At 37.5% G+C, this 144,179-nt stretch overlaps 7 protein-coding genes, 2 long non-coding RNA genes and 1 pseudogene across 19 annotated transcripts; 6 read left to right on the forward strand and 4 right to left on the reverse strand.

Moving 5' to 3' along the window:
* Window positions 1-22,012: 22,012 nt before the first annotated feature.
* On the reverse strand, window positions 22,013-25,036 carry LOC113334370 (putative F-box/FBD/LRR-repeat protein At1g78760). Of its 2 annotated transcripts, XM_026580641.1 has the most exons (3): window positions 23,710-25,036; window positions 22,685-22,834; window positions 22,013-22,548 (listed from the first exon to the last, which is right to left on the reverse strand). In XM_026580641.1, exons 1-3 carry the CDS (start codon window positions 24,169-24,171, stop codon window positions 22,141-22,143), a joined length of 1,020 nt encoding a protein of 339 aa, XP_026436426.1. In that variant the 5' UTR covers window positions 24,172-25,036; the 3' UTR covers window positions 22,013-22,140. The 2 variants fall into 2 exon arrangements, with proteins under 2 accessions (XP_026436426.1, XP_026436427.1); XM_026580642.1 differs by lacking the exon at window positions 22,685-22,834.
* Window positions 25,037-25,693: 657 nt separating this feature from the next.
* LOC113334706 (oxysterol-binding protein-related protein 3C-like) lies at window positions 25,694-26,355 on the reverse strand. Its single transcript, XM_026580897.1, has 3 exons — window positions 26,272-26,355; window positions 26,046-26,108; window positions 25,694-25,963 (listed from the first exon to the last, which is right to left on the reverse strand). The coding sequence occupies exons 1-3, from the start codon at window positions 26,353-26,355 to the stop codon at window positions 25,694-25,696; spliced, it is 417 nt and encodes a 138-aa protein (XP_026436682.1).
* Window positions 26,356-43,734: 17,379 nt separating this feature from the next.
* LOC113335078 lies at window positions 43,735-43,834 on the forward strand (annotated as a pseudogene).
* A 15,620-nt stretch (window positions 43,835-59,454) lies between these two features.
* Window positions 59,455-63,363, reverse strand: LOC113335044. The gene is made up of 7 exons (XR_003353144.1): window positions 62,376-63,363; window positions 62,186-62,287; window positions 61,939-62,043; window positions 61,686-61,820; window positions 60,730-60,895; window positions 60,415-60,631; window positions 59,455-59,770 (listed from the first exon to the last, which is right to left on the reverse strand). It is a non-coding gene; the product is annotated as an uncharacterized LOC113335044 (long non-coding RNA).
* Window positions 63,364-68,217: 4,854 nt separating this feature from the next.
* On the forward strand, window positions 68,218-73,004 carry LOC113334707. The gene is made up of 10 exons (XM_026580898.1): window positions 68,218-68,282; window positions 69,262-69,327; window positions 69,502-69,932; window positions 70,028-70,072; window positions 70,170-70,959; window positions 71,040-71,387; window positions 71,461-71,557; window positions 71,646-72,139; window positions 72,241-72,331; window positions 72,708-73,004. The coding sequence occupies exons 1-10, from the start codon at window positions 68,218-68,220 to the stop codon at window positions 73,002-73,004; spliced, it is 2,724 nt and encodes a 907-aa protein (XP_026436683.1).
* Window positions 73,005-84,550: 11,546 nt separating this feature from the next.
* Window positions 84,551-86,593, forward strand: LOC113334359 (glutathione S-transferase F13-like). Of its 2 annotated transcripts, none has more exons than XM_026580631.1 (4): window positions 84,551-85,264; window positions 85,537-85,685; window positions 85,850-85,898; window positions 86,036-86,593. In XM_026580631.1, exons 1-4 carry the CDS (start codon window positions 85,096-85,098, stop codon window positions 86,488-86,490), a joined length of 822 nt encoding a protein of 273 aa, XP_026436416.1. In that variant the 5' UTR covers window positions 84,551-85,095; the 3' UTR covers window positions 86,491-86,593. The 2 variants fall into 2 exon arrangements, with proteins under 2 accessions (XP_026436416.1, XP_026436417.1); XM_026580632.1 differs by lacking the exon at window positions 84,551-85,264 and adding an exon at window positions 85,279-85,352.
* Window positions 86,594-87,299: 706 nt separating this feature from the next.
* Window positions 87,300-88,573, forward strand: LOC113334400 (glutathione S-transferase F13-like). The gene is made up of 3 exons (XM_026580658.1): window positions 87,300-87,584; window positions 87,714-87,762; window positions 87,919-88,573. Exons 1-3 carry the CDS (start codon window positions 87,438-87,440, stop codon window positions 88,371-88,373), a joined length of 651 nt encoding a protein of 216 aa, XP_026436443.1. The 5' UTR covers window positions 87,300-87,437; the 3' UTR covers window positions 88,374-88,573.
* A 1,259-nt stretch (window positions 88,574-89,832) lies between these two features.
* On the forward strand, window positions 89,833-91,163 carry LOC113334708 (putative B3 domain-containing protein Os03g0621600). The gene is made up of 5 exons (XM_026580899.1): window positions 89,833-89,916; window positions 90,100-90,418; window positions 90,587-90,732; window positions 90,877-91,051; window positions 91,132-91,163. The coding sequence occupies exons 1-5, from the start codon at window positions 89,833-89,835 to the stop codon at window positions 91,161-91,163; spliced, it is 756 nt and encodes a 251-aa protein (XP_026436684.1).
* Window positions 91,164-96,344: 5,181 nt separating this feature from the next.
* On the forward strand, window positions 96,345-98,294 carry LOC113334356 (NAC domain-containing protein 43-like). Its single transcript, XM_026580628.1, has 3 exons — window positions 96,345-96,751; window positions 96,855-97,123; window positions 97,303-98,294. Exons 1-3 carry the CDS (start codon window positions 96,568-96,570, stop codon window positions 98,143-98,145), a joined length of 1,296 nt encoding a protein of 431 aa, XP_026436413.1. The 5' UTR covers window positions 96,345-96,567; the 3' UTR covers window positions 98,146-98,294.
* A 6,557-nt stretch (window positions 98,295-104,851) lies between these two features.
* On the reverse strand, window positions 104,852-112,711 carry LOC113334744. 9 transcript variants are annotated; one of them, XR_003352934.1, is made up of 8 exons: window positions 112,656-112,711; window positions 112,503-112,570; window positions 111,714-112,353; window positions 111,496-111,577; window positions 108,282-110,202; window positions 107,462-108,019; window positions 107,243-107,319; window positions 104,852-106,071 (listed from the first exon to the last, which is right to left on the reverse strand). It is a non-coding gene; the product is annotated as an uncharacterized LOC113334744 (long non-coding RNA). The 9 variants fall into 9 exon arrangements; XR_003352928.1 differs by having other exon boundaries at window positions 111,714-112,570; XR_003352933.1 differs by having other exon boundaries at window positions 112,503-112,692.
* Window positions 112,712-144,179: the final 31,468 nt, after the last annotated feature.

Consider the following 144,179-nt stretch of genomic DNA (forward strand, 5'->3'; position numbering starts at 1 on the left):
GATTTGGAGTGTGGTAAGATGAACTTATCCCAGAAGCTGTCCAACAGGAGGTGGATATTTCTAATTCTTTTTGCTACAAGAGGGGAGGTTGTGTTTCTTACCATGGTTCCAATTATGAATTACATGATCAATGCTATCTTCTACCACCTGGATGTGGTAGCATTGAGTTGGATCATGGTTCGTAAAGTGTGGGATCCAGTTAGGCTGTATAGGGGTTGTCAAAACCATTTCCGATTGGTGGAAAATATGTTTCTGGAATGTAGGCATGATGGATTCCAGTTGTTTCCATTGTGGGCTAGCCAAAGATGAGATGATGATGGTTCCTCGAAGAATTGGTTGATGATTAAGGTATTTCTCATCACAAAGGATAGTGTATATGGATTCCTTATGATCATGTAAACTCTTTTCATGAGAAGAGCTCTATTGTGCTCGCTACTTTTCCTTATGCCCAGCTCTCCCTTATATATTGGTTTGGTTAATCACCAGAAGAAGTTTCCGGTGATTAGGTTTATTTGTTTGTGTGTATTTATAAGGAAATGCTAATTTTGCATAAGATGATTAACTGTGGATGTGAGAGAAGTATTGGTGAGAACTAACATTCTGGCAATCATTAGACATTTGGTCATCCATCCTTTCGTTTTTCGTGTTGTTGAAGCATAAGTTCAAAGATGTGTCGAGATGCCCTTCCCAACTTGAATTGCATCCCAAAATAGATTGGCATGTTTGAGGTGGTTGGCATGCCGAAGAGTTAGTGAAGGCTGTGCACTTTATGTTGTTTCAGTCTTAGGTGGTGAATAATTTTATATTTTGAAGTGTTAATTACCTGGCCCGTTAAGGAACTGTAGGATTGTAACAGATTATTTAGACGATTGTTATTTTCCACAAAAGCTTTAAATGTAGTGAAGAGGTCATACACATACATCAAAAATTGAGTCTTATGCTTTCTGGATTTCCAAGTTTCAAATAATTGGTGGAGAGGATTTCCGCACATATTATAAAAACATCGAAAGAAGGCCGGTCCCTCTGTATAATGTCCCTTATCGGAGTGATATATATGTGTGGTGTATCGTTAATGTTCACTGAGTATGTAACTAGGGCTGCACATGGTGCGGTTCAGTTCGATTTTAGGTAAAAAAGAAAACCAAAACCGGAGTACTCAGTTTTCCACATGAGCATGAGGACATGACACTCTATGACCTATTCCACAAGAGTCCAAGTAAGTTGACACATTTCTGTATTCACCTTCCCAGTCTGACTGAACAAACTTAATTCTTCTGGAAAATAAATTCTCCACATGAGCCTTAAATTTGATAAATGTCGGAAAAACTTCAGATTTGTATCCCAGAGGATATAACCAAGTAAATATGCTGAATGAGTCTATGAAGGACACATAATACTTGTAACCATTTACTAAACATAGAGGAGATACCCATACATCAGTGTGTATAAGATCTAGAGGACCATAATATTTAGGATTTAACATTGTAGAGTAGGGTAAAACATGACTTTTAGCTATCTGACAGTCATGACATAGAGTAGAAGACAGATGATCATGGATAACCTCATCAACAAAAACCAACACATGCTTCAATATTTGATATGCAGGATGGTCCAATTTGTTGTGCCAACTAGAGATAGTAGAAGTACTGGATGCAAAGGCTTGTTTACCTTAACTTCTTCATCAACTGAACAACATTTTCGTGGTTCAATTTTAACAGAACTAAAATATGTTTCCTCACCCCAAATATACCTTATTTGTGCCCCCAATAAATAGCCTGGCTAAGTTGAGTCCTACTACTACTAGTAGAGGAATACCATTTTAGAAGATAAGAAAAGATCATTTTGAAAAAAGATTGCGACCTCCTTGGAAAAGTATTTCCGTTAATAACTTATTATTTCTGAACAAAGATAAACAGTTCAAAAAAGGAACACAGGAAGAGAGAGAACGGGCCATTTCAATAGAAGATTCAGCCGTTAAAAATCTTGTGATCCAACGACTCCATTTCAACGGCTAGGAAATCTTGTGATCCAACGGCTACATTTTTAAAAATCTATAAATACTCCTCATTTCAACTCCAAATTCACACATCCTACAAAATCTTCATTCTCAAAGCAACTATAAAAATGCCTCCCAGAGTTCATGCTGTTAGATTCATTCAACAAGAGGATTTAGCTATTTGTAGAGCCTATGTTTTTCACACAGAAGATGGTGTCATGAGTAATGTAGTTGAACCGACGATTACTTTCTGGGAGAAAGTTTACGTAACATTCACCGCTGAAACGGGGAACATCTATGGGCGTGATTCTGGCAGATTGCATCATCGTTTTAGTGTAATTAGTAAGAATGTATTGATTTTTTTTTATTTTTGGTTTATTAAAATGTAGTTTGATGTTATTGTTGTGGTTTATTAAAATGTAGTTTGATGTTATTTGAAATTTAAATTATAATAAATTGCGTGGAAATCTATTTTCATTCATTGATATCAATTCTTTTACAAGATATAAACGTAGGCAATAATAAAACGTACTAAAAACTACTTCAATAAAAATCGAGTACAACTTTTGGCCTCTTGTTTATCTTCATTTGACGTATCTTCCATTTAACGCGCTCTTTCACAGTTTCGCCTTTGTTTTTGAACTTTTTGTTGTTAACTTTCAAAACTGGAACTCTTCTTTGCCTTTTAGCGGAACATTTTCTAGGATCAACTTCTAAAACTTGCACTTCCCTCTTACAATTTTCAATCTTTTTAAAAATCTTACATATCTTAGAAACAGCGGCTTCAAGTTTTGCATCGCAAAAAAGTGTGATTGCTTTTTCAGCCATTTTTAGAAGAGAAAATTCAAGAGAAATGAATTTGGTGTGAGTGGATTGTTTGAAAATGGTGGTAATTTATAGAGGTAAAAAGTGAATTTCGAAATTTAAAAAACTACCCGTTGGCGTTATTGGTAATAACGCCAGCGTTATTCTCTGCGTCGCGCGTTAGGCACTCTAGCACCAGCGTTCAGTTTTCTGTCTCCAGTGATCGACCTGCTGACGCCGGAGATTTTATTTGTGTCGCCCGATTATTTGTCTAACGCCCACTAGTTTTCCACTGTGGAAAACCTAGCTTGGCCATCCACCTTGCTGAACAAAAAAATTGGGTTTGTTCATTCCCATAGGAACTGCTCTTATAACCCAAGATCAATAATTGTGTTATTGATAAAGTTAGTGTTGGATTCTGTTAGATGCATTGACTTGAAAATTAAGCTGTTGCATATAATAATGGATGGCCAGAATTGGACGTAAGTGGAACGCAGAGACTCTGGTTCCTGCCAAGAAAATCAGTTTGAAACTAAGTTTACACCTCTTCCCTTTTACTTGTTTTTTCCTGGAGTATGTTTCCAACTTGAGCGAATAACTAGTCTGGCAGCTTAACTTTAGCCACATATCGCCCATATGTTTAAAGCGTCCACAGTGGTACGAGTATAACAAAACCAAAAACCAGACCTAAAATTAAAAATATTTGGTTTTGGGGGTGTCTGAACACAACGATGGTGGAACAAATTATAGTCAGGCATAGTTTTAATGTCCGCGAGAACCCTAGTGAATGATGAGGATCATCTTTAAATTACGCCTGATGGGATTATGGAGCGGACATTAAACTTACGTTCTGTGTGGAGCGGATTTTTAATGAACGCCAGACCATGGGACGGACATTAAACTTACATTCAACTTACACCCCCTTCAAATGTAGATAGTATTTACGCCTATCATCAGACGAACTTTTAATGTCCGCCCCACTATCCCACTATATTTGGTTTTACTCCAACTTCCGGACCAAATATACTCCGAAATCCAAAAATAATCTTACCAAATTTAGTTTTACTTCATCCCAATGAGATCAGAATTTTAACCAAATATGGTTTTAGTCCACCTTATACTCGTACATTGTGGACGCTCTTAGCATGTTCAAGCTTAAACTAAGCAATCTGCTAATATGCTTCAATGACATATTAACATATAAACAGTTGTTTGCATATTTAGTCATCAAATAGGGTAAATGGTGCTTTAAAACCATCAAATAGCGCAATGGTGCTTTAAAAAAAAAAATGTCCAAGTGGGGTAAGGAGAAAGTAACGAGTCGATTAGGATTAAATCCTTCGATTCAAATTTTATAATACAAATAAATCAATTAAGTTTTGGGACGAAAAAGTAAAAAATAAAAAATAGCGCGGTTGTCTGCGCGCAACACACACTGCTTGTATAAATAAAAGAGGCTAAGATTACGAATTTCAACCTGTAAGAGATGTTTATCATGGACGAATATCCACTCTGCAAATCGGGCATGTCATATGTTTTGAATTTTGCGACTCCATCCATTCACGAATGCAATGACGATGAAAAGTGTGTCTGCACCTCTTAATCCTACATATATTGTTATTCTTCTCATTACCATCATCATCATTCTCTCGTCCTATTTCTTGAAAATCCTCCAAACAGATAGGGCAACAAGACAACTCATCATCTACCACTGAATGTGTATGGTATGAAGGTGGAGCTCTCTGTTGAGAATTTCTCAAAGAAGTACCTATGTCAACGGTGCAGCTAGCACTACCACAAGAACGGTCATCTCTACTTCCGCTCTTTGATTTCCCGAGATGATGATCTCCGACGAAACCACGTGCACTTATGTCAACAAGCAGCGGATCATAGTTTATCCGTGTAGGAGGCCGTCCAAGTTGTTCTCTTCTCTGGATTGTTTGTATTGGTGGTGCGTTCTGATTCAGTTGTGGTTGGAGTGTTTGCGAAGGTGGTGGTGTTAGTTCCCCATGGTAACCGCAATATCTGCAAATTTCGCAGGTTCCGTACGTACATAAGCAAAAACCGCCCCAACAAAGAATCACAACTACCGTATCAGGCACCATTTAAAATTTACTGAAATCCTAAAGAAGAGATCGATATTTTTTTTACTTTAGCTGGAGAAGACTATTCATATACAGCGAAAAGAAACTCTATAGATAATAATGTACTATCATAAAAGAATCCTTAATGTATTTAAACTCTGGTCAATTAGACACACTCCATTATCAGTAAAACTCTTCCAAGGTTTATCCAAATTATATGGTGGACCAATGGCCAACTTCGATGTCTTTTTATTAACACCTCAGCCAATTACGTTGTTTTACCTTCTCTAGGCACCCCTTATTAGGTTATTCGAGTTACCCTTAAAATTAGCAGCCCCCAATTATTTGCATCAGCCTCCAATTTGGCCAGATATAAATAAAGTATTTGTACTTGTATTCATCCTTTGAAGTTTTTGAATCAACAAAAAGAAATATTCTACTTAAAATTTAGTATGGTGACTCAAAATATAGAATGCTTAAACTCAGAATGTGCCACCTGATAAATAAAAATCCGCCGTTGGGACCTGTGAACACGTAAATCACGAAGGCATCTATATGTTCACAAACAATGTTCGCACTCTAGATACAGACTCGCACTGATAATGCAATGGCATTGATTCCTTGGCTCCAAACCTTCGGGTTTATCATAGCCTCATCTAATAACATCGCGAGGGGCGTTTACGTAGGGGAAGATAAAGAAAACGAAGCATAAAAGTAAAACTCATGGAGCGTTAGACAAATATAAAGTGCTGAAATGTAAATAAGACTGGGATTTACGTGGTTCAACACTAAGGCCTACATCCACGGGGTTGTTGTTCCACTATATACTTGATAGTTACAAAGATAGTCGAGTGACTTTGGGGTTTACATAGGTCTGTATATTGTAAAGGACTAACTTACAATCACAATCTTTCTCTCTCCTTCTCTTCCTCAATTTTTCGATCCCCTTACTCTTGGTGGAGAGGGGGTATTTATAGGGTTAGAGTGTGGGACCCATCGCTGAGGGCAGTTGGAACCTTATCTTCTTGTGTTTTGTGTCCATCACGCGGGGGTCTTCGTTCATTACTTCATCACGCAGAGTCGTCCTCGTTCGTTCCACGGGTTGATCGACACATATGCTGCTCAGAGTGTTTAATGCGGGTAGTTGAGGCGCCTGCTCGTGTCAGGCAAGTGTCTTCTTCCCCTGTCACATCCATGTCAGTTCACCTTCTCTCCACCGTTGATCTTGGCTTCTTTTGGGGATGAGATAAAGTAACTCTTCGGGAGTTATTTGGTGCTCCGCAGTACATCGTGTTACCGGTACATCTTTTTAACTTCTGCCCTTAGATTTGTTCGGGCAAAGATCCAACGTCGGCGGGATGGGCATCTTGGCTGTGGGCGCGTGTCATCATGATTTGATGACTTTGTCCGCATGCTCTCCACGTATGTTCCTATATACACGTGTTTGATGATGAAATATGTGCACAAAATTTGCCCCTTTTTTTCGGGCTTGAGTGTTTAGTGGGAGCATTGAAGAAAACAGTCGTTACATATTCTTCCTCTCTCCTAATAACTTCTCCTATATACTTGGGCATGTTTCTTAACACATACTGCCCCTCTACAAAATTTCGAAGCTTCACTTTTTTGTTGTACTCCCTTGATAGTCTTCGTTGATAATTTTCCATCTTCTGCAATGCTTCTTCCCTTCTTCCTTCTAGATCGTCCAATCTCTCTAACATCATGTCTGTTGTGAGATTTTTCTCCCATGCTTCGGTCTTTGTGGTTGGCATGAGGATCTCTGTTGGGATGACTGCTTCAGCTCCATAAGTGAGGAGATACGGGGATCCCAGTGGCAGATCTTCTTGTTGTTATGTATGCCCATAACACATTATGCAACTGTTCACACCATCGCCCCTTATGTTCGTCTAATTGTTTTTTGAGGATAAGGGCGAGGGTCTTGTTAGTGGCTTCCGCCTGTCCATTGCTTTGAGGGTATATGGGGGTGGATTTGTTCTTCCTTATCTTGAAAGTATCGAAGAGCATGTCTATGTTTTTTCCCTGTAATTGCTTACCATTATCGGACACGATTTCTGCTGGTATGCCGAACCTGCAAATGATGTTCTGGAATATGAAAGTAAACACATCCACGTCTCTGATCCTGGCTAAGGCTTTAGCTTCTACCCATTTACTGAAGTAATCCGTGTCTACTATCAAAAATCGTCTTTTCCCTGATCCTTCGACGAAAGGCCCGACGATATCTATGCTCCATTTTGCAAATGGCCACGGGCTATCTACAGAATTTAACATTGTTGCCGGCGCGTGTATATTTTTGGCGAAACGCTGACATTCTTCACATCGTCGGGACATTCTTGCGGCATCCTGTATCATCGTGGGCCAGTAATATCCTTGCGTCTTTTCTTTGTCGGCTAGTGATCTCATACCGCTATGATTCCCTGCGTCGCCATAATGGATGTCGTTTAGAATTCGATACCCCTCTTTCCGAGATAAGCAACGTAGTAACGGTCCGAGGAAGGATTTCTTGTACAGGACCCCATCCCGAAGATCATATCTTCCTACTTTGGGGAGTATTTTCCTAGCCTGTTTATGGTCTGCGGGTAAACTTCCCTTTTCGAGAAACGCATGGATCACCATTCTCCAATCATCTTCGTTGCTGAAGTCTTCGTCTGATTTGCTCTTGACAGGATATCTTCTTCGTCAAAATCATTATGGATGTCTTCTCCTACCTGGTCTTCTATATTTTCTTCCACTGTATCTTGATTGGTAGCGAAGGAGAATTGAGATGCAATCGAAGGCTCGTATACCCTTGTTATTTTAATAGCTTCGACGCTTTCGTCCTTCAGCATGGATGATATATATGCTAGGGCATCCGCGTGCCTGAGATCCCTTCTGCATAAGTGTCGTAACTTGATGTTCAGAATTTGTGATACCAATGTTTGGACCAAGGCCATGTAAGCTGAGAGGGTGTCATCGTACACATTGTACTCGAGCCCTATTTTCCGTATGACAAGCTGCGAATCACTTGTTAGTATTACGTCGGTTACCCCCATCTCTATTATTACACGGAGGGCATGTACGACTGCCTCGTATTCGATGATGTTGTTGGTATGCTCTTTGAATTCTAACCTGAGTGCCTGTACAATCCTTTCTCCGGTTAGGGTGGTGATGACAATGCCTATTCCTGCTCCTTCTTTATTTTTGGAACCATCGACGAAGACTTCCCATTGTCTTTGACTCGCAGGTTCGAGGATATCCATTGGATCCTTGCTTTCTTCCTCGGCTTCTGGTATTCCCTTAATCTCTTCGTCGTTGTCCAGGGGGAGGTCTGCTAAGAAATCCGCCAAAACTTGGGATTTTCGAGAATGTTGAATTTCATGAATGATGTTGAATTGGTCCAGGTGGGTGTTCCACTTGGCTATTCTGCCCACTTTTCCCGCGCTTTTGAGGACTGCTTCCAGTGGTGCTTTGCATGGGACCCGGATGAAGTGAGTTAGGAAGTAGGTTCTCAGCTTTTGAGTAGCCCATACCAATGCTAGGATAAGCTGTTCGATCTTTGTGTAGTTCCTTTCCGCAGAATTGAGGGTCTTACTGACGTAATAGATAGGTTGTTCTATCTTCGTATTGGTTTTGACCAACACTGCGCTGACTGCGTCTTCTGTTGCTGCTATGTATAATGCCAAAACCATCAGGATCCGGCTTCTGCAGGATCGGAATTGAAGCTAGGTGTTCTTTGATTTTTTGGAAGGCTTCTTCGCATTCTGCGGTCCATTCAAACTTGCTCCCTTTTTTGAGAATATTGAAGAAATGTTTGCATTTGTCCGAGGATCGGGCAATAAATCTGCCCAAGGCTGCTATGGACCCATTGAGTTTCTGCACTTCTTTTAAATTCTTCGGGGATGGCATTTCTACTATGGCCTGAATCTTTACTGGGTCTACCTCAATGCCCCTTTTTGTTACCAGATACCCAGGAATTTCCCCGAGGTGACACCGAAAGTACATTTCTCTGGATTCACTTTCATGTGATGTTTTCTCATTGCTTCGAAGATATCTCTCAAATCCTGTGGTGATCTTTCGCAGCTTACTTTTGACGAGCATATCGTCAACGTAGACTTCTAAGGTACTACCAATCCATGGCCTGAAGATAGCATCGACCATTCTTTGGTATGTTTCCCCTGCGTTTCGAAGTCCGAAGGGCATTCTAGTGTAGCAATAAAGGCCATGTGGCGTGTAGAACGCCGTGTGTGGCTGATCTTCTTCTGCCAGAGCTACTTGGTTGTAGCCAGAATGTCCATCCATGAATGACAGTTCTTCATATCCTTCTACTGCTTCTACCAGCTGATCTATGCTTGGCAGGGGATACTGTCCTTTGGACATGCCTTGTTGAGGTTAGTAAAATCGATGCATATCCTAACCCCTCCATTTTTCTTAGACGACGACCATATTGGAGATCCACGTAGGGTACTTGACTTCCTTGATGAAACCTGCGTCTAGTAGTTTCCGAAGTTCTTTTTTCCACTGCCTTATGATACTCCGTGCAACTTTTTCTTATTTTTTGCCTGAAAGGTGGTGTGCCTGGTTTGATGCGCAGCTCGTTGGATTACTTTTGGGTCAATCCCAGGCAATCTCCTAATTTCCAGGCGAATACATCCGCGTATTCTTTAAGTAATTTGGTTAGAGAATCTTCTCTTTTTTCGTCCATTATGGTCCCTACTTTGATCATCTTCGGGTTTTCTTCCGTTCCTATGTTGATTTCTTTTACGGGCTCTACTGGCGTGAACACCGCTTCGGATCCCCGAGAACTGGGACGTTCTTTGATTGCTATTTGGTATGTTTTTCCTTCGTTGGCTGCTGAAGTACTTGTCTCTGTGTTTAGGACATTATCATCTTTGGTCAAACCCCTTCCTGTAGTTTCCTTGAGGAACAGGTCTATGGACTTCTCTTTCGCGCTTCTTTATTTTTAATTCTTCGGGTTTTTTCGCTGCTCTTCTTGTTCGTTGTTGATGCGATCCTGAGTGGCTTGGCACTCTCTTGCAGAGACCCGATCTCCCTTGATTTCCCATTACTCCCTCAGGTGTAGGGAATCTGAGATATTGGTAGTACGTTGCCGCCACTCCCTTGAGTTTATGTAGCCACTTTCGTCCGATAATGGCGTTGTAGGGGGATGGGGCGTCAACCACGCTGAATCGTGTTTCTACTTTCATGGGTCCGCGTTAACTTGCAACACGATGTCTCCCAATGGCTTCGTGGGTGCCCCATTGAATCCGTAGATGGTGTAATAAGAGGTCATCAGCTGTTTCTTCATGGAGTTTCATTCGTTTGAATGCGTCGTAGAATAGAACGTTTACTAGCTTCCCCCGTCTGAGGATCTTTTTGAGGTTACATCCAGCCACTGGTAGTGTGAGGACCAGGGGGTCGTTATGGTCTTCCATATCTTCTTAGATATCTTCAGCATCGAAAATAATAGGTGAGTCCATCCACTCTTCGTGTCTCGTCCACCTCTATCCCATCGATCTTATATACAATTCGCAGCGTTTTCGAACTGCTTCCGTAACCTCTTCCTATCTATGCTGTAAGTGAGGGCCCTGCGGCTTCAGAACACGAGATGGTGTTGATTGTGCGGTTCCCTTCTGGAAGCTGGACTGTCTTGGTTCGTTTGGATCTATCCTCGGCGACATCCTTTCGTATGTAATGTTTGAGCTCGCCAGCATCGATTAATTTTTGGATCATTATTTTGAGGTTTTTACATTTTTCGGTCTGGTGTCCGTTGAAGCAGTGATATTCACATAATCTTTAGACTTCTCGGTTCTCGGGGCTGTTTTCCCTTAGACCATGGCCACTCCAGGTTTTCCCTTCCTTTGATCTCTCAGGATCCGAGCATAGCTAGCGTTGAGCTTCGTGTAAACTTGATCTTCGAATTTTCGTCGCCTGTTCGTCGTTCGTCCCTTCGTTCCTTCCTGTCTTCGTGAGGCCGCTCCGCTGAACAATTCCTTTTGGCCCCATTGGTTTGTTCTGCTGAATTGGTACGGTGAGACTCTGCGTGTACGCCCTGGGTTTTCACGCTGGATTTCTTCAAGACGAGCGTGCTTTTCAATAATTATTCGAAGATCTCCCTCTGTCTTAGGTACGCTTCCATGAATCTCAACGAATAGTGGACTCATTCGGTCTAATCCCCACTTGTAGCAGTTGATACTTACCACCGGGTCCACACTCCTATGGCTTGGCAGACCTTGTGCCATCTGTTAGTGTATTCCCTCGTGGTTTCCTTATAGCCGATTGCAGCGAAAAGAGCTTATCCATTCCAGTATTAACATGTTGTGACATGTAAGTTCTTAAGAACTTTTCTGCGAGTTGGTCGTAGGAGTGGATGGAGTCTGGCGGAGATTATCAAACCAAGACAATGCCGATCCCTTCAGGCTCGATGGGAAGTATCTACAGAGTACTGCGTCGTTTTGACTCCATCTAGCCAAGACACGGTTATAATACCGAATGTGTGCAGCGGGATCACTGGATCCGTCATAGCATTCGAATGTCGGGACAGGGCACTTGAGTGGAATAGGGGTGTTGGCCAGGCGATGAGTTAGGGGCGTGGAGTTAGCCTCTCTCATGACCTCTTCTAACCTTCCCCCGCCTTGTCTACTTTTTAACTGCCTGATCTCTGCCATCATTTCATCACGCAGCTCTTCCATCGCGGGTGGTGCCCTACGCTCTTCTGCTCGTGATAGCTTGACTCTCCGTCGTTATAATCCGGGTCGGATGCGCTACTTCCCCTAGCCGTTTTCCATTGCTGCTACGATGACTCTTCGGTCTCGGTTTGGTTCTGGTGCCTTTGAATTTGCTTCATCGAGTTGTTGGCTCGTCTTTGTGCTTAGGGCAATCCGGTCTTTTAAATCCTGGTTTTCTCTGGCCAACAGAGCTAACATCTGCGTAAACCTTCTGGCTCTTCTTCAATTCCTCAAGCTCGGCCATCAATCGATGTGATTGGTTCGACCCCTGATTGGGAGTCCCAGCTCGTGCTACTACGGCCATGGTGCCGTTCTTCTATGGTTTGCACTAAAGGTGGGGGAGGTTCAGCTTCGATTGTTGGCATTTCCAGATCGGGCGGAGTGCCCATCTGCGGCGTTAGAGCCGCCGGCACAGTTTGATTCTGCTCGTTTGTTGATGGCATTCCGAAGGTCGGCGGGTGCGCGGGTTGGTGTGTTCTGGATTCATCCACCCTTTCTTTTGGTTGGTGAAATTGATTCGTAGCAAAAGTTTTGCTGGCTTCCGCAGCCTTTGGGGCTGCCGCTGTTGTACTATACTTTGTTGCCGCTGCTCTGAGGGCCGCGGCTGCGACGGAGTTAGCGTTCATAGGAGAAGTGATTTCCGCAGTGTCCTTCCTCTGACTGGTCATTTTGGCTTTGTCTCCTTTCTGCTTGCTCCGGGTGAAGACTGGGGTTGTCCTTGGTGCTTCCTTTGACGTGGCTTTGGATTTTCCTGCTTCCTGCATCTTTTCCATCTGGGTCCTTTTGTCGCTTTCGTTTTCTTTCTGCACAAGGGAATTTCAAACAGCGAGAAACAGAAATGTCCGTGCGGATCGGGTTAGTTTACAAAATTCCTTACTCCAAGACCGGGAAAAACTGCCCGAGGGCCACATAGAACTTTTAAAAATGCGGGTTCATTGAAGGTACGCGGGAACGTGAAAGGATCCCCTTGAAAATGCACGTAGATCTTTTTGAAATTTTTTGAAAGCGACCCACTGGAAAGCCAGGTCCGTACGAGATCTAAAAAATGTAAATCCATGGATCTAAGCGATAAATCTTTTCACCAGTTTAAATTGCTTCGACAGATACTGCCAGGACCATCGAAGATAACGGGTGCGTTTTTGAATATAGTAAAGTTAACAAAAGGTAAATACTGCTAGGGCTAATGAAATAGAGCAATCATATGCTAATTTAATATGAAATCACAGGATAAGATAAATCTTTTACCGGGACGAAGTCCCTGTTTCTAGCGCCAAATTGTGAACACGTAAATCACGAAGGCATCTACATGTTCACAAAAAATGTTCGCACTCTAGGTACAGACTCGCACTGATAATGCAATGGCATTGATTCCTTGGCTCCAAACCTTCGGGTTTATCATAGCCTCATCTAATAACATCGCGAGGGGCGTTTACGTAGGGGAAGATAAAGAAAACGAAGCATAAAAGTAAAACTCATGGAGCGTTAGACAAATATAAAGTGCTGAAATGTAAATAAGAGTGGGATTTACGTGGTTCAGCATTAAGGCCTACATCCACGGGGTTGTTGTTTCACTATATACTTGATAGTTATAAAGATAATCGAGTGACTTTGGGGTTTACATAGGTCTGTATATTGTAAAGGACTAACTTACACTTACAATCTTTCTCTCTCCTTCTCTTCCTCAATTTTTCGATCCTCTTACTCTTGGTGGAGAGGGGGTATTTATAGGGTTAGAGTGTGGGACCCATCTCTGAGGGCCGTTGGAACCTTATCTTCTTGTGTTTTGTGTCCATCACGCGGAGTTCTTCGTTCATTAATTCATCACGCAGAGTCGTTCTCGTTCGTTCCACGGGTTGATCGACACATATGCTGCTCAGAGTGTTTAATGCGGGTAGTTGAGGCGCCTGCTCGTGTCAGGCAAGTGTCTTCTGCCCCTGTCACATCCATGTTAGTTCACCTTCTCTCCACCGTTGATCTTGGATTCTTTTGGGGATGAGATAAAGTAACTCTTCGGGAGTTATTTGGTGCTCCGCAGTACATCATGTTACCGGTACATCTTTTTAACTTCTGCCCTTAGATTTGTTCGGGCAAAGATCCAACGTCGGCGGGATGGGCATCTTGGCTGTGGGCACGTGTCATCATGCTTTGATGACTTTGTCCGCATGCTCTCCACGTATGTTCCTATATACACGTGTTTGATGATGAAATATGTGCACACAGGACCGAATCTGTCACCATGACTCAAAACATGCCCATAGGCCATACGGGGAGATGTAAGCTTGCTAGAGACTTTTTTTCTTTTGGTAATATGGTAGAGACTTCTTTGATTCGCTGAATGATCCAGACGTGGTAGCATGGATTGCCATGATTGTAGGCTTATGTGCATGCACGATGGATCAAATAATGATGCAATAGAGCTGTTTAGATCTTTGCTTAGCGATGGACCGGAGCCTAACAATTAACGTTATCTGTCATGCTAAGTGCATGTTCAAGCTTGGCTTCGCTTAATCATGGGAGAGTGGGAAGCAGATTTACACTATTATTTTGAGATCAAGAGCTGAATCGTCAGTTTCTGTAGCAAATGCTCTAGTTGCCATGTATGCTAAAGCTGGAACTATTGAAATGCGAAACGGTTTTTCAATCAGATTTCATTTATCAAACAGAGATAATGTCACATGGACGTCCATGGGTATAGCGCTCAGCATGGTCTTGGATTAGAAGCTATTGAACTTCCTAAGGAGATGATTGCACGTCAAATGATCATACAACATAAGTTGGGGGTATTATCTGCATGTACCCATGCTGGATGGTTGAAGAAGGCCAAAATTATTTTGGTCTAATGCTGTTGGCGCAATGCGGAAGTGTGATGGATTTATGGAAATGATTTAATTGAAAGAGGATTGGTTTTAGTTAAGTGAGGCTTTGATTAATTGAAATTGGAAATGTTACAAGAGGTTTGGTGTAGCACCTTTGGCTTACACGTCTGGTTACAAAGGAAACTTTGGCTCACTTGGTTTAGCTCTCACTCTCACTCTTATTTCAGTCACCTGAGTTTTCTATGGATTTTGATTGATTCAAAAATGAACCGGAGCTTGCCTATTTATAGGCAGTGAGTGACCGACCACACTCTTTCTAGAATAGTCTAGTATGTATTTAGACTAGAACTTTCTTTCTACTAAACTCATCAACTGAGTTCGTACTTTAAGAACTCTCTAGACATTTGACCGATCAGTCTAGGCTTATTAAGGACTAGCCTAGATCATTCTAGACTTACTTTGTCTAGAAGATTATCTTCTCTGAACTGCCTTGAGCAATCTTGATTTTTCTAGATTTACTGTTTGCAAAATAACAAATTAATGTATATTTTTAACACCCCCTCTTAATTTGTGATGTTGAGCTTGTCTCTAAAATGATTGAACTTGTCCACCGTGACTGCTTTTGTGAAAATGTTCGCATTTTGTTCTTGCGTCGGACAGAATTGGAGCTCGATTTCCTTGTTCTCTACCAACTCTCTGATGAAGTGATGTCATAGCTCTATATGCTTCTTCCGTCCGTGGAACACTGGATTTTTTTCATTGCAATTGTAGAAATATTGTCACAGTAGATAGTTGTTGGTTATTTTTGCTTTTGTTGTAGGTCGGTCATTATTATTCTTAACCATACTGATTCACATGCTTCACTTGTTGATGCTATGTACTATGCTTCGGCTGACGATAGTGCCCCCGTACTTTGTTTCTTAGAACTCCAAGAGATAACTTTTGTTCCCATACAGAAAACATAGCCTGATGTGCTCTTTCGGTCTTCAATAGAACCTGCCCAATCGCTATCTGTGAAGCCAATTAAATCATTATCTTTTTCTCTTGTATACTTGATGCCAAAATCCTTCGTTCTCTTGATATACCGAAGAATTCTCTTTGCGGCTGCATAGTGTAACTTGCTTGGCTCGCTCATAAACCGAGAAACAATACTGGTAGCATTGACGATGTCTGGCCTTGTATTTGTTAAATAGATCAGTGAGCCGACTAGACTTCTGAATAAGGTTGGATCAACTTTTGTCGCTCCATCATTTTTTACCAATTTCTCATTGGTACCCATTGGAGTTGCAATTGGTTTGCAATCCATCATGTTGAACCTTTTCAGTAAGTCTTCTGCATATTTTTCTTGGAAAATAAATATTTCTTCTGGAGATTGTTTTACTTGAATCCCAAGAAAATATCGCATAAGTCCTAAGTCTGTCATCTCATATTCTTTCATCATCTCCTTCTTAAATTTTTCTGCCATCTCTTGTTTTGTACTGGCATAAATTAAATCATCGACGTAGAGACAGGCGATTAGAAAATCTGTACCTTGTTTTCTGATGTAGAGTGATGGCTCACTTGAACTTTTCTCAAATCCATTATCTCGGAAATACTTGTCGATTTTGTTGTTCCATGCACGCGGTGCTTTCTTGAGACCATATAGTGCTTTGCGGAGACGATATACCATTTTTTCTTTTCCTTTGCAGACATATCCTTGAGGTTGTTCGACGTACACCTCTTCTTCAAGTTCTCCGTTTAGGAACGCCGACTTTACATCCAATTGGTATACCTTCATTTTTAGTTGAGCTGCCAAAGCTAACACCATTCAGATTGTTTCCATGCGAGCGACTGGGGCGAATGTATCGTAGTAGTCAATTCCTGGTTGCTGGGAATATCCTTTTGTAACTAGCCTTGCCTTATTTTTTTGAATTGAACCGTCTTCATTATACTTTGTCTTGTAGACCCATTTCAGACCAATTATTTCTTTATCAATTGGATGATTGACAAGCTCCCATGTCTTATTTTTCTCGATCACTCGCATTTCTTCGTCCATGGCATGTCTCCATTTTTCTTCTTTTGCCGCTTCCTCATATTTTTGAGGTTCTAGTGCTATAAATGCACAATTAGATGTATCATAAATATCTCTTAGGGAACGCACCTTTCTAGGTGGGGCATTTGCTTCCAATGAACTTGGACTTTGTTGTGTTGGACTAGGAGATCGCGGGCTTGCTGGTGGAGTACTTTCTTCTTGACGTGGCTGATCTGGCTCGTCTTCAATGAGTGGTGGCAACTCGTAGTTGTCTGCTTCATCATTCCAATCCCATGATTTGAATTCATCAAAAATAACATCTCTTGAAATTACCAGTTCCTTTGTATCTGGCTTTAGAAGTCTATATGCTTTAGACTCTTCGCTGTATCCGATGAATATTAGCTTTTCTCCTTTTTCATCGAACTTTTCTCTATGTTGGGATGGAATATGTGAGTATGCTACGCAACCAAAAATTCTGAAATAAGTTACCTCGGGCTTTTTCTTATGCCAAGCTTCATATGGAGTATTGTTGAGAACTGCTTTTGTTGGCGAACGATTAAGGATGTAGACCGCCGTGTTGAATGCTTCTGCCCAGTAATTGTTGGGTAGCTTCCTTGCTTTCAACATGCTGCCATCCATTTCCACGATCGTACAATTTTTTCTTTCCGCGACGCCGTTTTGTTGTGGAGTGTATCGGACGGTAAGCTCCTTCTTAATACCGTTTTCTTTGCAGTAGTTGATAAACTCATTTGAGGTAAATTCTCCACCACGGTCTGTACGGAAAACCTTTAGTTGGTGACCACTTTGCTTCTCTGCCAACGCCTTGAACTCTAGGAATTTAAGGAATGCCTCGGACTTTTGCTCGAGAATATACACCCACATCATCCTGGTATAATCATCCACGAATAGGAGAAAATATCTTCTGTAGTTGAGTGGAGTTGTTCTTTTCGGACCGCAGATATCGGCGTGCACCAATTCGAGGGGCCTTCTTGCTCTCCACGATTTATTTGTAAATGGAAATCTATGGAACTTTCCAAGAATACAACCTTCACATATTGTATCTCCACCGCTGATATTGGGAAGACCAATTACCATGTTCTTTGATTTTAGAACCTTCAAGGATATATAGTTGAGATGCCCGTACCTCAAATGCCATAACTTGCATTCATCAATATGATTGGTACTCGTTGCACAATTTTCAATTGATGGCATAGATAGAGGAAAGACAAAATTTCCTGACATTTTTACTTTTGCCACCAATTGCTTGTTAATTTTATAATAAATTGTCCATTCTCTGTTCGAAATGTAGTGAGTACCCCTTTCTTATAAGTTGTCCAACACTTAATAAATTTTGAGTTAGGCCAGGAACATAAAGAACATCAGATATGTATCGAGTTTTACCTGACTTTGTACGTACGGATATAAATCCTCTTCCTTCAACATTCTGGAACTTTCCATATCCGAGCTTGACCGGTGGAATCTCTTGTTCCTCCAATTTTACGAAATATTCTTTGTTTCCTGTCATATGGTTGCTGCATCCGCTATCGACGTACCATATACCTTGTGCTTCTTGTTGCGAGGTGAGGCAGGAATAAAATACTTGATTTTGAGAATTATTTGTCTCGGAATAGTTAGCTTCGTTAAGCCAACAATCTTTTTCCATGTGATTTAATTTATCACATTTGGTGCACTTATATTTACAATTTTCGGTTGCATGGCCAAACTTTTTGCAAACATTGCAACGGAGATTTGAGGAGTAATTTTTTCCGTACCTTTGATTGTTGTTTCTGTAACCTCCTTTTCCTCTTCCACGTCCGCGGTAGAAATTTTTGGGCCCTTGATTTGATGTCGACCCTTTCTCATGAGGTGATGTTGATGACAATCCCCCTCTGGAGCTTTCTTTTCTGGCTTCCGTATTTTTCTTTTCACTGAAATTTATTTTTGTTTGAAACGCCTGCTCCAAAAGTTGCTCCGCGAACCTATTTATCCTTTTCTCGTGCGCCTCGAGTGAACCCATTAATTCGTGTACCGAGAGAGTCGATAAATTTTTGGACTCTTCAATGGCAGCGACGATGTGATCGAATTTGAACGGTAAGCTCCTTAAAATCTTTTCTACAACTCTTTTATTTTCTATGGTATCTCCATAACTACTAATTTGATTTACTATACCAGTAATTCTTGAAAAGAAATTCTAGATAGTTTAATGGAGATTACCTTTTCTGATCCTTGGAATGCTTCTTTGAGAATATTCCAGGCCTCCTTCGAAGTTTTCGCCATCGAAATTCGAAGAAAAATAGTTTTGCTTACCCCTTGTTGTAGAAATAGTAGTGCTTTAGCATCCTTCTTCTTGTTTTCTTTGTACTCCTTTTTCTCTGCATCCGTCCATGACGATAGAGCTTCTGCCGACTCGGGTACCTTATAACCATCTTCTACAAAATCCCATAAGTCTTGTGAAATGAATAATGTTTTCATTTGTAAACTCCAATAATCATAACTCTCACCATCAAAAATTGGAATTAGACTTTGGGCATAATTGAAACCTTGAATACTTTGGTTAATTGCCATGAGTAGAGTTTTAGGATTACTGGGTTAGGTTTGCTCTGATACCAAATTTGTTGGCGCAATGCGGAAGTGTGATGGATTTATGAAAATGATTTAATTGAAAGAGGATTGGTTTAAGTAAAGTGAGGCTTTGATTAATTGAAATTGGAAATGTTACAAGAGGTTTGGTGTAACACCTTTGGCTTACACGTCTGTTTACAAAGGGAACTTTGGCTCACTTGGTTTAGCTATCACTCTCACTCTTACTTCACTCATTTCAGTTTTCTATGGATTTTGATTGATTCAAAAATGAACCGGAGCTTGCCTATTTATAGGCAGTGAGTGACCGATCACACTCTTTCTAGAATAGTCTAATATGTATTTAGACTAGAACTTTATTTCTACTAAACTTATCAACTGAGCTCGTACTTTAAAAACTCTCTAGACATTTGACCGATCAGTCTAGGCTTATTACTGACCAGCCTAGATCATTCTAGACTTACTTTGTCTAGAAGATTATCTTCTATGAACTGCCTTGAGCAATCTAGATGTTTCTAGTTTTGCTGTTTGCAAAATCACAAGTTAATGTATATTTTTAACAAATGCAACATATACACACGACACATGATTGCACCAGCTTTAAACTTCATAGAGAAGATGCCAATTGAACCGTGTTATAGCTTGGGGTTCACTATTAAGTGCATGTAGGGCTAATAAAAATGATGAGTAATCGGCAGAATCTGTGGCATCAAATTACTGGAAATTGATCCTGGGAATGGTGGAGATTATGCAGTTAGCCATTGCCAATATATATTCTGTATGTGGAAGATATGAAGATAATGCAAAAATAAGGAAGTTGGTGAATTACAGAGGTGTGAAGAAGAAAAGAAGAGTTAGCTGGCTTGAGAATGAGATCAACAAAACAATAAATGTAGTAAACAAAACCCAACATTTCCTAGCTCCTTGCTGGTCACCATTTCATTTGTACATGTTGCCTGATGATGGCTAATGCTTGTATGTCATTTGGTGTGACAGCGTTTTCTCACCCATTTGGTATGTATTTACTGTTTAAGATATCACTGCAGGGCTAGGAAATAAGCGGAGGCTCTCACCGAGGTTGACTCTTTTCTTGTAGGTTCATACAACTACAGACTCAACAAGGCATTTGCATTGAAGCAACATTTCAGCAAGTACTGGATGGGACTGCATTACTATCTATAGCTCGCAAGAGATAAACACTTTAGAATAGACCAAAGGTTATGTTTATACATGGCCGAGCCCAAAAAAAAAAGAGAAGGGTTATGTTTACATTGACCAGTCAACTGACATAAGACTATTGGTACAACTTGCACATTCATCACAGAGCAAAGGTTACCCACAATCAATTCAATCGATCTAACTATGATTTCTGTAATTACAACTTGAGTTACCAGCTAAGATGGGTTAGGCAATCTCCGAATTTTAGTCTCAAACAAAGAAAAAGAGAATACAACTTAAAGATCTTCAATTTAAACAAATAGATCTCATTATAAAAACATACTCCCGCCATCCCTAATTAGATGAGCTATATCGTTTTTAGTTTTGTCCAACAATAGATGAGCTATTTCAATAATCAAGGGGGTATTTCTAAAACTATCATTTTAATTGATTATTGTTACTATATGAAATATGTATAATTTGATAGTCATGTTTATATTCATTGCGTAGGTGTTTTAAATGCTTTTCAACGGTATAAAGTTTATAAAAAACCGTGGTATAGTTTAAGAGATAAATCGTTTATAAATTTTACTAATTATTATCCATAACGGTATAATTGTAAAAAATACTTAAATGTACTCCACTTTCTTCTTTGCCTTAAAATTTGTGCAAACAACAAATAATTCGTCTAATTAGGGATGGAGGGAGTAGTATATTTCACATAAATATGATCTTCTCTAATAGCAAAGATGGATTAGGTAATCTCAATTCACAGAGATTTAGGTCTTAGATAACAAAAACTACAAAAGAAAATTAAGAACTTCAATTTAAGCAGAGAGATCTCAGTACAAAACATAATCTAAGATAATACAAGTACACATTGAATGGTATTGCATTTCATGCTTCACTGTTATTTTCACTTCTTTCTTGCTGTGATACTGCAACCGATTCTGATTCAAAGGGAAAACGCCATACAATCAAATCAGGGCAGTAGTAACAACTGTGAATAACATAAATTTAAATTTTTGAGAGGAAATATCATTATGCTGGTGCATTTTGTTGTTAACTGATGATGCTCTATAGATCCATCTGCTATGATTAATTGTGTTGCTGTGATGTGTTTGTTGCGATAGATAATAATCATAGATGGGAGATGCTGTTGTTTGTTTGGGGTTAGGGTTTGCATCCTTCCTTCCTTTTAACTTTCTCTACAAACAGACCAAGAAGCAGGCACAAATTGGATGAACAAGTAGAAAAATGTTTACTACTTATAACGATGAATCTGCCCATTTAGTTTAGGTTTTAGATGTTGTCGGTCGATTTCAACTTTATTAATTATCTAACGGCTGATCCATTACATATAATTGACCGTAATTGCTGAACAACATATTGTGTTACACACGGCTGTGAGTGATAATTGCTTTAGAGGGTAGGATCTTTTTGCAAGGTGTCATCTGAGAATGTCATCTACAAGGTATATTCCTGTCACTTAAAATACTTGACAAGGCCAATTGTGATCTCTGACCAGCATTATTTAGATGTGCATTGTAATCTCCAAGTACGGCTGTTCCGTCTTATGGTGATCAGCCATTCTTGTGTTCTGCTTTTCCACTCTTGGTTGATTCTGCTCTTGTTTGCTATATGCATAAACCAAGGGGGACTGAAGTAGCCAGAGTTTCTCATGGATGGTGGTCAAATCAGTTGTTCAGGATATACGGAACTAAAGAAGATCTTTTCTTCATACCATCATCCTAGTTGGACAGAAAACAAGTAACTGCTTTTAAATACTTCAATGTACCCATTCAATACTTCAATGTAAATTCATAATAGTTCCTGCAGTTGGTATATGCAGATTTTAAACCTATCTAGAATAGATCATTCAAAGGCTGGGGTGTCAAAGAAATTAGAATAGTAATATAACGCAGAAGAAAAGCAGCGTTGAGTTGCGGAAGACTTGAATTCTTCTGCATTTTTACCAAGAGGGAAATTCAACCACGCAACTTGTTGAGGCTCTCGGAAGACTTGATATGTGCGCCATGAGTTCTTCTTTTTTCTTCGTGTTTAAAAGGTAAGAGTGAGCACAACTGGAAATTGACATTGTTCTCAAAGCTTTGGCATTCATCAAAATTAGTTTCATCCATTCCATCTCCATTGGGTTCCCAATAAACTCCTTAAAGTAGACCGATTTAAGATGTGGAAATAAGCTACCAGAATCAGCCCCCACATCACGTGTCCAATCATCATCTTCACCCTCAGCAGCATCAGCATCGCTGCCTGCAACATCATCTTCACTGCCATGGTTATCTTCACCCTCGGCAGCATCGGCGTCATCGTCTACAACATAATCTTCTTCTTCATCATCACTGATTGGAGGCTCCGTCTGGATTGAAATTGAAAAAGATAAGACATATGAAAAGATAATTACCACATGTATAATATCCTAGGTCTTGTTATGTTGTTTATATATTTAGCCAATGACAGTACGCGTGCAAAACTGATATTTCTGCAGAATTTACCTTGTTAAATACAAGTAACTTCAGATTAGGTGTTGCTTTGAGCAAAGCAATTAGTGTTTTATGAGCGGTTACTTCCTCAAACATGATCAACTCCTTGGTGTTACGTAATGTAGGCAACTTTTCTAATAGATCGACTGCGAAGGAGATAGCCTATTCGGAAAAAGGCAATAACAAAAATTAAAATAAGTTTCATTAAGCTAAATTAAACAAGCATGTTCAGAAAGTCTTTTTTTACTGGTCATCAACAAAGCACAATTGAGGTCGAAATACATAATCCCTAGACATTGCCAAAACAGAACAAACAATCCTTGAAATATGTGGCCGAGTAACCTCTCAAAATACTTGTTCCTCATCTAAGGGTCCACAATCACCATTGAACAACATTAAAAAACACTGGATGGGTCACTATTTCATGTTCAAATTAGCATTTCAAGCAGCAAAAATCAGGACACAACGAAGATGCAGAGCAAAGGCCAGGAAGGAACAAACAAACCAATTCCTTCAAAATAAGTCTTTGACAATGCAGAACAGTTTCTCAGAGAAAACATAATCCTAGACACCACAATAACAGAACGAACCATCATCAAAATACATGGCCGAGTAAACGCTAAAAAAACTTTTTCAACCTCTAAGGGTCCACAACCACCATTTAGTAACATCACCCAAGAAGAAAACACATATACTGCCTCAAGATCAGAAAACACTTGATGGGTCACTAGTTTTTTTAACTGGTCATCAACAAAGCACAATTGGTGTCGAAATACATAATCTCTACACATTGCAATAACAGAACGAAACATCCCTCAAAGTACGTGTCCGAGTAAACACTAAAAAAACTTGTTCATAAGGGTCCACAACCACCATTTAATAACATTGGCCAAGAAGAAAACTCATATACTTTTGCCTCGAGATCAGAAAACACTTGATGGGTCTCACCAGTTCATGTTCTTTTCAAGCAGCAAAAATCAGGATATGACAAGGAAAAGAAGCAGAAATTACTCTAAAAATTAGCAGCACGCAAATACCTGTAGGGTACCATCAGAAACAAATAGGTGTTTTATATTTGCAAGGGCTCGAAGAAACTGACTTATTGCTGCACCATGACTAATCCTTTGCTTCCTTGTTGCAACATATGGTTTAAAGCGAAATTGGACTGCTGCTCTAACTAGTAAAGGAAAGGCTGTCAGAACATACTCCTTGGCAACACTACCATTGTAATACAAAGTCTCCAGGTTTGGTGCATGAACTTTGAGAGTACAGCCTCGTAATCCGTCGTCCCAATTATCAATCTTTAAATGTTTCAGTGCAGGTGTTGAAATACAGAAATTTGGCATACCGAACCAAGTGCAATGTTCAATTCTGAAATCTTCAAGGACTGGGCAATTGGAAAAGAGCTTCTCATTCCAGTATTCATTGCTAAACTCGACACCTTCAGTTTCAAGGGACTTGAGTTTTGGAAAAGATATAATAATTAGGTAAGCGGACATCAGGGGATATTTGAAGCTTCAAAGAAATCAGTGATTCACAGGTAAAAAGAGAACGGGTAATAAGCAGCGGTTCTTTCTGAATCAAATACAGACTGAGTTGTTGAACGTTATGCCTTACAGCCCATGTGGTCCATGAATTGACTCGATTAACATTCAAATGTTTATACCAGGTGATAGCAAACCTTTGTATATTTTCCCCACTACACCGACGTTGCAATGTTCCATCTACGAAATCCATGAACTCATTGATCTTCGAATCAGTGGGTTCGAAACATCCGGGCTCTTGAAAATCAAGGATTGGGTTGGTCATCCAAATGTAGCTCCATTTTTTGGATAACACGCTAGTTTGAGCAACATGCTTGATTTTAAGAAAGGAGAGGATATGATGTATAAGTGGGTCGGGTAAATTGCTGATCCTATCAACTTCCTCCTCCGCCCTCTTATTCAAATCTATGTCTTCTTCCATTTTATTGTTCAGTGTAAACAAAATGAAAATTTAGGAGAGATTATAACTTGACTAATTAATGTTATTTGAACCCTAAACCTTAAAATGACGAAACAATTATTCAATTGAACTACGTTCTTAGTGTTAAACAGTAACAAAAAGTAGCTAAGGATGCTTCTGATTTCTACAAAAAAATAAAATTGAAAACAGTTTCTAGGGTTTATTCAATTGAACTTTCGATTCATTTACCAGCAAAATTGGTTTTGAACATGAATTCTTCAAATTATAATTTTGATTGATCTAAATTATATTGGCGGAGGAGGTGGTAGCAGTGGTAAAGGTGGTGCTGGTGGTGATGGCGGGACGAGGTGTAGAAAGTAGAAGCGGTGGCGGTAAGTTGTTGCTGGAAGAGGAGGAGAGATAGAGAGTTTAGATCTGATTTTGAAAAATAAAGATAAGCAATTGGTTTTCACTCGGTGAAAACAATAAAGGGTGAAATTGAAATTGAGTATTAAATAATTTCCATTTTTAAAAGGTGGGATATATTTATTATTGGAAAGGATAGTTATGAAGATCCATGAATAATCGGGATAATAATTTAATTTCCACAATACATTATGTACGCCCGACCACTTAGTCTTATCCTATCTAGTCAGTCCTAGGGGAATATATTTAATTTGATGTAACCACCTATCCTATAAAATAGAAAGAGGAATAGGTTGGTAAGGGTAGTCTATTAACTAAGGCTAGCCCCATCTCTCTCAGATGGTCTTCATAGGTCTTCTTCTTCCTCCTTAGAGTTCCATGGGAGCCTCTCCAATGGAGATCTTGTAACACCTCACAATCATAGTGAAACCCGTAGATGTAGGTCATAATTGACCGAACCATGTAGAGCTGGCAAACGGGCGGGTCGGGGCTTGCCCGTTACGGGTTACACGGGTTCGGGTTAATACGGGTTGAAACCCGCGGGTTGAAATTCTTCACGGGTTGTCATTCCTTCAACCCGTGCCCGTAACGGGTTGAACCCGCGGGTTCACTGGTTAGCCCGCCCGTTTCAGAACTGACAAGGGTTGCTAATTAAGCCATCTTTTCTTGTCCATACTGCCAAGGGTTGAACTCAATCGGTTGCACAACCTCGATTAAGCTATTCACTTTTGCTCTGTGTTCATTATACTTATAATTGTATTTGTAAATTGGTGTTTCGCCATATGGTGTAGTTACTACTTCATTAGTCAAGTCGAACCATTTTGGAGTAAATGTGTCGCCGTTGGCTTCTCTACTTTTCCTTTCCTTTCTCTGTCTCACCTCTAGGTTGTTTTTCTCCTTGCTGACTTTTGATAGTTCTCCCTTCTCAAGTGCATATCTATCAGGACGTAAACGAGAATCTGATGCCAACATCTGCCTAGGGTGCAGTATCCAAACTGTTTACCTTATGTGAGAAGTATGTAAACTGATATTTATCCTTGAGTGGAACATCAGGAACTCTCCACATCTGCATATCAAACAGCATCGTTAAAATAAATATATAAGCACCAAAATGCTTTTTCAAAGCGGGAAGTTATACTAGACTAAGAATGCAAATCCATATTTAAACATGTGAACCAATTTGACGAGGATTAAGAAAACGAATAATAATGTTCGATATTAACTCTGACCTCTTTTGGTTCAGTTCCTGAAAGCGGTTTTCCTTCCTCATCGCATGGTTGATAACTCATACTCTCTGTCCATTTTCCAGTCATAAGGATTTTGGGTTCCTTGGAAGCATTGTAAACATACCCATCCACTATAAAGCGAGTCACGGGTTTGCGGGTTGAACCCGCGGGTTCACGGGCCGGGACGGGTTAACCCGTTTACTCACAAGCCGACATTTCTCCAACCCGAACCCGGCTTGTTTCAAAACAAGCCGAGCCGGGTTCGGGTTTTCACGGGCCGGGCACGGGTTAACCCGCGGGTTTTGGCTTGTTTGCCAGCTCTAGAACCATGTAAAAAGATCTGTCTCCCTTTACTTTCCTGCACTTTATCTTCTTTTGTGTGTGTTGATGTATGTTTTGATGGTTAAGATTAGAGCTGGCAAACGGGCGGGTCGGGTCTTGCCCGTTGCGGGTTCCACGGGTTCGGGTTAATACGGGTTGAAACCCGCGGGTTGAAATTCTTCACGGGTTGTCATTTCTTCAACCCGTGCCCGTAACGGGTTTAACCCGCGGGTTCACGGGTTAGCCCGCCCGTTTCAGAAACTGTATATTACCAGTAGTAAACAGAAAGAAAACTCTTTCTCTTCTTCACTCTTCTTCTTCTTCTGCCCGCCTCTCACTGTTAGAACTTAACCAACAGAGTACCCATACAAGTTCATCCCAATCTCCACATGCATGTTTTTCTTCTTGCATAACATCATCATATCCCCCACCACTGTCACCTTCCTATCGTCATAATCCATCCTAATTGCAGATGAAGAACAAATCCCAATTAAGATTTCCACCTGAAATTCAGAAAATAGAGAATTGGGTGATGGCACTGATTCTGAAATTGCAGATGAAGAACAAAGAAGTATTTATGGGTTTTAATGTTTGTCAAGAAAAAGAAAACGGTGATTCTGTAGAGACGAACTAATTGAAGAAGAGGTGAAGTTGTTATCAGATTTATAGGATCGATTGCTGCCGGTGATTTGAGGGGTTGGAGGAAATTTATGGTGAAAAAATTTAATAGGAGGATGAAAATAGGGTTTGCATCAATTTTGGGTTCTAATCTAGTTATGAGAAGATTGTGAAATTAGGGTTCTTAAACAAAGATGAGTAATGGGTTGATTGCCGTAATGGAAAGAGGAAATCTGTCGAGTTGGAGAATTCCGGAATATGCCGTTCAATCTCAACGAACACAGGAATTTATACTTCATCAACAATCAAATAACACGATCTGATTCAAACCAGTTTATGGCTTCTTCTTCAAAAAAGGATTGTTAACCACTGAAGGTGAGATTAAGAAGGGTACTAGATGTTGAACTGGATGGGAATGGTTTTGGAAGGTCAGTTTCAGCTAGTGAGTTCCTCAATTTCAATTTGTTTGTTTTGATTTTAGTTGAGACAGTAATGTTGTTATCTTGGATTCAATTAGAGTTTCATTCTGATAAGAAATTTATCTCTTTTGTAATTTGGGGGTATCAATTGATGTAGTTTTTAAATGTGAAACCGACGAAAAATTGGAGAAAGAAGATATCAATGATGCCATTGAAGATGGTGAAGAATTGACTGGTTCAGTTGGTGTTTGCTGATGGGCTGATTTCAGAAGGGTTTGTGATTGAGTTAGTTTTTTTGAGGTGTTATTGGGATCGAATTAGTTTCTTAGGCTGTGGTGTTTTTCAGTTCAGCTCTAGTTCAATATTGCAGTTATAAATTAGTTTGATTTCAATCCGAAATTGGTAGCATAACAGGCGAATTGATATGAGAAAAATAAATGGATCTCATACTCTCTCTGTTTTATCTTTTTATGTTCTCAATCTTAAGCACGTGTGCAATTTTCACCAAGAAAAATCAACGGGTTATGTTCAACCACGTATTTCTTTTTCTTTCTTAATCTAAAGGGGCTTGCTCGTTGCGGGTTGTACCCGCGGGTTCACGGGCCGGGACGGGTTAACCCGTTTACTCACAAGCCGACATTTCTCCAACCCGAACTCGACTTGTTTTGAAACAAGCCGAGCCGGGTTCGGGTTTTTACGGGCCGGGTACGGGTTAACCCGCGGGTTTTGGCTTGTTTGCCAGCTCTAGTTAAGATCATCATGGGTGTAGTAGCAGAAAATATGCAACTACAATGATTGCATGAATTTTTGTCTTGAGACTTAGGCATGTTAGTCATCCTAGTCAGATTGTTTGAATGATTTCTTGTTGCCTGACTCAGTTAAGCTGACTGAGTTGAACGGTGTTGACCCACCGAGCTACGTGAGTTGACTCAGTGGACCGAGTAGGACCTTGACCCTGGATTTTTGATGGCGTGGACTGTTAGTTGACTCCTTTGACCGTCAGTGACCGTTAATTTGACCCAGATGGACCGGGCCTTATGTATTGGGCCGAGTTTAGTGGGCTTAGTGCCATGTATTCTTAGTTTGATGTTTTGGACCTCTTATGGTCTGAATTAGCTTTTGGTTCCTTTTACAAGGTTGTAGATATTCGTGAGACCTATCGTTACACTATAGAACTAACCGAATTGAATTAGTAAACCTTAGATGTGTTAAATATAGAGAATAAAAAGGTGTAGAATCATAAATGGGCTTAGAACCATTAGATAGTTCACTTAGCTATAACTAGAGTATTGTTTGAGATTATGTTATGAGCCTTTTGGCTAATCTTTATAGTGCTTGTGTGATTAATAGTTAATATTTATTAACAACGATCAATCTAAAGAATGAACCAGCGGATTATGGATCTCAAGGTATGCGAGGCTTGTCATCAAAAGAGGTGGGAATCGATAACGAACTCTCTTGTATTCATTATTGTTTTATAAATCTATCTTTTGTGAAATTCATGCATATCTTTGTTATTATATGATAGTGTATGCATGTATTATATGTGTGTACTACAAACTAGTTTTCTTTTACATATTGAGATGGGCTTGGATCCTTAAAAACAACTAATATCTGTGTTTTGAGAGTATTTACTTATTTTTTTAAATGTGATTCTTTCCATTGACTGAAAAGCGGTTACATTCTTTATTATTTATTACCATGAAAGGGATAAGGTTTCATTTTGATTGGTTTGAGATGTGTGCCCCCAAATTTTATATCTATTTTATGCAAACCTAGATAGGCCTCGTTGGGTGGAATATTATATAGGTCTGGTTTTAATTTGGCCATTATATTTTCCCTATTTCTGTGCGGGAGCAATGCATGTCTCATACGTGGATGTTTATTGTTTCTTTTAAATTACTTTCAAAGTTATTATATTTTTGTTCTAGTATTTTAGGAAAAGAATGTTGGGAATGTTATAGGTGGTTGTTGGTCTTGTTTTATGGAATGAGATGACATTCCATAAAATTTTGACTTTCAGTCAGATATAATGTTTCCATCATTTGTTTTCTTTGAGTACTTGCTATGTAGAGTGCGCTTACATTGAGGTACTTGTAAGGTACAAATCTTATATTACTACGGGGTCGTCAAACCTCAGGGCGCTTTAATGATCATTGAAGGATCCGCAAGAGTCACGCCTAACTACTCCGAAGGACTGCATCGCTTAACTATTATTTCTGTTGTGAATCTGTGTCGCAAGATTGGTTGGTAGAACTTTATATTTACGTCAACTTATTATCTTAATATGCTTTATCGGTTTTCCGTGTTTTATCGGTTTTCAGTAAAACCTGCATTGTTTACAAATCATTCTAATGATTACTTGAAAGTTAGTTGTTATTTCTACTGGGCACCCTTCGGGATGATGTGCTCACCCATTCCCACTTTCAGTTTCAGAGACAGATCAAAATGTTCACGTGGCGATGAAAGCTTCGAGGAGTTGGTTAGCTTCCGCTATGTTTATTTTGTGTTATATTCTATTTGTAAACGAACTCGCTATAAAATATGTATCATTTGAGAGGAGTTCTTGTATTTATTTCAGAGAAGGTTTAGATTCGGGTTAATTTTTGTTTAGAAATTTTAGATTATTTTCTAATTAGATGTTTTAGATCCTTAGTGCCTCTTTTTATAGTTAATAACTTGAATTAGTCAGCTGCTAGCTTAGGGGCGCTACAGTTCTTCGGGAATATAAGTTGGTTCCTGTGCACCTCGATTTATCAAAAGATGGAACAAAACTCATAGGTATTTCTGTGGGAGATAGATTTATCTATTCTAATAGACTTTTCTGTGTGAGACAGATTTGTTTATTAAGTCTTCGACTTTGGGTCGTAGCAACTCTTAGTTGTGGGTGAGATCAACTAAGGGAATCAAGTGTGTAGTATCTTATTGGGATCAGAGACATAAGGATCACAATTGTACCTTTATCAGTGTGAGATTGATTAGGGATCAACTACATTCCAGTCTGAAGTTCATTGGTAGTAGGCTAATGTCTGTAGCGGCTTAATACAGTGTGGTGTTCAAAGATGGACTAGGTCCCGGGGTTTTTCTGCATTTTTAGTTTTCCTCGTTAACAAAATTTTGGTGTCTGTGTTATTTCTTTTCCGCATTATATTTTGTTATATAATAGAAATATCACAGGTTGTGCGTTAAGATCAATCAATTAGATAATCCAACATTTGGTTGTTGATATAAATTGATTGACTGTTGAACATTGGTCTTTGGTACCGTTCAAGTTATTTCTCCTTATTCAATCGGTCTCGCAGATTCTTATTTGTTTGATTGCGGATTGAATTGAGAAGTAGAGATATCGCTCTTTGATATGATTTCCTATAGGTTGAGTCTGACTGTCTAATTTATTTATTTTTTATGGAGAGAGATTATATATTAACTAGAAAATATAGTACAAGAGATTTACAAAATCATTTTTATCGAAAACATTTGAATCAATGCTAGATTTATGAACTTTCTGACGCAAGTTATCAGACACGTGTTGTAGCTTTTTAATCCTTGCCTCCTTTGCAAAAAAAAGTCCGCCGCTGAGTTGTTCTTCCTCTTGATATATTTCACTTGAGCTTGAGGGAGATCGCCCAGTATTGTCCTTAATTCTTGCAAAGTATTTTCTGCTGACCACGAATAGTCCGTGCTTACCTTATTTAAATTGTTCGCCAAGGATTTGCAATCAGTTACTATGCACACACTTGATAATATATTTTCTTTTAGCCTCCGTAACAGCCTTTAACAATGACTTTGCTTCTACGTGGAAAGATGATTCCCACTCCGATCCCGCAGATAGGTTCATGAAAGAGCAAAGGCCATCGACAAATCCTCTTTTTTAAAGGAGGCGTCAATTAAAATAATCCAGACCGAATTTAGATTGGACCAAGAATAATTATATGATGTTGTTTGTTGCGTTTTGATATTATTGTGAGTGGTAATTGACTGGGAGGAGTGTAAGAAATTGTTTATTTCCCCTATTAGGTTGATTGGGTCTGGGTTTATTTTCTCAAAGACGACCGAGCATCTATATTTCTAGGTGAGCCAAAGAGTGGTAGAGACTTTTACCTGCAGACTTTTGACCCAAGAAGAAAACGTGCTGGGTATTTATCTTGAGATTATATTATTTAAGGATAGGCCAAACCAAACTGCTCTTGCAAACGGGCACTCACAGAAGAGATGGGATTCCGTTTCTTGTACTTGATTATTACATAACTGGAAAATCGGGTTGATTTCCTTATTATGTGTACCTAATCTTGCAGAAGTCGGGAGAGCATTTTGAGATAGTTTCCAGATGAAGAGTCTTACCTTTGGGATTGCTTGAATTCTCCAGATCTTATTCCATGGGAACTCTAGACTATTATTAATGTCTTGATCCTGATTGGATAGAAATTTATAGACAATTTTGGCCAAAAATTTTCCTGAGTGATGGCGCCTCCATATGATGATGTCTTGCTCTTGATTCCTTGTACTTAGCGCTTATATTTTTTTTCCTACCCTCTGGATAAAAAAATTGATTTAGATTTTCTTGATCCCACTTATTCTGATCCGTAATTAATTCTTGGACTCTTGTTGGCGCCTGATCATGTGAGTTTGGCACTTTTTGAATTATATCTGCATTAGGAATCCATTTTTCTTTCCAAATCTTCACCGAAGCTCCGTTTTTGACTTGACAAACAAAGTCACCTTGTATTAGCTTCAGCCCTTTTTGTATACTGGTCCAAATCCAAGACAGATTCGAGGTTTTGGATTTTTTAGAGCGTGCGAGTTTGGGAAATATTTTGCTTTTAGGAGTTTGACCCATAATTGGTCTTGTTCCATTACCAGTCTACTGGTAAGTTTAGTGAGGAAAGATAAATTGAAATTATGAGGATTTTTAATTCCCATGCCACCTTGGGAAATGGGTTTGCATATACTTTTCCAATCTTTTATAAAACCTCCTTTTCTTTTTTTCCCATCTTTTTTCCACCAAAAATTCTTCTGAATCCTGTCCAGTTGATCGAGAGTTTCTTTTGGTAGGGCCAGAACTTGCATTTGATAGTTTGGATACGATTGAAGGATAAATTTTATCAAAACTTTTCTACCCGCTTGAGACAAGAGTTTAGATTTCCAGTCTTGTAGAGTAGAGTAATATCGCTGGGAAAAAAAATGGTTGAAGAAGAGGCTCAAAATTGGCTTTTCGGTTCTTATCAAAGAAGAGCGGGGTACCCAGGTATTTATCGTTTTTGGTCATCATCGGAACTTTTAATATTTTTGCTAGAATCTTCCCGTGTTTTGGATGTATTCGTGGATTGAAGTAGACACTGGATTTTTGAAGATTAACTACCTGGCCCCTAATGTTCCCGAAGAGTTGTAATATTTCCAAAAGACTTTTCGCTTCCCCCAGATATGCCTTTGTAAATAAAAAGCAGTCGTCCGTGAAAAAAAGGTGAGATATATTGGGAGCATTATTGTTGATTTGAAATCCATAGATTCTCTTTTCTTCATAGTTTTTTCGAGGAGCCTACAAAGTATCTCCATGCAAATTAGGAACAGGTATGGAGATAAATGATCGCCTTGTCTTAAACCTCTCGAGGTGTTGAAAGTGGGTCCCGGTGAACCATTTAGAAGAATTGAAAAAGAGGTTGTGGATATACATTGTAGTATGAGTTTTGTCCAATTTTCCGAGAACCCAAAATCTAGGAGGATCTTCTTAATAAAAGTCCACTCTACCCTATCAAAAGCTTTTGATAGGTCGAGTTTTAATTCCAGGAATCCTTTTTTTCTTCTTTGTGGTTTTCATCGAGTGAATAAGTTCATGTGCAATTATGATGTTATCTGTAATTTGTCGTCCATGGAGAAATGTCGATTGATTTGGGGAGATTAATTTGCCAAGAACAAGTTTTAGCCTATTATCTAGTATTTTTGATATAATTTTATAAATCGTATTACTGAGACTAATAGGCCTGAAATCTCCCGATGTTTGGGGGGTGAAAATTTTTGGGATGAGGGTTATGAAAGAATGATTAAATTCTGTGTCAAAAATGTCCGAGCGAAAGAATTCTTGGACTGAACTAATGATCTTTTCCCAATATGTTCCAGTTGGATCTAAAAAAACCTGGCTAGTAACCATCTGGTCCAGGGGATCCCCACCGATTCATATTAGAAATGATATTGCCAAATCTCTTCCTCATAGGGTATAATAGTCAAGGAATTACATTATTCCCTTGAAATGCAAGGAGCTATGATGCTAGACAGATCAAAATCGAAGTTGCATTTTGGGACGACCCTATTTGTTTGAAATGCAACTAGACAGTGAGTCTGACTGTCTAGTTGATTCCTTTAAAGTATATTGGAGTAAGTCCTCTTAGATTTCCAAACGAATTGTTGGGTGTGGTTGTTAAACCCTTGATTTTTCAAAACTCAACACAACTTTGATAACTAAACTCAATCAAGCAATAGTGTCTAGAGTTATCTCTCTCCATATCTTGCAATTAGAACGTTTACAGAACCAAATTCGTGAACTTAATTACAAAGAGATAACTTGGACAGTACCAAAGACCAATGTCCAAGAATCAATCAAGTCGTTTCCAACAAACAAGGTCGGATGTATCTATTATGATTGATTAACGCACAACCTGTGATATTTCAATTATAAAGATAAACAATATAATACAAAAAAGAAATAACATAGAACCAGAAGTTTTGTTATCGAAGAAATCGCAAATGCAGAAAAACCCCGGGACCTAGTCCAGATTGAAAACCAAATTGTATTAAGCCGCTGCAGACACTAGACTATTACCAATTAACTTCAGTCGTACACCGATTCAGGTACATTCGTGCTCCGTACGCCTCTTGAATCCCAGCAGGACTCCGCGCTATTGATCCCCTTAGATGACGTCACACCAACTAAAAGTGCTTCAACTCAATTGAAGACTTTGAACCAATATTCATGCCACAGATTAATCCTATATAATTGATTTCCTTTAAGATCAAAACGGATTTGATCAAGGAGGTTTGAAAATCGATAGCAATAGAAAAAGTCTAGACAACCTCAAAATCCAAGCTTATGCAACCTGAAGTGCGGCCTAGATTGTTATTCACCTCACAATTATAAAACTTGCGGAATCACAAAGTTTGAGACGAATAGAAATTGTTGATTTCTATTTATCTTGTTCAAGTGATAAATCAACGATTGAATAAGATCAGGATACTTGAGTTATCAAGATAAAAGATAACTGGACCTGGATTAACGAATCCCTGTGAAGTCTTCGTATTCGCTAAACCCTAAAAGGGTTTTTGGAAAGGACGACTCTAGGTACAACTAGGACACACCAAAAAGTAGTGTCGGGATTCAAAAATCCCAGTTGCTTGGAGTTCCCATTTTATAGACATTCAAACATAGATTGCTTTAGGTTTAAGCTAAGATAGCTTTGGAACCAAGCAAACAATATCCACCGTTAGATGAATCTTCGAATTTGATTTACATAAACAAGATATACACTCTGATTAGGTGAAACCATAACCAAACCGTGTATAAATACTATGTTCAAGGTGGTTAGCTGATGTGATTTGTAGATAGTGGTAAAAAGTGATTCGATTCTCGAACTTATGATGGATAACTTTAGACTTAAATTCAAAATTAAATAGAAAACTCACTAATAATTATAACAAACACTGACAAAGTTGGTATCAATATTAAAAGCACACTGAGGCTAAGATTCCACTATTTTCCAAGTTTAAGGTGATTTAATCCAATCTTTGTATTCATGCAATTTTCTTGTTCAATTTGATTCTTACTATGGCAACAAGTAGATTTTCAAAAGAAATAATTGTAAATACCAAGTATGAAGCATCAAAAGTCTTAAACTAAGCATACTCCATCAAAATAGATCACAATTACTCAAATAAAAATCATATTCGATATTAGTTCAAGGCAAATAATCATAATAAAATTGCAATAAATAGATAAAAGAGAATATACCAATTCTTGTTGGAAAAATAGCTTCCTCTAGTGCCTCAGCAATGGGGTTTAGCTCCTCATATTAACCATGTTCTCAAAATATGTTTTTATAGCTCAAAAGTGTACAAGGAGGTGAAAAAGTGATAACACAGCCGATTCACAACAGTGTGAAGGTGTTGCAGAATCTCTGTTACAAAGAGGAAACAGTAGCTAAAGACCTAATGTAATTACTGTTGATAAAAGATAGATGGGTTCTGTTGTTGAATATCGATAGTGTTCTGCGACAGATACTTGTGCGTCAATGTTCTTCGTGTTCTTCCTCTTCAGCAGCAGCAACAGAATATTGTATTTTCCTGCAACTCGATCTCTGGAGCTCTGTGGTTTTCTAAACTTCTCCTAAGGTTTCATACCAACCCCAAACTCTCTACCCTCTTTCGTAGACCTCACAAAATCCTATATATACACAACAGGTCGATAAATCTCCCAAGAAATCTTCGATTATTTTATTCTTCTTCACGGCCAAGTTACGGATATTTTCTTTCCTTCTAAACTCTCTTTGCGTCTTATGTTACCTTGTTTATCCTAACCTTCCTGTTAGAATGGAATTTTCCAAGTTATACTTGAAGTGATTTGTAGATAGTGGTAAAAGTGGTTCGATTCTCAGACTTGTAAAGGATATTAATTAGACTTAAATTCTAATATTAAAATAGAAAACTCACTACAAATTATAGCAAACTCAATCAAAGATGATATCAATACTAAAATAAACATTGAGGCTAAGATTCCACTATTTTCCAAGTTCAAAGTTATTAAACCAATACTTATATTTATGCAATTTTCTTGTTTAATTTGATTCTAAAATATTGCAACAAGTAGATTTTCAAAAGTAATAATTGTAAATACCAAGTATGAAGCATCAAAAACTAAGCATACTCCTTCAAAATAGATCACAACCACTCAAATAAAAATCATATTCAATATAGTTCAAGGAAAATAATCATATAATTATTGCAAATAAAAAGATAAAATATAATATATCACTTTTTGTTGGAAAAATAGCTTCCTCTATCGCCTCAGCAATGGGGTTTAGCTCCTCATATTAATCATGATCTCAAAATGTGTGTTTGTTGCTCAAAAGATGATTAAAAAAGTGAAAAGTAATAACACAGATTGTTTGCAACAGTGTATTGGTGTTACAAAACAGCTGTTACAATGGAACTGTTACCGAAAATTGTTGCTTTGTTGCTGATTTTGAGACCCTAATATAAGACTGCCCTGAACAACTTAATGTTCTTCAACTGCTAAACAACGACATTGTTCTGGGACTATTTACCAAGCGTCAATGTTCTTCGCGTTCTTCTTCTTCAGCAGCAACAACAGCAGAAACAGAGTTTGGTAAAGCTCTGATTTCTTCTTCTCTGGCTCTCCTTAGGTTCCCAAACTCTCGACACCTCTTCTATATGACCCAAGACATCTATTTATATCAAAAATACCGATTAAATCTCTCCCAAATCTTCCAAAATCTCTTTCCTTCTATTCACGGCCAAGTTGCGGAAATTTCTTCTATTAGGATTTCTACGCGTTTCTGAGCTATCCTTTTTATTCTAAACTCTTCCTTAGATAGATACAAATCTTTGGGAAGGTTTACAACGTTTTAATCTCTCTAAAATTCCCTAAAACAGGTCACACACGTGACTTTCCATATTTTCTGTTGTGAGAAAAATCCGTCGATTGAGCCCAGTTTAATCGATTTAAACACCCATATCAGATTCCTAGACCCATAAGGAGTCTATCCTATGAAAATGGTAGGTTTAATCGACCTCAAACTCCTCCAAATCACGATTGCCAAAACTGTTCTTTAATAGCACTTTTTTCCCGCCAAAATCCCGGTTTTTGAATGTTGAAGATGGTTGCCCCTTATCCATAGAAGGGATGTGATTAGCAACTGCCTGGAAATGGGATGCTCCTTAGTAATTAGGTTACCCCTTATCCAAAGTGAGAGTCCGAATAGCAAATGTCCTCCGGGTGCTTCCGACAATTTTTCGAGCCAATTTTTTCCAAAAATGTTTATTAGCCAAAAATACCTACAAATAAATAAAACACCATAATAAGTACAAAAATGATCCCTAACAATATATAGAATCGAGACAAATCGGACACAAAATTGTGTCTATCAAATACCCCCAAACCTATTATTTGCTAGTCCTCGAGCAAAAATAAAATAGAAATAAAATCCTAACTCACTGTCGCAGGCATCGTCGATTGCATTTAGCGTATGCAATAAGCCTTTAAACCCCTAGGTGTCCCTAGTGGCGGAGTGTTGTCTCCGGAGGGATTACCAGAGGTATACCCACAAAACCTTCATACTCCAGACCCTAGCTATCTACACAGAACCTTGGAAGGCACTAAAGAATCTCCTTGGTTGGCATACTTATTGACTACAGGAGGAAGTACCCTGATGCGAAATTCCAATTGTTGTACACGAGTTTGCACTCAAGCATACTAAAATTCATATGAAGTGACAGAGCTCTACTCAGATAGTCGCACTATGGACATCAATATCCGGAGTCAAAACTAATCACATGGATAGATCAAGAAGATGGATATAGAAAAACATAGATGGTTTTGATGTTTACTAGGTGAACGGTGTTTCTCATATCTGTCTGAAGGCCTCCGCCAAAATGAACCTATCCTAATGGACTGAGATACTAGTCTGACTAATATCAACACACTGGCATATACAAGGGAACCAGTGATTGATAATCCTAACTCTAGGTCAACACAACTGGCATATACAAGGGTTCCAGTGGTCGACTTTATTGAATTTATTCCAGTTGGTCTGATGGTCTGGTCTCTTTTTTTTTTTGTATCTCAATCACTCTAATTCACCCTAGCATTGGTAACAACTTGAATCGTGAGCCCCACCTAATCACTTAGAGAAACATAGTTTAAAAACAAAACAAAATAAAAACAGAAGTGAAAAGGACTCAACGAGATATGGTGAAACTATCATGTTATTTCTAACACCTGAGCTCTGTGCTTTTATGAATAGACTCTTTAGATGTTGCCATCTAGTCAGATTGGTTCCTCAACTCCTACAACCAAAATGCTTCCATCCACTTAGATTGGTTAGTGCCTTAATAGGGATAAATTTCTAGGCTCTGGAGTTTATTTATTGCAACGAAAAGGTAACAAAAAGTTCTACCCCACCCCCAAACTTAAATCTAACATTGTCCTCAATGTTTCTAATCAAAGAACAGTACCAAAATATAAGTACAGAGATGAAATAGTAAAGAGAGAAGTCGGAAAGATAGTACCTGGGTGAAGTGTAACCAAAAACCTACAAAAATATTATACAACATACAAAATCGCCTCGATGGTCAATCAAGGTAAACAGGGTCCTCCAGAGGGACCTCCTCAACATCACCTGTAGGAAAAGGCTCTAAAAAGGGCTTCAATCGCTGACCGTTAACCTTCGAAGAACTACTACCATCTGGTGTCTCAATCTCAACAGCGCCATGAGGAAAAACAGTACGGACCACAAAAGGACCGGTCCACCGAGAGCGCAACTTCCCGGGGAATAGATGCAAACGAGTGTCATACAGAAGAACTTTTTGACCTGGAGAAAATGACTTTCGTAAAATATTCCTATCATGCACAAGTTTCATTTTGTTCTTATACTCCTTAGCACTATCGTATGCATCTCTACGAATCTCGTCCAACTCATTGAGCTGGAGCTTTCTTTGAGCTCCTGCCTTGTCAAGTGAAAAGTTTAAGTTCTTAATAGCCCAATAGGCTCGATGCTCTAACTCAACAGGCAGGTGACATGCCTTGCCAAACACTAAACGATAAGGTGACATTCCAATGGGTGTCTTAAACGCAGTACGGTAAGCCCATAAGGCATCAGTAAGCCTCGACGACCAGTCTTTCCTATTTGGATTAACTGTTTTCTCTAGAATACGTTTAATTTCCCTATTGGAAACCTCTACCTGACCACTAGTCTGAGGGTGATATGGGGTTGCTACTTTATGGGTAATACCGTATTGTTTCATTAAAAGAGAAAACGGTCTATTACAAAAGTGTGAACCTCCATCACTAATTATAGCTCGCGGCGTACCAAAACGTGTAAGTATATTCTCTTTCAAAAACTGGACTACGACCCTGTGGTCATTCGTTTACACGGAACCGCCTCAACCCACTTAGACACATAGTCTACAGCGACAAGTATGTAAAGATAACCAAACGAAATAGGAAATGGACCCATAAAATCAATGCCCCACACATCAAAGACCTCAATCACTAAAATAGGGTTCAAAGGCATCATATTTCTACGGGAAATGGTTCCTAACTTCTGGCAACGCTCACAAGAAACACAATGACTATGGGAATCTTTAAACAACGAAGGCCAGTAAAATCCACACTGCAAAATCTTAACAGCAGTCTTCTTAGCACTAAAATGACCCCCACATGCATGTTCATGACAAAAGGAGATAATACTAGACTGGCCACTCTCAGATACACATCTCCTAATAATCTGGTCCGGACAATACTTAAACAGATAAGGATCGTCCCAAAAAGAAATGCTTAACCTCGGCTAAAAACCTAGAACGATCTTGCTTACCCCAATGTTGAGAGGTTCGACCAGTAACACTATATTTGCATACCAAGGTGATTGGGAAACAGAGAAAAATTGTTCATCAAGAAAGCTATCCTTTATAGGAAGGGAATCACTAGGGGAACTAACAACTAGCCTAGACAAGGGATCTGCTACTACATTTTCTGCACCCTTTTTGTCTCTAATGTCTGGGGAAAACAACATGATATCTTTCTTAGATAAAAGGTATTTCAAAGCAGCATGATCTATATAGATTATGATCTTAGAACCTAATAGGTATGATCTAAACTTATCCAAGGCAAAAACGATGGCTAAAAGTTCCTTCTCGGTAGTTGTGTAGTTCATTTGGGCATCATTCAGAGTTTTGCTAGCATAATAAATCACATGAAGTAATTTGTTTTCTCGTTGTTCTAAAACGACGCCTATAGCATAATCTGAAGAATCACACATAATCTCAAAGGGTAGGATCCAGTTAGGTGCCTGGAATATCAGGGCAGTAGTGAGTAAAGTTTTAAGCTTCTCAAAAGCCTCTAAACAAGCATCATCAAAGACAAACTTAACATCTTTTGCAAGCAAATTGTAAAGAGGTCTAGAAATCAAGCTAAAATCCTTAATGAATCGACATTAAAAACCTGCATGCCCTAGGAATGACCTAATATCGTTTACGGTTTTTGGGACCTGTAAAGTCTTAATAAGGTCAACTTTGGCTTTGTCTACCTCTATACCCTTCGAAGAGACGATGTGCCCTAATACAATTCCTGATTCAACCATGAAATGACATTTTCCCAATTAAGCACTAAATTTTTTTCCTTACACCTAGTCAACACTAATGTCAAATGATGCAAGCACTCATCGAAAGATGAACCAAACACTGAAAAATCATCCATAAAGACCTCTAAGAACCGTTCTACCATATCAGAAAATATGCTCATCATACAACGCTGAAAAGTTGCAGGGGCATTACATAGCCCGAAAGGCATGCGTCTATACGCAAAGGTACCAAAGGGACAGGTAAAAGTGGTTTTCTCTTGGTCTTCTGGGGCAATAACGATCTGATTATAACCGGAGTAGCCATCTAAGAAGCAATAGTGACTATGTCCAGCTAATCGCTCTAGCATTTGGTCGATAAAAGGAAGGGGAAAGTGATCCTTCCTTGTGACCTTGTTCAATTTCCTATAGTCAATACACACACGCCATCCCGTGGTCACTCGGGTTGGGATTAATTCATTATTATCATTCTGGACTACAGTGATACCTGATTTTGGGGAGGACCTGAACAGGGCTGACCCACTTACTGTCTGAAATTGGGTAAATAATACCCGCATCTAACAACTTAAGCACCTCTTTTCGAACTACCTCTTTCATGTTAGGGTTCAGTCGACGTTGCATCTCCCTAGAAGGTTTGGAGTCTTCCTCTAAATGAATCTGATGCATACACACAGTAGGACTTATACCCTTAATGTCTGCTATAGTCCACCCTAAAGCTTCCTTATTGTCTTGAAGTACATTTACTAGCCTACTTTCCTGATCACTATCCAAATTGGAAGCTACAATCACAGGTAAAGTCTCAGATGGGCCTAAAAACACATACTTTAGAGTATCGGGTAGGGTTTAAGGTCCAACTTTGGGGGCTCTTCTAAAGAAGGAATTAGGGTAGTCTCAGAAACTGGTAACGGTTCGAACCTAGCTTTCCATCTATCAGTGTCTAACACAGGGGTAGAATCTAATAGAGCATTCACCTGTTCAATAGTGCTATCGTCGTCAAAATCTAAACCAAAATGGGATAGACAACTTTCTAATGGGTCTTCAGACAAGATGTTTGGTAATGACTCCTGAACTAAGGCTTCTATCATGTTCACCTCCTCAACACATGTGTCATCTAGCTCATGAGGTTGCTTACTGACATTAAAAATGTTCATCTCCATAGTCATATTAAAAGATAAACTCATCACACCATTTCGACAGTTAATGATCGCATTAGACGTAGCTAAAAATGGGCGACCTAAAATCACAGGTATCTGGTTCTCTGGGTCAGGGACAGGTTGGGTATCTAGGACCACGAAATCCACTGGATAAATAAACTTGTCGACCTCAATAAGAACATCCTCGATAACACCTCGAGGGATTTTAACAGACCTATCAGCTAACTGCAGTGTCATCTGAGTAGGTTTCATTTCACCAAGTCCTTGTAAGTATACATGGAATGGCAGTAAGTTCACACTGGCTCCTAAGTCAAGTAAAGCTTTTTCTACCCGGAAGTTACCTATTGTGCAAGCAATGGTAGGAGAACCTGGGTCTTTGTACTTTGGAGTTGTGGTGTTCTGAATGATTGAACTTACGTGACTAGCTAAAAAGGCTTTCTTATGGACGCTAAGTTTTCGCTTTCGCGTACACATATCCTTAAGGAACTTGGCATAAGCAGGAATTTGCCTAATTGCATCTAATAAGGGAAGGTTTATGGTAACTTGCTTAAAAACCTCCACTATGTCATTAAAGTTCGATTCCTTCTTTGTTGGTACTAATAGCTGAGGAAATGGGGCTCTAGGCCTAAAATCAGACCTTTCAGGAACCGAATTCACATCATCAGAAACTTTATCAGTCTCTTCAGCTACTGGTCCTGAGAGGTGAGATCCTGAGGGGTGAACTACAGTATGTTCACTATCGGGCATGGTTACCTTATTGTCTACAACTCTACCACTTCTAAGGGTTCTAACACATTCAATTGATTCGATGGTTTTGCACCTAATTCATGAACTCCTCTAGGGTTGGGTTGTGTTTGACTAGGAAACTTACCTTTTTCTCTCAAAGAATCACTTATCAGACCAACCTGGGTTTTTAACTCGGAAATAGCCTGACTATTTTCTTGTCCTATCCTGTTACTAGCTTGTAGACTCTGTTCTACGGATAACTGGAATTTTGCAGTTTGCTGAGTTAACAAGGCGAGAGATTCCTCTAAACTTAGGATTTTCTTATCTGACTGATTCTGAAACTGAGCTAGTCCTGAAGGATTCTTAGTATAGCCAAAACCTGGGGGAGCATTAGAATTACTAAACTGACCTTGACTTTGGCCCTTAGACCACGAAAGGTTCGGATGGTTTCTCCAACCAGGATTATAGGTTTCTGAATATGGGTCAATCTTTTGACGGTTATCAAATCTAGTGTTATTATAAAGAGCATTGGCCTGCTCTTCAATATTCTGGCCTTCCCAAAAAGGCTCCACTCTACCACTAGTCTGGCCCACTTCTAAGGCTTCTAACCTTTTTGCTATAGCAGCAATTTTGGCATCTGATTCATAGCCTCCTTCTACCCTATTAACGTTTCCTCTACTTAAAAGAATTGTTTTCTGGGGTGCCCTACTATTTTCCCATTGCTGGGTTTTTTCGGCGATTTCATTAAAAAATTCCATCGCCGCATCAACAGTTTGGTTTTCAAATCCACCAGTGCATAGAGACTCAACCATGGTCGTTGTGGAATAATCTAAACCCTCATAAAGGATCTGAACTAGCCTAACCTTTTCTAAACCATGATGAGGACACTGGGATAATAAATCATTGAACCTTTCCAAATACCTATATAAAGATTCTCCCTCTTGTTGTGAAAATGTGCATATTTGCGTCCTAATAGACGATGTTTTGTGCCTAGGGAAAAACTTATTGAAAAAGGCAGATGTAAGTTGTTCATATGTCTCAATTGACTCGGAGTCCAAACTATACAGCCACGACTTGGCCTTATCTTTCAGGGAAAATGGGAATAACCTAAGTTTCAAAGCATCATCATCTAAGCCTCTAATTCTTAGAGTACTACAAATTTCCTCAAAATCCCTAACATGGTAATAAGGGTTTTCATTTTCTTTCCCTAAAAAGATTGGGAGCATCTGTAAGGTCCCAGGTTTCAGTTCATAGGGTGCCTCCGTTTCAGCTAACTTAATACACGAAGGACGGGTAGTCCTAGTTGGATTCAACAAAGCTTTCAAAGTTGCCATTTCTGGCGCTATCGAGAGCAACATGGATTCTCTCCTCAGTCAAAGAACGTTCAAAAACAGACTCTTCAAAAGCCGGACTTTCTAGATTAAGGTAATCGAGACGCTTCGAACTACTAGGTTTCTCTTTAACAAATCTACCTAGTGCGTCTTTTACGTTCAGGCATACAATAGAATTTTCTAAATTGGAAGGGTAAGCAAACACAGATCAAGGCCGACTCAACCAAATCAAACCTATTGATTTCTAGCAAACAAAAAGCATGATGGCTCCACTTAGATTGTTTCTAGACCAGCTTCTAATCCTTCGAACGGGAATTCGTTACAATTTAAGCAAACCCCTCTGGAATCAATCCGAGTTAACGTAAGTTGAATAGAGGCGAGGGAAGCTCGGTGGAGCTTTGATACCCAAGGCCTCACCGGTATTACAAGGCGGCGCAGTCACGCATTCAACTTACAGAAACCGTCAAGAACTTCGAAGTATGCTTAAAAGAGTAACCAATATTTTTCGAATGACTTTCCTGTTAAGCTCGTTACCCTATCGGTCTCGTTCTAGTCAAAATTTTAGGCTTAGGTTCGCGTAGGTTACGTGTTCCTAAAGCGGGCAAGAAGAGAACGGTGATGAAATCCGAACCCTTATCTTGTATGGCCAGGCCTTGCCCTTTACTAGAAAAATAAATGTCCGTATTCAGTCCTCAACATATATGCATACGAAGGAGTCCAGTAACTCGCTGACAGGGGATTCGCGAGTGTTTAGAATCTTACCTCCCGTTCCAGACGGGGGATGAATCGGTTGTAGTCGACTCGGGCCACGGACTCCGATGTCTAGTGTACGAACCTAAGGTGCAGAGACAATATCGTAATTGTCCTCCTTCTCTGCAAAAAATTTATATTTAAAGTACCCTTCCGTAGGGTAATAAAAAAAATAACGTCCCAAAGTCCAAAAGTCAAAAAAAAAATAAAGAAAAATTACAAAAATAATAAACCCTAAGTTTTTTTTAAAAAAATAAAATTAACAAACCCTAAACTAAAATTGTCTAAAATAAAATTGTCTTCTTTTTTGTTCTTTTTGCTTTAATCTTTAGCTCCAAGTCTTTATGAAATCACCAAACTCCTTGGCTCAATTTTCTTTATGATCCAGAAGCTGTAGACACAAGATAAATACCCAAAAACATAAAAAAGGACAAAAATAATAAAAATAAATAAAAATAAATAAAAAATAAAATAAATCTAAAACCCTAAAAACAAGTCCGCGTCAGCGGCGCCAAAAATTGATGTGATTTGTAGATAGTGGTAAAAGTGGTTCGATTCTCAGACTTGTAAAGGATATTAATTAGACTTAAATTCTAATATTTAAATAGAAAACACACTAAAAATTATAGCAAACTCAATCAAAGATGATATCAATACTAAAAGAAACACTGAGGATAAGATTCCACTATTTTCCAAGTTCAAAGTGATTAAACCAATACTTATATTTATGCAATTTTCTTGTTTAATTTGATTCTAAAATATTGCAACAAGTAGATTTTCAAATCAGGTGTTGTGTTGATTTTAAGGATCTGAACAAATGCTGCCCCAAGAAAGATTTTCCTCTTCCTAACATTGATATGCTGGTAGACGCCACCAGTGGACACAGTATATTCTCTTTCATGGATGGGTACAACGGCTACAATCAAATAAAGATGTATGAGCATGACGCAAGTAAGACAACTGTTTGAAATCCTCTCGAAAACTTTTACTATACCATGATGCCTATTGGTTTGAAAAATAATGGCGCCACCTACCAACGCGCCATGACCGCAATTTTCCATGATATGATGCACAATCAAGTTGAAGATTACGTGAATGACATAGTGGTTAAATCAAAAACCCGGGCGGCCCATACAGAGGTTCTGCGAAAGGTGTTTGAAAGGTGTCGCGAATACAAACTAAAGATGAATCCTTTGAAGTGTGCTTTTTGCGTCTCTTCGTGCAAATTTCTAGGTTTCCAAGTGACCGCCGAGGGAATAAAAGTCGACCCAGCCAAAACCCAAGCCATCCTCACGATGCCGCCTCCAGAAACTGTGAAAGAACTCCATAGCTTCATGGGTAAGGTAAACTACATTCGGTGTTTTATACCGGGTTTAGCTCAGCTTGTTGCTTCATTCACCCCCTTGATGAAGAAGGGAGCAAGTTTTGTTTGGACGACGCTACAAAAAGAGGCGTTTCGGAAGATTCAACAGATACTGTCATCCCCAGCCGTTATGAAATTTCATGTACAAGGAAGAACGTTATGTCTCTACACTGCTTTTAGTGATGCTTCTGTTGGAACTCTCCTCGCCCAAGAAGATGATGAAGGAATTGAACACCCTATATACTACTTCAGTGGGACTTTAAGGGATGCTGAACTCAGATATCCTAAGGCATAAAAAGCATGCCTAGCCCTGATTCACTCCATTCAGAAGTTTAGGCATTATCTGCTCTCAAACAAAGTGGTGCTGATATATAAGTCTTATCCTGTGAAGTTCTTGCTTTCAAAACCGGACCTGATAGGAAGGCCAGCCAAATGGCTTCTCCAAATGTCATAGTTTGATGTAACATGTGCTTCCCCAACTATCAAAGGACAAGCGGTCACGGATTTATCAGCGGCTTTCCCAGGAGAAGGTACCACAACACTGCACGGAGACCTTCCTGGAGAGTTTCCAGAAATCTCTTTTGTCAAAGAGGAGGCGTGGATACTATTTTTCGATGGCTCCGCCACCCCTAACAATAATACCGGAGGAGCAGGCGTGGTTCTAGTATCTCCAACCGGTGAAGTTTTCTCGCATTCCTTCAAGATATACTTTCATTGCACCAACAATTCAACAGAATATGAATCCTTTCTCATAGGGTTGTCATTAGCCAAGCAAGCTGGAGCCACACGTCTGGAAATAAGAGGTGATTCTAAATTACTGGTTAACCAGATGAATGGAGTATACGCACTGAAGGAGGTAACGCTGGCCCCGTATAGATCTGAGGCACAAAAGCTGCTAAATTACTTTGCTGATGCGACCATAACACATGTTGGCCGCAACAACAACAAACATGCCGATTTTCTAGACACATTAGCGTCGAAGCTGCAGTTCAAAGGCTTGGAATAAACCCTGACAGTGAAGAGACGGACCGTGGTGTCAATATGGCTTTCGCAATCCAAGGGGACTGAAGCCAATGATTGGAGAACACCGATCATCCAAGAGCTTAACAGCTCGCTTTTCCAAGGAAAGGTCAGCCTCAAAACCTTACAAAACTTCTTCATACTTCACGGGATGTTGTACCACCGGAACCCAGATGGCTCCCTGTCAAGATTCCTCGGAGAAGAAGAGGCACAACAGCGGCTTAAACATATTCATAACGAAATTTGCGGACAAACGTTGGTAGTAACACTTTATCGTCGTATGCAACGCCTTGGCTACTACTGGACAAAAATGGAGGCTCAATCTCGATTGCTCTAAGGATCTTGCTCCAATTGCCAAGCACCGCCACATCAATTGGAAGTTTTCAATGTTGGCTACACTGGGGACTGGAAAAAGTCGTACATCAGTTATCTTCGCGACGGCGTACTGATGAGTGCTAAAAAGTGCATATTTCTATATATTTTTCTTGGCATTTAACTCATCTTTTGTGCATTAATTCTACATTTTATCCCATATTCTGTATTTTCATTGTTTTCAAGAATAAATATTTTTATTAACTAATTTTGCATTTTTAGGTAATAAATAAAGTTTGGATGAATAGCGGAGCGAAAAGAGCAGAAAAGTAGTGAAAAGCCGGGAGGAATTACACAAGGAAGCCGCGAAGAATGTTGTGCACAAGACCAAAAGGCTAGAAGTGGGCTTGAAGAGGAAGAATTGTTCTTAAAGAAGATATGGGCTTGGCATACCCAAGGCCCAAAACCCTCACCCAAATCCATTTCATATATCCATACCCGTTTCCCTTTCTAGCCGTCAGATTGGATCATCTCAGCATCCTACGGTCGCAGCATCGCCAGTACATCAAAGTCTGAAGCTCCTGTCAAACACTACAACACCTAACTCCATCTTGAGCCGTCAGTTTCGTTGTATCAGGCATCCGACGGTCGATACCATCCTCTTCACTTGTAGCCGTTAGATCAATCTATCATTTCCGCATCCCACGGCTGAGCTTCGCAAATCATCAAGCTTGTTATCCCCGCCAAACACCCAAACCTAACACCTATACCCCGCACCAAACAACCCCTTCTCCTATTCTCCATCGAATCCATCTCCTCCACTCCGCTGCAGAGAAAACCCATGTCCGCCATCACCATAACCACCCCTCAACCACCACCATCTCCTCTCAAATCAACCAAACCACCAACTCCACCTGCTCGAACATCATCACCCCCTCTTTCTAGCCCCCTATTTGATTGATATTTCTTCTCACCTTTCTCTGAAACCCTAGAAGAAAATCAATCGATTAGGCGAGTCTAGAGTAGCAATTGACACGTGGGAATGAAGCAAAGGACCAAGGGGAAGAATGGGTCGAAGTCAGAATCAATTTTCAGAGAGTTGGTGAGTTTTAATTTCACTTTTGGTGAAACCCTAATTTTTGGGAATTTTGGGGATTATGCTTGCATGTATAAATTGAGTGCTTGGGGTGTAATTTTAACTATGCCCGGAGGCCGGTGCACCAAGTTGTAGAATTTAATTTTAGTTCATGTTCTAAATTAATCTGCTAGGGTTTGGATGAAACCCTTAATCACATGTTAAGATAATTCAAGTTCATATTATTGTTCTTATAATGCTTCATGGCTTTAGAGATGCTAGTTAGCTACATTGATCAAATGAACCTGTGATAAGCTGTACTGTAAGAAGACAGTTTATGCTAGGGGGGAATTAGTGAAGTTGGTTGATAAGTTATCCATTTGAGATCCCACCATAGAATAAGAACTGTGCTTAATTGAGAAAAGAATGAGAGTTAGCTAATTGAACCAAATTAGCCTGTGATAGGTTGTGCTGTAAGAAGACAGCCTATGCTAGGGGTGAGTTAGGAAGATTAACTGATAAATCATTCTTTGGAGTTTTCTTTGGAAAGGAACAAGAACATAATTTGAATAAATATTGCCTTAGCATAGGATTAAGAAGGTGGATTCAAGACCCTAGTAGTGTTACCACAACTGTTTTACTTTGTTTCTTTGGCTCTTTACTTCACTGCCTTTGGCTCCATGCCATTGTTAACTGTCACTTGCTTCATCACTTTAATTCACTGCCTTAGTTTACTGCTTAGGACAATCTTAGCTTAGGAAAGTAGGAAACCTTCAATCACACACACCAAGTCTCTGTGGATCGACTCGCACTTGCACATTAGCTACATCGACACCGTGCACTTGCAGTATTAGTTTGTGACTCTTTTAGAGAGCCACCAAGTTTTTGGCGCCGTTGCCGGGGACTTGGTTGTGTTGTGTTGAATTTTTCTTGGCTGTTTTTGCATGTTAGTTCATTTGCATCATTGCATACTTTTGCATATTGTTTCATTCTAGATATCATCGCATTGCATTCTTGCATTTTAGTGTAACTTGTGTTTTAGTTTGCTGTGTAGTGCAGCTGACTTCTTAGCTTCTAGCAAGAAACTAATATTCTCCTTGAGCTGTCCAGGTACCTTGCTGTGCTGATGTTCAAAGCTGCTGTGCTGTGCAGCTTGCCTTGAGCTGCTACAGCTGCTTGTTGAGCTGAGCCTGTGTTGCTGGTTCCCCTGCTCTGATGAGCTTCTGTGGCTGCTGTTGCAGCCTGTTGCTGCTGAACTACCCCTGTTGCTGCCTGTGTGTTGTTGAAACTGTACTGTCTGCTGCTAAGCCCCTTTGCTGGGCAAAGCCCTGAACTGGTGAAGCTGCCACTGAAGCTGCTGCAGTGGTAGATAAAGCCCAACTGGGCTGTAAGCTGCAGAAGGTGAAGAAGTTGAACCAAAGCCCAACTGGGCTCAGAAAAGCCAAAGCTTAGGATGATCCAAGCCCAACTTGGCTTTTGCAACCAAACTGAGCAGCTGGGCTGTGCTTAAGAAGCAAGTAAGCCTAAACATAAGAGAACCAACCTGGGGCTTCCATTTTTATTTGTGGGCTTGTAAAATTTTTCCCATCTTTCTGTTGGGTTTGTAATTAAGATTTCTTGTGGGCTTGTTTGTTTAATTTCTTGTGGGCATGGTTTTAGATTATTGGGCCTGTGTTTTAATTAAAGAAAACTGAGCTTTTGAAAGCCCAGTTGGGCCTCATATTTTAGTTAGTAGCTAGCCAAAGCCCAACTAAATTTCTGGGACTGTGGGCTAACATCCATTGAAAACTAAACATTTACACTGTGGGCTTGACCCCAAAACAGAAAACGTTTTTCAAAGCCCAGTTGGGCCTCGACCTTTGGCTATTTAAGATCCCAAATTTCAAATTGTTACCTGGGGTTGTTTCTGAATGTGGCCTGAACCAAAGTTCAAGGGGCCAAAATTTCAAATTCCAAAAAAACAACAGTGAGCTTTACTCACCAGCAGTGGGCCTGTTTTTCAAAAACGCAGCTGGGCTTCGCAAAACCCAACAGTGGGCTTGGTTTCCTTATCCCATTAAAAACCAAATGTCTCCCGACAAAACCAAATTTTTCCCAAAAGTCCAATCCCATTAAAAACCAAATTTTCTTGTAGATAGTTTCTTAGTTAAATCTTTTGTTTCTTTTGTATATATAGTGCTAATCCAATATGATCTCGGCTAAAAAAATGTTGGATTTTTGCCTTGAATAATGGAGTTCTAATTTTGCTTTCGCCGAAATCGGGTATTCTCTTTCCTTTTTCTCTACTCAACATGATCCTCTTCATATGTTGTATTATAATTTTGTTCATATTTTGAAACATTGAGGACAATGTTTAGTTTAGGTTTGGGGGTGAAAAGTAGATACTTTGATAATATGCCATAATTGAAAACAAGAACTCCTTCTTTTTGAAAAAAATTAAAAAAATTGAAAAAGAAAAAAATTAATTAATTAAAAAATCATAAAAAATGGAGCTCATTTACCTTGAAATGTTGACTCTTGTGCAAATATGTAATTATTAGGAGTCTTAGTCTAGATATTTAGGCACCCTGATTCTAGCACAATTCACATAGTGATAAGAAATTTGCACGCGCACGATCTACCAATACATGTATAGCCTCGATCTTCAAGGTGTTTGATAGGAAGTTAGATTTCCAATCACTTTAGAATACTGAATGAGACTTGACTAGCTTGTTCTTTGGTTGGCTGGGATAGAAGTTGGAGGATACGTTAAGAAAAGCAACCATAGAATTTGACCGGATGCATTCGATAAGGGCCACCTCTTGCTAAGAGTCATGTAATTATGTTTTTCTTTTTGTTCATGTATCAAAAGTGTCACTATGTTGTAAAGATCAAAGTTATTTCTTACAAAATAAAAAAAAAATAATAAAAAAAATCAAAAAAAAATAAATAAAAAAAAATCAAGTATTTATTTATCCCATGTTTTGTCATGTTAAAGACAATATTCTCTCTTGTTCCAAAAATAAAAGAGAGTAATCAATGTAAATAAGAGTCATGTAAAGAGTCATCTTTTTGTTGTAAATAGTCTTGTAATAAGCAAGGAGGGTGTAGCCATCGATGTATAACGCGGGTAAACTGAAATATCACCAACTCATTGGGTGAACATTCACAATTCTCGTAAAGCCGGACAGCTAGCTTGGCTTAGAATTCGGTTCTTAGCCTAAAAACTATCTCTTGGTGATTAGTAGTCATAACTTCAGGTCATTCTAGACGCATGTGTAGATACACTTTACACTCTTATCACATGTCTTTTTTTGTTATCAGTGCTAGGATTGTGCCTTAGATAGCTAGATTGACATCTTCATTTTGCTGTGAGCTTAAACTGACTTGCACATGTCACATTTGATGGAATCTGAGCTTATATTTTGACCTAGAACTTTGTAGGTACGTTCTAAGCAAACCTTCACGAGACTTCACTCGTCCACTAGGGACACTTAGTGGTTTAAAAGGCTTAGTGCATACGCTAAATGCATTCGAGAGACCAGCGACTGTGGTATAGGTAGGATTTCCTTAGTTTTGTTTTACTTGAGGACAAGTAAAATTCAGGTTTGGGGGTATTTGATGAGTGCTAAAAAGTGCATATTTCTATATATTTTTCTTGGCATTTAACTCATCTTTTGTGCATTAATTCTACATTTTATCCCATATTCTGTATTTTCATTGTTTTCAAGAATAAATATTTTTATTAACTAATTTTGCATTTTTAGGTAATAAATAAAGTTTGGATGAATAGCGGAGCGAAAAGAGCAGAAAAGTAGTGAAAAGCCGGGAGGAATTACACAAGGAAGCCGCGAAGAATGTTGTGCACAAGACCAAAAGGCTAGAAGTGGGCTTGAAGAGGAAGAATTGTTCTTAAAGAAGATATGGGCTTGGCATACCCAAGGCCCAAAACCCTCACCCAAATCCATTTCATATATCCATACCCGTTTCCCTTTCTAGCCGTCAGATTGGATCATCTCAGCATCCTACGGTCGCAGCATCGCCAGTACATCAAAGTCTGAAGCTCCTGTCAAACACTACAACACCTAACTCCATCTTGAGCCGTCAGTTTCGTTGTATCAGGCATCCGACGGTCGATACCATCCTCTTCACTTGTAGCCGTTAGATCAATCTATCATTTCCGCATCCCACGGCTGAGCTTCGCAAATCATCAAGCTTGCTATCCCCGCCAAACACCCAAGCACCTAACACCTATACCCCGCACCAAACAACCCCTTCTCCTATTCTCCATCGAATCCATCTTCTCCTCCACTCCGCTGCAGAGAAAACCCATGTCCGCCATCACCATAACCACCACCTCAACCACCACCATCTCCTCTCAAATCAACCAAACCACCAACTCCACCTGCTCGAACATCATCACCCCCTCTTTCTAGCCCCCTATTTGATTGATATTTCTTCTCACCTTTCTCTGAAACCCTAGAAGAAAAATCAATCGATTAGGCGAGTCTAGAGTAGCAATTGACACATGGGAATGGAGCAAAGGACCAAGGGGAAGAATGGGTCGAAGTCAGAATCAATTTTCAGAGAGTTGGTGAGTTTTAATTTCACTTTTGGTGAAACCCTAATTTTTGGGAATTTTGGGGATTATGCTTGCATGTATAAATTGAGTGCTTGGGGTGTAATTTTAACTATGCCCGGAGTAGCCGGTGCACCAAGTTGTAGAATTTAATTTTAGTTCATGTTCTAAATTAATCTGCTAGGGTTTGGATGAAACCCTTAATCACATGTTAAGATAATTCAAGTTCATATTATTGTTCTTATAATGCTTCATGGCTTTAGAGATGCTAGTTAGCTACATTGATCAAATGAACCTGTGATAAGCTGTACTGTAAGAAGACAGTTTATGCTAGGGGGGAATTAGTGAAGTTGGTTGATAAGTTATCCATTTGAGATCCCACCATAGAATAAGAACTGTGCTTAATTGAGAAAAGAATGAGAGTTAGCTAATTGAACCAAATTAGCCTGTGATAGGTTGTGCTGTAAGAAGACAGCCTATGCTAGGGGTGAGTTAGGAAGATTAACTGATAAATCATTCTTTGGAGTTTTCTTTGGAAAGGAACAAGAACATAATTTGAATAAATATTGCCTTAGCATAGGATTAAGAAGGTGGATTCAAGACCCTAGTAGTGTTACCACAACTGTTTTACTTTGTTTCTTTGGCTCTTTACTTCACTGCCTTTGGCTCCATGCCATTGTTAACTGTCACTTGCTTCATCACTTTAATTCACTGCCTTAGTTTACTTCTTAGGACAATCTTAGCTTAGGAAAGTAGGAAACCTTCAATCACACACACCAAGTCTCTGTGGATCGACTCGCACTTGCACATTAGCTACATCGACGCCGTGCACTTGCGGTATTAGTTTGTGACTCTTTTAGAGAGCCACCACGTACTCCCTACTAGAAAGAAAGACGCAACCAAGATGAAGCAAAGATCCAAGAGATTCATACTCCATGAAGGAATCCTGTATCGAAAAGGTTTTGGATGAGATTTATTACGATGTCTGGGCGAGGAAAAAATCCCAATCATGCTGAAAGAAATGCACGTAGGCGAGCATCAAGGGAAAAAGAAAACGTTTCTCCAAATACACGAGAGATACTACTGGTCGACCATGGAGGACGATGCGGCTGCTTTTGTTCAAAGATTCCACAAATTTCAAATTCATAGAAATCTTATCCATGCACCCTCTATTCCCCTGCATTCGGTAAGTAGTCCGTGGCCGTTTTATAGTTGGGGACTCGACATCATTGGTAAGATCAACCCGCCATCATCAAAACATCATGAGTATATAATAACCGCAACAGATTATTTCACCAAATGGGTCGAAGCGATCCCTTTACGAGGAACTACTGGAGCCACAACTGCAGCATCTATCAAGGAATGCATCATTTATCGGTTTGGCGTGCCTAAGCACATCATCACTGACAATGGTACTCCCTTTGCCAACAAGCAAGTACTGGAATTACTCGAAGAATATGGAATTAAGCAAGTTTTCTTCACCATTTACTACCCCCAAGAAAATGGGCAAGCTGAGAGAACCAACAATACTTTAATTCAAATTTTCAGCCGGACAGTACACGATAATTCTCTAACATTGCACGAACAACTGCCAATGGCGCTTTGGGCATATCGTGCATCACCAAGGAGCTCTACTGGCGCCTCTCCTTATTCTCTTGTCTACGGAGCAGATGCCATTCTCCAAGCAGATATTAGAATCCCATCGGCTAGGATTGCCATGGCAAGTGGAGTCCGAATCCGATAGAACGAAGCCGAAGCGTCGAGTGCCAGGATAACGGAATTAGACACTTTAGATTCTAGAAGAATTAAAGACGAAGAACATGCTCAAGCGTACAGATATAGGGTCTACAGAGCATATGACAAAGCCGTGAAGCCTCGAGATCTAGATATGGTGTTGAAAACCGCCAAGAACATCCAACAAGACATGTCCTCGACGAAATTCTCCCCAAAGTGGGAAGGGCCATATGTGGTCACCAAAACGTATATCAGTGGATAATACAAGGTCTTCAATGGAAAATGGCTCAAGGCATACTACGCCTGACCATTACCTCACCCCTCGCCGTCTCATAGCACGGCTAGCCAGGCATTTTACCGTTTCCTTCACATATCATTTATCAAATTCCATTTAGTCGAAGCATATCAATGAAAATTCTCTTATTTCTCCAAAACCAATACCAAAAAAAAAAGAAGGAAAATTCGAGACCCAGAAAGAAAACCAGGTATCTCACAACTACATAACTCAGAAAAGCTCGTCCAATAGATTGTAGTTCCTTGAAAGCATCATCTTCAACCTGTTTTGATATCTTTCAGTCCTACTCTTCAAGTCCTGGATTTCCTTTTCCATCTTTTGGGATTCCACGGTCAGAGCCTTCTCCTCTTCCAAAACGACTTTTGTGGCAGGAACGACGTTGGCAAGGATACATGATCTATCAACCTTCACAATGTCAAGGCGATGCCGCAACCAACTTACATTAAACTCTAGGGATTAACTGGTAGACACCATTGTTTCCCACTTTTCAATAGTTGATTCCGCTACGTCGCTGCACCACGTTCCTAGTGGAAATATGGTCATATCTTTTCCATATTTTCGTGTACAAAGCCACTAATTTCTTTTGCACTAGGAATCCACCAACATTTCGGTAGCTAGAAGATAGGCACTTCATGCGGATTTCGAATGAAAAACCTGCATTGGGATATTCATGACAAGAAATACCCAAATCAACATTTTTCAGATCTGCAACGGCTAGTGTGCTCGGATTCGAAGGAAGAGGGGTGGCCAGGTCATCATCATCGACAACGGTCACACACGTTCCAGCTGAATATCTCTGCACAAAATAAAATCTCTCTTTGTCATTTGCTGGTGGTAACAAACAAATATCTATTGGTCAATAAAAGAGTATCGGTATGATCTCTTAACTCGGATGATCCGGACAAGCGAGTTGTCGCAAGAACCAGGTATTTGTCCACACTAAGAAAAGAAGAAAGAAGGAGTGTTATGGGAAAAGAAGATTCATCATTTCGAAAATTAAGAGATGGTTAGAGACATACTCTAGATACAAGCCACTTGAGTTTGACTAAATAATCTGGCTGCTCGAAGATGATTCGTTTCTGCCCGACATGATGAAGGAAATATGGATTCAACAGAGGAAGTCTTTATCTTAAATTGAGAAGGACGATCTGGTTTCACCAGCATATATACTGCGGAAACCCTAGAGAAAAAACGGATGCTGCGCAAACATGATGAGCTAACACGATAGCCGAAAAATCAGCCTGAATTAGAGAAAACGGTCAGATATTCAAAGGAGGAATGCGTTTTCTAGATCGGAACCATGGAATCAACACATACTTGGAATATGTTTGCCTTTCCACGGAGACGAGGAAACAAAACCAACGATGCAAAAATAGAGAGTGTGGGTAATGCCTTTTACATACATCGTATTTTTGGAGTTTGAATAGAAGAAGGTTTCTTCTTTTGGCCACGTACAGAAGAGGACAGATGGGCCCGCAGAGCCGGCGATCCACTACCAAAACCAGCGCACCATCTCTGCGGCTCTGTGGCCAAGGAAGCAGCGGCATTTTTACCACTCCTAGACAGCGCCATCTCCGCCCGCTCCACAGCCAGAGCAGCGCTATCATCACCGGTCGAAGCAGCATCATGGCTCGAGCGCTCTGTAGTCAAAGCGACTCCATCTCTGCCCATTCTTCGACCTAGTCGTCTCCGTCCTCACTGTTTGGTATCCAAAGTTCCAAGTACCGTTTCCACCGTTCCAAGCCAAGCGTCATCTCCGCACGTTCCGTGACCTAGCTAGCCAGCGCCTGTTCCGCGGCCAAATTGCAGTGCCATCTCTACCAATCAATATCCAAAGTTTCATCGTTGACGCCAGCACCCTATCGCCAAGCCAGAGTTACGCAAAGCCGCCAATGCAAAGATCACAGATTCTTCATGCCTCCTGCCAAAGGTTAGCCAAACTTTCCTGGCAATCTCTTCATGACTCGCCATTTTGATTTTATCCTTGTCTGTCACCATCTCATGCTTACCCCGCAACAATGCCACTGTTACGGGCTAAGCAGGGGATTTAATGTTGATGGTGATTTTTTATCTCAGGGTTAAATTTGTAAAACCCTACATCTAATGTGCCGTCACTCTTGCGAGGAAAAGGAGCCATGAGCGTTAGCTTCTCCACCGGCGCATTTATTGAGCTGTTCAATATATTTACATAAAATTTATCCAGACTGGCGCATATAGCAACAATCCCAGACACTCTGTAAATTTCAACACCTTCCTTATATTATTCCCGTGTTCAGTTTCCCAGCAAAACTCTTAACATTGGTATGGAATTACGGATTTGTGTTCACTCGCAGCAGAGTAGCGCAAATTTCCAAGTATCAAGATTAAGGTCCTTGCACGGAATACTCAGTCAGAAAGCAAAGAATAAACAGAGCCGCGGAGTAGGAGCAACAACGAGGAAAGCGTGGACATGCCATAGGCTAGCCGACGCCACTTGGCCACGCCCCATGCTACCCAACCGTCCCTTATTCCTTTGCCGACCAATCAGGTCGCTTTAAACCTGCCACACTCCCAATGAGTTGTGGTTGGGCCCATATTTTCCGTCCCTATTCTCTATCGACCAATCAGGTCACATTAAACCTACCACATGCACCAAAAGGGTAGCCACACCCGTGCTTGGCCGGCCCCCTACTTCCATTGACCAATCAGGTTACTCTAAACCTGCCACACCTTCCCAAAACCACGCCAACATAATAACGGCATGCTAAACATGCCAAAACGATTATGCCAAGCAAACGACATGCCAAGCACGCCAAAAAGCATGCCAATCGCACACGCCAAACATGCATGCCAAGTGCGCATGCCAAACGCGCCACTTACCACGACAACATGCCAAACCTGCCAAACTACTCTGCGTGCGTGACCAGCTTCACAACGGACTTCAATTTGGCTAGCCTAAACCGTAGGCGCGGCCATGCTCTAGTGGCGGTGGATGAAACCCTAATTTCTAAAATTGTGGTGCAAAAAATATGCCACCTCGGGCCCGCAACATGCCACAAGCTGCACAGACTTAGAGAACCCTAAAAAAGGTGCCACACCATGGCCAATCGTGGAAATACTTTTTTCTATGGTCGTTCCTACATGGTGGCCTGCCTATGGCTCCTCCGGCATGACTCTGGCATCGTTTGTATAAAAATCCATGCCACGGCCACCTACCGCATGTTGCATGCCATATGTGCTAATTAGGGTTTCGGCATGCCAAACCCTAACTTAGGCAAAGTTGTTGCGCCAAACAATGTTCCATAGAACATTAGGATCATTGTGACCATTGAAACTGATGGTTCCACACCACGTTTGAGTCTAACACCAATGTGCCAAAAATTTAGTGGCCACGGCTACGCCAGGCGCCACTTGCATAATCATGCCGCTGGCATGCACAAACTATGCCAATCATTCCACCGTGCCACTGGCATGCACGAGCTATGCCATCCATGCCGCAATGCCACTGAAATGCACCAAAGGCGCCACTGTGCCATTATCAGGCGCCAACAGAAGGTAGCCATAATCAACGGCTACCCTTACTCATGAGATGCAATCTCAACTATCCAAGTTTTCCACCGAACTGACAGACTTGTGGCAACTTTTAGGCGACCAGCCACCTAAGTCTAGTGGCCACGGCTACGCAAGGCGTCACTTGCACCACCGTGCCACTGGCATGCACAAGCTATGCCAGCCATGCCGCAATGCCACTGGCATGCACCAAAGGCGCCACTGTGCCATTATCAGGCGCCAACAGAAGGTAGCAATAATCAACGGCTACCCTTCCTCATGAGACGCAATCTCAGCCATCCAAGTTTTCCACCGAACTGACAGGCTTGTCACTACACCAAAACAACTGATTTGGGACGGATATACGCGTTGCAATTAATTTAACCAACGTCTATATCCGTTGGTAACATGGCGTATCAAATTTCTATGCAACGCCAGAATCCGTTGGGAAAATTAATTTTTGCAACATCTATAATCGTTGCTCATACTTTTTAGCAACGTTTTATTTTACAATTGAGCAACGGATTCTTAAATTTGTGCAACGGCTACACTATTTTAAGGTGAAAAAAATAAATTCTGACGATAATTCCGGTGAAAAAAATATAAACGTCTACAAACGGCTACACTATATACGTTGCAAAATTAAGGTGAAAAAAATAAATTCTGACGATAATTCCGGCCGAGTTCTGCACTTTCATATACCACATATACCATTGTAGATACAAGTTCAAACTTACTCAAGATCACACTTCAGAAGTTTACTTCTTTTTTCAATCAATCCAAGAACTGTCCAAAAGATAAAGTACAGATCCAAATAAGAAGAATATGCAATAACCATAAACCCAACGTGTGTTATGAGTGCATTCTCCATCCTTCACAGTTGTAGAGCTTCCAAAACGGTGGTGTAGTACAGCACATCGCCGCTCATCCGCAAATAAAGCTGAGTGGCATAAATCCAATTTTCTGTAGTTATTGCAGTAGCTCAAAATAAAAACACCTTTAAAATTCCTACATATAATTAAAGTGAACAAGAAGTAAAAACCATGACAAATTATCCCGGACACAGCGTGTCAGTACTATGTCCAAATGTTTTATGTTTTTACTTGGTTTTTAATATAAAGCAAAGATCATGGCGATTCATCCAGGACACAGAGCGTGTAGTAGATCATAACGTTTCTACCTGGTTTTTAATTCAATTCAAAACAGATAACCATGGCTGGGGGTTCTTTCACACATTGAAGGTGACGGTGACCCAACTGAATCATGTCTTGACAACCAGCTGAAACCTTAATTCTATGTCCCTACGATAAGGACAACCATATTCGTCAAAGTATCAATGAGTAGGATTAGGATCTACTCTTAGTTTACCTGCAAATCACATTTGGTAGTGAACCACAAACAGGGGTTTCGAAACTCTGCCGCTGGATCAAACTCCTCACACAGACAAATTTTAAGAGATTCCTTCTCAGCACCCGTGAGAAAGATAGGAGTCAAGTAATATTGCTTTATCAATTTTGATCCAATCAACAAGTATAATACTACAAGCGAAGATCCAAGGAAACAGAAAAATGAGAAAAGGATTACCAGAACATTATGTTGAACACCACTGTCAAGTGCACAAACAGCACAACCACGCTTAATGAACTCTAATGCAGCATCTCCTGTATGTGAGATGCAGCCAGCGACATGAGGTAATTCATGAGATTTTCTCCCGCCATTCTGTGATTTATTCATCTTAAAGTATTGAGTAATATCAACGTACAATCTTAAGAAGTTTCTCCATAAAAAAGGAGCTGACCTGCTATACGCATTTACAAATTATAAATCAAAACCACAACTTATAATCTTTGAAACAATCACCAATTCATATAGAATCTTCATCTGTATCTTTAGCCAAACCTGATCTTTAAGAAATGCTGTCTGCGATGTTTTGAAAGACTCAGCAGTGGCACAAGTTATTGATAGAGTGCACAACCATTTCTAGAGGATGCTGTAACTGCAGCTTGCTCTTGTGCGTACTTCCAAGTTTAAACAAAAATTCGGAGACAATTAAAATAAAATGATCCTGCAATACCAGAAGTTCTATTAATAAAGACTGGTATGGAAGGAGTAAGGCATTGAACATCACAGTTGACATAGAAATTCCATGTTACTACTCCTATTTCGTGTTGCTGCTCCTTACACATGTGTTTCCTTGACAATTCTAATGCAAAAAAAGTGAGTAGTATGTGAATGAATGAACATACACAGTAGAAGAAACGACATATTCAGCAAGTCTGCAGTATTATAATACATAATGAGACAAACTCGAGCACCACAAAGAATGGTGAGTTCTCTAGCTTTATTAAGAATCCTTGGCTTTCTATTGGAGTATGTTGCTAGTCTATCAGTTGTGTCCTCTAAAAATTAACTCTGTCTTTCCTCTACCCATATTTTCCGCAGCTAGATCTCTAGTAAGTGTGTGCCAGTATATATTATGTATCAAAACAGGTAACTACAGGAACGTTGGTGTTCAGGAATTAAGGAATTTCAGTTATACCCACAATCCACAATATTTAAGACCCAGGTGGAAGTAGTTCAGGTATATATGCAATGTCAAAACCCTTGCAACAATCAAACTAGTCTTTCCTCAACAGAGATACCCAACTTCTTTCAAGATAGAATACCCAAGAGTAAGAACCATCTAGCTGTGATAGAATTCTCTAGTGACTGGGGGAAAATATATCCCAATAGAACTATGAGTAAATTCTAAGTAGTACTTATGGCACACTTCCAGTGATCAGGTAAAGAAGTTTACATACTTCACGAATCATCTGAAGATAAGAAAAACTTAATATGCAGAGCCAAGAAATTACCTGTATAAATAGAGGCCTCTCAAGCAGCCACGGGCATGTTAGTGTTAGATTTTAGAGTAGTACGTTTCATGACAGATTCTTCAGACCCATCATGTTATGTCACGGTCAATTGAGGGAATCCCATAAGAACTTGCACTATAAAAATAGTAAAAATATTACACCCGTACTAATATAACAAACCCGAGAAATTCTACATCTACATAAAGAAGGTAACACTATAATAAATATAAAGTATCAAAAACAGAACTACTACCTGATCATCTCAATCCCATTAATCATTATCTACCAAAGTTGTTGAGTTTAACGAAGCTTTCACCGGCTTTAGCTATAAAACCTAAAGATCTGCTAGTACTTCTTCCTGCCATCAACATTAATTAACACTACCAAATCAATAAATTACAAATGTTTCCCCAAATGTTTCAGTTATGAAGACAAAGTAATTAACAAACTATTCTTTGAATTAAAGCCAACATAAAATACAAATTAATAGGTTCATTTACTCTCATGTCGAATATTTTCTGTCTAAGTGAAGGCATATTAATTCCTTCATATATGGTCCTGAACTTCTGAATGCCATAGGATGTTGTGATGCACTGCAATACCTATATATTGACAAACAAATCATTAACTTCAAACTCACACAGAGAAGTTATTCAAACTCACACAGAGAAGTTACAGTTGGATTTATACTTATTCCATCTGCGACCTACAATGGCCTAGAAATGCAACAACATGAGTATGAGGTACGCCTTTTAGCTGCCCGTCCATGCATAAACAAGATCCAGCATCATTGTCCACAACAAAACCTTTGAGCTAGCCACCTCAGAGTTATCATCATCATCACCATAAACCATATCTCATTTGATCTTCTCCTAAGCTTCAGTAGCTGTGACACAAGTGGGTACAACTAAGTAAAGAGTGTACAAAGTTTGTTCCTTCATAACTCCACCTGCAATCCATAAAGGGAAAGCCATAAAAGGAATGATTATGTTTTCATATACATGAAAAAGTAGAAATAAACTTGAAATTAACAGGATACCACCTTCTCAGGATTGCACAAGTCCTAATGAATCTTCTAAAGTGGTCAACACTAAACTGAATATATGATTCAATAACTTCACGGAACAACAATAGAAACCCAAAAACCATATCAACCCAATACAAACACCCCGAATTATAGATCTTCGCTCGGATTCTCCGAAGAGAAACCAAAACAGCACCCAAACGAAAAAGAAACCTATAAATCTTAAACCTAAATGATTCTGTCTACTTATAAATTCCGTAATAAATACTGAAAAAAAATAAACCCTATAAAATCAATAAAAACAGATGTGAAGATATACAGTAGCTAGCGAAACTCAAAGCTCAAATTCATAAAAATTGAGAAAATAGTTTATTAGGGTTTCTGACGGAGAAATCACATACGGAATCTAGGGTCGAAACGAAATTGGGATTATCAATGACTGGGTTTAATTTATGAAAGATGGATTTCGATTTGTGAGATGAGGATTTAGGATAGATGGATTTTGGTTTCCAAATGAATCTAAGGTTTGAAACGAAATTGGGATTATCAATGACTGGATTTGATTTATGAAAGATGGGTTTTGATTTGTGAGATGAGGGTTTAGGATAGATGGATTTTGGCTTCGAATTTTCGGGTTTGATTCCGCAAATCTCAATTTGGTGTTGGAAGAGAAGAAGAAAAAAACGAAGGAGAAAACTCGATATAGGAGAGAGATAGGAAAATAAGAAAACAGAAAAGAAATGGAGAATAATAAGGTCGTATAGACTTTTAACCCCTCGTCATTTAAATAAATTACAAGCGCATCTTTTTTCCTTGTTTCGTTTTGATAATCTGTATTTAGTGCAACGTATAAGAAAATCTGTGCAACGGATTAACGTCTGCAACGTGTATATACGTTGCACACTCCAAAAACCACATGTTGCAAAATCCTGGATCTGGTGTAGTGTGTGGAAACTTTTAGGCGACCAGCCAAGACAAGCCTAATAGCATCACATGCTATTTTCCTGCGACAAGTCTCTTGATTTTGACTTGCCACACGTATCAAAGTGCTACATGTTTTCCGCAAAAACACTCGAGACATCAAACATGTCACAAACTTGGGGATACTCATCAGGGTATTGGTCTGGCGGTTTACATCGTGTGGCGTGCAATACGCCCGTTACAAGAAAGTGTCATGAAGCAGGGCGGTTAGTAATGGAAACAATTAATGGTGTAAATGGATCCACTTCCTTCATCATGGAAGCATAAATTCTGACGTTACACGTTACTCCACTCTTCCACCACTCAATCGTTTCCACTTCCTACGAGACCAGGGTACGTTATATTACGACTTGTATAAATAGGTTTCACTTATTTCCACCAGATAACAAGTTTTGGTCGGCAACAACATAGTATCCAGAAATCACCAAATGATAGCTTTTCATTCTGCAAGCCAGATCCACTTTCTGATACAAGTCATAAAACAGGCCACACCTTCAGAATTAACGATTATGATCTCAACACTCTCTTCGCTTCCCTCCCTAAGACCAACCCTTCTCCTTCACTTTGTGACCGAAGCAACCCTGGAACGACCATTTCTTGGTTTAAGCCAGGATTGTACAGATTGATCTCTCGAATCAAAAGTACTCCCGTGCAATGCATTGTTTAGGGTCTAGATTTGTTTCTCATCCACACACCTGAATTTACCAGAACCAACAGAAACAGTTTTCACCCACAAACACCTGGATAAAGTTCTGGAGAGCCAGCTGATAATAAGGAACTGTGTTTGTTGAGAATAAATCACCAAGGATCGCCTTTTGCACCGAAGTTGTCTGACTTTGAGAAGCGAGATAACAGTAGGTACTAGTGTCGGCCATGGTGTAAATGCCAAGTCCACCATATTTGATTGGTAGTTCGTATTGCAAAATATAATCTAGACACACCAGTGCAATTGCGAAGTAGAAGCATCTCACTTTGAGGGTCCTTGAGTTTTTTGATTGCATCCATAAGTTGAACAATCTTGTTCACCCTTTTCAGCATCATATCACTAATAAAGTTCAAATCCAAACTCATCGGTTCAGCCAAAAGTTTAACACCATTGGCAGGTCTACCAATATCTGAGGGGAAAACACCATCAGCTGTGCTTCTAGGATCAATGGAAGGCCAAAATACTTCCGTTTTCTTTATATTGAGATGTACACCCCTATTTGGTCCTTCAGTTTCGATTATGCTCAAAGCCTTGGCTACCTCCAGTGTGTCACCAATAATTGTACCATCATCAAGGTATCAGGCTTGTAAATCGAGATTGCATCGAGAAGCAATAATCTTCACTAAGGGGTGAAGTGTCAATGCAAACAGCAAGGGATCGAGAGGGTCCCCCTGCTGAACTCCAAGTGCAGAAGACAAAATATATTGGTCGTAATAGAGCTTAACAGGTTGCAAGTAGCAAAATTCTACCCAATGAGAAATACCTGGGCAATGAAGACGAACTTCCTTGATGAGCTGAGATCTTCTCACCATGTTGAAGGCATTAGAATAGTCAATGAGCAACATTGACATTTTGTTCGATTGACCTTTCATCTCTAGTAGGCGATTAACAGCATGCAAGATACTCTCCCCCCCTCCCAGCCGGTATACCAACCCTAAATTGGTAGTCACCTAGATAAGAAGTCATCTCTTTGGCAACAGAGGAGGCATCCAATTTCGAAACCAGTCTTCACCAAACCGTACCAACTACAATTGGCCTTATACCACCCTCAGGTTTAAGCAACCGAGTCAAGGGCCCACTAGAAATGAACTCATGTAAACTCTCAGGTCATTTTATGACCAACCAAAGATTGACAACCCCAGTAATCGAAGTGAGTAAATCGTACGCAATTGCTGCTGCAGCCCCACTCATCACATCAACTAAGTGTTGCGCACGTAAACCATCACGGCCACACGATGTGCCTTTTGGGAAGCTCTTGATAGCTCTCAAAACTGTCCGAGAATCCACAACGAATGGGTCTACCATAACAGCATCGACGGGAACAACTGGAGGAGGCGATGGTGGGTGATTAGCTTGCAGATCATTGTATGTATCTTCATTACAAGGACCCACACCAGATGAATATAGGATACGGATTTCAGCAGCAAAATGTCCGCAACTTATCTTCTTTTGACAGGCCACTATATTAGCCACTCCATGCTTCTTCGAATCTGTCTTCTTAGTCCTCAAACAAATAGGTTGATGTAGCAGTTTGTTCACCAGGACAAAGCACCCATTGGGCTCTTTCCAAACCGAAAGTGCTTGATTGATAGCAGCGATTTGTAGTCGGTTTCTGTGACAAGATTTTTCCTCAGGGGCACTTCTCGGATTGAATAATGTTAGAGTACAGATAGAAAGAAGGACAAGCTTTAAACAAGCCGAAAGATTACCTGGGCTAACAATGATCATGTCGAGACAAACCTTCAGCGCTTTAGAGAATGCAAGAGCCTGCACTGATGAGGTATACAGGTAATAGTAATGGATTGTCGTTGGAGCACAACATTGAATAAATCAGTTGAAATAATTCCTACAACAACACCATCATCTCCCTTGCAAACTGCAGAAGAAGGGGTACAACAAACCTCTGTAGAATCACAGCCTGAAGCACTTGTAGCTAAGAAACCATCTCTGTCTTCACTTGGTTTAACTAAACCATGGATTAAGAAATCAGCACCTGCACCATTGAGAGGTCCAGTGATGATATCTCAATGCGCAACTCCCTCTCGACCCTTGCACAGAATTCTCCAAGTATGCATTTGCATACATCTATAGCACAACCACATACGTAAACAAGAAAGAGATTTCTCCCACGCATCATAGATACTCAGATTATTTGCAATCAACTCCCTGCAGATAGTTCTGTTTTCATCACAGAACAAATGCATGTCATGCAAATGTTTCACCAAAGATCCCTTAGCATAGCTCGGTCGTTAACTCCATTCCGACATCCATGAAGGTTCTTGAAGGGGCGATGACAAAACCCGACATTTGTTGTAGCTAAATCTGTAGAGGACGAAGAACTGAAGGGCTCCTGTGAAGAAGGGGTTGCAGTCGTGAAGAAAACAGAGTTAGACATCTCATCGAAAAGCAAACCCTAAAAGAAGAACACGAACCCTAAAAACAAAAAACAAAAACCAAAGGAAAGGAAAGGAAATAAGACGAAAAACAGGGACCAAGTTTGGAAACCGTGGAAAGAAAAACAAAAAAATATTAAAAACGAAAGTAAATCTCAAAGGAGACATGGTGATTCCGGAGAAAGAATCTGGTTTTCAATCGCCAGAATCTGTTCGCCGGAGGCATGCCGCTGAAACTTGAATAAAGAAGAAAAAAAACTGATTATGATTTATGAAATTTGGAAAGATTAGATGAGAATATATATATATATTTTTTTTTATGGTTTTTACAGAAAATAATAACGGATTCGTATTTATATGGATTGGTATTAGTATTAGTTTGAGGCTATCTTGGTTTTTTTAACTATTCACACTCCATATCCATTAAAAAGTTGAGAGAGTAAATTTATAGGGCTCAAATAGAACCCCTAGGCCTCAACCTAGGGAGGCAAGAGATAAAGTTTTTAGTTGTTTTTTATATTTACGGAGAGATAAAAAACAGAAAATGGATATTTCTTTCAAAAATGATGACGAGATTAATGACGTCATCCACTGGGCAACATTTATCCGAGGACCAAACAAATTTTTTTTGGACCAAACAGTGATATATTTTTTTAAGAAAGGACCAGCTAGACATGACCAAACTCACTGATTTATATTAATATTAGGACATTTTGATAGTCTCTACATTAGTTTATTGGTAAGATAACGATTGGTTATGACAAATTTATATGATTGGCTTATTTCGTGAGTGTGCACAAAATCTGACTTCCTGACTTCCAGTATTAGATTGTAGGTGACTTTAGTTATTTCTTGAAATAAGCTTACACATTCCTATTTCCTAATTGAATGAAGGGAATTAGTCATTTCTATCCCAAAGATATGGGCCGATACACATTCTTGCGCCGTTTTTTTCTACACTATTAAAACTATCCTGCCGTTTAAAGTAAACAACCAAAATTGTTTGATAAGTGGGACCTAGTTGAGCTGTCAATTGAAAGTCCAGGTGTTAGTCCAAGTGTTAATATCTTGTAATGGGAAAAGACGCATATATCCTTTCTTCTTCGTTTCAACTCCATCGAATAGGTTAGTATCAGATGTAGATTTCGTTGTTAGAGAAGATGGAGGGAGAGTGGTGAGAAAGATATGGTTTGGGAAGATTACGTGCATGAATTTAGGATATATCCCAAACAACTGCATCTAATGTATCCTTATCAAGATATTTCACACCAGAAATTAGTTAGGGTTTTTCTCAGAATTTTGTTACTCTATCGGTATATAAAGAATCAAGGTCTAAGTTTGTTTCTATCCGTAAACCAGTTGATAAGAGTGAAGTTTATTGAGAAAACCTAAGTAATTTTAGGCGAGTGATTTCTGTATTTTGAAGAAATGGGGAAGGAGATAATGTTTGATGAAGAGTTACTGAACAAGAACTCTGCTGCATATACTAAAAGGTATATTTTCATTAGCTAACTATGCTTTTCATCTTTGTTATTATGAATTTTTGGTTTTCGATTTAGGGATTTCTTACTGGTTCAAATTAGGGTTTTCAATTTTTTCAATTTAAGGCTTTTCAAATCGACTTCAAAATTAGGGTTTCGATTTAGGGATAATCACAATTAGATCTTTACAGTAGTTTATGGAATGATAAGTGTTCTGTTGATGAACATTACATGAATTTTGTTACTGAATTGGTCTATTAATGGTACTTTGGTGGTTTTGTATGGATAATATGCCTCTGTGGCTTAGTATGAGATTTTGAATTAAAACTAAAATTCAGAGGATGCAGAAATGTGATCATGTCTAGAAGCTGTGCTTGATAAAAAAAAATTATCTACTTCTTTTGTAAATGGTGTGATAACCCTCATTTTTCCATTCTCCAAAAAAGCATGTATACAGATAAGATGATCATCTTGCAAGGGTTGTCGTTTAATGAATTGGTTTTTCATAGAAAAAAAAAATTCAATTTCATACAGTCAATTATGTTTGTATATAAGAGTCATAAGAGTTGAAATCTTACATTGATATAAGAGAATTCTGGTTACACTTCTATGAGTGCCATGTGCATATCCTGTTTGTTGTATGTGTACTGTTGGTTTAGTAGTTTGGTCCAAAATACTCTTTAAAGAATCGTCTTTTTTCGGAAAGGTTCAAAGAAATGATTTTGATTGAGAAGTTATATTCCGAGATTCGTATGCTTATAGAGGAAGGGATATCTGTCACTTGATTAATGAGTTCCTGAATCGAATCTTTTCTTTTTGTTGCGTGTCTTGAAATAATTGGCTGATGCACATAGAGATTTGAGAAAGTCTACTGATCATGTATGTATCCGTTTATGAGAGTTCTTTGGCATTTTGTGTGTGAATTTTCTAGTGCAAATCTGTTATAACTTATTTTGAATACTAGTGACTTATTATTTTTGTTCTCTTGCAGTTACATGAGACCTAATTCTGGACATATGGTTGCAAATACTTGGAGACAGGACAAAGAAAATGACAGGTGATTTGTCTTATTATGCTAGTGAAAGATGATGTTTTCTCTATTAGTTGATAGTTAGCCCCTATTGTGTAAGGGATCATATTTTGTTGTGGTAAACCATGCCATAAACTAGGTTTTTTTTTGTAGCATATGATGAATATATTTTAGTGATAATAATCTTCTATTATGTAACAGGGATTCAACACCTCATAAAGGTCCAACGGCAACTTTATCTCCCAGGAAAAGCCCAAGGCTGATTGAAAAAGCTAAGAGGACGGTTGGTGTTAGTTTAACTAAGATGGTTCTGGATTTTGAGAACCATGTTGAGGAGCCGACACAGGCTAGCAGTCAGGGAATTGTGAATCTAGATGATGATTCACTAGGTACTGAATTCTGGAAATCAGCCGCGGATAAAGTAGATGTTGTTGAAGAAGCTGTCAATGCGACTAAGGAATCAGTGTTGCACCTTCAGAATCTTAATGCAGATGATTGTCACCCGGAAGACCAACCATGGAGCCAACCACTCATATACAGTGAGGGTGAAGATGATGCTGATTGGAAGGAGTTTTTACACAATTTTAGTATGAAAAGCAGTGCTGGTAAGGATAGTGAGGAAGACGATGAAGGTAATGTTCATATTTTGAAATTTTAGAATTCATCGATTATGTTATGTTTACAATTTGATATTAATGTGTATTTGTATATGCCTCTGAACATGTAGATGATCATTATGACCAGTTGTTGGAGACGGATGATGAAGTTGAAGGTAGTGTTGGTTTCTCTTTTAAAATTGGTTTTTACAATGATATAATGATACCCGATGTGTTAATTACTTTTTCCTTGTTGATTGTCATGACTTGAAGTTTTCAAAGAAGTTAAGGAACCACTGATTGATTTTGAGATTGAAAAGGGTAAAGGGAAGGAAATTGCTAATGGATTGGAAGATCATTATGGTCCTGAAATGGTTGGTAGGCCATTACCTAATCATGAAGTTAGAGTGGTTGATAATGGGCAACATTGGTTTGATGACAGTGATTTTGAAGATTTCCTTGTTGCTGCTGATTCAGTGGATAATGAGTTATTCCCTGAACCAGAAAATGAAATACAAGTTGTAGTTGATGACAGAATTGATGAGGGGATGGAATTTCCAGACAAGACCGCTTTTAAGAGACATCTCAGAAAATACTGTGTATCTACTAAGACAGAATGCAGGTTTAGTAAGAGTGATAATATTAGAATCAAGGCTGTGTGTAAAGGCTTTGGAGAGCCCATTCTATGTCCGTGGTATATATCTGCAAGGAGGATCCCTGGTGAGGCGACTTGGAGCATAAGAGATTTCCACTTGCACCACACTTGTATTGGGGATCCTTATGGGAGGAATTCATGTGCAAATCCAGAATTTGTAGCTCAACATGTGATTAACAAGCTAAGGGAGTCACATGGAAAGAATGTACCTAAACCTTCTGAGATTGCTGCCGAGTTTTGGACAAGCCACAACACCTTGATCCCGTATCACGTTGCATGGAAGGCTAGAAACAATGTGTTGGAGAGGATAAACGGGAGCTTTGATGAGAGTTTTAGACTCATACCAAGTCTGTGTGAAATGATCAAAAGGACTAATCCCGGATCAATTGCTACTTTCACTTACGGAAGGTAATATTATTTCTTTAATTGTTCGTAAAATTGATTAGTTTGAGTTCTAGTTTTAAAACTTTCCTTGTTTCTTCGTGCAGAGACAATCGATTTGAATCTGTGACTATATCTTTTGATGCCCCAATGAGGGGTTTTATAAATGGTTGTAGAAATGTGGTTGGGCTGGATGGTTGTCACCTGAAGGGAAAGTATGGTGGTTGTCTACTATCTGCCACTGCTCTTGATGGGCAGAATGGATTGGTTCCTTTGGGTATCATGGTTTGTAGAAACGAGTGTGCGGAGAACTGGTTCTTGTTCTTGAATAATCTCAAGCATAGATTGGCTGATCATCCCGTTGAGCCAATCAACTTCATATCTGATAGACAGAAGGGTTTGAGAGACGCTGTCCAAAAGTTGTTCCCTACTTCACCACATAGGTTCTGCTTCAGGTTACAAACTAACCTCCAACCTGATCATTTTATTGTTACAAAATACATAAAGTATGTTCTATATTCATGGCAGGCACATGTATGCAAACTTCAAAATGCACTACAAGGGATCTAAAGTACACACACTATTTTGGAATGCTGCTAGAGCTTATAAGCCTAAACACTTTCAGGTTTGTTTTAGTCCGTAAATGAAATGAGTGACATTTTTTATTCTTAGAAAGTAAAATTCTTGTAACACTAAATATGTTTCAACTGTAGGCACACATGGATAGTATGATGTCAGAGAATGTTAGTGCTTGTCAGTATTTGATGGGCGAGGATCCTAAAAGCTGGTGCAGGGCCTTTTTTGACCACAAGAGCGCTTGTGAACACTTGAGTAACAACTTTTCTGAAAGTTTCAATAACATGATAACCAACATTAGGGAGAAACCTGTCTGCAAGCTAGTTTTGATGTATGGACAGCTAGTGATGGGGCTGTTTTACAAGAGAAGAAATGCTTGTGTTGGATGGGATTCTGGGTATTTGGTTCCTACTGCCAAAAAATTATTGAAGAAGATGTTTAAGAAAACAGGGGAATATAAGGTAGAAGGAGCGGTTGCTGGCAAGCTTTATGAAGTCACAAGCATACATAATACAATATTCACTGTTGACCTTGAGAAACATACTTGCAGCTGCATGCAATGGCAGCTGAGGGGTTTCCCCTGTCAACACGCAGTCTGTGCTCTGCAGCAAATCAGGCCCAATTGGGTTGAGTAAGTGTGCAGAACACATGTAATTTTATCTATGATTATTTCTTTATTACCAATATCTGAAATGTTAAACCTGTTTGTTTTTCTTGTGTGCATTTTTATAGGTATTGTGTCAGATACTACTCAGTGGATAACTACAGGACCACCTATTCCCCTGATATGGTGCCATTGGAAGGGCCTGAGGACTGGGATGAGGTTTTTTCCTAACTCTCAACTATTCATGTTTACTTGTCCTTAATTGGATCTGATTTATGTTTGCACTATGAACTTAGACAACCTTTTACATTACATTATTAGGTTTACCTTAAATATCCGTGTGTATCTACTTAAAAGTACAATTGTGATACATGAATTCAAAGTACTCTGTGAAATATCTGAACTCAATTCTTCTCAGTTCTTGTATGAACCCTGTACCTAGCTACTTAATGGATTTTAGTGTTTGGAAGCCGGATTCCAGACCCTGCAGTAACATATATAGTGTAGATATTTAGGATGTTTAATTTTTGCGGCGGCTAAGTAATCATTTTTAGTATTATGCAATATTAACTTCCTTTGTTATTCTCTTATACAGCCAAGAACAATTATTGTTCCTCCATTGCTCATTAGGAAACCGGGCCGGCCTAGGAAGAACAGAAGGAAGGCCTATAATGAGACCCTATCCGAGAAGAAAGTCAGGTGCTGCAGCAAATGCAAGCTGCCTGGTCACAACAAGACAACTTGTCCTGGTGGTGCAATTGGCTCTAATACAAAGAGAAATGGGTCTACATCTGAAGAAGGCGGACTGGCATTTCAATCCCAATCATCATCACAAGCTGGAAGTGCTGGTGGTTCTATGCCTGCAACGAAGAAGCCAAGAAGATTTACTTGAAACTAGTTTTGGCTAGGATGTCTTTTGTTTTCTTTCAAGTGAGACCTATAAAACTTCATGCATTTGCTCTGTTTATTTGGTTATGTTTTAGATTAGCTTTTACTTTGTTTGGATATTAGCTATCTTCCATAGATATTGTTTTTGGATGTTTTGAGTATTGGATATTTGATTCAATGTTATCAATAAATGGTAGTGTTAGTGTCGTTAGCTTGCCTTGCTCTATTTTTACGATTTTATGGTTTTTCTATCTGGATTTTAACAGGTGAAGAAGACAAAGTTTGTCGATGAGATCCTCCTGAAGAAATGAGGAAACAAGTTTAACTGAAAGGTATATTGGGCATCTCAGGTCATCCTAAATCTGCCACATGTCAGTTAACACCAGTTAACTTGTAACTGGATGGAAATCTTTGTAACGGGATTAATTTGTAAGTTTTGAAAAAAACGGGATTATTTTATAAACAACTTAAGAAACTGGGACATATGTGTAAATGACCCTTGAATGAACTTCTAACAGTCCTAACTAGGAAACTGCCCAATATAATACAATTCTGACCCAAACCGGAAACATTTGGCTCTGCAATCAACCTATTTAATTTGGATTATACATATACATATACATAGGAAGTAACACAATACAGAGTTGACAACTTAATATAATTAAGAAGAAAAAGAAAGATAAATCTCATCGTGAGTGTGAAGAAGAAGCTTGAAAACCAGTATGGATAGATGTTGTTGTTGTAATCTTACGTCACATGATTTAAATCCATGGGATCATCGTCGGCAAACAGAACCGAACGCAAACCAGTCAAATCGACGCCGTTGGATTGGTGAGATATCTGCAATAGACGAAGACGACGATTACAATTCAAGTATCAGTCAAGAGAATCTTGATCCCGCAATGGATAGGCAGATTGAGGACGGCGAGCTTCATGACAGTGATAATGACGAGACTGCGGAAGAGAGTTTAGATTCCAGGAATTCCAATAGCCATGACCTTCAGAACCAAGAAAGGAATGACTACAGGGAAATAATTAGTCCTGTTGGCAATCATGCGCAATCCCTAATTGATAATACAGTTAGGCAATATCGTGAATATAATGCTGGGAATCTTTTATCTCCGGATGCTTCCCTCGTTGAACGCTGAGATAGGTGACATGAGTTATGAGGGATTGATGGAATTGCAAGAAAGGGTTGGCAAAGTAGTAGGTGAGATATCTGACGACGACGGCAACAATTACAATTCAAGTATCAGTCAAGAGAATCTTGATCTCGCAATAGATAAGCAGATTGAGGACGGCGAGCTGCATGACAGTGGCAATGACAGGACTGCGGAAGAGAGTTTAGATTCTACAGAAGGCAGGAATTCCAATAGCCCAGACTTTCAAAACCAAGAAAGCAATGACTACAGGGCAGTAATTAGTCCTTTTCGAAATCCTTCGCAATCCCTAATTGATATGCATAGGAGAATTAGGCCTTATGATGAATATAATGCTGGGAATCTTTGTCTCCAGATGCTTCCCTCGTTGAACGCCTGGGCCACCAACTATAGATGACATAGATGAGACAGATGACCTAGATGGCATGAGTTATGAGGGATTAATGGAATTGGAAGAAAGGATTGGCAAAGTAGGAGGGTTATCAAAAGAAACCGTCTCAAGTCATCTGAAAACAAGAGTTCGCACCACATGTGTAGAGTCGGCGGAGGAGGAGACTGAAATTTGCACCATATGTCAGGATGTATATGAGAACAAGGATAAGATCGGAACTCTTGATTGCCAAACATGAGTACCATGAGGACTGTATTACACAATGGTTGGTACAGAAGAACGTTTGCCCTATCCGTAAAAGCCAAGGTCTGAGGACCACGGAAGAAAGCAAGACACAAGTGAACGGATGTTAGATAATATTTTTCTTTTTACCTTTTGCGTTGTAACTGAATACCATGCGCTTGATTTCCTGTTTCGGGTAGGCAGGCAGCTGCTCATGGGTCCAGGACAAAAATATTAAATGCATATAATATTAAATGAATATTTTTTATTTTATTTTTTTCTTGAACCTTTGGTTTTGTTTTTGATAATCAAACCACTAGTATTTTATTCCAAATAAGAAACGTTTACATGATGGTTTTTAAGAAAAAACAAGTTCAACATAAGCATGAAACAAATACAATAATAGGTGCAAAACGAAAATAAATCGCGAAGAGAAAGAACTATCCACAACGGTAGCACCCAAATCTCGTATATAGAGATTTGAGAAGGAATGGTATTTGAAATCATAATTCGACCATTTTGATTGATTTTCTTCTTGAAAAGAGATACTCCTATGAGGGAGGAGTGATTTGCCCAGAAACTCATGCGTAGCGAGAAGCCTAGAAACCCTAGATTTATTATTCAGTTGAAGAATAATTTGATCTTGCCTCCGTCAAATCGCTGATGTACTTGTATCCAACAAACCAAATCACGAACAAATCTATAGAATGAAACACTATCAAAAGTGCAGATAAAATCGCCCTAATAGCGAAGAGAATAATTGCCCTAATAGCGAAGAAAAGAATCGCTCTAATAGCGAAGAGATTTATTCAGAATAACTAAACAACTCCTAAAACACAAACAATCTTTGCTCGGATCTAACCCCAGAAGGACTAGATCTGAGAAAAGGAGGAAGAAGATGATGGATTTTCTAGACACTTTGAGAATGGGTGAAAGAAGAGAGATCGGTGAACCTTTGGTTTTTGATGTTGCCGTTTTCTTCTTTAATAAGAAATTGATTCGGGTACAAAATTTCAAAATTAACATCTCTGATACCGACTCTATATGAGTTATTTCAAAAAAACCTATAAGCTGCTTAGTAGATCAGTGAACCTTTGGTTTTTGATGTTGCCGTTTTCTTCTTTAATAAGAAATTGATTCGGGTATAAAATTTCAAAATTAACATCTCTGGTACCGACTCTACATGAGTTATTTTACTTTCATTGAGCGTAAATAACCGTCTATATACTCTCTCTCACGCATTCAACTCCAATAAATAAATCATAAAATGAATCCAAGAGCATAGCTCAGTGGTATCCCATCAACTCCAGTAAGGAGGAAGTCAGGATTTCGATCCCCACCGTAGAGGTTTATATTTAATTTAGTTATATAGAGGGGTTTGACGGGATTGGGTCTAGCAATGGAGATAGTCCAACTGGTTGGATTTGGGTAGGGACCTGGGTCCAGCTTTAGCCTATCAAAAAAAAATCATAAACAACAATCTCACATTAAAACTCCAATAAATAAATCATAAACAACAATAATTGCCTATTCTTGCAATAGGACTCGAACTTATTCTGTATTCCACGCATTGAATTAACAACCGATAACAAAAGAAATATCGTTATGTTCCTACTTGTTTCAATTCAATTCCAAAACCTATGGCTACATATTTTTTGCCATATGACTTGCTTTATTATCCCAATTAGTTTGGGAACGAGTCTGTCCAAGTTATGGCAACTCACTGAGTTGTAGTTTACATGGTCACACTACTTTGCGATTGGTTTGATCAAAGTTATAGATTTTAGTAAATGATCTCTATAGATGCTGGAAAACCCACACTACTCCCAAAGATCTATCCTTAAACTCGAATCACAAATATCAATCAAATACTCACAATGTAAAGCAAGCTAGACATGAGAGATTTATATGGTTTAGTGTTAAAACATACATTCACCAAGGTGATATCATTATGGTTTGAAGGGTATTACAAGTGGTCACGGATGTAAAAATATGCTCCCGATATTTCTCTCTCAGTAAGCTATGAACCCTCAAAAAACTCAACCCTCTTATATTGTTTACATTCTCTTCTACAGGAAAAACTCGTTAGTGGAAGACAACTCACTTCTCTCGCTGATATGCTCGGGGGACCGATCTGCTGTAGCTAATTGGCGATAGGGTTCATCTTTGTCGATAATTAGGTTTGTGGGGAAGCTTGTTTGTACACTTCCCTAAAACCGTGATATCCTTCTTTGTTGTGACGAGTAGTCTTTTTCCACCTGTCTAATCAGACTGCAAGCTGGCGAACTAATCGTTTTGATCCTTCTACTCACTTCAAACTCAATTCTTGATCTTTGTTAATGTTTTCCATGTGTCTTAATCTTATATAATGGGCAAATATCTTCCACGCAGGAAAAGTGCTTCTGAAGGAGGTATTTAGTGTTTAACTCAAAAAAAAAATGTTGGAAAAGTTATTTTTAAGACACATACATCGTTTTGGTGGTTGCATAACTAAATTAGCGGATATATGAATTAAAATGTGGTAGATTAAAGAGTTACGCATTTTTTTTTGGTGGCTGCGTAATTCGTTATACTTCCCTTTCCTTTGAATGCTATTTTTTAAGTATGTACATCGATTTAGTGGTTGTATAACCAAATTAATGGATGTATGAACCAAAAATTATGGCTACATAACGTGTTATGCATCTTTTTTGGTGTTTACATGTTGTGTTATGCATTTTTTGTGGAGGCTGCATAATAAATATGTAATCAATTCTCGAAAATTTTACCAGAAAGACCAATCACCTCCTACGTTGTTATTTGTACTCGTTGTGTATATCTTTTTAAAATATTTCTAAGGAGATAAAATTTGTAAAATTACAAGACACAATTTTTAGATAAGTTATATTTTAGTTTACTTTCCAATTATACCCCTGAAAAAATAGGATGTATTTTCCATAATTTCAAATAATTATGGTGTCATAGAAACTGAAAATATTTCGAGCCTAAAAATAAGAGAAATAATATTTTTGGGACTTAGTCTAATTTCCCCTTTTTATAATTTCCATCTTTGCCTCTGTCCATTAGCTGACGAGGGCGAATTTGTTCTCGAATGGCGACGCGGGAGATTCGGGAATTACCTTCCCAATCGCAAAGAAAGGTCATCAGTTTGCAGAAATTAACATTGGTGAGAGACTCCATTATCCGAGATAGAAAATTTTGGTGAAGAAATTGCCGCCTATAAAGCCAATTATGATAATCGATTATGATATTATTATGAAAGAACAGAACGTTGAGAAGCTGACTAGAGACGGTGTATTGTATATGAGGAGAACAAGACTACAATACCTCCCATGAAAACACTACTCCCGAAGAGTACTCCACTGCTAACATGGATATATTGGATAAAGATTTATATAGATATCTAGCAATCCTAAAAACTCCCAGGTATTTGATTAGGATATGTAAGAATCATGAAATATCCATGATATTCAAAACAAATTTATTTAGATTTCAAAAATATCCTAGATATTCAATTTATTTAGGATCTTTTAAGATAATTGAGGCGGAAAATATATAAAGATTCTTATGAATATTTGTAATTAAAATATGTGCATTATTATTATCTCACATTAATCCCAATCCATACCACAAAATTTTCATGGATTCTTATGGAATTTGTTTTTTAAACAACAACATGCTATGTTTTTCCACCACACACCACCACCATCATCACCATCACCATACACCAACCAGCACAAACGCCGCCACCACTAACAAAAAAAATCATTGACTACCAGCACTAACAACCACCAACCGAACCACCACCACCAACAACAACAACCACTAGCAACCGTTACCACATGTACCAACTACTGCCATCGCATACACCGCCACCTCAACTTATGAATGTTTTTTTTTTTTTTTGGAAATGGAGACATGTTTATTACCTTGATTTTTTCAACTATATTACGATTTGGTAACTCACTTTAATTATTATAAATCTAAATGAATCCTAATTCAATCTATTTTAATCTAATTTTATAAATCTAAAATTATATATCTATAAGATTCTTTTAAGATTCATTAGAAATCCACTAAACGAAAGTAAATCAGTACTCACTCTGTTTCAAAAAGACCGTCCTCTATTCCACTTTGATCTATATCAAAATTATGTCCAGCTTCTGTTTATAGTCATATTTTTCCAATGAACTTTCTAATATACCGTTAAGTTTTTATATTTATCAAATCTTTTTTAATGTGACCCAATCTAAAATATTAATGAAATTTGTGTAATTAAGGAAACAATTATATCCTTCATTCCTTTTTGTATTTCCTATAGACAATTCCATAACAATTTTTGGTAGTTTTTATTACTAACATTTTTATTGAAATAAATTAAGCAAGTAATTAAGGGTAGGCGGGTGCAGATCCCATGTCCCCTTCCTCCATGTGCCCTCGTGTCCCACTAGTTAGATTTTGACATGTGGCTTCATTTTTTTCCATAATTCAATTATCCTATTTACGGTTAAAGATAATTATGAAAACATAAAAGCATATATACTGTTACCTTTTTTATCTCCCGAACCAAAAATCCAAGTTTGAGGTTCCGAATGAATAACAAAGTTTTTGTATCAAAAAAAAAATTCATTAAAGGGAAACACATCTAATAGGTTAATGATCATCCAATAGTGAGGATGCAATTACAACAGGTATTTTACTGAGTAGACAAGCAGGCACTCGGGAACATCTTGGATTTATTCCACTTGACTATAAAAATTATTTGCGCACCAAGCGAACAAGAGAAATGAAAACAGGAGATACGGGAGGTGTATTAGAATATCTGCAAAAGAAGAAATCGACTGATCCGAATTTTTTCTATGCCATACAAGTGGATAAAGAGGATTTAATAACTAATATATTTTGGGCTGATGCCAGAATGATGGTAGACTATGATTATTTTGGCGACGTGGTTTGTTTTGATACCACTTTTAGAAAAAACAATGAAGGAAGACCTTTTGCGATGTTTGTTGGAGTTAACCATCATAAGCAATCAGTCATATTTGGTGCTGCACTTCTGTATGATGAAACTGCAGAGACTTTTGAGTGGTTGTTTGACATTTTTGCTAAAACCATGTCCTGGAAGAAACCAAAGAGTATTTTTACTGATCAGGATGCTGCAATGGCAAAAGCTTTAGCATCGGAGTGGCCGGAAACAACCCATCGGTTATGCATTTGGCATATATTTCAAAATGCAGCTAAACATCTTAGCCATGTTTTTGAAAAATTCGATAACTTCGCTAAGGAATTTAGCGACTGTGTATATGATTACGAGGAGGAAAAAGAATTTATAGATGCTTGGAAAAATATGCTTGAGAAATATAAGCTCCAAGATAATGAATGGTTGAGCAGATTATTCAATATAAAAGAAAAATGGGCTTTGGTTTATGGAAGAAATACCTTTAGTGCTGAAATCACCACCACCCAACGAAGTGAAAGCTTGAACAGTTTGGTAAAAAAATATGTCAACTACAAGTATGATATGTTGCGTTTTTTTTCGTCGTTTTGAAGGGCTAGTTGATGATCGTCGTTATGAAGAGTTAAAAGCAGACTTCAAAGCAAGCCAGAGCTTCCCTGCACTTTCATTTCCGGTAAAGATTTTAAAACATGCAGCAATCGTATATACACATGAGGTTTTGAAATTATTTCAGAAACAATTATGTAGAGCTCATGATTGTACCGTGAATTACCTTGGCGACACTAGTACGACAGTTAGAAAATATGGAGTTATTCCTCATGCGCAATAATATCACCGACAGTCATCTTTGATATGGAAAATAATAACATCTCTTGTAGCTGCAGGAAATTTGAATTCGCAGGCATCTTGTGTTCACATGCTCTAAAAGTTTTGTCCCTGCACAACATTAAAAGTATTCCTACTCAGTACATTTTAAAAAGGTGGACGAAAGATGTGAAGTCCGGCAGTGTAAAAATAAGTCCAATAGCTACCACTGCAAATGACCCCAAAGGAGATATAATTAAACGTTACAGAGAGTTGTGTAGACTACACGTTCAGTTGGCGACAAGAGCATCAGAGTCAAGTGAAGCATATGAAATTTCTTTGTCAGGATTTAACAACACACTAGCAAAGGTTGACGACATTCTCAGAGGAATAACAACTAAAGAAAATTCACAAGCAATGTTGCCAACGACCAATAATCTAGAAGAGCCAAGTGTAGTTGTACCCATCCACGGTGATAATGGTAATGTGAGGGGAATAAAAATCAAAGAAAAAGAAGTAGGTGTTAGCTCCAAAAGGCCACAAAGCAGTTTAGAGACAGAGACTAATAAAAAGAAAAAGGGCGTTTTAGAAACAGCCACTACCAAGCAGAAAAGAGCTCGAAGAACCCTGTTAGATCCAAAAAATAGTGATTCCCAGCATGTTATGGCTTCACAAAGCCATTTTCCCCATCCACCTCCACATCCACTCGTACAGGTATTTATTTTTATCATTTTACAGTCCTAAATGCATGTGTATAAGTGTGTGCATATATATGTATTAATTAAGATCCTCTAAATGACAGGATACTGCTTGGTATGGAACAAGGTATATGCCCATGGCATCACAGTTCTTTGTTCAGGTACAATTTTTTATTTGGTCACTTATTCGATCCAGCAATGTTAACATGTCTTACAATCAATTGGTGATTAATTATTTAGCTTTGTAATATTTGACTGTATATATTTTTCCAAACAACAATCTAATGCGGGAGCCTACTACCAACCGTACTCGGACGGTGTATTTAACACCTTCCAGGTAATTTTTGTGTGCTTAACTTTGCTTTGAATACCCTATTATTGTGAAAAAAAAGAAAGAAAATGATGTTTAGCTTTTATTGCAGGAACAACAAGGATTACAAGGACAAGGATTGCAAACGCGACAAATCTATAACTATCGCCAGTAGTTCCAAACAGTTCCAAACCGGAAATGCTGAATTAACATCCAAGTAAGACGAGAAGACAAGCTTTTGAGCCAATCAGTGATCAGATGGCCACAGTAGAATGTTTGGAGTTGCGTCTTATTGTTTAATTGCCGCAATCCTTGTAACAGAAATTTGGATGAGATTACAAGATATTAAGTTCACATTTATTTATTTGATCTAAACTTTGCTGGCTACATTATTTTCTTTGATGGAAAAAACTCATAACTTTATTGATTAATAAGGAGTTAGTAAAGATATATGTAACATCTTCGTACTCGTTTTGAAGTTTACTGTATTACAAGAGTTCAACTCGGAAACCATTCCAAAAGATTGTGATGAACATTCTCCAGGTAATCTCAAAGTACAGTCAAAAGAAAAGAGAAGAAGAATGAGAGATGTAGATTTTTGGTTCGGGAGATAAAAAAGGTAACAGTATATATGCTTTTATGTTTTCATAATTATCTTTAACCGTAAATAGGATAATTGAATTATGGAAAAAAAAAAGGAAGCCACATGTCAAAATCTAACTAGTGGGACACGAGGGCACATGGAGGAAGGGGACATGGGATCTGCACCGATGTAAAGTATTATGGTTTCCTTAATATCTTGACAAAATCAAAGAGGACTGTCATTTTGAAACGGAGGGAGTATCTATTTTTATCTATATAAATCCAGATCCAATACATCCCTAGCCTATAAGTTTGGCAAATTATCTAAAACTGCCAAAGACAAGCAGCGAGAGGTGCATGTGGGTCTCAAGACCAATGAGGGAGGTTTGTCTTTTGACAATAATGAGTCTATTCGAGTCGTTTCAAAAAAGGAGGCCATTGAACACTCCTGCTAACTGTAGGACCACGAATATCCCAATGAAAGACACTTATTTTCATACCTTCAAATGCCTCTTGTAAATTTCTGCAAAAGTGTAACCCGGAAGCACATTGGTTCCTTGAATCAAACTTCACCCACCTGCACTTCAGTCTTATAAGTTTGCACCAGTGCAAACATCCAACTCTTCAGTTCTACAGTAGAAGTATTTTTTGCCTTCTTTCACTTCTCTTTACTTATCAAATACACTCCATAATGCATTCAAACATTGCCATACATTGCCAACAACAATCAGTCAACCAAGAACACTTAGAACATGACACAATAAACTCATTTTATTACATCCAAGGGAAGAAATACAAAACTTTCCCACTTAGGGACTTACACAGACTTGTTCCTCTTGAACCAAGACTTATCCTTACAAAAAATCTCTCAATTCGAGCCTCACACTCTCCTATGTAAGCCTGCCAAATTTTCCATGCCTTAGGACTATTTATATAGCAGCTTTACTGACCAAAAACCGTGCAAAACTGTTGCACACGCATGAGACATCCATTTGTCCCATAAAGCAGTTCCATAACCGCCTATAACTGTGTTAACTGGCCAGTTTCTCTTAAAACCATCACCATCATCCAACACCTGTTCTCTAGCAGTTATGAATACTCTCTCATGCTTCAAAACTTGATTTATAACCGTTTTACATTGTCTCGCGTCTTTGGCATGCTTGTGAAGCCCGTAACTAACTCCTAACTGTCATTTGAGCTGTATTGCACAACTGTTGCGCTTTACTGAATTCGGCCTTGATCCAATGCTCGGTCATCTTGGACCTGCAAGCTTCTTGCTCTAAGCTAATGCACGGTCAATCATTTTGCTTCAATCATCAAGGCCAACTCTTTAAGCTCATTCTGGTTATTGGAGGTTGAAAATGGGTTTTCTCCGTAAAGCAGCAGAAGAACAAGAAAGCCATTCATCTCTCATAGAGATCTTGAAATAACAAAACCTATCCACATGATTCACAATCCATTGATCTTTATACTAGTTGATGATGACTTTTTTCTACTTGATTTTCTTCTTGTAATATTTTCTTGTTATTCCACCTGCAAACATACCCAAATCAAAATAGAACCCTAAAATCTAACCTCAATAAAGAAAAAGCCTGATTAAAAATAATCAGTAAGCAAAAACAAGTAAGAGAATAAGAGAGATGTGATATAATGATTGATTACACAATGTGGTTTGATCACGAGGAAATCCAATTTTAGCTGGTGTGCACTACTGATAGAAAAAAGTAGGAATTTACTAACAGAAGTTAACTCGAACTGGTAGTAACAGGCCAACGACCCAAATACTAAAAGGGACAAACTTAGGATCCAAACTCAAAGAGGTACCAAAACCTACAATCCAAACACTAATTTACTCAAATTCCATTCTCCCGCTTTTCATTTTCTTTTATTTTCTATATTAACAAAACAGGACATGATAAGATTACTTCTTAGCACTAAAACTTGCTAGCACCAGTAGATGTTTTAGTTGCTACTTAACTACATCCAAAGCTTCTAATTACTTTATCAGTTACTATAAAGCATTGAGTTATATCGTAGTTCAATGCATATATAAAAGCGAGCTAATTAACATATCACTATGGTATTGTTGTGTCTTGCAAGAAGTTATTGTTGGAACTCGGAAGCATTCGACATTTTTCACAGATTATCAAATTAATAATTTTCTGGTTTATCTACTGATCCTTTTTTTAATTTATTTTTATTTTTATTTTAAGGGAAAGCTCCTAAGAGGATTTATTTATGAAGCAGGATCGTGTCACAGCCTTAATATCACAGAGTCTGTCACAGTGTTTTATAGCCAACAAATTTTGCGACATTTGATGGCTGAGATATAAGATTAAAACACGCGGGTTTAAGTGATTGGATACCAGGCCCTGTTTTAATAGTTAGAAACTTGTTTGACTTTTTTTATCTTCCATCTCCTTACAACCTTTCCTCACTGGGTTTCTCAACTTTACTACAATAAAGAAATTAGTCTTAATTGCAGTCGATCAACGAAATCCTTGATACTGCTAAAGTGTTAAGATGTTTAAAGCGCTCCTCATTTTTTCTATGTAAGCCAAAATTTCGTCTTTCATATTCAAACTAATTTATTTCTATGGGTTTGATTTGAGGATTGGGATGATGGGTTTTCATATATCGAGAGTGTAAACAATCTGATTCGATACCAATATCTAATCAATGTCTTAGATAAACATTCTGATTCAGCACCATCATTAGTCCTAAACTTCAATTAGTTTACGTTTATTTTGATTTACCAGTTCTTCAAGTTCGTCACCAGGTACCGGCGCTTCTGCAAATTCGTCATCAGAAACTTCAACTTCAATCATTACCATCAGCGATCCAGATCCAAACTTATTGTGAATATTTCCTCTGATATAACTAATAAAGGCAAGGGGACTAGGCCAGAACCTCAAAAGAACAAGAAGGGAAAAGATAAAGAAAATATGTGACAAGTTATCGAAAACGAAACATGGACAAACTTAATTTGTCAACTCCCACAGCCGATTGGATAAAATCAGGGGAGATCCCGTGGTTGTTCCCCACTTCGCTAATAAATCCGCCACAGCGTTACCCTCCGGATAAAAGGATTTTGGTCTATGTGGCTGTGCCATGGCATGTTACAGTCTTCATTTTTCAAGGTGGGCGTTGGCTAGCTTTTTATATTTTATTTATTTGATCGAAAAAAGTAGAGTTGCTAAGAGATTCGAGCCCGGACATGGGGTACAGGTACACCACCAAACACTCTTAACCATCATACCACAATTTTGTGGGTGCGGCTAGTTTTTCCAAGTCCCTCTCTTTTCCATATTAAGGTTATAAATAGAAATGTTAATCAAGCCACAACCACTCTTCACCACCTTTTCTGATCAAACAATCTATATCAATCACTTTGTCTTTCTGCATCTTGTAGCAATGGGGTTGAAGTTATATGGGTTTCCCATGTCGACTCCAACAGAGTGCATAATGACATGCCTGGCTGAGAAAGAACTAGAATATGAGCTTGTTCCAGTTGACCTTCCCAAAGGAGAACACAAGAATCCAACTCATCTCGCCAAAAACGTACTCTAACTATTCCTGCTACTTCTAGGTTATGGATATTGACACAGTTTTTATTTGTTAACGCACGATGCATCGATATATTCTGCTTCTTTTCTTCAAGTAAATAATCTGTTTTCTCCTTATCTCTTAAGTTTCATTAACTTGTATGTGTTTATAATTAACAGCCATTTGGTCAGATTCCAGTTCTTGAAGATGCCTCTGTCACCCTTTTCGGTGAGTTTTGTTATCCATTATCACTAAACATGTATATATAACCATGTTCATGTATCTGTCATTTTACTTCTATTACCAGAGATTCATGGACTATTAATGTAGTTATATTGATTTTCAAATATTAATTCTTGGAACAGAATCTCGAGCAATCACCAGGTACATCGCTCATAAGTATAAATCGGGGGCAGATCTATCTAGGTGCGATAATGTCGAAGAAGCAGCAATGGTTGGAGTATGGGTAGAAGTAGAATCTCAACAGTTCAGCCCTCCTATGAATGCAATCATCTTTGAAAAGTTTATAAAGCCATTATATCTTGGCCAAACTGCTGATGAATCAATCATTAACGAAAACTTGGTGAAACTGGGTATGGTGCTTGATGTTTATGAAGCTAGATTGAGCAACTCAAAGTACTTGGCATGCGATTCTTTCACCCTTGCTGATCTTCACCATCTTCCTTCCATTCACTACCTCTTTAAGACTCCGCATTCTAATGTGATCACTTCGAGGCCTCATGTTAATGCATGGTGGGAGGATATCTCAACTAGGCCATCTTTCATCAAGGTTGCTGAACAAATGGACGCGCATGCATGAATTTCTGATGAATGTTGTGATGAACTTTAGAATCTTGTCATTTATAATTTGTGTAATGGGTTTCAGTTTATTTGTCAATGTGTATCACATTGTTTTTAACATATGCCGAACAGACTACCTCAGTTCCAGGATTTATCTTAATCTTTAATTACCATATGCGCGGAAATCTTGATTAGTGATTAATATGCAATGGTATCATTTCCCCAAATTACTTGCATATGCATTTTAAACTCTAGAAAACTGATGAAATTATCGATCAGGAAAAAAAACTGATATGTAATACAGTTCCACAACAGCCAGCGAAAAAAGAATGTGAATCCTCGGGGGAAATCAAAACACCCAGTGGAGGTGAAAAGAAAAAAAACTGAATTTTCTTATCCAAGAGAAGAACTATAATTCATGGCCAAACTAAACACAGCCTAGTCAAACATGAGTGGCGAGAGAGTCAACCTTTCAAAAATTCTTGGCAGACCGTCCAAATGAATTAATAAATCATTTTGTAAGCTTCGTACAAATAAATAATACACCACTTCTGGACTCGATGTTCGCATTGATTCTTGGCAATAACGAAATAGAGAAATGATGTTTTTGAAAACTCCAAAAATTATAATAAACTCAATTCGTGGGTACCAAGCTCAGCATAAGCACGTGGGAATAGGTATGGATGAGGTAAGTGGTGATGTATTACTAGTTCGTTTCTTGATCATCTCCCAAACAATAAAAGTTGTTGTCGATCATCATTTTCGAGTGGTTGACCTGTGGACTAAATTTCTCCCCAATGCCATTGATTTTATATGATTTTGGGTACTGCTATACTTAAGAGATCGTATATAAATATAAATATGGAACCTTAATCTCACACACCAACTCTTCTTCCTTTCCTTCTAATAAACAATCTGAATCACTCCCTTTCTCTAGCAATTTTTTTCTTTTCTTCCTTCCTCACTATGGTTTTGAAGCTATATGGATTTCCCATGTCAACCCCAACAGCGGCTGTGATGACATTTCTGGCCGAAAAAGAAATTGAATATGAGCTTGTCTACGTTGATCTTTCTAAAGGAGAACACAAATCCCCTGCTTATCTCATCAAAAATGTATGTACTGTTAACACCTTTTCACGGTTTAATATTATCTAGAGCAGTCATCCGATACTTAGTCGGAATTTGTTTTTACTTGGTTATCTCAACATCTCAAGTTTCTTTGTTTTGTTATATGATTTACAGCCATTTGGTCAGATACCAGTTTTGGAAGATGGCTCTGTCACACTTTTTGGTGAGTTTTCAATTCGCTAGCTATTGTCTAGAACATATGTATACAACCAGGCTCATTTATTTATTTTTTTGGTATACTTATTTCTATATACTGTGTACAGTATACTGATCATTAGGACCCGATTTACTCATATCAATCAAACTTAAATTTGAACAGAATCTCGTGCAATTACCGCATACATAGCCCGTAAGTACAAATCTGGCACAGATCTGTCCGGAGATGATAAGATGGAAGCCTCAGCAGTGGTTGGGGTATGGTCAGAAGTGGAATCCAAGCAGTTCAACCCTGCTATCAGTGCTATCACCTTCGAAAAGTTAATAAAGCCATTATTTCTTCACCAAATTCCTGATCAAGCAATCATTGATGAGAACCTCAAGAAACTAGAGATAGTGCTTGATGTTTATGAAACTAGGTTGAGCAATTCCAAGTACTTGGCATGTGAATCTTTCACTCTTGCTGATCTCCATCACCTTCCTTACATTTACTATTTCATGAAGACTCCGTGGGCTGATATGATCACATCTAGGGTTCATGTTAAGGCATGGTGGGAGGCCATTTCAGCTAGGCCATCTTTTGTTAAGGTTGCTCAGCGGATTGAGAGTCGGACTTGAGTAGCGGTGCATTAGTGAACTTATTGTGTTTTCCAATAATTAGCATTGTTTTACCAACCAGAGAAAAACAACCTTGCTTCGGGCGGCATGTGCAAGCAACATTATGAGAAAATTAGACATAACATATCAAATTTATTTTTGAATTTCTATGTATTTTGTTATCAAATTCGAAGTGCTGCTAGTATATCAACCATTAAACTATGTCTCCTTGGGTTTTAATGACATTTTTATTTTGAGAAAATTAGGTGTAAATCCAAAAGAAATAATATTCTTATTGTCAGGCCCACAATTAATTTTAGATACCGTGACATCCAAAATTGTCCGAAATTATTAAGAATCAATACATAACTTGTTAGAGCAAGTCTTATGGTGGAATCCATCCATCTTCCATCTTCCACGCCACCTCATCATTTGGAACTGTGGATGGAAGCGCAAGTGTAATGATGGAATAGTAGAAACGATATTCTTAATGGAGCTAAAAAACGCAATTAAGAATGGAGCTTTTTTTTCAGCCGTTAGATTTCAACAACTCATTTTAAATCTACGGATAAAAAAAACGCAATTAAGAATGAAGCTTTTTTTCAGCCGTTAGCTTTTTTTTTCAAACCATGGAACCTTGCTTGGATTTTCTCTGGAAAACCCCAACTTGGAAGCCACTAGACTTGACATTCCATGAATTTTCCACGTTTGGAATAGGTTGGATTTCACCATAAGACTTGCTCTTATGCATACTATTTTTTTCAGACATAACTCGTTATGCAGCCTAATTTTTTAGGGGTATAATTGGCAACGCAACTTGGACATAACATATCTAAAAATCCGCGTCTTTGAATTTTACAAATTTTATATCGTTTGGAATCTTTTAATCTTTTGTTTTCTCAGCACCGAATTAATTAACAACTAGTTCTAGTTTATGGAAAAGAAAGAAATACCAATGGCAATGTATTCATATGTAGGTATATACTTGTTTCCTAACGATATAGAATAGAACTGATTTTTTCCATGGGACTTGCCATATGTTATATTTCATTACACCGAAACTGATTCATGTCATTTTGCAATACATTTCTCGTAGTAATTTGGAAGCAGAGTTAGAAATGACCAGCAGATATTCGATGGAAAGAGTGACATTAATTCTTAGAGTAATTAGATAGTTAGGCGTTTGAGTTGGTCCATTAAACATCTACTCCAAACGTTCCACAATCCACATTTAATTATGGCAAATCACGCTTCAATATTCATTTAATGGGACATGGGAAAGTGTGGCTAGGTTTGCAGGCCATGCATATGCATGCGAGTATCCACACAATCACGCTTCATTCAATTAACCTTTTTAGGTTTTGTCATTTCAGGCATTTAAGAGAGTTTTAAATAAGTTCTTAAATGGAGTACCTAGTAAATTGTAGTACTATATATCAATAGAGAGACTCCCAATATTCTTCTCTCTATTCAGAGAAAAATGAAGAGAAATTTGGAGTCCAAAACAATGAAACGACCATCTTTTTTCAAAGTACTGATAAAGGAGGATTTTCGTAAGAGACTGGTAAAAAAACTATGCTATTACTTACTGTCCTTGCTGAAACTTTTAAGATGTTCTCAGTTGCATTATGCATAGGCTACCAATAATTTACTGTACTTGTGAATCTATGTTGTTTTCTAATGCTCGTGCATGATTAGATTAACTGACGACTTACTGATTATGCTATTTTTTGGGGTTTGTATGTAGAGAGTACCAAGGGCTTTCATGAAGCATTTGAATGGAAAGTTACCTAAAACTTGCATACTTAGAATTAGTAGCATTAGTAGTAGTAGTTCTAGTTACAATGGTTGGACAATAAAAATGGAAAAGATAGCTTCTGGCAGTGGTGCCAATTATCTCCATGACCTCGTCTTTTCATGTGGCTGGCCAGAATTTGTGAATCACCATTTCTTAGAGTGGAAGGATTTTCTTGTTTTCACATACAAAGGCAAATCAGAGTTTAATGTCGACATTTATGGAAGAAATGGCTGTCTAAAGGAACTTCATTTGGAAAACAAAGGGACGAGTCCTCAAAATGCTATTAAGATCGAAGAAGAAGAAAGAGGATGAAGAAGATGACGAAGAAGAAGAAGAGGAAGAGGAAGAAGGTAATGTTACTTCATTCATGCTTACATATTGTCAGTATTTTCTAACTGTCTATAAGTATCTAATATGATCAAAAATAAATAAATAGAGGCCTTGCATGGACACAACGGATACTGGGCTCATGATGGACAAAGAAAAGCAATTAAACCTTGGGGGATGACGCAGAGAAATAAAGTCGGAGGAGAATCAACAGAACATTCTTTTCCTGTTATTTGGAGGCAGCCTGAAAAAATGGTATTCATACTGATACTGCATGTCTGCATCTTGATTATTATCTAAAGTTTGGACGACTTCCTGAATTCCATTATTTTATTTTAATGTTTTGATCGATCGCAATAAATTGCCTCAGTTAATTACTTAATGGGATAACATATGCAGAGAATTCCAAGGGTTTGGGTGGAAAAAATCGAAGGCCTCCAGAACAAGAAGTGTATAGTGCTTAAAGATCCAAAGGGTAGGTTATGGCGTCTGAGTATGCAACCACAAAAAGATGGTTGTATCGATATTAGAAAAGGATGGGCGGACTTTTCAATAGGAAACAGGCTAACCGAAGGTGATACTTGTTTATTCAAGTTCACAGAGAAAACGAGAAATAGTTCTGACAATGAAGTGAATGTTGGCATCATCCGGAAGGAACCCAAATATGGAGAAATGAAGGAGTTTAAAAGGTCATCATCATCATATAGTTTTGAAAAAAATGAGAATTCCACTAAAAGATCTACTGCTAAGAATACTAGTATTATGACTCATAATGCAAAAGCCAGCAGGGGATTGCTGCTTCCAGCTGCAAAACAAGGAGCAACAAAATCAGCTATGAAATTTGAGTCTGCCAATCCTTTCGTCGAGATTATGATGAAACAATCATACGTTACTAATGAATGGGGATATTTGGTATATATGACTTCTCATTCTTCTTTTAATTTGATCAACTAATTAGTATCCGATTACGTACATATAATTCTTCGTGCATATATTTGTTGATGCAGCCTATACCTACTAAATTTGCGAAGACATATTTAAGATATGGAAGTCAGAGACTGACTCTCAAAGTTTATCTGGACAGCAGCAGCTGGAGAACTTGGGACGTTCTCTGCAACTCTTCAGAATGTAACACTAGGCTACAAAAGGCCGGATGGATGGAATTTGTATCGGACCATCATCTGGAGGAAGGCGATACGTGCATCTTCGAAATAGTCGACCGGATCAATCTCGAGTTTAAGGTTACCATCTGTCGAGGAGACTAGCTTTAGCTTAGATGTTAAATAAAAAAATGTATGAGCAAGGTAAGGTGATGTCTCTTCACAGCTTTTCTTCAATTTTCATATTCCTCCCATGTCGGATTGTTAAATCATAATTATCATCTCCATAATTATCATCTCCATATAAATTTCGTTTTCAAAAACGGTAGAGTAAATATGCTCGTACGATCCGAGTTTGAAACCGAGAGTTGAGACAACACCCTTAACCAACCACTTAACCACCATACTAGCTACTACTACATGTTACTTTTATTTGTTTGACTATTGTAGCATCGGTTACTTTTCTTATTGATATGTTTAATCCATAAAACTCAGTTTAACCCACCCTAATTGATGTGAAGTGAATTAGGCACGGCTTAATGCCGACCTCTTCTTCATTTTTTGTGGACCGGATTTAGATTTCGGCAAAATGAATAATACTCGGAACTTTCACATCCCATACTTCCATACGCAAAATGAATAATACTCGTATGAGTTTCGCATCCCATACTTCCATACGCAAAATCACTAACTAGGGGTTAAAAAGATAAAGTTTTGAAAATGACTTTTGTTTGACCCCTCTATTGAAATTTTGACTTTTATTTTTAATCAAAATAAAGAATGCGTGTGGAGTTACTCGTATACTGCGCAGCCTGCGCTGCTGTAGCTGCTGAGGAAAGCACTGTGTATAAGGACTTGCAGTTTGGATTTGTTAATTTAATTAGTTGATGGACAGTCGCTAACAAGGCCCATAATGATAGTACCTATAATTGAACTCGATTTCCTTTCTCTCCTGCCAAGGCTGCTAAAGTCCGAATGGTTTAATTAGTCTCAATCCAGATGAGATTGCAAATCTTCCAAACACTTCGGAATTATTTGTTCCGATTCATGCTTCAGGAGTTTGTTAATTTGTTTTGTTTTTCTTTTCTTTTTTTCTTTTTGTAGAGGCGAATGCCGGTTTTACGGATGGAACATAGTGACCAACCGAAAGAGGAAAGGTTGTTGGATTAACTTCAACATAGAAGTCACTAACAAGTTGGTTAGGATAAGATTAGGAAATTGATGTAATCCTAAGGGAATTAGAAGTCATCTAGTTCTAAGAAAAGGAAATACATGTAATAAGGTAATAGGAGTAGGAAAAGGAATTCATAATTCTATATATATATGATCACCAAAGTTGTGGTTGATCATATGAGCAAGATTAGAACTTGTGTTTAGTTTTGAGAGATTTTCTAAACATCAATAAAGAGAGTTGTCTTTATATAAGCTAAGTTTCATCTTGCAGTTGCCATTAATTGGTATCAGAGCTTGTCTACACCGAGCCATGGGAGACGAGAGCACCATCATACGTACAAGATTTTTCACAAGCACAGTTGAAGCTTAAGGGGGAGAATGTTGGATTAACTTCAACATAGAAGTCACTAACAAGTTGGTTAGGACAAGATTAGGAAATTGATGTAATCCTAAGGGAATTAGAAGTCATCTAGTTCTAAGAAAAGGAAATACATGTAATAAGGTAATAGGAGTAGGAAAAGGAATTCATAATTCTATATATATATGATCACCAAAGTTGTGGTTGATCATATGAGCAAGATTAGAACTTGTGTTTAGTTTTGAGAGATTTTCTAAACATCAATAAAGAGAGTTGTCTTTATATAAGCTAAGTTTCATCTTGCAGTTGCCATTAATTGGTATCAGAGCTTGTCTACACCGAGCCATGGGAGACGAGAGCACCATCATACGTACAAGATTTTTCACAAGCACAGTTGAAGCTTAAGGGGGAGAATGTTGGATTAACTTCAACATAGAAGTCACTAACAAGTTGGTTAGGACAAGATTAGGAAATTGATGTAATCCTAAGGGAATTAGAAGTCATCTAGTTCTAAGAAAAGGAAATACATGTAATAAGGTAATAGGACTAGGAAAAGGAATTCATAGTTCTATATATATATATGATCACCAAAGTTGTGGTTGATCATATGAACAAGATTAGAGCTTGTGTTTAGTTTTGAGAGATTTTCTAAACATCAATAAAGAGAGTTGTCTTTATATAAGCTAAGTTTCATCTTGCAGTTGCCATTAAAGGTTGTGTCAGAAAAAACTGAAAGAGAGTCTTGTGCAGGAAGGGAACCAAGGCCTGGCTTACCCTGGTTCCACCCCATATCCTTACCTGGCTTTCTAGTTCTGCCACTGGTGATGTGAAACATCAAACATGTACGTACTGCTAACATAGTGGAATGTCATGGACATTTTGGACCTTGGAACTTGCTAAACCATGTTTCATTTCATATAGGGTTTATGAACATTTTCCTTAGTAGAATACTATGCGTCTGCTTCGACTGGTCTAAAATCTTCGCTGATGAAGTTTGTTTCGATTTGAACATGGTCATCACTAAAATAAAATGGGTACAGCTGAACTCAGTCGCAACAGGAAGATAAAGATTTTATATCAGTCAAACTTGTATTATCAGAATATATACTTATGTCTTTCTGGGTCAAAAAATATAAAAATTGGTCAAACAGAGGCTTTGACAGTCCCTTAATTTTCAAACCGGTGCGTACTAAAATTGGGTGGTGGTACTATCCATTAAATGACCTTAATAAAGAACGCCCATTGAATTGTCGTATACATACATAATGCACTAGCTGCTAGGCAAGCACCGTAGTGTTGGTGAAGCAGATGAGACGCCTCATCCCGAATATGCCCTACTACTTTACTGTGATCTCCGGCTTGAGGGTCCAAAGAAGAAGAACAAAACCTTTTAGGGTGCAGTGAGACCTGACCTTCATTTTCCGCTGTCTTAATTATTATTTGGAAAGTGTACTACTACACTCACTAACCTTGTTTGTAGCTGTGCAATGCTCTCAATAAGGGACCCCTAGCCTCTTATCTGGCCCATGTACTTTCGATTGCATCATTTTCTCTCTTTCTAGGTGAGTGGTTATTATCTAGGCATAGCAAACAACTAACACCCACGCTAAAAATGAAGTACACTATTACTAAATGAACTTGGAATCTCCTATGCAACTATTCAGCAGGATGTAACACTAGGCCACAAAAGGCCGGGTGGATGGAGCTCTGATTTTTTAACACTAGGAATATTCTGAGTAGAGATCCAACAGTTGGGCAGCATTATACGTAATGGACAAAGTAGGCTCGGGTGTTTTTGTCAGTCGGGATTTTTCACACGAAAATCAGGACCTATGAGGGGGTTACTCTGAGCTTTAGCCCGTGTAGTTCTCTGATCCATCACTAAAAAACATAAATTATATCCTTCATTTTTACCATTTCTAAGCTTACCAGGCCAAACCAGAAGATCTCGTATCCATTTTTATGTCCATGTAGAGGTATAAATTGGATCAGAGCGGGCAGCCTAACGTGTATCCTTATCTAGGCCAAGTCAGAGGATATCGTATTCAGTTATCCAAAAAAGTTTGTAAGGCAGAGATACCACGTAAAAAATACTTATTTTTAAGCCTACAGCGTGTTCAAAACCTATCCCATTAACTAGACTAGGCGGGCCGAACAGGTTACATGTCGTCTTTTTGTACTTTAACGTTACATAAAAACCGATTTAATTTCAGCTTGCAATTTGAAAATTGAACGAACTATGGTTTAGGATAATCTAAAATAAATAATCTCACAATTATTAGTGTATGAATCTCGATAAGTTATGCAACAACTTATCCATTTTGTTGAGTTGATAAATAAAATAAAATACAAATTATCAAAACGAAATTTAGAATTCTCTTTTTTAATTCAGAAATTAAGTTTATAAACAGTAGTACTTCACTTATCCCCAAGCCGCATGACATATTCCTTGGAATCCCCAACCCGTACACTCGTAGGAGTTTTTTTCTTTTCACGATGGGTGAGACTCGTGGTACTAGGCAGGGGAAAATACGGGACACAACTCACCATAAAATTAGCATATCCGATAAATAAAACATTGAAAATAATGAAATAATAACACTACTAAATTCGAATCTGTATTTGCAACGAGGGTGTTAGTGTGTATTTACAAATAATAACCACTCATCTGAGTTCCAAGGCCACTTATTAGGTGCATGTGACCTCTCGGTTCAAGGTACATTATTATTGGGATCTTAGTTCTATTTCAACGTTCCCGCCCTGCATCACTTTTGCATGACACTGTTGTTGACATGTGGTACAAATCGACTCTTTATTTTTTTTTCCTTTTCTTTTTTTCTAGAACGAGATGAAAAAAAAGCTTAACTCTAGAGGTATTTTGATTCCAATGTTGGAGTTTTTTCCAAGTGTACAACTACACTAACCTTGTCTGTAGCTATAAAGTGTTCTCAAATAAGGGACCCCTAGCCTCTTATTTGGCTCATGTACTTTCTCCATCCATCATTTTCTCCTCTCGCTCTTTCTAGGTGAGTGGTTATTATCTGGGCATAGCAAACAAACTAACACCCTCACTGCAAAATCAAGTACACTATTAATAAATGAATAATAATTATAATCTCTGTCCATATGCCCAAAAGAAAAATATGCCCAAAAGAAAAACAAAATGAAAAAAATCTCAAAAAATCCCACTCTCCATATATATATATATATATATACACGGCCATCCATGTATTTTTGGAGAGCCATTCATGAGTGACTTCAACCACTCTTATATATTAACCAACCTTCCCACCACCTCTTTTTAGCACAGACTGACTACCAGCAGCATCTCTGTCCTAATCTCTAACCCCTTCACTTTTGTCCCCTTCTCCTCCTTCTCCCTCTTTAAGTTGTAGGTATAATTGTCTATATATCTCTTGGGTTCTGATTCTCGTTAGATAGATTGAGTTTAATCAAAACATGTCAGAAGACATGAGTTTGTCTGTTAATGGTCAGTCTCAGGTTCCTCCCGGTTTTAGGTTTCATCCTACCGAAGAAGAACTCCTACATTACTACTTGAAGAAGAAAGTTGCTTATGAAAAGATTGATTTGGATGTTATCAGAGATGTTGATCTTAATAAACTCGAACCATGGGATATTCAAGGTACGTAATTTCATTTACTCTTTCGACATCTTATATATATTCATTCATTCTGATGACTATGATCTTAATTAATTGAAATATATATATATGGGTATCGCTGCAGTGAAATGCAAAATTGGATCAACACCACAAAATGACTGGTACTTCTTCAGTCACAAAGACAAGAAATACCCAACCGGAACTCGAACAAACCGAGCAACCGCAGCCGGTTTCTGGAAAGCTACAGGGCGTGACAAAGTGATTTACAGTAGCTTCAAACGAATCGGTATGAGGAAAACCTTAGTTTTCTATAAAGGTAGAGCTCCTCACGGACAAAAATCAGATTGGATAATGCATGAGTACAGACTCGACGACAACGCTGTTGAATCTAACGTAAGTGATGTGTACAAACTCTATTTTCAACTTCTTGATATGGAGCTTTTTGTTTTAGTACTTTTTAGTTTAAGGTAATTGACTATATATAATGGCCGGCACTACTTTTGTCTTGTTTTGTTTATAGAGAACGAGAAAAAGTACTAAACCCTGACATATTGTTGTTCCTGCAATTCCAGGTATCATCTAATTCATTGATCGTAGAAGGAATTCAAGAAGAAGGATGGGTGGTCTGCCGTGTATTCAAAAAGAAAAACCATCAAAAATCTGTTGATGGACCAGTGAACAACAACAATTCTATCTCTTCGTCGTCAATGATGATATCAAAAACTCAATTATTGAATTCGACAAGTAGTAGTGATGGGGCTTTGGATCAGATTATTCATTATCTTGGAAGAACATGCAAACAAGAATCAGAAAATAATACGAGATTTCTTCGACAATTCGGGAGAGTTATTAATGACGGGGGAGTTATCAGCGACAGATTCATGCAACTACCAGCTTTAGAAAGCCCAACTACTTTACAATCATCATCATCACTTCATCATCATACCAGTAATAACAGAATTCTTGATCAAGAAATGGATAGTATAGTTTATGAATCTTCTATCATTTCAAATCAAAGTAATAACATTGATGAGCATATCTATGAACCAGCTGGTGGTTTGAGCGATTGGGCCGCTTTGGACTGTGTTGTTGCTTCTCATTTCAATAATAGTCAGTCTGAAACATCAAAACAATTTGCTGCTGCTTGTTTTTCCGATTCAAGCAGTCTAGGCGGGTTTTCTACTTCTGGCAATGAAAATCAAGAACTTGTTCATCATTATCAATCTCCGCCACAACAACATCAAATACGACAACTAGCAACAAGACCATCGTCGTCCATGTTTCAAACTTCTCACGTCATAGACTATAACAGCGAAATCGATCTCTGGAATTTCGCAGCAGGCAGCAACAGGTATTCGTCATCATCCATGACAGACCCACTTTGCAGCAGTCATGTGTCGAATCCTTCGACATAACAGAATCAACAACGTATATGGCTTTCAATACTATGTATCGTGATAGTAATGTATGGTTTGTAGCTTTTTTTTTCTCTATATATATACATATATAAGTCAAACTAATATACATAATAATAATGAAATAAAATACATTTTGATTGATTGAATAAGTAATACATATATATATATACTCCAAAACATTCTAAGCTGAGATTTCATTATCAATGGCATTATCTTAACCTACTCAATTATGTCTACCAATATTTAGTCCAAAGAATGTTGATATTATTATTTCAATAGGTTTTTTTGTTGTCGAGTGTGGACCTTGTAGTGTGGTGTGGTTTGTGTAATTAGTCGATCTCATTAATTACACCATCAACTAATATCTCATCATACCTTTAATTTCATTGCTATCATCAAAACTCATTAATTAAGAGGTTTTAATCACTAATTATTAAGGGGTTAAATGAATTGAACCAACACAATTTATGAATTGGCTCAAACATCAAGTTCAATTAGGCTCCGTCCTTGAAAAGATAAAAGATACGGCTCCTTGGTAGGTTTGGACCTACTAGCTAGAAAAGAAGAAGCAGATTCTTTAATCTCTTTTTTGCCTTGGGAAAGCCATACTTAATCTCTAGTAAGAACTCTGATATAAATCAAACGGAGTGTGGATCCACATAGCTGTGCTTGAAGCCCCCCGGACTGGGTTTACCGAGATAAACTCCTGTATTCTCTTTTGGTCATATCAGAATTTGGTGTCGATGAGTTTTCACTATCTCACTGATATCATCATCAGATGATTTTATCATTATACTACGGTGATGTAGTTCTGGTGCCATTTAATTGTTTCAGCTGAATCTCCTCTCCCAACTCCTTCACACCATCAGCTCCACATAGTGTGGGGAAATGGGGTCAAGCATTTTCGGCCTAGACCAGTTTCAACTCAAAATATGATTTGATTATTTACTTTTTTTAACGTAGGACCCATATCTCAAACACATCATGGGTGGTAGGGGTATATATGTATGTCAAATCTCAACCCTGTAAATGTAGTAATGATGGTGAATGTAAGAAATCAGATCAAATCTTTGTGTATCTCCATTTTATCTTTATTTGAAAAATGGTACATACTACATTTTAGTTAGAATATGAAAGCAACATAAACCATTAGAAAATAACTACTAGTACTATGTAGTAAAACCTAATCTTACGAGGAAGAAGATAACTAAAAACGTGACACACGACATAATAGTAAAAAAAAAAGTTAGAAGAACATCATTAGAGAAGAAACTAAACGTTTGTTAGTTATGACGCCACTATCGTTTATCATGATCATTTTTAAGTTCATATGTGCCTATCAGCAATCTTATTTTCTTTTGAATTTCTTCAGTCACCAAACACTCTTACCATCTGTCATTGTAATTTGAGTAATGGCTTGAAATAACTTGGCCAATACACGGTACATACATGTCACAGATATTTGTGCAATACACCGAATAATTTTGATCTGGCAGCTTCATGACCAACCATTTACACAGAATGCGATAATACTCACAGATATATATATGTCAAACGAAGTACATGTTTATACTTTTCTATATTGAATTGTGATGCTCCTTGATCAAAAATGTTTGATCAGTGCGCGAGCAAAACGTTTTCTCGACTTTCCATTTTGGTCTTATTAGATTACAACTTACTAGCCGACTGGTATTAAGAAGTCAAAATTGGTGGCGTGTGTCATTATAAGCCCTTAAACTGTAAAGCCTAACAACCAAATTCCAATAATGAAGCGTGGTTAACTGTATAAGAAATTAGAGGTACAATTAATTGAGGTAATATAGGTTGCAGTTATGCCTTGCAGTCCATATCATTTGCACCAGAATATGCACCAGAATTGACACAATGTATGTCGGGGTCATCTCATACATAATACATTTTAAAAGACCCGGGGAAAGCATTAAAAGAAGGTATTTTTTGTGTGTGCATCAAAGCAAAAATTATAAATAAAAATGCAACCACCGTACACAGAAACGTGAGACCATTGTGATACTATCCTAGTTTTCAAAAAATTAGTCCTCTAGTTTACAACATGTATTCGCCGAAAACACCGTAGTACAGTTATATAAAACTATTGGGGATGAATCGGATGATTCATGGGGGAAGCCAGCTTGAAGCATGTGTGTACAGTCGCACACCCAGCCCAGCTAAGCTAAGCTGGCTACGAAGCCTAAATTTTATGAAAACTTCGGCTCCTCTCCGGGAAGGAGACTAGTTACGTCAGTCTGAAACTCATTGGTATTAAATTTTTATTGACCAAAAAAACAATGTTATTTTATTATACTTTTATTTATTGTTTATGATTAGTAATGAATTTTTTTTTATTTGATCGTTAAAAAAATTAGGTGCTAGCTATTTATTGTTTTGATTATTTTATTATACTTTTATTTATTGTTTTTGATGGGTAATGAATTTGATTAATAATGATTTTTTTTTATTTGATCGGTAAAAATTCGGTGCCTCCCTGGAAGCTGAAATCAAGAAAACCTCCAAATAAATCCCATTTACCACAATTCCTTTCCCTGAAGTAATTTGTTGTTCCAATAGATATATAGTTTTTGGGACTTGATGGATCAAGAATAAAGTCAGTGATCATTCCATCTACACTAAAAATAGTACGAAATTCCTTTTCCATGACAAAGAAATTAAGGCACTCAATGGAGGCACTTAACCGTTGATAGAAACAAAGCCAAGATACTCAATAATAGAGAATCTCAACCGTGGCTCTGATGCCACTTGACGTCGTTATCGGGTTTCACATTCTTAGGGATAAAAACAGAAGTGATTGGAACAGAAAAATCAGATGATTGTGGGTACTCGATTTCAACAACACTAGAACTTTCTTCATTGTCGTTATTTTCTTCTTCTAAGATAGGTGGTAATTGTGAAATAATCTCATCGAATGTTTTTCTAAAATCTTCCAAAAGCTTCTCTTTAAAACCAGCAATAATCTCATCGAATTCTTTCAAAAAATCTGACTTTTTTTGCTCAATGCTATGTTGTATATTGTTTCGAAGCTAGCTAGCTAGTTTCGAACTCAGATTATTGATGTCATTACCCAGTAATTTTACAACTGCACTACCCGCATTTTAGTAACGAATTTTGTGGTGCTGATGAATACCGAGCTCACGTAGATGATATCATCCCAACTCTGACTATCAGTGTACTACTACTATACTACTGTTATTTCATCCTTTTTAGCAACACAGATTAACAGTCTCTAGAAAGTGTGAGTTCCTGTTACTGCACGTGCCTAAACATGACACATCACGAGTTCATCACCATGTCGAAGCCACAAGGCATGAAAGGTTTTGCCGACAGGGCCTACACGGAGAAGATGTTCTTGTTTGTCATAAAAGAAGTTATCATGCCCCATCAATTTCAAAGGTGAATACTAGAGTAGATGGTGTATGGTAAGAAGTTAAAAGAGTGTCAAATGTAATTGCTGTCAAGAAACGAAATCCTCATAATCATTTCAGGCAATTCAAAATCTTAGAGGAGTTACAATCACAAATATAAATTCGTTACGAATTATTTTATTTTAATTTGTTCTTGGAGGCATCTTATATAACACGCACTAATCCCCGAGACTCGTTAAATATCTGACCAGATTAAAGTATTTATTGTGAGAGTGGCCATCAGAAAATCATTATCAGGGTGTTAGTTGTAGGAAATTTCAATGTATTTCAATAGAGTTGGCAAATCCCTTATTAGTCGTGGGGAAGTTTGTCAAAATCTTTTAAAATCTCTGTTAGTGGTGAGAGATTTCTAGGGAGTTTCTAAAACTACCTCAAAATCTCTTAAACTCCCCTGTTAGTGGTGACAGATTTGATTAGAATCTCTTGAACTCCTTGTTAGTCGTAAAACACTAGAGTTATAGGGAGTTTACAATTTGGGGGAGTTTGAGGGAGTTTTATGATGTTTTTGTGCTTGGACCAAATCTCTCAAAAAACAAGAGATTTCGGGAGAGTTAGGGTTAAACTCCCCATAATTGTCTAGACTCTCATACACTCCCTCTAAATTCCTAGGGATTTAAATACATTAAAATCTCTCAAACTTTCCGACGACTAACCCCCTGTACAATTGTCAAGTTTATTTTTGGTTTCACCTATTTGCCACCCTCATTTTTCCTATTTACCACTCTCCTCAAAATTTCTAAAATAATTTTACTTTCCACTTTACTTTTTCCTATTTACCAGGTAAGTATTTACTATATTTTGGTTTCACCTATTGTCAAATATTTACTATATTTTGTGTTCTTCTCTGATGATCTTTGTTTTCATCAACCCTAAGTTGAAATTCTCTTCTATTAGTACATTATTATGTTTAAATTGATCATTTTTTTAGCTCTTATCAAATAACTTGTCGGGAATCAACGATTTAATTGACAAATAATCAATAAATCATTATTGTTCAAGATTCCACAATTAAAAACTGGGGCAAAATTTTCATCCCTTTCATAAACAAGATTGTGGTAATTTAACTGAAAAAACATAATCTTTTTGTAACTTCTTTCTCCATAATGCTGGGACAGCAACATTTGTTCTGTGCCAATCTTTCGACACCCTTTAACACATCCTTCCCAATATGAATCCATTTGAATCAGCTGAAGAAACTATTTGTAACCAAGAAAAAACGGATGAGACAATTCTAAATGGACTTAGTCGTTCATAATTCGACGATTACATCGGGCATGTCCTGAATTTTAATCGTCAAGACTACAACTGTCCTAAAACCTAGATGTGTCACTCGAATTTAGAAGACTACACAAATTACGCAAATTTAGTAGTGCATGCTATTAAAGTTAACTGCATATGAGTTAATTGAATCCATCCTTCAAACAAAATTCCTAAACAGTAAACGAACATGATAATTCATGTATTGTATATGACCTTGCTTATTGTCATTTTAATATAGCAGTTCTAATTGGTATCTTTTTTTTCTTCTTATAAACTCGTGATGCATCTCTTTCAACTGGTTTTGGTGGGAGAGACGGAGTAAAAAAAATGGTGGAAGAGATGGATCAGAAGAAGATACTGGCGAGGGATTGATTGGTGGCTCGAGGTATTTAGCATATATGAAAAAATACATGGGTGGCAAATATGATAATGGGGATGACAATTAATGAGAGTGGTAAATAGGAAAAATGAGGGTGACAAACAGGTGAAACCTACTTGGCCATCGGTCTAAGTTAAAACACTTTATTACCGTATAAAATAAAATTATTACAAATACAAATAACTAGAAAATTCAAAGTTAGGTAAGTGGGACATAAAATTGTAACTTTACAAAAATTGTTCGAGGTAGGTTACATCACTTGTAGTTTGACAACTTATTAATAACAACCAGTAGTTGTGACTTGTGAGTAAAAGATAAAGAGAGGAAAATATGTATTATTTTTCATCATTTCGTGATTATTACAAACTTTTTTTCTAAACCAGAGAGACTGAACCCTCTTGTGCATCAAATCTCTACCTATATGTGATTTGATTAAAAGTTCATCACCTTTTTTTTGTTAACTTTAATTTCCTTATCCTTTGGTGTTCTTCTGTCTGCAGAAGACTATATGTACTCCCTCTAGCTATTTGGTCCCTATAGAAATTTCCATTGTCAACTCGATCGAGTCGTTCTTTTTGTATACGTTTATTCGAGAATTATCATGTCATGACACAATTTAAAGTATATTATAAATATCATATACTGCTGCATATATCTGCATAATGCTCATAGATATCAGATGAACTAACAGCCGTGTCACTGAGCATCCGATGAACTTACAGTACTGGCGAGTAAAATCAATGACAACCAATAATTTCCATTCCTGGTCGTTTTATTTATCCTTGTGTATTTATCTATTTTTAGGTTTTTATTTTTACTAGTTTTCTATTTTTACTATTTTTTTGTTTTGATACAGAAAAAAAAATAAAAAATTATTGCAACGACTAATTACGAAGAAAAAAGGCACGCAGGCCAGAAAAGAAAATAAAGTAATTAAATGAATAATAGTTTGAACCATGGCCTTCTATTGCATTCAAGAGGTGAGGCCTACCAAAGAATCTATCATACCAGGTTGAAGAGACCCAATGCTTGGACATGGCATCAGCAGTAAAATTAGCTTCGCAAAAAGTATCACGGAACATAATACCGTCGTACGGAGGGCAGACCCTTTACCATCCGAATTTGGACCACCTAGGAAACATTTACACACTTAAAAGCTGCAATTGCACTTGAAGAATCCGACACCACAATGATCCTAGATACATTCCAATGAACGAAGACCTCAGCCACGTAGCAACTTTGAATACCCAAGCCAATGACCTGAGCACTTAAACAATCTATAATCTGATGCACCAATGATGTTGCCTAGACAGCGTAACCTGGATATCCCCTCGCAGCACCATCAGAATACACGCCAATGGCCTGAGTAACTAGGAATCTACAATCTGAAGCATTAACACGTTGCCTAGACTGCCAGACGTGGATTACCCCTTGCAGCACCACAGCACACCATAATCTGGTGATCTGCTCATCTTAATGAGGAGACCATTTGCACTCAATAGGTTACAAGTGTTCGAGTCCTCACTTTCGAATATCAAAATAAGCAAGAATTTCCAAATCTTCTCAAGTATTGTGCATATGCCACTTCAATCTAATAAAGTTATCATGAATCATCAAATCCACCTTGATTTTGATATTAAGGCACTTTTGCACCATCAAAAGCAATGGCATTGTGCAGTTTACATAGTTCAGCTCTAACCACTAGGTAGGTTGTTACCCACAGATCATGAAACATTTTCTGAACCAAAGAATATAATCCAAATTCTCTATTTTCCACATTACTTTGAGAACTCACAGAACCAAAGAATATAATCCAGAGTCTCTATTTTCTGATTGCAAAGATGGCATTTGAAGCAATTGGAATACCAATCTCCTTCATTCTAACCTGGGTTGCACAACATTGCTTCTTCAGTAACTTCTGATTTCGAGCAGCCAGAGTTGGATGAATTTCCTTTCTCCACAGCGTATAAGTACTTGCAAGCAAAGCATGAGGTTCCATGATATGATGTGCTGCATATTTGACAGTGAGGATAATTATGATGCCAGCATTTTGATTTATAGGCATATATGTAATGCATTTACAAAGGCCTAACAGTATTCCTTTTACGAACAATGCCATTAAGAATGAGAAGCCAGTCTAAAACAAGAACACCAGAAGACTTCAGCATATCACACCAACACTTCCATCAAAAATCTATAGGTATTATACAATTAAAGAGTTCCGGTTTACTAGGTTCAACAGCATTTTGACTATGATTAGGTCTATCATAAGGTTACAGGAGCATAAGATCATTTGTACAGAAAAAATTGATAAACTTCATACAAAGATCTAACTTGATTGGTTGAATTTCGTGATTGACGATGATATATAGAGAGCTTAATTGAATTCTAAGTATGGTAATGAACACCCTAATCAATCATACTGATGCAGGGGTAACCCATCACATACCCTCTCAAAATTTGACTTCCTTTGATTTCACAACAGAAATTCAGACATCTCGTAAAGTAAACCTATATAGATAAGCTTAGTGATGATAAAGCATGCACCAACTATTATGACATAAATTCTTCATGTACATCAAAGGTGTCAATTTTCATTTCATACCAACAAACGAAACATAAACAAGCATACAAGTAAAACATTGAAGAGAGGCACCAACTAAACAAAAAAAAAGAAAAACCACATATGTATCTATAATGAGTTCTCGACTCCTCAAACCCTTCATGTCAGAAGCAGCTCTTGGATATTCAACTGATCTTGGAATACCTTCAACTCAGGAGCTTCTTCTTCAAATGGTTTCAAAAACCTGTCTGAAAAGGCCTTATCTGTCGTTACAGAGAGTAAGGTCAGAAAAGCTTTTACCTTAATCAAACCCTTGGAGACTAAAATTATGATAACAGAGCACCTAAGAATAATCCTTCCCCACAAGCTGTTATGTAAAATCACTGGGGTTTCAGCAATACTCAATGAATCATAAGTCATAACCCATTTCATTCACAAGGAAATTCATGGTTGGTGAGAGTCTATTACGAAAACTTGTTTCAAGTCTCAAGACATCAAACATATTTGCAGATCCAAAATTAAAGCATACAGAAGAAAAATATATAGTTATTAACTAGATAGATTCCAATGTAAGTAAAGCAAAAAAAGTTACTACACCTATAAATCCCTTGCAGTCACTTGCAAAAAAAGTTACTGCACCTAGAAATTATGTTTTCAATGCCAGCAGTTCGGTTTTGCAACATATAAAAGCATACAAAAAAAGAAGCTTAAGAGCTTCCCAACAAATAAATTGTAAGCATTCAAACAAGTAACTAATTTGATTCTTGGACGGGTCTCATTTTGATTCTTGCCAATACAAAAAGAGCTTGATTGGAGCATAAATAAGCTCATAAAACTTATGAGCCTACAAAAAAACTGAAAATATCCCTTTCCTAAAATGCCAGTTCGTGCTGTTCTCCATTTGTTGAAATTTGAAATACAGAAGTTTTAGATAAACTAAGAGTTGGTTGAATGCATATATATACCTTTGCTGTCAATCAATATAAACTGTCAATAAACTAAATAGACCCAGGGAAAGCCAAACGTAAATTGTAATTGGAAAATTTCAGATTATCTACAGGAATGTTCACATCTTCCTAGTTTGATTTAGAAGCAGTGAATTGTTGATTTACCTACAATAGTTCAGGAACTTGTATCTCATAGAAAACAAAATTGCTTCTAGTCTTTGGTTGTTGTATTTAGGATACTCCTACTACTACTCCAGCATATCCTGGAAAACCAAATTGCATGATACTAGGAGATACAGAGACTACTATTTCTAACTATTCTAGTAGAGACCGAGATAATTTCATGGGCAAGCTCCCGCACAGGGATGATACTGGGCATGTGCAAAGCTAGCATTATGAAATCCTCTTTATCTTAGAATTTGTGTGTGTTCCGAGAGGGTTGGGAAATGGTGATGATATCATGAAGAACATTTTAAGAGGGAATTACCTTTCCCAGAGAAATCTTTGTATAATTGAGCTGTGACATCAACATCAGCCAACAATTTCTTATGAGAGTTCTTTGACCTGAAGGAGACAAAGAGAGTTCGTCAGATTAGTAAGTTAACTAGATTAAGAGGAAAGACTGACATAAATTATAATTCGTAAATTTCCATGTTCACATCTCCTGAATTGATTAAGAAGTCGTAGATTGTTAACTATGATTTACCTTCAATAGTTCAGGAGCTTCTTGCTCATACTTGCTGACAAACTTGCCTAGGAAAGACTCCTTACCCATATGCAAAATTGTTTGTAAGAAAATTTTATCCTTTATCAGACCCCTCAGCTGTTGAAATTCGGTGAACAGGAAGCCTCCGTATAATCGTCTTCTCCAAGAGATAATGCAAAATCATTGGGCATCTGGCAATACGATTCACAAGGTAATCCATTGTCATCGTAATCTTCTTCTCGGAGTGCTTCAAACACTACGGATGTAACATAAATGCATTTTGAATTTGAGCTTCTGACCAACCCCATTTCCTCGCTGTGATTGCCTGAATAGCACTAAGCAATGCAGTTTTGTAATGCCCAAAACCCATACCCATAACCTCTTGTGACATGTCCTTAAATTTACTAGTGCTTATCATCAGTGATGTCGGTTGGTTGATTAGAAACTTGACATTATTTTGATTGAGCGACACCTTCATCTCTCAAAACCTGTATGTTGAGCTTCACTTTCTCAATTTGTTACATAGGAGGAAACCTTGTTCATTGGAGAACCGCAAATCTGTATCCATCAGTACCAACAATGTTCATGATGAAATTGGAAAAAATATGAATTATAAGGTTTTCTAAACTTCTATATAGGATATCTGGGTCAGTAGATAAAGACATTGACAAGTTCAAGTACAGAGACCTCTTTAGAATTGAAATAATCGGATTTGGGTTAAAGGGTTTTATAACTAGCAAATGAAAGGATCCATAAGCTCAAGCAAAGTGACAAATAGAATCTGGATTTGATGTGGTTTTGAAATTGAAAAAAATCTAACCTTGATAGGAATAAGGAAAGAAGCGTTCTGTAGAGAAAGGGGTTCCAAATCTCCTCCATTGATGATCCGATTCCGAATAAAAGTATAAAGAACGAAATACTGATACGGAAAAATGAAAATAAATTATTAGGGTTTTAGAATCGCACTTACAGGTCTCGGCCGAGTTCACTTGGTGGAGAGAGAGAGGAAACGAATTCTGATGGTGAGTGTTTGGCAAAATTCAAAGGATATATCCGGGCAAGAGAATGGGCCTGGATATGGGCCCTAAGGTGTGGCTGCTTCTAGGGTTTTCCCTTGGCCATCTCCTTACAGGGTAATCCAACCCTTCATAACCTTTCCATATGTATTCATGAAAACATCATAGCCGTCCAGATGCCTTATAAGAAGAAAGTGGTGTCCTCTTTTTCTTTTCTCGGTGAAAGAAAAACAATCTCTAACCCTAAATATCAACAGCCAGATCTACTCTCTTTTGTTCGTCTTCATGGTCCATCAACAGTGGAAACAAAAACATTCACTACATGTGAGCTATGTTGAATTCCTCATTTGGTTCCACCATTTTTTTAGATTGTTTTCTTGAGTGAAATGAGTGGTGTTGAGCTGGCATCTCTAGGTTTTTTGAGGTGTTTTCCGATTCGGTTCTTCATTGGGCTCTCCTGAACAAGGAAGTTCAACGAGATACAGAGGCTGTATAATCTTCCCAATCTTAATTTTCCCCGCTGTTCTCTTCTTTTGCTCTTACAGATAAGGGACAGCTTTTTTCACCATATAATTGTTTTTCTTTTCAAAGTGAAGATTTAATTTTTGTATTAGTTAATACATCTGTCACCAGTACTCTTTATTGAAGTGTGAAAATCAAAGTTTGTATGTGAATGTGAATAATCATAATTGAAGATTAATTTTAGGTTGTTAAATACATTTATATTTGTTACTTATTGTCCACGCAGTTTCAGACTGACAGTGGCACCACCCAATATTGTATCCACGACCCTAAAAATCAAAAATCTCTTTTATAAGACATGATTTGTTTCAGGAGCATAGTGTTGCACAACCATTCAAAATTTTATCGAATTCCTCATTCTATCATTTGCAAGTCCAGTGCAACTCTGCAGTTCATTATATGCAACAAAAAAGAAGGGGAGAGGAAAAGCCCATAGAGTGGAATGGGGAGATAAATCTAAAACCTGCATCAGAATTTATCCTTAGCAAGTCCAACACAACCCTGCAGTTATTATTCGATAAGCTTCTTCATTATCAATTACCGAGTAGTTATCTGGGAACTATTCAAGGAATGCAAATAAATGGATCAAATTCTACATAAGCTGAATGGCCAAACAGAGTTTTGTCACTAGCGTCACGACCATACAGATAAGGTTATCAATGATGGTGTTGGAACATGTTAAACCATCTAGTATGCTGCATTGGTGGTTCCCTTTTGGAATGGATCAGTTGCCTAACATTTTACTAGTTACCATACCAAACTACACTTTTCTTATACCGGGCATCACATAAGGTTTTGACTGATACAGGGGCAACCCATCACATAACCTCTAAAAAATTGACTTCCTTGGGAATCACAACAGAAATTCAGGCATCTGGTAAAGTAGTTCAAGACAGATAAGCTTAGTGATGATAGAGCATATAACTATGGTGACATAAATTCTTCATGCAAATCAAAGATAAAACAATTTTCATTTCGGAACCAACAAAACAAACATAAACAAGCATAATATAACAAAAATGTTAAAGAGGGGCACCAACTGAACAAAGAAAGAGAAAGTACATACCTGTAATGAGTTATCAACTCCTCAAACCCTTCGTGTCAGTAGCAGCTCTCGGATATTCAACTCATCTTGGAATACCTTCATCAATTCAGGAGCTTCTTGTTCATATGGTCTCAAGAACCTGTCCGGGAAGGACTTACCTGTCATTACAGAAAGTAACGTCAGAAAAACTTTTACCTTAACCAAACCCTTGGAGACTAAAATTATGATAACAGAGCACCCAGGAATAATCCTTCCTACAAGCTGTTATGTAAAATCACCAGGATTTCAGCAATATACTCAATGAATAATAAGTCATAATCCATTTCAATCACAGGGAAATTTATTGTTGGTGAGAGTCTATTACAAAAACTCGTTTCAAGTCACAACACATCAATAGTTTAACATATTTGCAGATCACCAAAAATTAGAGCATAGAGAAGAATAATGAATAGTTACTAACTAGATTCATAGAATCCAATGTGAGTAAAGCAAAAAAGTTACTGCACCTAAAAATCCCTTGCAGTCACTTGCAAAAAAGGTACTGCACCTAGAAATTATGCTTTCAATGCCAGAAGTTCGGTTTTCCAATAAAAAAAGCATACAAAATGAAGCTTAGGAGCTTCCCAACAAATACATTGTAAGTATTCGAACAAGTAACTAAATTGATTCTTGGACCTAGAAATTAAGTAAAGCAAAAAAGTTACTGCACCTAGAAATCCCTTGTAGTCACTTGCAAAAGAGTTACTGCACCTACAAATTATGTTTCAGTGCCAATAGTTCGGTTTGCAAACATGCAAAAGCATACAAAAAAAGAAGCTTAAGAGCTTCCCAACAAATAAATTGTAAGCATTCAAACAAGTAACTAATTTGATTCTTGGACGGGTCTCATTTGATTCTTGCTAATACAAAGAGAGCTTCATTGAAGCCTAAATAAGCTCATAAAACTTATGAACAACACAACAAAGAGAAAATACCTCTTTCCTAAATGCCAATTCGTGTTGTTCTACAGCTGAAATTCGTTCATTGAATACAGAAGTTCTACATAAACTAAGAGTTGGTTGAATGCATAAAGCAACTGCGCCATGCAGATGTATATACCTTTGTTGTCAATCAATATGCACTTCCTAATTTGATTTACAAGCAGTGAATTGTTTAACTACGGTTTACCTTCAACAGTTCAGGAGCTTGTTGCCCGTAGAAAACCAAATAGCTTCTAGTCTTTAGGGTACTCCTACTGCTACTCTCCAGCATATCATAGCAAACCAAATTGCATGATACTAGGAGTTATCTATCTATCTAGTAGAGACAGGGATAATATCATGGGCAAGCTCCCGAACAGGGATGACACTAGGAATGTGCAAAGCTAGCATTACGCAATTCTCTTTTGTGAGGGTTCCGAGAGGGTTGTAAAATGATGAACATAGCATGAGGTAAACTTTAAGAGGAATTACCTTTCCCAGATAAATTTTGTGAAAGTATAATTGAGCTGTTACATCTACATCAGGCAAAAATTTCTCATGAAAGTTCTTTGACCTGAAGGAGACATAAAGAACAGTTAGTAAGTGATATAGGTTAAGAGGAAAGACTAACATAAATTATAATTTGTAAATTTCCATGTTCACATCTCCTGAATTGATTAAGAAATACTAGATTGTTAACTATGATTTACCTTCAAAAGTTCAGGAGCTTCTTGCTCAAACTTGCTGACAAGCTTGCCTAGGAAAGACTCCTTACCCATATGCAAAATTGTTTGTAAGAAAATTGTATCCTTTATCAGACCCTTATCTGTTGAAATTCGGTGAACAGAAGCCTTGGTATAATGCCAAATCATTGAAGCTATAATGCCAAATCATTGGGCATCTGGCACTGGCAATACGCATTTGATTCACAAGGTAACGCATTGTCATCGATATCTTCTTCTCAGAGTGCTTCATACACTACCGATGTAACATAAATGCATTTTGAATTTGAGCTTCTGACCAACCCCATACTTGATGACGAACTTGTCTAAGACCCATATGCAAAATTGTATATAAGGCGAATTTATCCTTTATAAGACCCTTAGCTGTCAAAATCGTACATAAATGCAATTTGAATTTGAGCTTCTGACCAACCCCATTTCTTCAGTTTTGTTTCCCAGGTAGATTTAGAATAGCACTAAGAAATGCAGTTCTGTAAGGATCAAAACCTATACCCTTAATCTCTTGTGCAATGTCCTTAAATTTGATAGTGCTTATCATCAGCAATGTCGGTCGGTTGATTAGATACTTGACAATATTTGATTGAGGGACACCTTCATCTCTCAAAACCTGTATGTTGAGCTTCACTTTCTCAATTAGTTATATAGGAGGAAACCTTGTTCATCGAATTGAAATAATCAGATTTGGGTTAAAGGGTTTTATGAGTAACAAATAGAATCTGCATCTGATGTGGTTTTGAAATTGAAAAAAAATCTAACCTTGATAGGAAAAAGGAAAAGAAGGGTTTTGTTGAGAAAGGGGTTCCAAATCTCCTCCTTCGATGATCCTATTCCGAATCAAAGTATTACATAAAGAACGAAGTATTGATACAGAAAATGAAAATAAATTATTAGGGTTTTTGAGGCACTTACAGATCTTGATCGAGTTGTTCATTTGGTTGAGAGAGGATATGAAATGAATTCTGGTGGTGAGTGTTGGCAAAATTCAAAGGATATATCCGGGCATGGGCCTGCATACAGGCCCTAAGGTGTGGCTACTTCTAGGGTTTGCCCTTAGCCATCTCCTTACAGGGTAATCCAACCCTTCAAACCCTGCCACTTAAAACATCATAGCCGTCTATAACTGATACTTCATCGGCCAGTTACCTTATAAGATGGAAGCGGTGCGGTTACGATGTGGTCTGGCCACATATTTTGAGCATGTGATTTCTTTTCTTTTTTTGACACGTATCATAAAGTAGAAAACAAAGTCCAAAACAGTGTTATCACACAATTATTTAAGAAACCTGTTATAGGGGCTTCAAACATTGGGTTTTGAGGGATCACAACATGACAAATCGGGTTATGGAATAGCAATCAACAAAATCCTATATCCACCTATGTTTTGTAATGGCTAAAATACCCTCCATGAATTATAAAATTAAATTTATTATCTTCTCCTTCTCTTTTCATTCATAAATCATGATGAAGATGATGATCATATACAAAAAAACTAAATCTATTATCTTATCCTTTTCTTTTCATTCATAAATCATGATGAAGATGGTGATCATAAAAAAGCCATATCATTCTTGTTTCTCTATTCTTCTTCTCCGTGGCGATGAAGATGACGATCACAAAAGAAAAAACTAAGAAAACCCATCACTTATTTTTGCTTTTGAAAACCCCCAAATTCGAACCGTAAGCTAACCTACTATGGGGAAACTTCAATTGAACCAACTGTAGGTAGAAATTACGGTATGGAAGTATGATTTTTTTCAAACTGTACGATTTTTGAATCCGGAATATGCGGTTTGGAAGTTAAGAACTCCAAACCGTAGATGACTTACGGTTGGGAAACCAAACCGTAGGCATTTTCTACGGTTGGGAAACCAAACCATAAGATTTTTGAACCCAGAATATACGGTTTGGAAGTTAAGAAATCCAAACTTTAGATGACTTAAGGTGGGAAACCCAATCGGAGGCATCGTCTACCGTGGGAAAACCAAGCCATAGGCATCGTCTGCGGTTGGGAAAATTCATACTTCCAAGCCGTAGACAATTCTGAAACTGTTTTTTCAAAAACCTAATTCGATCGATTCCTCCTATCCATGCATTAAAACAAATGAAATGAGATGGTTTTTTTTGTTGATTTTTACCTTATTGAAGTCATTGTGGATGGATTAAGTGGTGTTAATCGATAATGAATTATTTTGAGAATTTTTATTTATTTTTTTGAAGCATGAAATTTATTAAACTACTAAGGGACAGTTACAAGAGGGTATATAATACCCCAAGATTCATCAATTACAATTAAAGATAGAATCCATGAACCTACAGTAACATGATACTGGAGCAGAATAGCGATCTTCAGATCGAAGTTGCATCGGGGGCTGATATTGGTGTCGAAGTTCAGAAGGCCTTCGATCAATGCTTTTCACAATAAAAGATGTACTATTGATGGACATAAAAGTGTCCGTAGGAACTCAGATGGTAGTAGATGTGTTCGACGCAAGTAAGTTGCTAGCCACGCTTTTGTATCTTGATGCTGCAGTGAGCTGCCCGACTGATAACCGTTTAATCCTTTGTTTTTCGGCTTGATCCATAACTTTAAAATGAGTTGATTGACTCTTGAGGTAGAATCCAATCTCTTCCCTTGAAGGATTAGCGCTAAAATGCTAAATTGTTATTATAGAGGTATCTGAAAGCTTTCTAAAAATTGATTCTGATCTCTCCCCTTGAATTGCTAATGCTAATACAAAGATTACTAAAACTGCGACTAAGAAACAAACAAAAATACAGACTCTAGATAGATTACGACTTAAGATATTACAACGACAAGGACTAAAGAATCTGATACACTAAAATCTAACAGATAAACAAAATCAAAAGTAAAAACAAACTTAAATGTAAGTTGTTGTCAGTAGAAATAGTGGATAGTCCACCAGCCCATAAAGCACACAAATTAAGGTTCGTTGCTCATAGTTTTGATACCAGGTATTGAAACAAGTTCATGGTGTCCCTGTAGAAAGTGTTGCTGCAGTTGGTGTTGCTGCTTGTGCTGCTTCCTATGATAGATTGACCGTCATTGATGATTAACACAATATGTATTGCAATTTACTTGGTGTATTTAAGCTTAATTCATAAATTTTCGTTGTAAGGTCCCATTCTTCATTATAAAATTACATCTTCCTAATAAAAGTGCTTCTTTCCTAATAAAAGTGCTTCTTTCCTAATTTGGTGTTGCTGCTTGTGCTGCTTCCTATGATAGATTGACCGTCATTGATGATTAACACAATATGTATTGCAATTTACTTGGTGTATTTAAGCTTAATTCATAAATTTTCGTTGTAAGGTCCCATTCTTCATTATAAAATTACATCTTCCTAATAAAAGTGTAAATAATTCAAAGATTCCCCCTACATCTGTAGGTGTTGCGAAGAACCAAAGGACCTTTTGTTGGTTGTTGACCAACGGAAAGCATGGGAAAAGTCTTCAGAAGAAGGGAAAAACGTTAGTGACTCTCTAAAAGAGCTATCTTTCGTAGTTCTATCTGGAAACATAGTTGATCAAATCCAAGAACTAAAAAAGTTCTTGGCATAACCAACTATTGGATTCATGTAACATCAGGTCATAATAAGAATCCGTGAGAAAGCTTTGCATTTTAATCGCCTCGTCATCAATTACTGCCCGAACAAGGTCCGGCATGCTCCAGTCTGGAGGTAATTGTCTATCGGCTCTTACCACCCACTCCGCATATGAATCACAGAGTTGATCAAATATCTGATCACAACCAGGTGGAGCGCTTTGCGCGTCCGACTTAGTTGAAGAGGTACTTGAAGAAAAAGATATATCAGAATCTTTGCTTATAAAATCCAAAGGAGTTGGATTCCCAAAGATTATGAGCTGATTGTTGATTGAATACCACTTTTTTACCGCTCTGCTGCCCCCTAAAAAGGAAAGACTTGTCGAAAATCGCCGGTTGGGTTTGTCCAACCAAGAAAGACATGGGAAAAGTCTTCAGAAGAAGGAAGAAATGACAACTGAACTGAGTCTTTGATTTTGTAACTCCTCTCTCGTTGAATGCTATTAATGAATTCCACGAGACTTATTCTACGATATTAGTTGTGTGTGATATTATTATACTTGGAGTCATTAGGTCCCGCTCTCGACCAACCAATCATCTTGCTCTCTGAACCATGTCTTGATCCTGCGTCGGATGCCATCACTGGCTTCGGCTTCGCTTAGAAATTTAGTATGGTGATGTCCCACTCCCCTCGAACAATAAGAGTCGAACTTATTGGCTTCGGTGAGAGATAGAAAGAATCTACGCCACGCCCGGGAGATCAATTGCTTTCCCACGATAGGCTTTACCTAGAATGCATGCCTGGATTCCGTTAATCTTTCGTCGTTGAAGAATATGCCGATAAGGACTAGCCAGGGAAGCTATGTTAGATTGATCGCTCCAAAAAAAGCGACCTCTCTGTTTTTCTTGCCAAACACAAATTAAGAATATCCTCTGAAGTCTTCATATGTTAATACCAACTGATAAAATCTTCCAAAGCCCCAACTCGTCAGGATCAACCCAACTCGATAAAAACTCTTGCTTTGAAACTAAAACCAGCACCAAACTTATAAAACTCAAACCTAAGCAGAATCTCGAAACTAATGCAAAGATTAAAAAAAAAACATCCTGAACCTAACATCAAAAATAAACAGGCACAAACGATCGAAACCATAAAATGCCAACACGAAGGAGGTATCCACCAATATTAACACAACAAATATGAAGCAACAACTAGGAATTCTGGTGGAGTTTGAGGGAAATAACGCCTATAAAAAACAAGTTCAGGGGAAAACATGGATAGGGCTAATAAGGAAGCTTCACCAGGCCAGAGATTGGTCCGAGAGAGAAAATAGTTTCGGATCTGAAGAAAAATGTTTACACAAACGTGAATATGATAAGACCAAATTGAAGGGTATGAATACCGCAGATGAAATTGGGTGGTTAATTTTTAAGGGATTTAACATTGAATTGAAATATGATTTATGCAGATAATGAGAAATTTTACATAAGATTAAGGCAAAGGTATCCAATCGACAAAGGGATTGAATCAGGACCGAGGGGTATGATTAACCTCTCTAATCAAGGTATTTAAGATTTCAGTAATGGTTAATCAGAAAGATTACCTTCCAATCCAACAAAAGATAGGAAAAAGCCATGAGCAGCAACAATGAAATCAGATCTGAAGATGATTTTCGATGAATAATAGAAGAGGCGAAGACGCCTTATGAACTCAAATCACAGGACCGCAAAATCACCAAAATAGAGAGAAAGCATGAAAAAAAAGGAAGGTATTATTTCAAACAATAAGCAAACGAACTAATTGTGTCTCATAGGGCTGGCGAACCGAAGTTCTAGCCGATTAAAATTGAAGAAATCATGGCGAGGAAATTTTTAGGGTTTGAAAAAGCTTCAAAAGGAGGTGGTTTGAGTGGGAAAGCGAGGAAAGAAACCATTTCACTTATTTTGAGAATTGACGATTAATCGAAAACATAGGCGATGGAGGTGATGGGGAAGAAGAAAATGGAAGAGTTAAAACGAGAGGAATGAAAACAAATTAGTTTTAGGTTTCAATATTTAATAGGTTAAGGGTATTTTAGTATTTTTCTTATGAATTAGGTCCCCTTACTTTCATTGTAGGACATTTGAATCCTTATGAGCCCTCAAAACTCTTTTCTTGGAGCCCCTATAATAGGTTTCTTATTTAGCTAATTTTTTTTTGTTAACTTCCTACTTTTTCTCAAAAAGTGAATTTTTTGCGGGGATTTGGAGAGGGCATGTTTTTAGTTTATATACGTGTCAAAAAAAGAAAATGGGCCACATACTTTGAGTATGTGCCCGACCACATCGTAGCCGAGGCGGATAAGAAAGTAGTGTCCTCATTTTCTTTTCTCAATGTAAGAAAACCAATCCAAACCCCAACCTTAATTATCAACCAACAGTTCTGCTCTCTTCTTCTGTTAAAGATCGACACTAACTCGTTATAAAAACCGTTTTCCTAATTGAGGGATCCCATTGACTTATAAACAATCCAATTAAGACCCATCTAACAAATGTGGGACGAAGGTCCCAACATCCACCATGCTTCCAGACCCAACGTCCTCGTTGGCCTACTCTATCGACACTGGCCCGACAGTATCCCTTTCCTTATGGCGGCTCCATTCGACTACCAGTGTTCAATGCGGGTGACAACTACGCCCATACATAGCTTCCCCGATACTTTAATCTAGTCTGTAGGTCACCCCTTCCGTGGAGGGGGTATGGGTCGTGGTGGTTGGATTTGATACCAAATGTTAGGGTACCAACACTAACTCGTCATAAGCCCATGGGTAGAACTCGACTCGAAAACTGTTCTACTAGTTGAGGAATTCTATTGACTTATAAACTACCCAATTAATCCCCATCTGAAAAGACGAGGGTACCTAAATATGCCTCAATCTAAAACTTATCCTACCTATAAGTCCTTTCTCCGAAAGTAATTGTCTATGGACTGAGTCGAGATAATGCAACTAATCGGTTCACTCTTCGTGTGATCGTCTATGGATACGAAATTGAGACAATACAACTTACGAAGTGTGTTTACTTGATAAAAAGGTTCAGACTTAACCAAACACAATAGGATTCACTTATCAAGTAAATAGAAATTAACTTTTGTGTAATTTACTTTAATTATAATGCGGAAAATAAAAGTAAATGACACAACAAGATTTTGTTCACGAGGAAACCGCAAATGCATAAAAACCCCGGGACCTTGTCCAGAATTGAATACTCTCAGGATTAAGCTGCTACACAAAATTACACCTAACTTCGTATAGTGGAGACCAACCAACTAAACCTATAGTTCACCTAGTTCCGTATGTATTCCCACGCCTCCAACTTATAAATAAGTCACGTACTTGGAACAATTCCTTTAGTTCGTATTCCAAACAGTAAAGGAACAACAAAACTGTTTGGTATCAACTCTTTTCAACCAAGTGATATGAGTCGGACAAAGCTCTTTTGCTTATCTTAACATAAACTCCTTCGTCAGGTCCTTACATTTATATTATGTTCAATTACCAAAGTAATCGTTAAGATTTTGCAATCAACACTCTTAATCAAAAGAATTGTGTTGATGCTGATCTACTCAATTAATCAATCCAATTCTATCACAAGAATAAAAACCGATTATTAATTGGATCCTCTTTTTACCAAATCAAGTATTGTGCACACCAAATATTATGAACCCACAAATCAGAAATCTTCAATATCTTCTTCGTCTTCAAATCTTCTTAGATCTGCAAGAAACACCTGCACACAATCACTTGAATCTCTTGTGATCAATCACACACAGAACGGAGTCTGTTAACAATGCATTATCAAAAGATCGTCTTTAGAACTACAAACAGTATAAAGATCCATGTCGAAACTCTGAACTAGTTTGATTGAATCTTATATCAGAAGAGAATATCCTCAAGCATAAACAAACTAGGTGCAATCAAAGTTCAACCACCGTTAGTCAATCAAATCAATGAAAACAAAAGATAAACCGCAATTATCTAGTTTCCCACCAACGGTACTAATAGAGATTCTCAATCCCAAAGAAGACTTTTAACTGAGCGGTCGTATGGGATTTTCGCCTAATTAGGTTACTCCCCTCTCCGAATAGGCGGCTTCACCAGTAGCAACACGACAAGAGGTAGTTTGCTGTTACGAAGGATTGGTTTGATAGAAATGCAAACTTCAGTATTTATAGACTAGGAAGTTTGGACACCAAGGAATTTCCAAAACCGAAAATATTCTCAAGATATTTATTAAATCAAAAATTCGGTTTCCATGATTCTTGGAAATTTTCTGTCTAAAAATAATGATCGAAATCTCTCAGAAAATCTTTGATTAGTAAAGGCATATTACTATTTCTTATTTTCATAAAAATGAAATTAATAACCTTAATTAAAAGATTCCTAACTTATTTATGTTTAGATCCTGGGATTCTCTTCCCTTAGCTATTAAGGAATAACTTTGAACAATTAAATAATAAACATTCACAGCACGTGTTCAAAGTATGTCGACATCCTTACTTTGCAAATTCTCTTTCATATTTACAACCTTGAAACCGATTTGCCACCCTTCCATACAAGTTTAGAACTGGTTCATCTGACTTTCAAGAACTATGTGATTGATCAAATAACATTGAATCACAAATCATGGGTGTAACGGTTTTACCAAAACAAGTTTCGGTTCACCTCCATGTGAGTATTGTGCATAGTCACACTATCTTTCCAAAATTTGGTTGACTAGGTACTAGGATCGGTTCCCCACATATATATGGTATCTAACTTGGATGTGTTGCACATGTCCATAGGATCGGTTCCCGTTTTCCTAAAAACGTGTTGCACATGTCCATAGGATCGGTTCCCCTTTCTGCTATAAACCTGTTTCACCTCATACAAGGATCGATTCCCCTTTGTGATGTACTGCACCTCTTACTAGGATCGGTTCCCCTTTTCCCAGATTTGGTCAGATATAAAATCACAAACTCGATCATACCATCTCAGGTGATTACTTAAGATCGGTTTCACTAATAAAAGTCATACCAATACATAAGTCAGGCCTTTGTGAATAGTTTTACTAAGAACAGAAACAATTCATGAGAGGTTCTACTAATCACACATATTGGTTGTTCATAAGATATGCAATGAATAACAAAACCAATAACACCTGGCGATTTCCTTTTCGATTCACAAACCAAGTTCATGAATTTACTTCCTTAGAACACATGTAAACATTGTTCCCTAGGATGAAATCCTCACCTCATACCCATACATAATCACAATAGCATTCAAATGATTATGAAGATGTCTTATCTACAAAGTTTAATGGTTAAGAAATAAACCCCGTATTGTATTCCTTAATACTATGTCTATCTAGAGTTCAAACAGGCTTCGGAGTTTTGTTTTCAGTATGCACGACTTGAAAGATAAGTTAGGGAATGAAACAGTTCAAGTCAAATATCACTAACCTCGAGTGGAAGGATGATGTTGTCGTTGTAGCTCCTTGCTTCTTCACATCTTCAGGTCTTCGAAATACTTGTAAAGTCTCATTATCCTAATACTTTCAAGATAACCTTTACGAAGTTGACTCTAGTACATAATCAAGCGACTCTTAACATGATTTTTGATTCACTGAAATATAATAACCAAACTTGACATACCAACTCTTGGTGGGTTCAACCGATCTATGCTCTAACAATCTCCCCCTTTGTCAATTTTAGTGACAAAACTCTGACATCATATGGATAAACAAATTAAGAATTCATTACACATACGCTTGATTCCCGAATTCAACAGCACAGTAAACTGCATATATTCAATCCTCAAAAATGTCGTTGTTGACATTATAATAACAAAGCTAATACTCTAAGGAAGATAGGTAGATATACAATTCGCACGTCTTTGTTATACTACTTAATATGATAAGTTACCCCCCTTAGTCTGTGATTTCACTCTTTCGTTTCGATAAACGTTTAAGCACCAATGTTCTTTTTCTTAGTGATACCAATCAATATAAAATCAATGTCAGTATCACTTGTTTACTCCATATATTTCTCCCCATTTTTGTCACAAAATGACGAAGAAACGAAAAAAATAAAGGACAACATGCAAAGAATCTCACAAATCTCAAAATAGACTTGCGACCTGTAGAGTTAAGCACGAGGGTTCCGCACACCATGTTCTGATAACCAATATCAAAACCGAAACTACAAGTAGCTTTATTTTGATATATTACCAAGGAAACAATTGTACGAAATAATTTTTCCACTTTAGTTTATGTTAGAGCATTGCTCGGTCGAACTCGCATGCTTTGATATCTCAAGCATGTTTGTCAATGTTAGTGATCAAAACTATAAGTCTTGATTTCTAGTCTACTATAGCTAAGTCTCGGACTAGGATAGAAAGTGTAGTTAAGCTCAAGGACTTCATGGAGATTCATCATACAAGAAGAAGAACTACTCAAGGAACCAGTGGAACTTCTCGACAAAAAGGTATGTGAAGACTTGAACTTATCTGTCACTCAAAAGTCTATCTACTCTATCTCCTACTTCTTGAGACAAAAATTCGCATGCTATATATAGACTTAGATTATACACATTTGGTATTTCGAGCCAAGTATACCTCGCCTATCTATATCTCGAAATATGTGTTGGTAAGCGTTTCGCTTCGAACATGTTTATCTTTACCTAGTGACGAAAGTCATGATATGTTTCAATCACTTTAAAAATTGCTTTGACGAGAAATGGTATAACAACTATATAACGTTCTCTAAGAATGTTTCAATGGTTGGAATGAGAGTTTAGATTACATAACCAATGATGGACATAAGTATTGCTGTGTAAATACATATGTGCAGAAGTCTTATCCCTTGAACCAAAGTTTACGAACTTTGTTGATCAAGAGAAACCGGAAGAATGGCTTGTTTCCAAGTCCGCGAACTCCCGAACTTCTCATCTCAAGAAATTCTGCTGGAGTTTACAAACTAGTTGTGTGAGTACCAGTCCGCGAACCCATTCCGCGAACCGGCGGAAAATTGCCGATATTTTCTTCTTCTAAAACCAGGTTAACGACTTAAAGACTTCATTGGGATTGTGAAGCCAGGACGATACTATTTTTATCGTAGTTGTGTGATCTGATCTTGCATCTTCTATCGTACGAGTACAATCAGATTGATTGGCTTGAGATTAATATCTCTGATATGCAAGATATAAAAATTAGTCACAAACATCTTCGTCTCATTGTTTTTGATTCCGCAACATCTTGTTTCGCCACCATACGATTAAGATTGTTGTGAGGTGATTGATTTATCTAGGCCGTTCTTCGGGAATGTAAGACCGGATTATCAATTGGTTCCTGTTCACCTTAATTATTATCAAAAGATGGAACAAAAAATTTAGGGTTTTTCTGTGGGAGACAGATTGATCCTTTGATATACTTGTCTGTGTGAGACAGATTTGTTTATTGTCAAAGCCTGTGATTTTGTGTCGTAGCAACTCTTAGTTGTGGGTGAGATCAGCTAAGGGAATCAAGTGCGCAGTATCCTGCTGGGATCAGAGGTGTAGGGAGTACAACTGTACCTTGGATCAGTGGGACTGATTCGGGTTCAACTACAGTCCAGTCCGAAGTTAGCTTGGAGTAGGCTAGTGTCTGTGGCGGCTTAGTACAGTGTGTGTTCAATCTGGACTAGGTCCCGGGGTTTTTTTGCATTTGTTGTTTCCTCGTTAACAAAATTTATGGTGTTTGTGTTATTTCAGTTTCCGCATTATATTGTTTTATCTTTATAATTGAAATAATACAGGTTGTGCGTTAGATCATCAATTAGAATAATCCAACCTTTTGTTTTTGATTGTCATTGATTGATCCTTGGATATTGGTCTTTGGTACCATCCAAGTTATTCCTTGTGTTTGATTAAAGACTCGTTGATTTCTATTAGCTCAATTAAATCAAAACAAGAGAGAGATATTAACTCCTTGAGATACTTTTACCTAGAGTGAGTCTAACTGTCTAGTTGATTCTCTAGAAAGTATTTTGAAGTTAGTCCATACAGATTGTTAAGCGAAATATTGGGTGGTGTTGTTAGACCCCCGCTTTTTCAATTGGTATCAAAGCAGGAAAATACGTTCAAGACCTTACAAGTCTGTGTTTCTAGCAACTGAGTCTGAGGACAGAATCTCTTACGCATACCAGGATGTCTCCTAAAGCTTTCAACTATATCAGTTGTCTCGAGAATACCTCAAAGGATTGTTCCTTAGTTGATTCTTCCGAATCCCGAGACATGAAGATTGTCTCATCTTGTGTTGATCACTCTTCCTCCAATGAGACATTGGACACAATGGCAAAAGCAGAAATGGAGCTCACCATAATCGCAAAAAATTCTACTGAGTTTGCTGATATTCAGAATCATGATCAAATCATTTATGAATTTTAAAGTCTATTGATCGAGAAAGTGTACTCTATAACATTATTGAGTCATTCTCTAAGGATATTGAGAAACTTCTTCAAGAGAATAATCTACAACATGAAAGATTTGTGATCTTGAAAAGGTTATCAAAGAAGGCTCAATTATAGAAAAACGTTTGATCAAGACGCATTCATCAGATCTTGACGGACTTCATGTTGAAAAAGAGAAGCTAGATGCATCACTTTCACTAACCCATGAACAGTGTATAACCTTGGAAAAGGAAAACTTTGTCTTAAGGAAAAATTCTTGTGTTCCAACTGTTCCTCGTGACACACAGTACATGAAGAAATATCCTCTAAAATAAGATTGTGTCGAGAAAAGTTTATATAACTTACAATCTTCTCACAGGGTTGTAAAGTTAAAACATATGCCGTCTGTTGCGTCTTCTCCACGAACCTGTACTTTTTGTGGAAAAGGGAATCACTATGCTATCCGTTGTTTTGCAGGGAAAAACAAATTTTTAAACTCCGTAATTTGTTTCTTTCCACTATCAATAGGGTAAATAGTCAGTCGACTACTGCAGTGAATCTCATGCTCACAAAACACCAGACATCTTATAAAATGATCTCCTTCCTAGGAATCAATACAGGACTTCTGTGAATTCTAGTGGTATAAAGTCTTATGATGCTGATGAAAGCATGACATGTGCTTATAATAACAACTCTGGTGAATCTAAGTCTAGAGTTTGGAAACCCATCTCAGAAAATCCTCTTGAACCAATCTCTAGAGGTCCTAGACTCAGTAATCAGAAAGCTCCTTCTCTTGATCTTTCAGGATGAGCTATGAGAAATTTCCCTAAAAATGGAAACTACTATGGGAAGACAAGAAATGCTGAGATCATATATCCTGGTGGAAATCACAACTACTCTCTCAAAACCTATGGTGAGACTATATCTCCCTCTGCTACCTAGTAGCAGAAAGTTCCATCTTGTCTAACTTGAGAGATACAAGGATGATGTTTGAGAGATGCTCAAGTAATTAGATGATTTCCATTAGTTTGTATGTTTGATATCTATTGATGTGAGTTTTTAGTATTTCCTTCCTTCTTCACTGTGACCTTTCTTTTTAGAGCTGAATTTTTTTGAAAGCGACACAGTATACAGTTTTCCTGGTGGGGTCCATTCTTTGGCGTATGGCTTAGTCCACGAACGTCCATATCTCCTCAAGGAACTCTAGGTTTTCTATCTAAGGTGTACACTTGAACATATATATATTTCATATATGTGTTCATTAATCTTCAAGAAAGGAACTCAATGGAAATTGTTCCCGAAGAAGAAGTTAACCCTACTGTAGAGGATGATCTCAAAGGAAGTGATCCTGCTCAAGAGTTTATTCTGAAGAAGATGCTTGAAAGGAAAGAGTATAACTCTTGGGTTGTAGAATCTGTCAAGGATTTAATTCTCGTTCAGAATGAAGTAAAGAACGAACTTGATAACCTTCAACTGCAGATCAACCAGCTTATTGATGGACAGGGAAAAATCCTTAGTACTCAGAATATCTTGATCAGGAATCAGAAGAAATTTATTCTTGACTGCGCTAAGGCTCGACACTTTGTTCGCATTGTTGATCGAAAAACTAACGTTCTGACTCATGAATATGGTGTCTCTACGGTCAACAAAATCAAGGATATCAGTGACTCCTATTTCGATGGACCATTCTAGAGGTATGAAATAATCAAGGAAAACTGAGTTTTATTTGTTGCCTAGTCTTCTTTTTGGTTTAGTTGGAAGAATAACTAGTGCGTTGAATAACAATGATTGTGACTACGCATAGCTATTATTTTTCATCTTCTTGTTCTTTTTTAGGTTTATTGGTTTATGAATTCTAAAAATATTTGGAGGATGATGGTTTGCAGTATTTAATCTTTATGATTTTTTATATTGCAATCTGTTATGGGACATTGGTGTTTACGTCCGTGAACTATGTTGTCCCATATTTTGTCAAAAGTAAAGTCGTTCATGATCGGTATTCATGTATTGATTTAAGGATGAATAGATTTTTGACATATACAAAAGTTAAGCCTATATTGTCAATTCTTTGATGGAAGATAGGTTAAAATATTTTATGTTCAAGGATTATGTCTATTAAATATGGTTATGCAAATAGTGATGGAAGATAGAATGAATCCTTGTGTATTCCACAATATTGATCTTCACTGATCCATATTTTATGTAATACTGTGAGGCTCCGTAATGTGTCTTATGTTGAGCATGATACAACCAAGTTGATTAATTTTTGATTAGCTTTGTTAGTTGTTCCATAAGATACTTTATGTTGAGCATTCTTGAAATAAATTAATCATCTTGTTTGGTTATTTAGTTATTGCTCCACAAGTCTTTTTATGTCGAGCAAAATTAATGACAATTAAATTGATTACTTTTGTAATTAGTTTAGTTGTGTATTATAATTAGATTAATTATAGGTTCTCTTGTAATTAATCTAGTTGAGTATTTTAATACTCCGTAAGATTCCTCTTATGTTGAGTATATGAACGACTATCCTATTCATTTTCTAATGGTTATGTTAGTCGTATGCTCTGTAAGTTCTCTTATGTCGAGTATAATCAATTAAGTTGATCACTTTTGTGTTTGATTTGATTGCATATTCCAATTAAATTAATCATGGGTTTACTTGTGATTAATTTGATTGAGTTTTTGGATATAGAAAATCATTCTCATGGTTTTTGGTGTCCAATGAAAATCCTTCTTTTCTTTTGAAATTAAGGTCCCTCTTGTTGTTCCCTTGGGAATGACATCATATGGGGGAGAGTTCTTTTGAACTTGTGCTTAATGGTCATATCTTGAGGGGTGTGCGTCTGTGGATTTTTAAAGGAGTTATCTTGTATCTTTAAACTTCTTGATGAATGCTATTAGCTTCGGCTATATGATTGCATCTAAAGTAGATGGTATGTATTTTCTTTTAGTCATGAAATGTCTCTTTCGGAAATTTCATTATAATCCCGTTCTTGTACGTTTGCCAATTTTATGGACAAAAAGGGGGAGAATTAATATGTAGTTCACGCTACAAATACATATGGTTTTCGGATCATTGTGTAAGAGGGAGTGGTTTCCATGTGAGATGGAGTATTGACTAAGGGGGAGTGATACATATCACCATGGTATTATTGTTGAAGTTGTGATACAATTGGACTTTGACACTGTGTAATAATACTATGGCACTGTATAGCAATGATCGAGACCGATGCTTTCTCATTTTTATAGATACGGATCTTCAATAACGGTGATGCTAAACTTACAACCTTTGGGATCATTGGAGTACTTGGAAGTGACGAAGATTTCGAGGAATGTTGAAGATTAGACATGTGGAATAGGATCTACTAAAGTTTCTTTATCTTTTTTGTGTTCCATATGTATTGATAGTTTTGTCACTAAAATCGACAAAGGGGGAGATTGTTAGAGCATTGCCCGGTCGAACTCGTATGCGTTGCTATCTCAAGCATGTTTGTAAATGTTAGTGATCAAAACTATAAGTCTTGATTTCTAGTCTACTATATCTAAGTCTCGGACTAGGATAGAAATTGTAGTTGAGCTCAAGGACTTCATGGCAATTCATCATACAAGAAGAATAACTACTCAAGGAACCGGTGGAACTTCTCAACAAAAAGGTATGTGAAGACTTGAACTTATCTGTCACTCAAAAGTCTATCTACTCTATCTCCTACTTCTTGAGACAAAAAGTCGTATGCTATATATAGACTTAGATTATACACGTTTGGTATTTTGAGCCGAGTATACCTCGCCTATCTATATCTCAAAATATGTGTTGGTAAGCGTTTCGCTTCGAACATGTTTATCTTTACCTAGTGACGAAAGTCATGATATGTTTCAATCACTTTGAAAATTGCTTTGACGAGAAATGGTATAACAACTATATAACGTCCTCTAAGAATGTTTCAATGGTTGGAATGAGAGTTTAGATTACATAACCAATGATGGACATAAGTATTGTTGTGGAAACACATATGTGCAGAAGTCCTATCCCTTGAACCAAAGTTTACGAACTTTGTTGATCAAGATAAACCGGAAGAATGGCTTGTTGCCAAGTCCGCGAACTCAGTCCGTGAACTGCCGAACTTCTCATCCCGAGAAATTATGATGGAGTTGACAAACAAGTTGCGTGAGTACCAGTACGCGAACCCAGTCCGCGAACCGGCGGAAAGTCTTTGCCGAGATTTCTGCTGGAGTTTGTAAACTCTGCCCGGTTGCTTAAGTCCGCGAACCTAGTGTGCGAACTTAAGAAGGTTATATATATGAAGATGATTTTTGAACTTAAACTTATAAAGACTAGGGAATGCAATTTGCAAACCGTGGCTATAAAGTTCATGAACCGATTCGAGTGAATCAAATCATCTTTGCTTCAATTGTGTCTTGTATAGTACGTAAGATTTCCTTGTAATTAAAAAACTCTCTAACTAGTTCATTTGAGTCATTTGAACTAGTTATGGTGCAGAAGAATATGGTTGGTATGAAATGCTCATATGGCTAACCTTTTGGTTATCTATTGTTGAACCAACAATGTACACGTTTGGGTACAGTTAACAAACCTAGAAGCGTGCATTTCAGTTGTGTATAACAAGCTAAGTTTTCGATATAACGGTTGAGAAATATTAGCTTGAATCTAAATCAGGTTTTCATCTAACGGTGGATATTGTTTGCTTTGTGACCCAGGCGAAACCCTGATTTGAAAGCCTATAGAAGGGGACATTTAACAACTATGCAAAACTAATCCCCACACTGCATGTGTGATACTAGTTTGCGTGCTAGAGTCGTTTCTCATTTAACCTTTGGTTTTTTTTTTCTAAAACCATGTTAACAACTTAAAGACATCATTGGGATTGTGAAGCCAGACCGATACTACTTTTATCGTAGTTGTGTGATCTGATCTTGCATCTTCTATCATACGAGTACAATCATATTGATTGGATTGAGATTAATATCTCCGATAGGCAAGATATAAAAATTAGTCACAAACATCTTCGTCTCATTGTTTGTGATTCCGCAACATCTTGTTTCGCTACCATATGATTAAGATTGTTGTGAGGTGATTGATTAATCTAGGTTGTTCTTCGAGAATATAAGACCGGATTATCAATTGGTTCCTGTTCACCTTGATTATTATCAAAAGACGGAACAAAAACTTTAGGGTTTTTCTGTGGGAGACAGATTGATCCTCTGATAGACTTGTCTATGTGAGACAAATTTGTTTATTGTCAAAGCCTGCGATTTTGGGTCGTAGCAACTCTTAGTTGTGGGTGAGATCAGCTAAGGGAGTCAAGTGCGCAGTATCCTGCTGGGATCATAGGCGTAGGGAGTACAACTGTACCTTGGATCAGTGGGATACTGATTGGGGTTCAACTACAGTCCAGTCCGAAGTTAGCTTGGAGTAGTCTAGTGTCTGTGACGGCTTAATACAATGTGTGTTCAATCTGGACTAGGTCCCAGGGTTTTTCTGCATTTGCGGTTTCCTCGTTAACAAAATTTATGGTGTCTGTGTTATTTCAGTTTCCGCATTATATTGTTTTATCTTTATAATTGAAATAATACAGGTTTTGTGTTAGATCATCAATTAGGGTAATCCAACCTTTGGTTTTTGATTGTCATTGATTAATCCTTGGATATTGGTTTTTGGTACCATCCAAGTTATTCCTTGTGTTTGATTAAAGACTCGTTGAATTCTATTAGCTCGATTAAAGCAAAACCGGAGAGAGATATTAATTCCTTGAGATACTTTTACCTAGATTGAATCTGACTATCTAGTTGATTCTCTAGAAAGTATTTCGGAGTTAGTCCACACAGATTGCTAAGCGAAATATTGGGTGGTGTTGTTAGACCCCCGCTTTTTCAGTTTAGCAAAACAAAAATCAACTAAGCATCTTAGTTCCTTTTCTAAACCGATTGTACAAAAACAATCGCTTATTCGATAAGACCAAAATAAAGATAACTCTATTTTTCTCATCAGGTTCTAATTATCCATAAACTTAGACCTTTCAATTTTAAAAAAGACAAGTCCTAGGTTAGTTAACTAGCATTTCTTGTTAAGGCATTCGATTAGACTTGAATAACCGAAACCTTACTTCGATAAGTCTAACTAAGATCAGAATTAACTTAGTTTCTCTTATCCGAAATTGAATTGGACTAAACAACTAGTCTCGTAAACCTTTTCTTTCGTTAAGCCATAAATAATTCATACAAACCAAATAAATCAACTTGCATAATTATTCACCTCAACCGGAAGCAATTGAAACAACATAGACATTAAAGCACCGCAATTGCACCGAAATTTTGTAAGCCTAAACAATTGATACCATACAATAAAGCAAGACAAAAATATTTTTTATTAACCAGAACCAATTGAGTCACACATACATCCATACACATATAATGGAATAAACATTAATTGTACCGAAATTTTATTAAGCAAAAGCAATAAATATATATGAAATAAACTCAGGCTTTTCTTAAACAGAAAAACAATTAACTAACAACTCGTTAATTACCTCAAATTTCGCATCCACTTCTCCAATAAGTTTGCATCTTCGTCCAGGGAGAATTGATATCGAAATATCATCACGTTGTCATCCTTATGTAAAAACAAAAGAATAACAACAACCAACCTTTACCAGAGAAAGGTTAAAAATCAGTTTTAATAATTGCAAGCAAAAGTTGAAAACCGTAGAAACACATATGCTTTTATGCGAAATCAAAACCAATTCAACATATTGTGACTTTTCACATATTGTTTCTACCAGAACCCCTCATGATTCTCTGATAAAGCCTACCAACATGGGCTAGAACTTAATCCTGCTAAATCAAAAAGTCACCCAAACCACAAGGGTTCACAACATATGAGATCGAATATTAAGGTAGTAAAACCGAAATCAAACATCCCATAAACATACATAGCAATAATATAAAAGCATTCAAGCACATGCTATGTAAACCGAAAATTATCACAAGAAAAATTATAAATCAAATAATTTTATTCATAATAGTTTTATTCATAATAAACCAATATAATCATTGAAAGAAATCAAAAATTGATGTCTATTTTTCTAGATTAAGTATTACAGAAATTAACTTAATCTCTAGTGGTGCTCTTGTTGTTCACTGAGGTCTCTTCAGTGTTCAAACTCTTAAAGCATGTCTCAAGAGACTTGTCCGCAACCACTTCTTGTTTCTCAAGTTTTTCAACTTGAATCTTCATATCAGCAATATAAGCTTTTGTGTCATCAATCTTACCTTTGATCCTATCCTGATTTCGAACCGTTATAATAAGGTTGGTTCTTAGTTCCTCAAAACCTTGGATATAGTCAATCATACTATCAGAACGAATCCACTTGGTTTTGGTCGGATCTTGTAGGTTGTAAGCCAACAGACATGACTCATCTTGTGATGCAACTGAACTATCAGAATCATAATCAGACATGATATCTGATATGCTTTTCTTCTTCCTCTATGTATTGATTCCTTGACAATCCTTAACTTTTTGAGCTTCCTCCTTATTATCCTTTGAGACACTGCGAGTTATTGGAGGCATGCTCGGTTATGTATAAATAGATATAAAATGATTGATCAGGGTTTCAGAATATAGGTAATAGATAGTTTCTCCTTTTAAAAGAGACAACTTTCGGACCAAAAGATCTCAGGAGAATCCGAAAATATTAAAGAATATATTTCGTTTCTTTAGTCCGAACTTCTCAAGCTGGAGGGTTTATTAAAATTCGAAAATTCTAAATAAAACCTTTTTTTGGAAGATCATGTTAAACATGAATATTTTTCTGACATCCATTGATTCGCAGCTATCCATAAAGTGTCGCATAATTTTTTTCTGATAAACAACTACACAAAACAAATGTTCTCCTGTTTTATTGTGCTATTCCCATCCAAGATTATGAGAACGAAAAAGGATGAGAATGCACAATTTTGATACAACTAAGTTGCATTGGAGTAAGCTTTTTCCAGCTTCCAGTGAATATCAGAAACATGGTTCATGTTTCTCTTCGGGAATTTCTGCCCAAAATAATTTCTCCAAAGACGATGATCTTTTCTAACTCTAGAGATATGATCATGTGGAGAACCTGTACTAATGTGAGAATTTTCAGAGATAGATAAATCTCTCTTAATTCTTTCAATGATATTTTCATATGATTTTCTCATTCTAAAGACTTCCTTATTTTCCACATTAGTGTGATTGTCTGAAACAACTATCGGAAATTCCTGATTGTTTCTTTTGGCAGAGATTCTCTCTTTCCCTCTCTTCTGGAGTTGTTATTCATCAAAAATAGAATTTTTTCGATATGGGTGAGGAGGAACCTTTTTCCAGAAGTGATTATCAACTCTTTCCTTTGACTTTTTTGAGTTGATCTTATCGGGATATGGTATAATCTGTCTTTCTACTGAGGAATGATCTTTCAGTTTTTTAAGACAAGAAACTTCCTTCAAAATTTTTACCACCGTATGTTGAAGAAGTATAAGTTTCCTGTCAAGTGACTGAAAATTGTATTCCTTAAGATCACCATTATGGAATCGGTTCAAAGTTTCCTTTGGACAAGATTTCGTTTGATCATTATTAGATCTAGAAGTTGGTTTCTCATCATATTCTAACTTGATGTAGTTAGAAAACCTACCATCATCTTGATCTGTTTCAGATGTGATTAAACCGGTTTTATCACAGTATGTAGAAGTCGAGCAAGGACTTTTAGTTTCCTCATCAGAAGAAATCACAACAACATCATTATTTAGAATCATAGGACGTGTCTCTTTATCTGTAAGAAATTTACCAAGAGCCTCTAGTTCGACAGTGAGATCCATTTTCTCTTTGGCTAGACAATTCAGTTGAATGTCTTTTTCTCTGATCTCCTGTTTAAGAAGATTTGACTCTGTCTTTAAAATTAGTACTTTAGAAGACAGAGATTGTATAAGCTTTAGGAGTTTTACCAACTCTTTATCAGAATCTTCTCTTTCATCAGATATGGACATAGATGTTTTCGTAACTCCTGGATCATGAGTCAACGAAGTAGTAACATCTTCAACTTTTGAGTATTCAAACTCTTGCATAACGTTAACTGAATCGGAGATAGATTCAATTATTTGTAGGTTGGATCGCACCAAACACAGATTGTTAGATCTTTTCATGTTTTCCTTCTCTGATACCAATTGAAAAGACGAGGGTACCCAAATATACCTAAATATAAAACTTTTCCTACCTATAAGTTCTTTCTACGAAAGTGATTGTCTATGGACTGAGTCGAGACAATGCAACTAATCTTTTCACACTTCGTGTGATCGTCTATGGATACGAGATCGAGACAATACAACTTACGAAGTGTGTTTACTTGATAAAAAGTTTCAGACTTAACCAAACACAATAGGATTCACTTATCAAGTAAATAGAAATTAACGTTTTGTGTGATTTACTTTAATTATAATAAAACAATTATAATGCGGAAAATAAAAGTAAATGACACAGCAAGATTTTGTTAACGAGGAAACTGCAAATGTAGAAAAACCGCGGGACCTTGTCCAGAATTGAATACTCTCAGGATTAAGCCGCTACACAAAATTACACCTAACTTCGTATAGTTGAGACCAAACAATTCACCTAGTTCCGTCTGTATTCCCACGTCTCCAACTAATAAATAAGTCACGTACTTGGAACAATTCCTTTGGTTCGTATTCCAAATAGTAAAGGAACAACAAATCTATTTGGTATCAACTCTCTTTAACCAAGTGATATGAGTCGGATAAAAGCTCTTCTGTTTATCTTAATATAAACTCTTTCGTCAGGTCCTTACATCTATCTTATGTTCAATTACCAAAGTAATCGTTAAGATTTTGCAATCAACATTCTTAATCCAAAGAATTGTGTTGATGTCGATCTACTCAACTAATCAACCCAATTCTATCACAAGGATAAAACCGATTATTAATTGGATCCTCTTTTTACCAAAACAAGTATTGTGCACACCAAAGATTATGAAACCACAAATCAGAAATCTTCAATATCTTCTTCGTATTCAAATCTTCTTAGATCTTCAATAAGTACCTGCACACAATCACTTGAATCTCTTGTGATTAATCACGCACAGAAGGGAGTATGTTAACAATGGATTATCACAAGATCGTCTTTAGAACTACAAACAGTCTAAAGATCCCCGTCGAAACTCTGAACTAGTTTGAGTGAATCTTATATCATAAGAAGATCCTCAAGCATAAACAAACTAGGTGCAATCAAAGTTCAACCACCGTTAGTCAATCAAATCAATGAAAACAAAAGATAAACCGCAATTATCTAGTTTCCCACCAACGTTACTAATAGAGCTTCTCAATCCCAAAGAAGACTTTAAACTGAGCCGCCGTAAGAGATTTCGCCTAATTAGGTTACTCTCCTCTCCGAATAGGCGTCTTCACCAGTAGCAGCAGAACAAGAGGTAGTTTGCTATTACGAAGGATTGGTTTGCTAGAAATGCAAACTTCAGTATTTATAGACTAGGAAGTTCGGACACCAGGGAATTTCCAAAACCGAAAATATTCTCAAGATATTCAGTATAGCACAAATTCTGTTTCCATAATTCCTGGAAATGCTCTGTCGAAAAATAATGATCGAAATCTCTCAGAAAATCTTTAATTAGTAAGTGCACATTACTAATTCTTATTTTCCTAAAAATGAAATTAATAACCTTAATTAAAATATTCTTAACTTATTTATGTTTCGATCCTGGGATTCTCTTCCCTTAGCTATTAAGGAATAACTTTGAACAATTAAATAATAAACATTCACAACACGTGTTCAAAGTATGTTGACATCCTTACTTTGTAAGTTACCTTTCATACTTACAACCTTGAAACCGATTTGCTACACTTCCAAACAAGTTTATAATTGGTTCATCTGACTTTCAAGAACTATGTGATTGATCAAATAACATTCAATCACAAATCATGGGTGTAACGGTTCTACCAAAACAAGTTTCGGTTCTACCTCCATGTTAGTACTATGCATAGTCAAACTAGCTTTCCAAAATTCGGTTGACTAGGTACTAGGATCGGTTCCCCACATATATATGGTATGTAACTTGGATGTGTTGCACATGTCCATAGGATCGGTTCCCCTCTACCTAAAAACGTGTTGCACATGTCCATAGGATCGGTTTCCCTTTCTTCAATAAACCTGCTGCACCTCATACAAGGATCGATTCCCCTTTGTGATGTAATGCACCTCTTACTAGGATCGGTTCCCTTTTTCCCAGATTTGGTCAGACATAACATCACAAACTCGATCATACCATCTCAGGTGATTACTTAAGATCGATTTCACTAATAAAAGTCATACCAATACATAAATCAGTCCTTTGTGAATAGTTTTACCAAGAATACAAACAAGTCATGAGCGGTTCTACTAATCACACATATTGGTTGTTCATAAGATATGCAATGAATAACAAAACCAATAACACCTGGCGATTTACTTTTCGATTCACAAACCAAGTTCATGAATTTACTTCCTTAGAACACATGTAAACATTTCTCCCTAGGATAAAATCATCACCTCATATACCCATACATAATCACAATAGCATTCAAATGATTATGTCGATGTCTTATCTACAAAGTTTAATGGTTAAGCAATAAACCTCGTATTGTATTCCTTAATACTATATCTATCTAGAGTTCAAACATGCTTCGCAGTTTTGTTTTCAATATGCACGACTTGAAAGATACGTTAGGGAATAAAATAGTTCAAGTCAAATATCACTAACCTCGTGTGGAAGTATGCTGTTGTCGTTGTAGCTCCTTGCTTCTTCACATCTTCAAGTCTTCGCAATACTTGTAAAGTCTCATTATTTTAATACTTTCAATCTAACACCATCTAACTAATGTGGGACTAAGGTCCCAACATCTTCATGGTTCATCAACAATGGAAACTAAAACACTTAACATATTCATCAACAACAGTAATAACTTGCTTCGCACAATGATTTCTCCTCTCAATGGATTATATTAAATTATTCATCTTGTTACACCCTTTCTGTAGCAGATTTTTTTCTATATGTGTAATGACGGTGGTGTTTAGCTAGCATCTCTAGTTTTTTGAAGTCCTTTTCAGTTTCGGTTCTTCATTTGGCTCTTCGGAAAGAGGAATTCCATCTTAATTTTCCGTTGTTATCTTCTGTTACTATTCACAGATTATTATTTATGTATTGGTGATGCCGAGCGGATTTTTATTGGATAATTTTTTTTCGCCATATAATGGCTTTTCTTTTCAAAGTGAAGGTTTAATTTTTTTATATTATTAGTTGATCCATCTTTAACCAGTTACCAATCTTTATTCATTATTGAAATGTGAAAATCAAAGTTTGTATGTATTTGAGTGAATATATGAATAACTATAATTTGAAGATTAATTTTAAGTTGTTAAATTGATTTGGTTACTTATTGTTTTCCCTATGAGCATGTACATAGTGACACTGGCAGTCACAACCCAATACTTTATCTAAGACCCTAAAAATCAAAACTCTCTTTTATAAGACATGATTGATTTCACGAGCTAGCATAGTGTTGCACAATCATTCAAATTTTTTGGAATTCCACATTTTATCAAATGCAACGCTGCAGTTCATTATATGCGACAAAAAATGAAAAAAAAAAGAAAAGAATGCACAGTTCATTATATACGACAAAAACGTAAAAAAAGAAGGCTAGAGGAAAGCCTGTGGAGTGTAATGGGGAGATAAATCTAGAACCGACATCAGAATTTCTTTTGAGCTAAATGAAGTTGTTACTCGCTAGTCTAATGTTCAATTAATATATTGACTAACAAACGTATGCATAATGGTTGAAAAATATAAGAGTAACCAAATGACTAATATAACCATGACCTAGCGAGATAAAAAAGTGGAACCTCAATGTACTACTTCCGTTTCTAGAAAAGAGGTACTATCAACCTCCGTATACTACCTCCGTTTCTAGAAAAGAGGTACTATCTGTTGATAATGTTTAAGGGAATATTCTGGAAAGTTCCGGAACACACTAGAAATCTCTAGTGTAGAGAAACATAAGGTTTCCTAGTTTAGGTTGATTTCCATATTTGGATAGGTTACCTAAATAATGTACATTAGAATTCCTAGTTGCTTTGGGTTTCCTTTTCCCAGGAGACTAATACTTGGGAATCAAGTCATGAATATTATACAAGGAGGCTTATATCGTGATTTTTAGACACGGAATTTTAGAGGTTTTCTAGAGAATTAGAGAATACACAATGTGGTTCTCTAAGGTTTCTAGGGATTCCATTACACCTCTTGGGGTGGAGTTTAGAGAAGAGAGAGAGACCGTTCTTGGGTGTTGTAAGATACAACGTTGGTGTTGAAAGAGTACATCGTTATGGTTTTATGAAGATGTGGAAGACATCGTTTAGTGAAGAGAAGATCGCCTCGTTCGTTGATGGTGAAAAAGACATCGTTGGTGTTGGAAGTGACATCATTTAGAAGGAGATCATCTGGTTATGTGAGATATGTATTATCTTGTTTGGTTAGACATTATTTGGGTTTATGGAACGTTTTTTCCAAGAGAGTTATTTTAGGGTTTATGATCAACACAATGTTTGCTCGTAGTTTGTTGATTGATTCGTCAAACGTTAAGGTGTGTAATTCTATATTTAGTGGTTCCATAACAATGAAGAAGTCATAACCATTTTGGTGGATGTAGGCATATTGCCGAACCACGTTAAGTCTTATGTGCTTTACTTATTTCTTCTAATGTGCATCGTTTATCTTTCATTCTACGTCGATCAAAAGATCTAGTTTTTTGTAGTTAGTTCTTATAGTTAGTTCTTATTGGATTTTCCCAACAAGTGGTGCAGTTAGTTTGGCTGTCTCCCACAAAAAGTGGTGCGGTGAGCATGGATAGGATCGAAATTAGAAGTGGGGATGTTTTTGTTTTCTACAGATATCCAATTTTTTTTGGTTTGATAGGATTTGATGTTTTTAAATATTCAAGTACAAAATATTTGAGGTTATCAAATATTCGAAGATGCATATATTGATGTTATCGAGCATTCAAGTTTGAAGTTTTGATGTTATCAATTTTAGGTATGAAGCAAGTTAAAGTGTTTCGGAAGAATGGGATATTTTGATATTCCATATTCGTTTTTGGTAGTGCTCTACATCGAAGGATTTGACGTTATACTTCTTGAAGCATATAACCCTATGCATTCCGCATAGCTCCAAGTAAGTAGTTGTGTAACCATATTTTGGTTAGTTGATTGTGTTTTTTACTTCGTTTCGTTTAGTATGAGGCTCTTGTGGACTATTTTGGAAGACCAAGTTTTTTTCATTTGGGTGTATTTGCTTCGAGAATCATGTTTTGAGAAAGCAAGAGCATTGTTGTAGTTGAGATACAAGTTTTGGCTTGTATGTTTGTTGAAGTAAATAGGATAACTTCGAGAATCAAATTCTTATTATTGTTTCGGTACGAGGGGTACAAGTTTGATATCGGTCGTCATCAATTAGATCATGTTATTGTTAATATTTTGACCTAAAAGTCGAAGGATGTCAAGAAGAAATTAGACTCAAAGATTTTTGTGGCTTCAATTGCATAAGGCAGTGGAGATTTGGTGAGATCTTTTTGAAGATTTTGTTTCGGAAATTGTTGACCGTTATCAAGGATTAACATGTTTCAGTTTCAAAGAGTTTAATTTCGTTTGGATTACTTGTTGCGCATTGGTTGCAAGGAAGCTGAAGTGTGATGATCATTTGATGAGATGTGGTATGTTTTGGACTTCGTATACGGGGAATTCAGTTGTGGTGGAGCTATGGTTTCTTATTATTTAATGAGAAACAATTTTGTTAACTCAAGTTATGAAATATACATCTTAGGAATATTATTCCGAGAGCACCATCTTATAAAGCGAGCTCTATCAAGAATGACATCAAAGAGTTTTATCTCTGTTTCCCAATGTAATCAGCAAATCAAACAGATATGAATCAGTGAGCCTGATTAATATGAGAAACAACTTGGACGGTACCAAAGATCAATATCCAAGTGTCAATCAATTTGTATCCAATCCAAAAGGTCAGATTTAACAATTGATTGAACTACGCACAACCTGTGATATTTCAATTATATAAAAATATAATGCTAAAAAAGAAATAACACAGACACCAAAAGTTTTGTTAACGAGGAAACCGCAAACGCAAAAAAACCCCGGGACCTCGTCCAACTTTGAACACCAGACTGTATTAAGTCGCTACAGACACTAGCCTACTACAAGTTAACTTCGGACTGGAATGTAATTGAGCCCTAACCAAGTCTCACACCGATTAAGGCACAGTCGCGTTCCTTACCCTCTAGATTCACGCTGGATTCTGCGCACTTGATTCCCTTAGCTGATCTCATCCACAACTAAGAGTTTCTACGACCCAAAGTCGAAGACTTATAAACAAATCTGTCTCACACTGATAAGTCTATTCTGATATTTAAATATATCTCCAACAGAAGTACCTATGAAGCTAGTTTTGTTCCGTCTTTTGATAAATCAAGGTGAACATGAACCAATTGATAATCCGGTCTTATATTCCCGAAGAACATTCTAGAAATATCAATCACCTCACAATAACTTTACTATATGGTAGTAGAAGAATTTATTGTGGAATCACAAAGAATTAGAAGAAGATCTTTGTGATTACTTTTTATATCTTATCTATCGGAGATAAATCTTGAGAAAATCTTGGAGAAGATAGTACTAAATAGGATAGAACAAGTAAGATCAGAATACACAACTACATAGAAAATAGTTGGATCTGGCTTCACGAATCCCAAATGACGTCTTCAAGTCGTTAACCTAATACAGTTTTGGAAAAACCTAGGTTAAAAGAGAATCGACTCTAGTCGCAACTAGGATACGATAAAGTGTCGGGATTGGGTTTTTCAGTTGCTAGAGTTCTCCCTTATATAGTCTTTCAAATCAGGGTTTGCTTACAATCAAATCTAGGGTTAGCTTAGTAACAAAGAAATTGGTATTCACCGTTAGATGAAAACCTGATTTAAGAATATTCAAGCTAAGTTTTATTAAAACCAAAGCAATATATCTCCACCATTAGATGGTCTTAGCTTGTTATACACAATTTAAATATACCTTCATTTAGATATGGGTAACCGTACCTAAACGTGTATATTGTGTTGGCTCAACAATAGTTAACTGAAGTTAGCTATATGAACACTTTTGTCTTAACCACATTCATCTAACACTTCTAGATCAAATATGATGATCAATCAAACATGAAAGATAATCAAATTAATCTAACTGTGTGTTCAATAGAGTTTTTCAATTGTTCATCATTGAATATAAATATATACGAACCTTTTGGAAGAAAATCGATTTGATTCATAATTGTACAAAGTACTTGTATAAGAATCAAATCATGAACATTTAGCCACGGTTTGCAAAGTTTTCATTCCTTAATTCGTAAATGTATTTATTCATGAGTATGAGAATCATACTTAACCGATTTTAGAATTTACCAACTAAGTTTGCAAACGGGTATGCAAACTATAATTTCCGGACTTTGGTCTTGTCCAGCTGTTTGCAAACGGGTATGCAAACAGCCGTCCCGGACCTAACTCAGGTAGAACCGTTCACATACTGGTATGCACAAGGTTCCCAGACTTTTCAGTTAAAACCGTTCGCATATTGGTATGCAAACAAGGTTTCCGGACCTAAATTATACCAAAACAGTTTGCATACTAGGTACGCATACTGTATTGTATCCAGACAAAGGTATTTGTTGTAAACTCCCATTTCAATCATTGAAACATCCTTAGAAGACGACAATAGTTGTCTCACATAAAGTATTAGTTTATAAGTAATTTTCAAGTGATCGAATGATCAATACGAGACCTTCCAAGCCGACATCAAATGATTGTCTCACACAAATCATGTAAGATGTTTCAAGGCAATTTACACATGATCATCTTTTGACTTATTATTTAGTTTCCAACAAATAACTTGTTTCCAACTAAACTCACCAAATATAATGATGAACGTAGCTAAAGTAAAAAACTTCCAACACATATTTCGAGAAATATATAAGCGAGTTAAGCTGAGCTCGAAATATCAAATGTGTATAATATAAAAGTCTATACAGCTATACGACTTAGTCTCATTAGGAGATAAAATAGAATAGACTTCTTAGTGATAGATGAGTTTCAGTCTCCACATGTCTTTTGTTGATGAAGTTCCTCCAAGCTCCCTTCAGTAGATCTTCGTCTCCAATCGATGAACGCCGTGAAGTCCAAAACTCAACTACACATTCTATCATAATCCGAGACATAGCTATAAGTAGACTAGAAATCAAGACAAATAATTTTGATCAACTAAACTTGACAAACAAGATTGAGATAGAAACACTTGCGAGTTCGACCGATCAGTGCTCTAACAGGGTGTCCCTCTACCCCGAAGGAATTATGTTTCACCTTCTCTCCTTCAACTTTCTTTTTAATATTTGCGCTCTTAATTGGACTCTTTGCAACTACCTCTGTTTCTTTTGATTGGTTATCTATCTTGTCGACACTATCCGTGGACAAGTATTTCCATTGGTAAGGAAAGTCACTTGAAAAAAATGAAATGAAACATGTTTCTGCACCCTAGACGACTTGGCCCCATTACTTGCAATCTTTACTGGACTGTTTGTTGTCTTGAATGGACTCTCTTTAGGTGAAGCCTGTTTCTCAGAATTTCCCTTTTCAGTAGAAGAAAATGTTTTCTTTATCATGCTGCAGCCTTTTTCTGCTTTTTTGTCTAAATCAACTTTCACCACTGCACCTTTAAGACCCTGCCCTATGTTTGAATTATTTGTTCTCATATCAGCAGCCTCCTCATTAGTTTCCATGACCTCACCCAAAACTGCTGAAACTTGTTCATCTTCTCTTGTTATGTCTGTCACTTCGATTGCACCACTATTATCTCTCATATCATTTACTTTTATTATTACCGTGTTGTCCCCATTCATAACCCCTGTCTTCACATGTGAATCCTCTGCTTCATTCTTTTCATTAGTTCCTTGGAGGCTATAATGGAATTTCTGAAGAATTTTTCCTTGCTTTGTTGGCGCCCATCTAGTTTTCCTGTTCTTGTTGCAACTTTTGGATAGATGGCCAAAAACCTTGCACGAATCACACCTTGGAGGCTTCCATGGATATTCCACAGGAAGCTCCACATAAATTTTCCCATCAATCATTTGGGGGATACTCTCAGGATAGGTACACTCAATGTTTATATCTACACATATCCTTGCGTAGACAAATCTTATTCTATTAAGAGTACATTCATCAGATAAAAGGGGTTTCCATGAAACTTGAAATTAAACATAAACCTTCATTGTCCCACATATGTAATGGTATCCCGTAAATCAACACCCAAATGGGTTCTGTCCTAATACTAGAAACTGATGATTCAATCATGTTAGACCATGGACTCAAGGTAAAGAAACATTTAGAGATGTAGAAAGAACGTAATTGAAGCACACTTTTGTGATCTTCATCATCTTTAAATTCAAAATTAGAGTACCGTTACCATGAAGCTTGATGCTCACCTCATTCTTGAGCTTCCAGTGCTGAGAGACAACCTCCTTTACTGCTGGGAATGATAGTCCTTTTCTAACAAAAAAATTCACAGCGCTTGATTCCCTTGAATATATCAACAATCGATGAATCTACCACCCTCTGACCATTCAGATCAACAGGGTATGTGAATTTTAAACTTGGTTGAGGAGCGATTGGAGTTGGGTGAGGAAACAACATCCTCAAATTATTTGAATTAGGGTTTTCAGAACCCCCATTTGAATCCTTCAATTTAGTATTTTTTGATCTGTTTGAAGCTTTGCAACTATCCTCATTCACTAAAAAAATCTTTAAATTGCTTCGATTTGATTCATTTGCAGCACCATTGCATCTTAAATCATTTTGCTGGCTCCTTAAGCTATGATATAATGAAGGACGCCACAATTTTGATTGTTCAGTCAATACCTTAGGGCATCATAGTTCGTACTTCCACGACTTGTTTTTAACAACTAACCATCACAGATGATATTGCTCAAGCCCAAAGCAGCAAATTTCACATTGTATTTTTAATCCAAAAGCACGTTCTCAGCCTAAGATCTCGATGAACTACCATGTTTTTGTGGCAGTATTCCATCCCGGAAATAATCTAGTTCCAAATTAAATCCATATCAAACATAAATTTAAGAAGCAAAAACCAACCTTATCCCGTAGTGAACAAACATAAGCATCACTAAAATAATTCCGAACTTAGAAAACATGTATCTCTACCCGCTGAAAAAACTTTCTAGCTTCATCCTCCTGTGTGCTGCACTTCAGAATCATGTGATCAAACAGTTCTCCAGACTTCCCGCACTCCATTACAACGCATATGTCACTGGGGTCTCTATGACCTCATAAAGTCTTATAATATGGGGGTGCCTTAACAACGTTAGTATTTTGATTTCTCGTATAACTGCAAGGTAACAAGCACAATAGAATCATCTCAGTAGCCTCTAGCTAACAAGAATATAACTCCAACTAATCAAATTTCGTGAAACATATACAGTAAAACCTCTCCGGAGGAATATTCCATATAGGAATAAACTTCATATAAGAATAAAAATTTATCATCCCTACTTGGGCCAGTTATATTTAAGAATAAACTCTATATTAGAATAAGTCATAAGTTTTTCTTGTCCCGTCTTAAGGAACATACCTCCATATAAGAATAATTGACATAATAATATAAATATATAGCACTCGTGATATATCAAAGTGGAGAGATTCTTATAACCATATTACAAGTTTTTTTTGCTTAATTCAAAATGGATTGTTTGATTTTTTGTGCACAACGTAATACGAATATCTTCATACTTATTTGATTTGATTTGTAAATTTTTGATGTGATAATTGTAATGTATGTAAAATTTTTTATTACAAATTTTGTAATACATAAATATAAAAAAGAAATCCTCATTTAAATAGTTTTTGTATATACTTAGATACATTTTTGTGTATCCTATGCATATGCATGAATATGCACAAATACACATATGAAAAAAATTATTTTGGTCTATTCAAGTTAGACCTCCATATAAGAATACTTTTTTTTGGTCCCTAGGATATTCTTATACAGAGATTTTACTGTATACCCCTCGTTTCTGTTGCTTACAGAATTATTTTGGAAATTTAGAGTCGAATATGGCACCTGACAAGGTCTAAAAAACCAATTAATTACTATCAAGTAACTAATAGAGTGGCGATCCATTAAAATATCTCTTAGCTATAGCAACAAGAAGGAAAAATATAGTATTAGTGTGTAGGAAAAATGCGATAAGGTGCAGGTT

This window comes from Papaver somniferum, unplaced genomic scaffold (assembly GCF_003573695.1).
Source record: "Papaver somniferum cultivar HN1 unplaced genomic scaffold, ASM357369v1 unplaced-scaffold_137, whole genome shotgun sequence".
Classification (NCBI taxonomy): domain Eukaryota; kingdom Viridiplantae; phylum Streptophyta; class Magnoliopsida; order Ranunculales; family Papaveraceae; genus Papaver; species Papaver somniferum.

What these genes read in the sequence shown, in the direction of transcription:
- LOC113334370 (XM_026580641.1), bottom strand. Translation starts at nt 24,171, where the DNA reads ATGTCCGCTTACCTAATTATTATATCTTTTCCAAAACTCAAGTCCCTT. An exon ending in TTTCTGATGGTACCCTACAG is followed by an intron (nt 22,835 to 23,709) that starts GTATTTGCGTGC and finishes TTTTCCGAATAG; the next exon opens with GCTATCTCCTTCGCAGTCGA. An exon ending in AGTTACTTGTATTTAACAAG is followed by an intron (nt 22,549 to 22,684) that starts GTAAATTCTGCA and finishes ATTTCAATCCAG; the next exon opens with ACGGAGCCTCCAATCAGTGA.
- LOC113334706 (XM_026580897.1), bottom strand. Translation starts at nt 26,355, where the DNA reads ATGACTGGAAAATGGACAGAGAGTATGAGTTATCAACCATGCGATGAG. An exon ending in CAGGAACTGAACCAAAAGAG is followed by an intron (nt 26,109 to 26,271) that starts GTCAGAGTTAAT and finishes TTTGATATGCAG; the next exon opens with ATGTGGAGAGTTCCTGATGT. An exon ending in TTACATACTTCTCACATAAG is followed by an intron (nt 25,964 to 26,045) that starts GTAAACAGTTTG and finishes GCACTTGAGAAG; the next exon opens with GGAGAACTATCAAAAGTCAG.
- LOC113334707 (XM_026580898.1), top strand. Translation starts at nt 68,218, where the DNA reads ATGGGGAAGGAGATAATGTTTGATGAAGAGTTACTGAACAAGAACTCT. An exon ending in TAGTGAGGAAGACGATGAAG is followed by an intron (nt 69,933 to 70,027) that starts GTAATGTTCATA and finishes CTGAACATGTAG; the next exon opens with ATGATCATTATGACCAGTTG. An exon ending in GCTACTTTCACTTACGGAAG is followed by an intron (nt 70,960 to 71,039) that starts GTAATATTATTT and finishes TTCTTCGTGCAG; the next exon opens with AGACAATCGATTTGAATCTG.
- LOC113334359 (XM_026580631.1), top strand. Translation starts at nt 85,096, where the DNA reads ATGGACAAACTTAATTTGTCAACTCCCACAGCCGATTGGATAAAATCA. An exon ending in TACAGTCTTCATTTTTCAAG is followed by an intron (nt 85,265 to 85,536) that starts GTGGGCGTTGGC and finishes TGCATCTTGTAG; the next exon opens with CAATGGGGTTGAAGTTATAT. An exon ending in TGCCTCTGTCACCCTTTTCG is followed by an intron (nt 85,899 to 86,035) that starts GTGAGTTTTGTT and finishes TTCTTGGAACAG; the next exon opens with AATCTCGAGCAATCACCAGG.
- LOC113334400 (XM_026580658.1), top strand. Translation starts at nt 87,438, where the DNA reads ATGGTTTTGAAGCTATATGGATTTCCCATGTCAACCCCAACAGCGGCT. An exon ending in CTGCTTATCTCATCAAAAAT is followed by an intron (nt 87,585 to 87,713) that starts GTATGTACTGTT and finishes TATGATTTACAG; the next exon opens with CCATTTGGTCAGATACCAGT. An exon ending in TGGCTCTGTCACACTTTTTG is followed by an intron (nt 87,763 to 87,918) that starts GTGAGTTTTCAA and finishes AAATTTGAACAG; the next exon opens with AATCTCGTGCAATTACCGCA.
- LOC113334708 (XM_026580899.1), top strand. Translation starts at nt 89,833, where the DNA reads ATGAAGAGAAATTTGGAGTCCAAAACAATGAAACGACCATCTTTTTTC. An exon ending in GGAGGCAGCCTGAAAAAATG is followed by an intron (nt 90,733 to 90,876) that starts GTATTCATACTG and finishes TAACATATGCAG; the next exon opens with AGAATTCCAAGGGTTTGGGT. An exon ending in AGGAAACAGGCTAACCGAAG is followed by an intron (nt 91,052 to 91,131) that starts GTGATACTTGTT and finishes ATCATCCGGAAG; the next exon opens with GAACCCAAATATGGAGAAAT.
- LOC113334356 (XM_026580628.1), top strand. Translation starts at nt 96,568, where the DNA reads ATGTCAGAAGACATGAGTTTGTCTGTTAATGGTCAGTCTCAGGTTCCT. An exon ending in CGAACCATGGGATATTCAAG is followed by an intron (nt 96,752 to 96,854) that starts GTACGTAATTTC and finishes GTATCGCTGCAG; the next exon opens with TGAAATGCAAAATTGGATCA. An exon ending in ACAACGCTGTTGAATCTAAC is followed by an intron (nt 97,124 to 97,302) that starts GTAAGTGATGTG and finishes CTGCAATTCCAG; the next exon opens with GTATCATCTAATTCATTGAT.